Genomic DNA, 141,483 nt, shown 5'->3' with positions numbered 1-141,483 from the left:
CTTTTATCCTGTAAGGTTTCCTTTGATGTTAACAGGATATACATTTAATTGATTTCATCAAATTAATCCATACACGAAGTTTTACTGCATTATCACATAACACAAATAATCCATACACAAAGTTTTACTTCATTCACAAAACACAAGTAATTCATACACAAGTTTTAATGGACACCAGACATGTGGTCCATAAATCTGAATAAAATAAGTTTAACTACATTCAATAAAGTATTGGACACCAGACATGTGGTCCATACATCTGAATAAAATATTGCTTTAATCCAAAAAGTTGTCCACTATGATATTGCCCACTGCTACAAAAAGTGGTCCACTATTAAAACCAACCAAAACAGTTTGATTCCTCATTGTATTTCACGTGGGTTGAGCAGAGGTTGCAGTACTTGCTTGAGACCCTATCACTTGTGCAGCCATGCTTCTGGTTTGGGTTGTTGGTGGTCTTTCTCCCTGGTTCACGTTTGCAGCAACTCTCAGTCTGGATCTTCTTCTACTACTGCAGCTTTGGGTAGATGGTCCTGCAGCGCTGCTAGGTGCACTAACACTTGGAGTTCCTTGTGATTGTGCCTGTGAATTGGGTATGTTTTATAGCTCCAGATTTTGTTCGTTTGAATGAAAAAAAATTGATCAGAGGTCCAGTTTGTGTTCTTACCTTTCTGTGCCTGATTCCCCTTCTACAGCTCCTAATGTTGTGTCCCATCTGCTTACACTTGCTGCACTTCATGATAAGATTTTTCTTTGATAGCTTGGAATGACTGACATGTTCATCAACTTCCCTTCTTCTCAGTTTTTTGGGTCTCCCAGGTGGTGTTTTATAAACTGGTGGGAGTAGTTCAGGTTGAGTGCTTTTAGGCCACAATTGTTGTCCATTGATTGGGGTTATTTTTGGGCTATAGCATGCCTCATATGCAGCTTTTTTGTAATATGGATGCACATAAGCTTCAGGGTTTTCCACCTTATAATTAATTGCTGCTACAGCATGTCTACAAGGTATGCCTATCAAATCCCAAAAATAACACGTGCAAGTATGGTTACTCAGATCTACCACAAACTTCTCCATGGTGAACCCTTGTGTTACTTCAAACTTTGCACCCCCTGCCCACACTGGAAGCCAATTGCCACTTTTCTCCACTTCCCTATCAAGCCTTTTCTGTGGCTTAGGCATAACATTACCAGGATATGCATTTAATTTTTCTCTTAGTGTTGCAAATCTACTCATTGTGTATGACCTAATCCATTCCATCATACTAATAATTGGTTTATCCCTAGCTAATAAGATAGTACTATTGAATGACTCAGACAGGTTATTCATTAAAACATCACATCTAGGATATATGCTGAATGCATGCTTAGACCATGAGCTTCTAGGTATGCCAATTAACCAGTATTGAACTTGAAGTCCTTTGTCATATCTTCAGCCCTATATCTGGAAAATTTTGGCCCATCACGACGAACACCATCCTCACTATCAACATCTGAATCCAACTCATCAGTATCATATTCATCACTGATGTCATGTTGTCCAACTTCCTCATTAGTCACAAATGAACCAGGTCCCACATCTTTTTTACTCCTCACAGTGCTTGGATTTCGTTTCATTGCTCTCCACCTATCCAAAACAGGCCCAATTTTTCTGACCTCAGACTCAGTGTGCATCCCAAAACCATCATCATCATCTGCCACCCTTTCTTCTTCACTCTCATCTAGTTTATCTGCAGCAGAACCTTCATCCTTATCAGACACATCCTTAACTACCACATCCTCATCACCCCTCACTTGTGCTGCCTCAACCTCTTGTTCTGCCTCAACCCCTTGTTGTGCCTCAACCCTCTGTTCTGGCTCACCATCTTCTGCCTCAACCCCTTGTTCTACCTCAACCTCCTCTTGTTCTACATGAACCTCTTGATCACCCTCAACTCTTATGTCTGTCCCACCAACCGGACCACCATCAACTCCTATTTCTGTCTCACATCTTTGTGCCTCAACCCCTTCTTCTACCTGAACCTCTTGATCACCATGTACTCCTATGTCTGTCTCACCAACCGGACCACCATCAACTCCTATTTCTGTCTCACACCTCTGTGCCTCAACCCTAACTTCTTCCTGACCAACTTCTTCATCCATTCCAGGACCAGTAATAAAATGAACCACCTCAGGCTGACAAGGAATGTGCTGGACATATATATCTACTTCTTCATTCCTATCCTCCGCATACTTAGCCAACGCCAATGCCTCCTTATCGTCACTCAACAATCTTAGGTTGTTCAACAATGTTTCCTTCAAGCCCTTCCACCAAAGTCTAACATCTCCAGCGTATTTGAACTCCTTCACGATGCCTAATGCTTCAAAGAATGACCAGAAATCTGGATCGATACCCGATACCACATGGATTTCACCCCCCACATACTTCAATCCCCTATTCCGTTCAAACCTACCCATGTGATGGAACGCAACTGCGAACCCCATTTCTAGCCCTACATTTGAAATCGCATCACAAACCAACCCAATCCAACATTTAACCACATAAACGGTGAAGAGAAAAGTGAACATTAAACCAAAGAAATTCAAAATGCATAACGACTAACCTCACTTCTTCGTCCACCAAATGCGAGCAGTTACCACCACCTTCTTCGTCGTTCAAAGCTTGCTTCGTCGTGCCTAGGGACTGTCTTCTTCGTTGTGCCTAGGGTTCTTCCAAATCTCCTCAGTTGAGATTTTTTACAAATGAATACAGCTTAATCACTTTCTAACATAACCCCCATTCAACAGCTAAGTTGGTTTAGTGAAGTTAATGACATTTTAATGCTAACAAAAACCTCAGCTAAGTTCTTTTAATCACATTAATGACATGTGCCTTATTAATGAGTAACTAAAACGTGCAAAAAACTTCCTCTCAGCTGAAAACGGGATCCTTATGTGGCCATCCGTTAGACACGTGTGAATTAAAATTAACGGAGTTTAAAATTGGGGACCAATTTCATTAGATTTAAAACGTGGAGGACTGAATATGACAAAACGTTACGTGGGAGACTAAAACCAAAAATTACCTATACTTGAAGGACGAAAAATATAATTAACCCATTAATTAATAATGTATAATGGGTTACCTTTAATAGACAAATGGTATATAATAAACAAATATAAATATCAAAGTCTAAATATCCAAGGAAATAAACCATAAATAAAAAGTACAGGTTTAACTTAAGAGCATACAAGATATTCTATTTTTTTTATTTTGTGAACTATCGTCAACTCTCCAGTTTATTTGAATTCTTTTTAAATTTTAATTCTAATTTTTATTGAAATTTTCATTTAATTATTATATTTCTACTGTTTTAGTTTTATATTTCTTAAAGTCACAATTTAGTCCAATACATAATTTTGTATATATTTATTTGTATATTTCAGTTAGTTAAATCATTTTTTATAATATCTTAAATTAATATAGACTTTGTTAGGCTAGAGTTAAGTGATAAAAAATATAAACTTTTTAAAATATCAAAATTAAAACAGCCAACAAAAGAATCTAAATCACAGACAGAAAACTGAAAATTAAAATATTTATTTGAAAAAGAAAGAAACGTTTGCATTTGACACCTTACCCATTGAACAACGGCTAGTTCCCACATTATCATCATCATCATCATCAAGTGACCGTTCAGCTCACCACCCAAGATTCAAAATACATCATTGTTGTTTCTTCTGGTTTGCTTCTTCCACCATTTCTACAAGACACCATTTTCATTTTCATTCTTGTTCTTTGTATGAAAAAATGGGGTACTCAAATGCACCCGGGGCGTACTACTCCACTCTGCACGATTCAATCACCTCTCTATGCAAGACCATTCTTCCGTTGGGCCTCAAGAAACGGTGTTTGGTTTCCGCAGAACACAGACTGTGGAAACTTCAATCCGACAACCTCAAATGGCAGCAAGACTCTCTCCATCAGATTCTCAACTTGTTGGCGCTACACAGAGATGACATCCTCTCTGAAGATGAGGTGTCTGCTTTCAGGGTCCATTTGCTTGATACCCTTCTTGCTTCTCCCCCTCCTGAACAGGATCATGCCTCCATCATCAAAGACAAGCTTATGTTCTTACAGGTGAGTAGGACTAGTTTTCATCTAGGATGAATCTCACTTTTGCCAACATTCTTGTTCATTTGGCGATGACCCAATTTGAGATTATGGTGCCTAGAGTGATTTGTATGTTGATAATTTGAAGAACCCTATGATGTTTCTAAATAAATGCTTTTAACCACTTAAAAGTAACAATCTTTTCCTAGTAAATATCTTCTTCTTTTTTTTAACAAATCCTTTTCTCTGGTTATCTTTAACAGATGTCCTAGTACTTTATTCGGATTGATAGAATTAAAGTTCTAAATTGCAGTCTTTATGTTATCGAAAATTTTAGATAAAGGAGTTGATAGGGCATTGACCCCAGTTACGTTTATGTTTAGGGTTTTGTTGCATCTTATCTTTATGTTGCTGAAAAGTACAGAAATTGTTTCTCATTGGTCTCAAGTGTGGTAGTGATGATGTGGATAGACTCTGAAGCTATTGAATTGTGCCTGAGATCACAAATAAGATTTTGAATTCCAGTTATGCTTGCAATTTTGTACAGAATATTGATAAGAAGTTCTACTTTTGAGTTACTAAGTTTGAATGAAATGTAACATTGCTAAATTATTGGTTGGTGCCAGGAACTTCTTCATGCGAAATGCATTTCTGAAGGAGAATATCAATCTTCAAGAAGGCCTTTGCTTGTGAGATTGGCAGTTCAAGGAGGTGAGATTGCAGGACTGACAGACACCAAAGAAAATCCAGAGGAAGAATGGTCGGATATTGACTTGAAGGATGATCAGTCTTTGATGAACAAAGAGAAGTCAAGTTCCAAGAAGACATCAAATCAGACAAGGAAGCAGGTTATGAAAGGAGCAACATCGGTTTTAAGCTTTGGATCTCCTTTCAAAGCTGGGAAAAACTCTATGGAGAAGAGCATATTCAATTCACCTACTTTACACATGCACTCAGCACAATCAAAAGTCTCTTCTCCCTCTATCTTTACCCAAAGTGAATTGACGCATCCTAAGGAAAACAAACCCTTCAGGGATGGATCAGAGAAGATGAAGAGGAAGCCGTTTAGAGCTCTATTTCATAGGGATAAAAATAAGAAAGAGGGACATGGTAGTGGTGGAGATCATCATGGTCTTGAGACAGAGAAATCAGCAAAAAAACAATGGGGGTTTGATGGATTGAGGAAAGGCAAGAAAAGTGACACAGATGATGACACAGTTCCTTTGTCTCTAAATGAGAGGTCTGATAGTGAGGCCTACTCGCCTTCCTGTCAGCATTTTTCAAGAATTCATGGTGAGGTGTCTCTGATGAACAAGTTGCAGCCTCATCAATCACCATCTGCTTTTTCTGTGGATGATAAGGTTTGAGAATTGAAACACTTTCTTTTGTTTATCAAACTGCAAATCACATTTGCTTTTTGAAAGAAAGCAAAATTCCTACAGAGAATTCAACATTGAGCTAAATTTCTTTATGAATAAATAGGTATTGGGGGATAATGTAAAGAAGGAGCTGTCAAGAATTCCAACAGAAATGAGGAGCACAAACACAAATCTCAACTTCTCGTATGTCATTTCTCAATTATTTCATTTTCCTTCTTTGATATCCTTTCTGCATAATTATTAGTAACTATTTCTTAGAAATGCAATTGTTGATTTTTATTGTATAAAACAGAAGTGATCAGAAACAAGAAAATAAGTTAATTTTGGACAACAACAGACACAACAAATTCTAGCAAACTATTGGACCTAAAACGTGGTTGGATCAAACTATAGGAACCAGCTCTGTAGTTTAAACATACATTTTTTCATTATAACAGTAGAACTACTATTATCCACCCCCAAGGTTGAAAGTGTTGCTAACAAAGTTTCCTTTTTTTACTGCGTTGTAGACCAAGGTGTGACTGGCATAGTGAAGAAGAGGTGAAGAAACAATTGAAAAACAGTGTTGTTCAAATGGAAAATAGGCACAATGATGCAGAAGTGAAACATGAAAACTCGATGGGGTGGACAACATTTGAAGACGAGGAAAACCTTCACCCAAATCTTTTTGTTGACCATGATAAATCATTGCGAAGCCTTAGCAACAATCCATTTCTTCTTCATGGTTAGAGTAAGTGGATCATCTCTCCAGGACCAGAAAAAGTGGTTACTGTTTGAATTATTTGTATAATATCTGTGTTTATATTTATATCATGATGTGGTCTCTCCTAAACAATATTTACATTTTTACAGAGGAAAATATAAATTTACCCTCCTATATTAATAGAAAATCACTCAATTGATTCAAAATTCATGCTGGGAGACTCAAATCCAAATACTAAACAATTATGGAACTTTCTCTCAACAGAGTTTATTTTTGTTGTATAATAGAAGAAAAGTTGATAACCTTTACTGTGACTCTACAAAAGTCTTGTATGTGATTTTATTTCAATGTTTTGGAAATCATTGGTTCTGTTTTCTACTTTGAAAATCACATACAAAGTCTTCTATATGATTTATACTTCTGCTATTACTTTTCAATATTTAGTTCTTATTTCTTGTCTCATTCTTTCCAGTAATTGATTACAAGTTCTTGTTTAATTCATGTTTCACAATATACTATTAAGTCATTTACAACTTACCATTCAGCTTTACTTTTGTTATTTTTTTTCTTAAAATCCTTTTTTAAATTAATGAATCGCGTCCTTATCTTGTTTTTTCAAACTCCTCTCATTTTAATGAAATATGTAATTTTATGTTTCATGCATTTTAAAGATAGATAAATCATCATTAAAGTATTTTCGGAAAAATCAATTTTTTTTTTATTTTTAAAGTTTAGTTCAGCATATTTAAACTAAAAATTAAATTTGACTAATAGTTTAAATAGAAAAAAAAATCCATTAAATTTTATTTCTTTCCGAGTAAAGTTAATTTATTTCATTTATTAAAAATCATCAAAAAGAAATTATCATATCGAGTTGGATTCCTATTTTATTTATAGAGATTTTATAAGACACGTAAATAATAATAAAATAATATATTTTATTGTTTGATTTCTATATGATATCGTGTGTTCTCTTTATAGTTGTTAGAGTATATAACAACATAAATAATAATAAAATAATATATTTTATTGTTTAACATAGTTCCCACGGTTCAATAAGAAAGATTTTGATGTCTACAAATTGATAATAAAAGATATTCACGAAAAATGCCGTTTTGGGAACCCCTTATGACTATCATGTCAACCTACTTCAAATTCTCAAATGAGAAATAATCAAATAACTAAACTCAATCCATTAACTGCATCAATGACAATTATTTTAATTATTTTAAAACAAATGATTATAAGAAGATTTCACAAATTTTACAATTAAATTTAAAGAAAATTGTAAATTTTGAAAAAACTTTCTTCCACGTTATCCATAACTAGATAACTAGATAACAATAGAATAATAAAAAAAAAATGAAAGAAAGATTTAATATTATTATCCAAGGAACACGGCATAAAATCATCATTTTTCTTTATAAAATCAACTTAATAGTTAAATGGACATATAACAACTTCAAGAAAATTAAAGTTTTAGTTGGTATCCAACCAAATCAAGTTTTCCCAATCCACACATTTCATATCGAAAGAGTAAAATTTTTTTGCAACTTTTTTGAGAAAACATACAAGTATCATCCAAAATCTAATTAAGTACATCCTCATCCTCATTAACCATTAAAGAAGAAAAATCATATAAACGGATAACAAAAGAAGGAAAGTTAGTGAGTACCTATTATTCTTTATTATGCCAAATTAACAACAGAGTATAATCTTACTATGTCAAAATAAGGGATTTTAAGTCTAACTATAAGAAATATATGTTATTTAAATCATCATCAATTTGGCATGATATAAATGATGCATATGATATTGTTCTTGAAAATATTTTTTGGATACTAGATAAAGATTATTGTATTAATCTTTGAAATGATTGTTGATGTTCTGAAATGCATTGTCAACCCTAGAGTCATCTATAATTATCGTAAAGAACAAATTCACTTGAAGATTCATTATCCTAAAAAAAAGGTTAAATATTTTTTAGCTACTTGCAAGAGCTAAATTAGAATTTTTTGAATCTTATTTTAAACTTATATTTGAACACTTATAAGTGTTTTTATGATGTATTTTAGTAGTTTCTAACTCAAATTTAATTTTTAATACTTTATAACTATTTTATATTTTCTTAATTTTTAAGAAAAAAAATATTTGCTTAAAATTAAAACTAAGACATTTGTCTAAGCGAAACACATGTTAACTTAAACAAATATTAATTGTTCAAACAACTTAAATAAATGTTTCTCGCTCAATAAGCCGAAGTGAAGGATTCTCGCTTAAACGATACACACTTCAAATCATCATTCATTAAGATTGTATAAACTTTGTTATAACGTATTAATCAAATTCAAGTAATATATCAATTAATAACATGATTTTAATGTTGAATTTAATTATACAATGACATAAATAATTTTTGAATTTCAAACTTGAAAACTAATATGATAATTCAAAATGAGTAAATAAAAAGATTTATAGATAAATGTTTTCATAATCTATTACATTCGTTACATTTTCGTTAATATGACAAAACTTTCGATTATTAGAGTTGAATTTATGTCACCATAAAAAATAGTCTTCGTTATTCCTTACAAACTTTAAAACAATCTAGTGAATAATTATTATATTAGTACACATTAGAAAAGTAGATATTTCTTAATGATTCCCCTACATTATTACCTTAACAAATAATGTTATTAATAATTATTTATAATAATAAATAGTTTTTATGTTGAAGAATTTTCAACATAACTACTGTGTATTTTTATACAGTTATAGAAATAGAAATAATAAGAATAAGATATTTTGAGGTAGAAGATTCAACTTTCCGGGGGCATTTTGGAGAAGTTACGGTCTGATCCGGACACAACTATGGGGAACACGTATTTGACCTGCAATTCCTGGATTCAAAATCTTAGCAGTTTCTACCTTCTTGCATCGTTCTGCAACTCCAACAAGGTTAACACGTTCCCTAAATCTATTATCTTATGTCACTGCTTTTTAGCTGCACTTTTCACACCTTCCTTCCCTGTCATTTAGCCACTGCTAAAACTTGTACTAACACCATTAAGATTTCACGCCAACAACCGTGTCTTCGAAGCGGTTGATACAGGAAGCCTTTTTGATCCTTCGGTATTCAATTCCAGTCACCAATCTCCGATCCCTCTTTTGCATTATTCAGATCATAGATTCTAATATTGTATGCAGTTTTGAAGAAAGAGGAGAAATATTTGATCTTTTCGTATTTGTGCTACGTTAGATTATATTAGATTCATTGTGTAGAATAGAATCCTTATGAATTAGAATGCAATCCGAGAGTTTGAGCCAGACTCCAGCTATGACGCTCTTTCCTGGCCTGAAACCTCCTCACAAAACCCTACTATTCCACCAAATATGTGTTCTTGTTATCACATTTCTTGCATATGCTTCCTTCCATGCCTCTAGGAAGCCCCCCAGCATTGTCAAGAGTGTTCTGGGACCCTCAGTGCCATCGAATGCAACTCAAGTTTCCAACTTGAGCTCCTATGATACTGGGTGGCCCCCTTTCAATGGAACCGAAGGTACTCACAGACTGGGCGAGCTTGATCTCGCATTCCTTACTTCTTACTCCATTGGCATGTATTTCGCTGGTCACGTTGGGGATAGGATTGATTTGAGGTTGTTTCTTGTATTTGGGATGATGGGTAGTGGCTTTTTTACCATACTGTTTGGGTTAGGTTATTGGTTAGATGTTCATGTGTTGGGGTTTTTTGTTGGTGTTCAGATTGTTTGTGGAGTGTTTCAGTCAATTGGGTGGCCTTGTGTGGTTGCAGTTGTGGGGAATTGGCTAGGGGAATCGAAGAGGGGCTTGATAATGGGAGTATGGAATTCGCATACCTCGGTGGGGAATATCATTGGTTCAGTGGTGGCTTCAGGGGTTTTGGAGTTTGGCTGGGGTTGGTCCTTTGTGGTGCCTGGACTCCTTATAATTTTGGTGGGGATTTTGGTATTTTTGTTTCTTGTTGTGAACCCCGAGAGTATGGGATTTGTGCATCCTGGAATGGACATCGAAATGAGTGTTGACACCAAAAATGTAGAGAATCTGCAGAAAGGGGAATCAGAGGAAACTAAGCTTATCGAGTCTGATAATTCAGATTCTTCTTCTGCAATTGGGTTTTTGGAGGCATGGAAGTTACCAGGAGTGGCTCCGTTTGCTTTCTGTCTCTTTTTCTCCAAGCTAGTGGCTTATACCTTTCTGTATTGGCTGCCCTACTACATAAAGCACACTGGTAATTGTTATTTAATACAAAGCTATATGATAATAGATAGAAACTATTGGCTTTTATCTGGCATCAATACGTTACTCATATCCAAATATTTATTTCTAGTGTCTCCATCTTCCTTGGAAATTGTGTCCGGGTTTGCTACTAGGAAATTGGAGTGCTTGTTTGATATAACTGTTATGTGATGTGTCTTTAGGCAGTTATGAAGTTGCGTGACAGGTACTTGTAGGGTGTTTTATCCGCATGTTCGGTGCAATTTAAATCTAGAGAAATACTTATTTATTTTTCTAATCTCAGCAAGCTGACAAAATTAGGTGATTATTTCTCCTAAATAAATTGAACCAATCATATTTGTCATGGCAGTTTCTGTAGTTTGTAATTTTTGGCTTTTTGTGTATTTGAGAGAGAGAGAGAGAGAATTTTTGGGCTAAGGCTTGTGTATTATGTTTTTTGTTCTACAATTCTGGTTTAATCCAGTTTTTTGTGCAAACTAACGTCTCACATTGGCCACTATCTCTTTTCATGATCTTATTTGCAAGTTTGGTGTTCATTGCAGCTGTTGCCGGTGTGCATATCTCACACAAAACTGCTGGGTTGCTATCAACGATATTTGACATTGGGGGAGTCCTAGGAGGAATCACAGCTGGTTTCATTTCTGACTTGATTGAAGCACGGGCTATTACTTCAATTCTATTCCTGTTTCTATCAATTCCAGCACTTGCTTTGTATCGCATATTTGGGAGCCTCTCCATGTTGATGAACATCAGTTTAATGTTTCTTTCTGGGTTTTTGGTGAATGGTCCATATTCGCTCATCACAACTGCAGTGGCTGCTGATCTTGGTACGCAAAGCTCGAATGATCGGAATTCCCGAGCACTGGCTACTGTTACTGCAATTATAGATGGCACCGGTTCTGTTGGGGCTGCTCTTGGACCACTTTTGGCTGGATATATTTCGACCAGGGGATGGAACAGTGTCTTTTTTATGCTCATTCTGTCTATTTTCTTTGCTGGTTTATTCTTGATTCGTATTGCAAGAACTGAGATAAGTGAGAAGTTTTCAGGAAAGTGATTTTGAATATTTTTTAGAAATACCCACGTTTGATTACTTTAGTCAGGTCCATTTGATGGTACCTTTTACCACACAGGAATTAGCAATTGATTGAGAAACTGCTGAAAGGCTTCATTCAATGTTTGTATTATATATACTCATTCTTGATTCACTGATTGTAAAAAAATAGCAAATGTATAAGAATGTTTAAGGTGAAATAATTCAACTTTTCGATATTTTATTGTTCATGCAGTCTTTAGTCTTGATTTTTTGTGGATATTCCTGAATTTGGTTTTAAACATTCGAAGTTGGTGTCATGGATGACGGTACACGCTCTGTCTCTACATTATCTTCATCAGATGTTTGGAACTGGCTGATGTAACGATAGATGATTTTTAGTCTTCTTGTCCATTAAGTTGTTTCAGAATAGAGCACTTAAATAATGGTTTATCTGATTTAACTTTGAACCAGCAATTGCATATTGGTCTTTTACGCTCTGAAAGTCTTCCGATATATTGTTTGATAGGTTCTCTTAACATATATCAGTTACCACTGCCTTCTATCCCAGTAATAGTTGTTATTCTCATTCAACGTTTGATCAATAATCATAAGAGCAACAACATATGCAAAAGATTTAATGCAAATGCAGTATTTTCTTATCTTGTTATACTTACACCCGTGTGAAGGACGACTGAAATGAGAAGCTAGACCCTCGTAATAAGTTGTCAATTATTTACATTAAGTCGATGAAAAATAAAAGTAAAATGTTACATTATTTAATCATGTCGTCCCATATTACATTATTTTTCTCCTCCAAACACATTGGAAAAAAATAATTGTAATGATGTAAACTTATTCCATGCCTTGTTCTTTCTTCATCGGAGAGGGCAAGGACTAGGTCAATCTCGTGATAATTTTGTGTGGTGGATGAATATATCTGTACAGAGTGAGATCTCTAAAAAATCAGCTTAACTGTTTATTTGCATACAAAAATGCTTTATTCTTTTAGCAGGGATCGTAGATTCTGAAGTCCTTCTGCAGATATGCTTCTTCTTACTCGTGTTCTTTCCACAACCACAGGTGTTGGAGGATCTGAGTTGAAACATACCATCACAACTGTCAAGTTATCAGTTGATTCTCTCTTGATTGCTTCCTGCACTATTTCCTTGCAGCATAGTTTCTCATCATTGTGCTCTTGTAGCCTCCTCCTAGCAAAATCCACAGCATTTTGGCTACTAAAAACATCCCATATTCCGTCACTAGCAATTATCAAGAATTCATCTTCTTTGGTCAATGTCATCAATTTAAGTTCAGGTTCAGCACTCAATGGCCCTTCTCTTTCACTCGTTCCCTTCATTCCTTCCAGGTGCCAGTCTCCAATAGCGCGAGTTATACCTAACTGCCCATTCAGGTAACCATCGTCAATGAAGCCACCTAGAGACTCAACCCGTGTCCTTTCATTCACACAGTTTGGCCTATGATCTTTAGACATTTCTATGGCCCTTCCATGGCGGGACAAGACAGCTCGACAGTCTCCCACATTAGCCACAAGTAAAGACCTGCACAAATGAATGAAAATGGCTATTACATGAGCAACAAAGAAGGAGACAAAAAGAGGCACAGATAGATAGATCAAGTATAAATCATAAGAGATGATGTTGATATGAGGCATCTCCTTTGACCTGAATGTCAATGTGCCATTTTCAGAGCTAGTACACTTATTCTATGACAATGTCACTAGATTTGTGGGAAGGAAAATATATGCCATGGTTCTGAAGAACTAAACAACAGTGTAGACTAGTGCTTACCTTCCAAATATAATTGCAGTTAAAGCAGTTGTACCAGAAGAAAGGGAAGGTTCCTGAGAAGATGATTTTAGGAATGCAGTGTCAGTCTCCAAAAATGACCTTTTGACCACTTTCTCAAGCTCCAAAGGAAAGTTAACATCCTCAACAATAAATCTTGGCAGATTATCACGTACAAATTGTGCAGCACTCTTCCCTCCATGTCCATCAAATACCTGCACATTGGACCATTTTCCTTTCACATGTCAAACACTGAAAGATTGTATATCTTCCTTCACCAAATGACTATTTTCCCATGTCCTCTCAGATCACTTTCCCACATTTTGTTGTCAGATTTTGAAATGATTATGCAACTAAAACTGGGAAAGAGAGGGAAGGGAATGGTAATACAATACATAATATGTCAGATCAGATCTCAACATTAAATATTTTACATGAAGACTTTCTCAACACAGAATCTTGTGACTTACTGTAAGCATTATTCATTAAAAGATGCAAATTAAATGAAAGAAGAAAAAAAACCTAACAGCAGCATATAATATGTTTTGCTATTTGATCATCTATAAGAGATTTTCTTATTTTAATTTATTCATCAGTGGATGCAATGAACCACTCAAAACTTGCTTGCTAGCTAGCCTAGACAGTGTGATAGATCAAGAATGTTTAAATTATCCATGTAATATCAACAAAGGCAAAATAGTTGCTGAAGAATTGAAACATTAATTTGAAATTCGTGACAAGAAGCAATCAGCATAATGGTGTAAGTAGCTTACACCATAAAAGGAAACAGCTTCCCCAGAAGGTGCATTATAATTAAATTTCTTTGCCAAATCTCCAATGCATATGTGAGTGTCCTCCATGTAAGGGCGTTCTCCTATGTCAGACCACTCTCCAGACCGAAGAGCCGTAGCCAAATTCATCTGATTTTGTTTCTTGTCTGCAATCACCTGGTCCTCATAAATGCTTTCTAGCTACACGCACCACAGAAGAAAAAGGGAATCAAGATGATGGAAACAAAAACAGTGGATAAGTTAGGGAATTCAATCTGCTAAGTAAACTCAAGAACTCAATAAAAAAGCAAGAGAAACTCCTAATATATACACACAACACAACAAAACATTGAGCCCGAAACAGCTTTGTTTTTGGGCTTATTCCTGAAGTTATTTCAAGTCATCTCAAAAAAGTTATGCTCACGGAAAACACTGACAACTTCTGTGGACAACAATCAAGTGGAAAAGGAACACAACCATAAAAGAATGCAATTTAATAGCCAGCGATGCAAACTGATTCAGTCGGCAACACAATCAATTATTTAACAAATAAGCTACAGTGTATCCAAGCCCTTCAAAATCACGTGAGAGAGAAAAAAAATTCAAAATTTCACAACCCCGAGATTAGATCATTGCTCCAAGTCTCCATCAAAAGGGAAAAAATGGCTGTTGAGAAGAAAAAAAGAGAGCATACATTTACTGTGAAATTTTTGTGGGATCCAAACAAATATTACTTGATTAGACACACACCACGTATCATAGTCATTCTTCATTTGCTAGGAGATTCTCTTCCACCAAGAAAGCGCTAAAAACATATTGATGAAAGGCATGAGATACAAGCCAATGTCAAATTCAGAAAACCCATGTCTTCCAAAAAGGACAGTAAAAAAACAAAAGAACATTGGTGAAAGGAGATTAAAAACAACTTTCATGCCATGTAAAACGCAACTGAACTTGACTAAAAGAGTTATCTATCACAGATAAAGAAAAAGAAACAAAGGAGAAGATTGACATAGAAAAGCAATAATACTCACAGGAAAGGAAGTTTGGACAGTGGTATCTGTGGTGTCAGGAGTTGAAGTTCTGAAAAAAGATCCTTTTTTGTCCATGTGGGTGGCGAGCAAAAGGTGACAATGCAAAGGCCATGAATTTGTTGAGGCGTTATCCATATCTTTCTCTGCATCCTGCACACACATGGTGGCACCAGCAATGGTGAAGGAAGATTTTTTGAGGATATGTTGAAAGTGAAATGAGATTACAGAGAGAGTTGTTAGTTATTAGTTTGAGTATGAAGAAGAGAAAGAAGAAAGAGAAGGCTATGGTTATGGGTAAAGTCCAGAAATTTCTGTGAAAGCGTGGCTAAAAATGGAGTTACATGGTTGCTGCTTTTATTACGCATCTTCCTATCAAAATATTTCTCACATTGTTGGAATGGGAAATGTCCTTCTCTACGCCTACGTACTCAATGCCATCATCATTCCCTTCTCATACACCAAAATAAATAATATAATATACTTATTTTCCTGAAATTCATGAGAATAATAGTTTATATTAATCACACATCATCATAATAACTTATATCAGCAACACATTTTGTCTTGTCTTGTTATTGTTAATTTAATTAATTTATTTATTTTAAATAAAATAAGTTAATATAGTCACTTATATCAAATTAATTATAATTATGTTACAATAATTGTACTAATAATCATTCACATATTATTGATTGAAGTCGACTTTCTAACAAAAGATTGTAAGCAAATGTCAACGTGTCAATATATTGTATGTATAATTTTGATGGGAATTAAATTGAATATTTTTTAAAAATATTAAGAAAAGATTAGGAAAAATGAGTCATAACAGAAAATGATTAAGAAAAACATATTTAATTTTGAAGCAAAAAGTTCTTTTAGTATTTTTAATATAAAAATTAGAAAAAGAAAGGATATAACAATAAAGAAGTAACATGATTTGCCAAAAAAAAAAAAAGAACACATGGATCAAGTTTCTTTTCATTTTCTATATTATTTTCTTCACGTGAGGAAATAATGTTATTTAATCTTATTGATTATGGTAGCAGAACGAATTTAATTTTCAAATCTGAAATTTTCTTCAGTGGTTGAGACTTTTTTCGTGAAAGGTTTCGGTAGTAACTATTTTGGAATTCGTATATGATAACTTTTTTTTTTCAAAGATGAGGATTCATAATCCTTCTTTTAGTTTGAATAATATAACTTTTTTATATTTATTTGAATAATTTATTTTTACTTTTTATGATCAACCATTCTTTTCTTAAAACTGATTTTTTTTAAAAAAAATCCTTTTTATGTTCTATGATAATATGTGTTATCATATTATTTTTACTATACAGAAAAATTGTTTATAATTTTGTTTTCAAAATTTGTTGAGATACCATTAATAGAATTGACTAGTACATTCGAGATAGTTTTATTATTTAAAAAAAATGTATAATAGAGTAAGAAAACAAAATTATAAATGATATGGAATTCTATAATATGGTGACACCTATAACCTTTGATGTTCCAAATTGGGAGATTAATCCATTGACTTAATTGATAAGTAAATAAATGAATTTATTTTGAGTGGTGGTAGGTGTAAGGGGCACAGCAAAGAACTTCAATAATTCCAAGCATTCACACTTAGCTTTCACAATAATGAAAAACTAGAAATAATGTTCTATATTGAGACACGTTTTGTGTATTATTTTTGTGTACTAAAAACAACCACAAATTAGGTGGGTGAGGGAGAAACTATTATATTATAAACTTTATATCTGATGTTCAAACTCCTCATTGCCATTATCCACATCTCTGGTCGGTGATACAGGGCAATCTAAGAGTCATCACAATTTTTTTAACTTCCTTTGTATTCTTTATCTATTTGTAACAATTTTTATTTAAAATAATATGAATTTAAATTAGGTTTTCAAGTTTTTAAGTCATTATAGATATTTAGTTGACTGGAATACATACACGTTTTTTATTTTAAAAAGTATATATTATCATCTAGTTATAAATATATACGATCAAATTTTACTATGTAGACTAGTGTTGTAAAATGAAAGGTAAGTATGTTTTGGATTTTAACCACTCTTGATGAAAATTATTTGAATTAAAATTACTTTTACTTAAGACTATGTTATTTGGAATATAATAAATCTTCTTAAAATCAGGAGATCACAATTATTCCTAATTAAACAATTAATTATATTAAAAGTGATTTAAAATATTATTGGTTCTCTTTCTTAAAGAGAGGTAATGTCTTAAAATAAATACAAATGAAGTCAACTCTCCTAAATTAGCTAAATTAGCTAAGGAACATAAATAATGTTCTTTTTCACAACTAGGAAGAATAAGGATTATAAGGATTGCAAGAACTTTAAAACATTATCATTATTTTGTCAACTTTTCTTCTTTAAGAAATATTCAACAAATAAGAAGAAAGAAACATTATTGAGAATTATTTTCTAGTTATTGTGAATGTAGGTGAAGTTATTCTTTAAGTTATGTTTGTCTACAAAAAGAATTAGAGTTCCACTAAATTTTTTTCTTACAACTTTAATTGCATATAATATGTATAACATGACTTGTTAAGCTTATGTCAGATCACTTTTATCCAAATTGGAGTGAAAAACATGCCATACAAAGTTAATGGTATTTGCAAAGTTCACATACAATTTTTTTAGAATGGATTGTTGGTGTGGAAGGAGCTTTAACGCTTTCTTTTGTGAAATTTTAATGGACAAATCTTTCCAAGATCATAGTGTAAGAATGAATCAATAGAGCAAAATTTTACCATAATAAATCAAAAACATCTCATTTTAAATAATAAAACTTACTCATTTAAATCTGAGACAAAATCTTCAATTACAAGTTAATTTAAACTTAAAAAAAATAACAAATAATTATGAAAAGTTACACTGATAACTTAATTTCAAGTTTATATTATACAACAGATAAAAAATAATTATATATATATATATATATATATAGATATAGATATCTCCTCTATTTACCTCCTAATAAAGTAACCTAAGTTTCCTTTCTCCTCTCTCTAAAAAGATTGTATTGTACAACTTTCTGATGTTAAACAGTTGAGTTGAGACATTAAAATTTTTCTTAAAAGAATGTAACTGGCCTACAACATATTCCAATCAAATTAACCTAAACCAGATTGTGCAAATATTTAACATATCATTACCAGTTTGAGAGGCCAAAAATTAATCAAATATCATCAAAGATAATTATTTAAATTTAAATGTGATTTTCATTGACAAACGCACTTTTTACACATCCACACTAACGGATGTTAAATGTTGCGAAAATAAAGTTGAAAAATGTATTTTCAACACAAGGCCTAAAAGCTTCAGCATAATCACGATAGATGGAGTTACAACCCTGACCACGTTCTTCTAAGTCAACATACATTCGCTGAAGTGAAACGTATATTACTTTCATGTGATTAACACACATTTATTATGGCTTGTTTGGATTCTAAAGTAGAAAAATAAGTGAAGACAAGATGTGTAAACATAATCTGAGAAACAGAAACAATCGTAACTATTGTTTAAGAATCATAATGTGCATCAAAAACCTTAACATACAATCACTTAACTCAAGAAGCTTTGAAAAGATCACAAAATTTGACTCGATTTAACTCAACCTTGAAGAATTTGAACAGTATTTCTCCGCAAGGTGTTTCTACTACTTAATATAGACAAAATGGAAATCTCACATTCCAGTAAATGCCTTCTTTGCACCGCTAGAGGATCCAGCTGGAATTACTTTCAACACATTGAACCTCACTGTCTTTGATATTGGCCTACACATGGAAAAAATAAAAGCATTCAGGTGTGTAAATCTAGAAGACAACAATAAGTTCCCACATTCATAACCTAAAGAAAGGTTTTTCTTTCAAATATCTGACCTGCATTGGCCTATAATAACGTGATCTCCTTCTTTAACGCGGAAACAAGGAGATATATGTGCAGGAATATTTGAATGACGCTTTTCATATCTAAACATGCAGATAAACAGTTAGATATGTCTGTCCCAGTAAACAAATCAAATGAAAAAATTCCTCCGAAGGTATGAAGGGAGAATACCTCTGGTATTTCTTAATAAAATGAAGATAGTTCCTCCTAACAATGATGGTCCTTGTCATCTTAGCGCTGTGACATGTACCAGCTAAGATACGACCCCGGATGGAAACATTGCCCGTGAAAGGGCACTTCTTGTCAATGTAGGTCCCTGTAAGGAAAAAAAGGGACTTCATTTAAAAACAAAAGTCCCCAAACAGATACAAGGAGGAATAGCCTAATGTGGTAAAGAATTGAGCAATCAAACAATGAAACTTAAAATACACAAAAAAGAATCAATATCTTCTTGCTTGCTACAATTTGAGATCATAGATAAAAATACACAAAAAAATTGATTCATGTTTAAGATTTAGCTTTAAAGATTAAAGCCACTTTCCAACAATTCTTAAATGACATGACAACCTAGTATATAGCAACTGTATCTATCAGCATCTGATATACTGAAAATATAACTCATATTATAAATAAACCTTACAACTCGGTTATCTTATCTTTTGTTGTATCTCCAATGTAAGGTTAATAACAACCACTCTCGCACATAATTATTTTATGGTTGCTTACCTACCTTTTATCCTGAAACTGGAAAGGAAAGCTTGTAAAGCTTATAAAATAATATCTCCATCACAAGGGGATGATCCAAATTCATACTCCATTATCCTTTCATTTTCCACTCACACCACACTAGAAAAACTGATTCCTCGATAAAGTTCATAACTTGACCAATAAACCCAAAGATTCCAAGAAACATTCAAATTCCAATAGAAACAACATCCTGTGCACGTTCACAGATACCAATTTTAAATTCATATGTCACATCATCAATCACATTATTACATACTTAACAGCAGTCTCACCTCTCAGCAAACTTGTTTTGGCAACACAATGAAATAAATCATTATAAACTCCAATTGATCAAGAATGCACTGTTTCTCATGCAATCTAGGACACAATCTAGGACACCAACATAGATGCATTATCTCGAAATAATGAGAAAAGGAAATCAGAGTAACAGATATTACCCCTCATCGGTCATCGGAATGTGTCCGAGGTCTTTAAATCAGACTTTACCAGAATCCCACAATGTCAAATATTAATAGTTAGGTTTGTACATTATGTCATTCAACTATTTTCATGTCACAAAATAAAATCCTAGTCATTGCATCACTTCGAAAATCAGAGCAATAAAATGTGTGAAAGAAACTTGAGTGCCAAAACTATTAAAATGATGATACAAATGTTGACAAGCCATAACAAGAACATTAATCATATATTATATATATAAGAACAATGTACAAAGATTTCACAAACATAAAGTTAAACAGAACATACCTTCAATGGCATCTCTGGGAGTCTTGAATCCAAGTCCAATTGACTTCCAAAAACGATTCCCACCTTTCCCTGGCCTCTTTCCCTTCCCACCTTTCTTAGAGCTTCAAATTGGATCAACACAATAAACTAAATCAAATAAAAAAAATATAAAAAGATGCATTATTCTGTGAATGAGCGTACCATAGAAACACCTTCGGTTGCTTCAGAAAAGCCTTCTCTGTCTGCAAATAAAATTAAAAAAAGAAATATGATTAGTGAATTAACGCAATGCCACCATAGAGGCATTGTAATGAAGGAAAGTAAATAACCTGTTCAGCCATGACTAGGGCTCTGTTTCAAACTGCAGAAGCGTGCAGCCGCGGAGAATAAGAGCTTCAACACTGAAACCCTAATGAGGTGCACTGAAACTATTTTTATAACACCTCTTAATTGTTGATCTTTGTACGTCTGGACTTTGTTAGATGGGCTAGCCCAAAAATACTTTTGAGGTCCATCATAATCCTTTCGGTGTGTTTCTTTTTGCACCATATAAATAGTAAAATCATTATTTGTTTAAAGATTTTCCTAAATTGTGTAATTGAGAACCTAAAAAGGTATACCAACTTATTAAATTCAGAACAGAATTTAAAATTTATTTTTAATTTTGAATTTAACAATTTGAAAAGTTTTTTTTACTAAAATTCAAAGACATTTCTTTTACAGGTGTACAATACAACTTGAATAAGGTTGACGATGACATTAAGAGGGTTGGGTTGGGTTGGTCTTCAACATGTCTTATACTCTTTATTACAGTTCTGCAGGTTCGTAACGATAAGTGAAGATAACAAGGCACAAATTTGTCTTTTACATATTCCTCATGTAGGTGTAAGGGGAAACTAGGTAGGATAAGTACAAAGGAGAGTGCAAAATAAAATAGCCTCACTTATGTTTGACGTAAATATAAATTATTTAAATGATTATAAATATTTTTTACATAAAAATTAATTTATAAATGGATTATATAATTTAAAATTAATCAAGAAAAATGGACAATAAAGTTTTTATTCAATTTTGGTGATTTTTGTTTAATGACATTTATTTTATAATTTTTACATTTTTTTTTACCAAAACAACTTAGGGTCTGATTAATATTTTTTAACATTATCTTTATTATTATTATTATTATTTATAGTAAAATTAACAATTAATTTGTACATATGTATACAAGTGTGTTCAGTGGAATAAATTATTTTTAAAAAGTTATATAATTAATAAAAATACAAATATAATTTTTGTAGTAATTTATTACATTTTTTATTATTATTATTTTATTGTGGTGTTTTCCTAACTTTATATCAAATAAATTTATGTTTCAATATTTTATTGTAAAAATATTTAATCAAAATAAATTAAGTTTAAGAATTTTTTTTCCATAACATTATCTTTATCATTATTATTTATAATAAAACTAACAAATTACTATTTATAATAAAACTAACAAGTTATTATTTATAATAAAACTAACAAGAAACCGATCATACACACAGAGATGCCTTTGGTTGAAAGTCATCCAAGCATTTGCATATCTCATTATCTAATATAAAGAAAAATTTATGTTTTAATACTTTGGTGTAAAAATATTTAATTAATAAAACATGGGTCCGATAAGGTTTTTTTAATATTTATCTTTGTCATTATGATTTATCTGTATTTTTTAAATATGCATGATACTATATCAGTAGATGATGATAATGTAATATTTTTAAGTTAATATATAAAATAAAATTATATTTATTAAAAATAAAATGAAATGTATCAGAAAATGAGAGAATAACTGTTGATAAATAGAGAAAAAGAGAAAAAGCAAAAAAAGACGGTTTTTTAAAAAAATTTATAAAAATAACAGCCAATTTTCAAAAATTTAATAAATAATTATATTTTAAAGGGTAAAATTGGTATTTGAAAATGTAGACACGAAAGAGGGAATCTCTTTATATATTGTTATAGATAATAAAAACTAATAATCTTAGATACAATAAGTTAATTTGTTACAACAAGCTACATAATTAATAAAAGTTTAAATGTAATTTTATTATTATTATTTTGGTTTAATTACTTCATTAATCCTTTTTTTTGTCAATAGTGTCCAGTCGATTCTATATTTTTTTTTTCTAAATTTGGTCCTGACCTTTTTAATCTGATTCAATTTGATTCTAATTTTTGTAAAAGTAATTCAATTTGGTGTTTGCATTTAGTTTTTCATAAATAGTGTTAAAATTAGTGTTACATGTAGGGGTGAGCAAAATGTGAGAGACCGACCGAAATCGAAAAACCTGAAAAATAAAAATTGGACATGGGTCGGATTTTAATGAATACAAATTAAAATGGATAAAAAAAATGGGTTCAACGGGTATATATGGTCAGGTTCGGGTATAGATTTATTTTTTAAAAGATACCCGACCCGACTATTAAATATGTTATACTTCTATGTTAAAAGTAAAAAGCCCAATCCAATTCTACTACTGACTCATTTATTGCACTGTGTCTCATGTTACCACACACCATCCTCACTTTACTGCACACTATTGTTGCACCTTTGCTAAACCTTCATGCTACAACATACCACGACCCCTCCCCTTCTTCACTCATGGTTCCCATTTCATGTTCAAAAAAAGTAACTTTTTTATTCCCTATTTCACATAGTGAAGAAAGAACCCTTGTTTGTTTGCTTGGTTTGGTGGGTTTTTTGCTTTTGGCTTACTCTACAAAATTGCAATATTTGGAAAAGCTGAGGGTTTCAGGTTAGTAAATTATACATTACTTTCATTCATTTTCTCACTTTCATATCTTGCAATTCTATAATATTGTTAGTATCCACTCTGCAGTTCCTCAATTGTGTCCATCATTTCAGCTTTTTCACGGTATCAATCTCACTCATTTCTTCAACTATATTATTACTTCAATCTTAAAATTCTATTTTAAACAACTATATTATTACTTTAATCCTAAAATTCTATTTTAAAGCTAAAATCTTTTGTTAAATTATAAAAAATTATAGTTATCACCGTGAAGAGTTTAGATCATATTTAATAAAGTATAGCTTGAATGATAATATAATGTTAAAAGTTATTTATTTAAGAAAGTTTAAATCTCTATTTAATAAATTATAACTTGCATGATAATATCATTGTGAAAAGTATGCAGTTTTAAAAGAAAGTTTAGATATATTTAATAATAATATTTTTAGGAATTAATGTAATGTTATTATGTATTTTAAGAAGTTTTAATGTTATGCATTACTGTTTTTAAATGGTTTTTTCGTTTCCTTTACAATATCAAATATTTTCTTTATTATATTTCTTATGATTGATTGAATATAATTTTTTTTTCTGAATAAAAAGAGCATGTTACTTTTGTGGTGTTTTCTATTTTGCTAATTGATATGTGTCCCCTAAAATAAATTACACATATATGATTGGTAGTTATTGATTATGATTTTTTTCTTTATAGTTGTAATGGAGAGACATAGCCAAGAATTACCTCCAAGTTCACAACAATTTGACCCGCCAAACCCTATAATTGAACCTGTAGGAGCTGTAGGAGGGGAACAGGATGTTCCTCATTCCCAAAATACAAAAAAGAGAAAACCAAATGCTAGTGGTAAGAAAACAACCTCTGTTGTTTGGGATCACTTCACAAGATCTCTTAAATCCACATATTCAATTGCAACATGCAATCATTGTGGTAAGCAATTTAAATGTGATCCAAAGATACATTGAACATCTAACCTTCTTAATCACCTTAAAAGGTTGTGTCCTAAATATACATTTGTTGTCATTAATGACCCCAACCAAACAACTCTCACCTTTAAAAGTGGTGATAATAACAATCTCCTTGCAACACACCAAAAGTATAATGTTGAAGCTTGTCGAAAGGCAATTGCTATGTTTGCTATTGTGGATGAACAACCATTCAAGGTGGTAGAGGATGAGGGTTTTAAGATCTTGTGCAAACAATTACAACCTTTGTTGTCCCATCAAGATTCACCATAGCTAGAGATTGTTTTCAGTTATATATGGATGAAAAAGTTAGGTTAAAGGAGTTCTTTAAGTCAAATTGTGTTAGAGTAGCACTCACTACCGATTGTTGGACATCAATTCAGAACTTAGGCTACCTAACACTCACTGCACATTTCATACAATGATTGGAGGTATCAAAAAATGATAATCATTTTTTCAGCCATACCTAATCATAAAGGAGAAACCATTGGAAGCAAAGTTGAAGAAATTTTAAGGGAATGGGGAATTAGGAATGTGTCAACACTCAGTGTTGATAAGGCATCATCTAATGATGTGGCTGTTACATATTTAAAAAAAGGATGAAGAATATGGGTGGATTATAATGGATGTACAATTTTTCCATATGAGGTGTTGTGCTCATATATTAAACTTGGTTGTGAGTGATGACTTAAAAGAGTTGCACAATTCAATCACAAGTATTAGGAATGCTATAAGATTTGCAAGGTCTTCACCATAAAGATTGGCTAAGTTTAGAGAGTGCATAGAGTTTTCAAAAATTGAATGCAAAAAATTGTTGTGTCTTGATGTTCCCACAAGGTGGAATTCCACATATATGATGTTAGATACAACAATCGAATTTCAAGTTGCATTTGAAAAACTTGACAATGAAGACTCTAGCTATATGGATTTTTTTGGTGATGAAGGTCCCCCATCTCCCAGTGATTCGAAACATGCCCAAGATTTTGTGAAGTTTCTAAAAATTTTCTATGAAGCCACTAAATCTTTCTCAACATCATTGCATGTGAGTATACACGTTGCGTTTCACCATATGGCTACTATTCATTTTTCACTTGACAAGACAACTATGAATCTGAATAGTATAATAGCGACTTACTAGTTGTGACATGAGGTTGAAGTATCACAAATATTGGGATAATGTTGACAACATCAATCACTTGTTATATTTTGGTGTCATTTTTTATCCTCGATACAAGATTGAGTATGTCATTTGGAATTTTCAAGAAATGTACAAACATGATTCAAACAAAGTTGTTGAATTAACTAACTATGTAAAAGACAGTTTGAAGAAAATGTATGATTGGTACAAATTAATTCATGATAAACAACATAGACTTGAGCAACCACTTGAACATCAATCTGATGCATCAACCATTCCTGAAATTCCTATATATTTGGCAAGGGCTGATGCTTTTAAGAAGCATTTGAGAGAAAAGGACACCATAGATAGAAAGAATGAGTCAGAGAGATATTTAAATGAATCTGTTGTTGATGGTGATGACCAACTTGATATTTTGGTTTGGTGGAAAATAAACTCTTCACGGTTTCCCATTCTATCAAGAATGGTTAGAGATGTGTTGGCCACCCCTATTTCTACAGTTGCCTCTGAGAGTGCATTTAGTACTAGAGGTATGGTTTTGGATACTTTTAGAAGCTCTTTAAATCCACCAATGGCTGGGGTACTTATCTATGCTCAAAATTGGTTGAGGACCACTATAACTCAATTTGATGGTATCAATGTCAACGAAGAGTTTGAGCTTTCTGAGAGGGTTTTCACAGGTACAAGTTTCATTTATTTGTTCTCTAAACTTCCTTTGTAATTATGTTGTTGTGTATATTAATAATATTTTGTTTCAATTAATTTCTGAATTTAATGGTAACACAATGGAAGGAAGCGAAGTTGGTTCATCATCTCACAACAACCAATGTTATGACTCTTAACTGCTATAAGAAATAGCATTATCAGTGAAGAAAACTCTAAAGATGAGTTATTATATATGAAAGAGAAAGATTTAGTATGGTGACATGTTCTGATCATTTTCCTCTGCTTGTAGGAGTTATATTTTGTGGCTTGAAGAAGTTACTTTTTTTGGATTAAAATAGCATTAACAGTGAAGAAAACTCTAAAGGTGAGATATTATATACAAAAGAGAAAGATTTAGTTTGGTGACATGTTTTGATCATCTTCCTCTGTCTATAGGACCTAGAGCTACATCTTGTTTTGGCTTGAAGAAGTTACTTTTTCATGGATTAAAGACAAATTGCAAGGAAACCATACTCAAAAAATATGATAATTAGATGCTTTTTAGGTTTTGGAATTGGCAGCAAAACTCTAAATATTGATGAAGTGTGAGGCTGGAATGTGAAATATCTGGAGTCCCTGTCATAATTACAATCACTAAGGTATCATATTTTATCTTCTAATTAATAGTATAGTAATGGGTTTTTTTAATTTTGAGGCTGAAATGGTTGTATGATTTCTATTTGTAATTAATAGTAGTTATGGGGTTTTTGATTTTGTCATACATTTTGTAGTAATAATGATCTCTTCATACAATTTAATTAATTAGTTTTTGGAGAGGACCATAACTAACAACTAAATGTGTCTATCTTTAATTGAATGACTTATTATTCATATTTTTTTATGTTAATATTAGTCTTAGAAAAATTGAAATGATTTAGATAATGAAGGTCCATTGGCTTTTATAGAACAAGTCACAAAATATATTTCAATATTATTAGCTGTATGTGAATGTTTCTCTGTTATAATGTACCAAGTGGAAACCTATTATGTTCTAGGAAGAAAGTGCATTAAATTAAGCTATTAAGAATTGGTATTTAAGTTTGATGTTTGTATAGTATTAGTAAGTATATCACCCATCTGGAGTGCCTGTCATAATTAGAATCACTAAGGTAGTATGTTCTATCTTCTCTTATTGACTATGCATGTGGTAATTTCTTATCATTTATGTTTTCGAGATTGGGAGGCACTAGTGGCGGATCTTGACAAAAAATATTAGAGGGGCCAAAATAATATAATTTTGAGATCATTGAATTTGACCATTAGTATAATGCTTCAAAGAATGACTTCTCTACTAAACAATTTGATCATTAGTATAATGCTTCAAAATATGTGAAGAAGTAGAATCTATATTATTTTCATTAATAGTTTCTTTTTTATTACTTTTAAACGACGAATTTATTCTTTTATTCTTTATCAATATACTTCTTTTGTAAATAATATTAAAAATAATTTATCATAGTTTAATAAACAATTGAGACACGTAGTTATTAAAAGAAAAATATATTATAATTAAGTTACAATTAAAAATCGATTATGAAAAAACACGTGATACATTTTTTTTTCTATATTCATACAAAAGTGAACAAAAAGCTGATGAGATAAAAAATAATGTTTTCATTATCAAGTGAGACAAGAGACAAGGAAAGAAGAACATAAATGAGAAATGAAAGCAAAAAAAAGAGTTTGTGTCTAACTTTTTTTTTCAAGAAAAAAAAAAGAGAAAACATATGAGAGTGAGAGATGATTACAATTTGTGAAAAAATTAAAAACACAATAAGAATGAAAATAAAAATTATCTTAATAAATATTTGGTTTAATTACTCTTTTGATTCATGATTTTTGTTTAAAAATGTTAAGTTGGTCCTCCAGTTTTTTTTTTAGTCTCAATTTTGTCTTGATTTTTTAAAAAACTAACGCAATTTGGTCTTTTACGATTAATTTCTTTAAATCTCTTAAAACGGATTAATGATTCTTTCATTAAAATTGAAACTTTTAATATGGATGATTTGCTTTATGATGTAATTAATATAATTCTAGTGTCAATTTTTTGACAAAAACAAGAATCAAAAGAGAAATTAAACCTAAATATTTTTATTCTTTATTATCTATTAAAATTAAATGTTGTGCTTTATAAAATAAATAAAAAATACACAATTTAATTTTGATCAAATCTTAAAATATAATACTTACAATTAAAAGTTTTAATAAATTTCCAAAAAATTATATATATATATATATATATATATAATTAAAAAAAATTCAAAATTTAGGGGGGCCAGGGCCCCTCCCTGCCCCAAAATCATCCGCCACTGGGAGGCACTATCAGTGGTTACAAATATTAAAAGAGGAATCACAAATGAACTCTCTAGTTTCCATCTCAGTTAATAGGCAAGGGTATACTTACAAGCATGTATCTTCTTTCTTTTGTAATTGTAGATTCATTATTCCATCAATGGTTGATATACTTATAGAAACTATTAAATTTTATAAATTCAGTCAATATATTTATTTAAATTCAATATTTTTATTTATTTATTCAAATTAAAATTAAATCCGAACAACCCGACCGTATTTAACCGTAACCGATATATCCATATCCAAATAACTCGACAACTAAAATGGTCCGATTGGATTTTAAAATATTAAATTTGAGTTATGCTGGATTAAGCATATTGAACCCGAACCCGATCCAACCCGACCGTCGCTCACTCTATGTGTCAATATATGTTTTTTTTTAATAATTTTTTTCAATTTTTTGTTGACACCTATCACTTCACTGTTGTATCACATGGCACGTTCAGTGTGACGTGACAGTAACAATGTGATGTAATAGTGCCACATAGACACAATCTCAATTTGATCATTACATTTGTTTTTAATTTCAATTTAGTTATAATTTTTGTAAAAAAAAAAAAAAGCAGTATTGTCCTTCTTTAAATTGAAACTCAATTTATTTTTTTGTATAAATCTTATTAAAATTGATATTTGTATTAAATATTTTTAGAAATATTTTTAAACTAACTTTAAAATTTATACAAAATATTTAGGACATATGACATCTGGATGAATTAATATGGAGTTAATACTTGAATGTTAAGAAATTATACTATTAACTTACTAAAATTAATTTGTTTACATATTTTTTTATTGCATGATTTGTGTTCCATTCACATTAGATTTAATAATCACAATCAAACTCTAACTAACATGATTTCAAACATATATTTTGTAAAAATTTTAAAGCTAATTTAAAAATATTGAATAAAAATGTTTTCACTAAAAATATCAACATAAGATTTATACAACAAATAAATTGAGTATTTTAAATAGAAATAATATTGTTTCATTTTTAAAAAAATTAGTACTATTTGAAACTATAAAAACAAATATAAAAATCAAATTGAAGCTCAGTCCACGTGACACTATCACATCACATTGTTATTGTCACCTCACACTGATTGTGTCACATGATACAACATTGCAGCGATACATGTTAAAAAATAAAATTACCAAGAAATAAAGTAAAAATAAAAAATAATAACCACAAATACCAAATTAAACCACTTTTAAGAAAATCATGACCAAGTTGAATTAATTAAATATTTAAGATCAAATTGAGTAAAAGAAAAAAAAATGGAAAACTAACTTCAAACTTCTTGATAAAAATAAGAATCGATGGATTAATTAAAGCTGTAATTTTTGTTATTTATTATATTATTTTTTAGCATTAAAAAAATGAAATATTAGTTAAACTACCACTCGAAGTCAGATAATCTTGTACAAAAACAAATTCTTGTTCTACCAGTTTTTTTGATAATATTTAATAAAAACAACTAACAACTAAAATAGAATAAATGATTTTGAAAAGTTATATATTTAATCAACTGTTAAATATAATTTTTATTATAACTTAATGATTTCCAAAAGTTATATATATATTTAATCAAACAACTAAGATCGAATAAATGATTTCCAAAAGTTATATAATTAATCAAATTTTAAATCTAATTTTTATTATAACTTTTTCTAATTTTCTAATTTTATTATTATAATGTTTCTAACATAAATAAAATTTTGTTAACAAACTAAGAATGTTATTTCTTAAAAATTAAATTTTAGTGAACTACATTCAACATTTTTAGATAAAACACTTTCTGTTATCTAATTTTTAGATTCTATGACATCATATAATATCTTATCTAATATAAAATACTTTCCCTAATATTCTAAATTATTTGTTTAATTTATGGAGTATTATATATATATATATATATATATATATATATATATATATATATATATATATATATATATATATATTCCACAATTGAATTCTCTTTAAACTTTCAAAATAAAATGATGTTACAGTGACTAGTCATGGTAAAAGAGAAAGTATTTTGAACACAAAACTAAAATGCTCCAACTTAATCACAGAAGGTTAGTTACAACCTGTGACCCGTTCATCTAATTCTAAGTCAAATAACAACCGAGGCTTAATCTGAAAACATAAAAATAGTCATAGCTGCTATTTAATAACGTGTATAAAAACCCTTAACATACAACCACTCAAATCAAGAAGCCTTAAAGATAAAAAAAGACAACGATACTTTAACTTGCTTTTTTTATCCATTTTTAATCCACCACTTTAATCACTATTAGATCATTACATCACATCATTAAAAAGAAAAAAAAAAATATGATCTAATAATGATTGAAACAATAAATTACAAATAGATAAAAAAAAAAATGAATTAAAATATCATTTTCCATAAAAAAAATTGACCCTAAGGTAAAGCTATTCTGTTAACACAATTTAAATCTCAAATTCCAGTAAATGCCTTCTTTGCGCATCTAGAGGATGCAGTTGGAATAACTTTCAACACATTAAACCTCATTGTCTTTGATAGTGGCCTTCACATATGGCACAAATAATGCATTCAGGATATTCACTACAACAAAAAGTCTAAATAATGTCAAAAAATATCCACACAAACGGAGAAAAACCCATGCCAATTAGCTCATTTGCTCACTCGAATGGCTGAAAATACCTGCTTTCACTTGATTAATATTTTTAACCAATAGCAATATTTTGAATTGCAGAACCTGGCAATTGAAATACAAATACAAACTCAACTGCTAATATGTATACATCCGAATCTAATGACAATTACACTTCCAACTTTTGCAATTTAGTTCTAGATCCAAATAGAATTGTAATTAAAACCAATTACAGTATATACAACAAGTTACCATAGTAATCCAATTCCAATGTGCAATTTCAATTCCAATTTCACATATACATCAAACCTGGAATTATAATTTGATTCTAAATCCAAATCCAGATATTACATGAAATTAGAAACACAAATTTGTTCCATTTGAAAGATAGGTCCAGGTGAGTACAAAATCATAGCGGATGATGAGTTGAAGTACCTATGACAACAATGAAAATAATTAGAAAGGATAGAACGATACATTGTTACAAAATCTAGTTTTGAATTTGATCATAGATATGGTAACGTCTGAAAAGTAAATTATCTAATTATATTAATCAATTGGAGGAAATCAAAATGTAGATCAGAAATTGTTACCCAACCTCGTCAATATTTCTATCATATGTATGTTTATTCAAATATTTAGTACATGAAAAAATAATTAAAAAATAAATCTCTCTTACGGTGCAGATGAACTCAAGTGGTTGATCATCACGCCATAGTGAGTGTGAACCTAAGTTATACTTGTTGACATGTCTTCAACCCGTCGTTCCATCATCATCGCCATTTGTTGTTTAAGCAACTGCATAGTGTCCTCCAACTTTGCACACTTTTCCATTGCTTCACGAGCAGTTATGTTTGCTTGTGTGACTTGTCGACGAAGTTGTTCATTCTCAGCAGAATAGTCAATGTGATCGGTAGCAGAGAGGTCAATGTGATTGGTGGCAGCAGCTAACAAGGATGGCTGAGTGAGGGATGAGACTCCGTGACGAATGTTGGCAGCCAAATCTGCTGTACCATAAACTCTACCTTTACTCTTGCCTCCAGCAACATCCTTCCAACATTGAATCTTTATTACTGCACTTATTTGTTTGGGGTCGGATGTTGATCTTTCAAAACTTTCTGCTTGGATGACCCTCAACCGCTCATGGTAGGTTTCCTAAAGGAGTATTGGAAGTTGCAATTATTAAAAAATTTATGTTAAAGAAATAAGTAACAAAATTTAAAACAACTTACATAAGTCTCCCGGGCACGACCATCTACCCAACCCCCATTCTTCTTGGTGTGAGTAGCTAGAAATAATTCATCCGGCTCTACAGGTCGACCATATTTACGTTCCTGGAAGTTGTATAGTTAAAATAAACATATCTTGGATAAATGAATTTAATAACATCATTAATGAATAATACTTACTAGAGCCAATGCTATGTCCAAGTGTGATTTTCGACCCGTCGAGTGCAACGCTCCACCTCTAGCTGAAGACCGATTGATTTTGTTTCGGGATGATCTTTCTTTGAACTTCTCAGAATCCCAATAGTTCAAAAGTGCACTCCATGCTTGTTCTCCAATCCAGCTAGGTTTGTTCCCTCTCACCCTTGCTTTAGTCAACATATCAGAGAGGCGTTTTCTAACTTTTGACTCATAGACTTTTCTAATTTGCCACTCATCTTGAGGGGCCCAAGTCACTCTAGCCTATAAAAGTAAAGAACAAATTGAACTAATTTGATAGTATTGAAGAATGGTAAAATTGTTATTCATTGAAATTAGTAATTACAGTCACCTTAAATTTAGTCCACCATTTAAGTTGGGCGTCCTCAGGCATAGCCTCATAATGGTGGTAGGGACCTCCGAATTGTGACCTAATTGCATGACCAATGGCCTCAACTGCATAACGGTTAGGTGTCCAACTACAAAACATACAAACCATAATGTTAAGCATTAAATTTAGAGAGTGAAATAAAATATCAAAAACATAGTAAACTTACCCTTTACCCACGGGTCTTATGATAACCCTCCCACTAGCATCACGAGGCACCTCCTCAGGAAGGACATGGTGGTTTGAAGTAGCTGGGGTGTGCTGGACTACATCATCATGGGGGGGCTCGACTGGGAGAGCAAAGGAGGTTTGGCCTAAGGGAGTAGAGGGAACTTGGACTAAGGGATGAAAGGGGAAGTGGACTGTAGGAGAAAAGGATTGGACTATGGTACGACGAGTGTCGTGGACTTTCGGGGCAGAAGAGGGCAGTACTGGCGGTACTGTTTGGGGAAAATTGGGATGTAGTGGTGGATAAGTAGTGGGATGTAGTGGTGGATAAGTGGTGTGATGAAGTACTGACGTAGATGTATGATGAGGCAATGGCATAGAACGCAAAGACGATTGAAAAACATGTCTTTGATCAGTAGAGAAAGAGGGGGTAGATGAAGAGGGAGTGAGTTGTGAAGGGGTATTTGAAGAGGAAGTTGGTGGAGAAGGGGTGGATGAGGAGGGAGTGGACGGAGAGGGGGTGGACGAAGAGGGAATGGAGGAATGAGGAAGATGGGGTGGATGCTGGCCACTACTAGCAGTATGCCTGGATAACACATTACCATAAGAGATATTTCCAAGCTCTACTGCTAAATCACCATGCATAGATATGGGAACCCCACGCTTACGTTGATCACGTCGGACAAGTTTACCGTGTCTTCCTCTAGTCCTGACCATTTTTTCTGCCAAAAAAAAAAAAAACATTTGAGCCGTTCAATTTTGCATTAATTTTATGTTGGTTATGCCATAATATGCACAAAATAAAATACATTATTTGTTAGAGTTATCAAAGTCTCAATCATCATCGTCATCATATTCATTTTCTTCATTATCTTCGTTTGACTGATCCAAATTTTCATGGCACTCATCAAGCATTAGTTCAATAACATCATCATTAAGTAATTGAAGAACAGATGTGTCAGCCAAGCCTTGAACTTGTTCAATTCTTGTCAATGACAAGACACTATGCCTTTCATGAGTTTGTTATGTTAATTCATCTTGAATGTCGTCAACTTCAACATGACCTCAAGGTTTTGTTGTGACAGACAGCCACAAAAGTTCCTAAATATCTTCATATAATACATATCTTCATATAAGGATGCATGGATCATAAAGATATAATATGAATCAATGAACTCTCGTGCCAACATCTATTCTTGGATCAAACCATTCATAATTAAAAAAAAAAATCTTCATATCTTTACATGAAAGGGTTAAATATGTTTTTAGTCTCTGAATTTTGACCAAAAATTAGAATTCATCCCTGTCTGAAACTTCGATACATTTTAGTCCCTAAACTTTAAAAATGAATGAATATAGTCTTTTTAACAAAATTATGTTAACATTTTTTTAGGTTTAGAATGCATTTTTTCGTAGATATTGAACCGAGAATATGTCAAATAATATAAACAACTAGAATATTAACATGAAACGCATTCGATCCGTAAAAAAAATAACGAAATTGGGTTAAAAGGACTATATTTATTCATTTTTAAAGTTTAGGGACCAAAATGTATCGAAGTTTCGGATAGGGATGAATTCCAATTTTGAATCAAAGTGCAGGGACTAAAATCATACTTAACCCTTACATGAAACTTATAATCATTAACAAAATACATATTCCACGAGATTGCCTTTGGATTAGGTTTCCAAGCTAGCACCCTCATGTTTGAGTCTACTATTCTATTCCTTTCATCATCAACCTATGCATTAGTGATAAACATAAATAAGGTATACATCGTACAACTAGTAAGTAACTAGTGCACTTACATAGACCTTGAACCATTCTAGAAAATACTTATGTACAGTAGTGGAGACTTCTTCGTTAGAGTTAACTTGTAAGAACAATCTTCAAATAAAAACGTAATTGATCATAGTAGTTGATAATTATGAATACAAATTATGGTATATCTAACTTATTGAAGTATCCATTGGCCTCATTGCAACCGATACGCATATGAACAAGGACAAACAAAAATCCATCATCACTTAATCAATAATCTTTGCACGAACCACTAGGACATTCAGATTCGTTCAAAACTAACATGGAGTGGTCCCCTCATTTGAAATAGTTTGAGGATCATTTCTCAAACTTGTAGTTGACAACAAGTGTACAATTTTGAAAGAATGTGAACAAAAATACATTATCTCATGGTGTAAGTTGAAACATATTTTTATCTTTCTACCCTTGCCAAATTAGCCACTAATCGCTTTACATCTCCCTTCATATAAATGTTGGATTAAATTACTAAGTAAACCTAATTTTTAATATAAAAATTAACTCTAGTTTCCACTTTAGTGTCCCAATGATCGACGTTGGTAGCTTTATTTACTGTCATAATTTATTAAATCTCAGTGTCGACCTAGCTAACACTATTTTTTAACTTTTTAATGTAAAAATCAAGTGTGTCCAGTTTTGTGTCTTCAAAGTTGATCCTTTTAACTTATTTTTATATTTAAAATTTCATAATTTAGTATTGTGGCGCTAGTGTGGGTTAAACAGAATCTAACTCCTTTATTTTCTTTCCACCCCATTGTTTTACCGATGCTACTAGCACTGTTTTCATGCTCGACGCTTTTATATGGCAGCTAATTCCATACATTCTTGTAATGGTTAAATATAAATAAGTTCTTGCATTCATATCCCAAGAAAAGGTTTCTCTTACAAATACCTAACCCACATTGGCCTACAATAACATGATCTCCTTTAACATGAAAACAAGGAGATATATGTGCAGAAATATTTGAATGTCATTTTTCATATCTAAATAGAAGAAGCAAGTAAATAGTTAGTTAAGTTTGTCTGTCCAGTAAGAAAATACAATGAAAAGCTTCCTCTAAAGGTATGAAGAGAGAATACCTCTTGTATTTCTTAATAAAATGGAGATAGTTCCTCCTAACAACGATGGTTCTTGTCATCTTAGCACTGGGAGATGTCCCAACTAAGATAGGAACCAGATGGAAACATTGCCCGAGAAAGGGCACTTCATGTTAATATAGGACCCTGGAAACAAAAGTCACTAAACAAATGTCATTTATTGAAATTTTGACTCCAAAAACTCAAATTGCATCCCTTCCACACAAGCAATAGTTTATTTTGGAGGACCAACCTAAATGACCAGCATAATGGAAAGCCCAAATGGTTTTGATTTTACCTATAGATGTAACACATCCAAATGGACTTTTAATCAAAAATTACAAAAACATAACCCAACTTTTTCTGTCTAGAGACCACAAACACGTCGCGTAAATCAACAACATTGTCCAGTAGGAGTGGTTAATAATTAAGTTGTGCACGAATCAAATGAAATCAAATATGATACTAATATTGTACCAATGGTCAAATGTTGGAAAAAGAAAAAAAAAAAACTCAACTTCTACATCCAATAGTGCAACTGAACACAAGACATCATGAACTATTCATACAAAGAAAAGCTTTATGACCACTAATCCTAGAGGAATTCCTTTGTGACTTCAAAATCAGTCGGACTGTCACGACATTAGAAAATCTAAAATTTGATAATCATTTATTTGTTTGATTCCATTTTTATTAACATTTATCCAATTATTTATATTTTTTTTACATCTATTTATGTTAATTTTCAATTCCTATTTAAATAAATATTAAAATATTTTCATGTGCATTCTAACAACACTCCTACTTTACTTATTTCTAAATTTTACTACAATGCATTACTAGTGTGTGTATATATATACATATAACTATCTAGAAAGAAAATTTCTCTCTACATTTAATTAATTAAATACGAAAAAAATATTTATCAAAATATTTTATTTTATATAAGTTTCTTATTTAGAATTAGTTTCCAAAATTTAAATAACTTTCCCCTTTTAATAATTATGATAACAAGTAATTTTCAATTTTTTCCTTTTTTTTCAAAAGATATTGTAATTAAACCAATATAATTTTTTATTTATAAACATACACCTACTCATATTATGATTTTAAAAGATTAACATAATTACTTCTAAATATATTAAAATTAATAAAAAAATTCTTCAACTAATTATTTTTCTCATTTTCTACTCATGACTTATTTTTTAGAAAACTATTATTACTAAATAAAAATATATTTGTCAATTTTAATTTTACATCAATAAATCAAAATTAGAAAATATTATTTCCGTAATTTTTATCAAATAATGTTTTTTTTTTCTAATTTCTTCCTCTCCTGTTTTTTTTCTTTAAAAAAAGCAAAATATAGAAGGAAAAGTAATCTCAGTTATCGATTCTCCAAAAATTGAATTCCAGTTGGTTTTCCGGAGCAATTGGGACCAAATGAAGGTTAGAATTGGACTCTTCGGGAATCGAATTTTGACCAAAAAATGTGCTATTTTGGTAAATATTTGCTAGGGAAATAAATGGGCCCATTATGCTATTCCCGGGAAATTTCGTGAAAAATTCTCTATCCACAACTAAGATGCTGAAAATATAACTCATATCATGAATAAACCTTACAACCGAGTTCTCTAATCTTATCTTTTGTGGTATCTCCAATATAAGACTAATCAAAACAACTACGCCAAGGCATAATTTTGTACGGTTGCTCAATTTTTTATGGTTGCTCATGTTTTATCCTACAAGGAAAAGCTTGTAAAGCCTATAAAATAGCGTCTCCATCGCAAGGAGTATGATCAAAATTCATATTCCTTCGTCTACATTAATTTACTGGTCTCCAGTCTCCATCATAAGGAGTATGTTGAAACACCATCTACGGGTGGACTTCCTTTCATTTCTCACTAATACCTCACAAGAAGAACTCTTTCCCCAACATAATCCATAGCTAGACCTCTATTCCACCTCATTAAGTATCTGGTAAGAATACTAAAATTCCAACACGAACAACAACAACAACCTGTGTCGTTTGCACAGACCAATTTTAAGTCCTCATGACATTTCGTCAATCACATTATCATAGACTTAGCAACAATCTTCTCTCCGAAGCAAGCTTAATTCGGTAACTATGGAATAAATCATTAAACTCCAATTTACCAAGAGTCAAATACTAAGGAATATATCACCCCATCTCATACCGTAATCTAAGAATTAAGATTTGTACAAGTTTCATACCAAATTTAACCAAATGGACTGTTTCTCGTGCAACATAAAGCACCAAAATAAATGAATTATCTCGTACTAATAATGAAAGTGAAGCAGAGTAACACATATGACGCCTCATCGGTCATCCGGAAATGTCTGATATCTCTAGAATAGAATTTACCAGCAGCCCACATTCTAAAATTTTAGTATTTAGGGTTGATTTCAAAATTATTGAAATAATGATACAGATATTCATAAGCCATAACAAGAACACGAATCCTATAAGATCAAAGTACAAAAATCTTACTAACCTCAAGTTAAACTGAACATACCTTCAATGGCATCTTTGGGAGTCTTGAGTCCAAGCCCAATTGACTTCCGAAAACAATTCTCGGCTCTCCCTGACCTCTTTCCCTTCCCACCTTTCTTAGAGCTTCAAAATCGATTAACACAAACACCAACAAAATGAAAACATAAATAACCTAAATCAAATAAGAAAATAAAATGATATATTATTTTGTGAATCAGCACACCTTGGAAACACTTTCAGTTGCTTCAGAAAACCCTTCTCTGTCTGCAAAACCAAAATTAAAAAAAATATAAATATATATCAATACTAAATTAATGCAATCCCACAGAGTAACTAACCCGTTCAGCCATGGCTAGGACTCTGTTTCAATCGCGAAGTTTGCATCCACGGAGTAAGAGCTTCAACACAGAAACCCTAACAAGGTGCAGAGAAACAATTTTAATAACACCTTTTCTTTCTTCGTCTTTGTACCTGTGGACTTCGTTAGATGGGCTAGCCCAAAATCATTCCTTGGAGGCTTATGATCATCACCTAAGCCAGAAGTAAGAAGCACACAAATGAATTTATGATTGGATTTTTATAATAGAAAAGTTAGATATGGAAAATGGACAGTAAAATTCTTCTTTCATTTGGAGTGAGATTTTGTTTAATGGTATTTATTTTACAGTTTTAGCATTTTTTTATATCAAATTTAACATGTTTCATTACATAAACTTCTTTTTATGGACATTTTAAATAGGATTTTTGAAATTTGTGTTCTAATTTATCCTCGAGCCAACAAATTTTAAAAATAGATTTCACTTTAGGTTGACATATTTTGTTGTTGCATTGAAAGTGTTTCTCATTATGTGGGGAAGAGATTAGAAAGACGAAGAAACTCATATATTGACCCCCAAATTTCATTTTTCAAAATAATATTTGAATTGTGCATTAACTATATCATCCTTATTTAATCATCATAGTAAGTGATGACATTACTGTTACCATGGCACAGAACTGAGATTTTCATCCATAAAACTCCTTTAACACTTTAAAAATATAAGAACCTGGCTGATTATTTTAATGGTAAAAGAGTTTTTTTCTTTCTTTATTCCTTCTCTACTTTTCAAACAACACTATTTTTCGAAAATTAATGGTTGGTGCACTTTGTTAGAATTGTCCAAAGGATGCAGTCTTCAGCATCTTTTGTAATTACGCGCTTTAACTAAACGATAATATCACTGCATAAAAGATCAGGACATATTAGCAAATAACCAATTTATGAAAGTGTTAGTGCAATTTTGAAACATATTTTAATGCATTATTTTTGATTGAACCAATAAATTAACTTTGATTTGTGTTAGTGGGCCTTATCGGTGTTAAGTGTAAGTATTTTTAGTTAGGTCATGTAATTGGACCCACTTTAACAATATTTGTTTCAAAGTTTTAAGTGCTACCGAGATTGAAGTGGTTCAGAGGGTGAGTGTTAGTTGAGCCAATAGATGCAATTGTACTTGAACCGACAAAGTGATAACACATTTTATGTAAACTTGTAGCATAATTAATTGGATTATTTACTATTTTTTTTAGTGCATGCATGTTTATTTTAGTTCAATTTTGTAATAAGACTTAAAAGAATTAGTTAGAAATCATCTGAATTATATATAAGTTTAACTCCTCATTGTTTTCAAGTTTGTTCAAAACATTTCAAGTTGATCCTCACTTGAATTTTCATTTCAATTAAGTCCAATATTTTGAAAAATTAACTCAATTAGTACCTTATCAACGATGTTAAATATATATTATGTGTTGACATCTTCATTTTTTATTTATTAATTTTTAATTTTTTCAATTTTATTTTTGAAAAAGTTTTTGTTGTTAATGTGTCAAGTATGTGACATGTCACGCTGCACTTTAGTATCAAGTATCAACGGTATCACATGTCAACATTAGTGTCACTTGTAGGGATGTCAATGGGGCATGTAAGGTACGAGTAATAGTTTCATGTACCCTACTCGCTAGATAAATAGCTGCCCTATATCCGTACTCATATTCGTCGAGTATCCGTTATGTGGGTATCCATATCATTTTTTAATATCCACATATATCCACGGGTACCCGCGGGTATTTATAAAAAAAATAATTTAACAATATAATTTAATCATAAATTCAAATAAAATAAAATACATAACATTCATAAATTTCAAATAAAGTTCAAATAACTCATTTAAATAGTGTTGAATGACAGTTTATAAGGAAATGATTTTTTTAAAACTAATGATAAAAAAATAACTCATTCAAAATCAATATATTAATATTTTAATCATGTTTTTTTTAATTTAAATTATAATATAGCGGGTACGGGTATACACAGGTACTGATACTATGACATCTGTACTCGTCCCGTTAACATGCGGATATAAAAAAAATACTCGTACCTGTTATTCGCGAGTATCTATCTACAATATTCATTTCCTACCCATTACAAGTTTTATCTATGGATACTTTCGGATATGAATTTTTTTTACATTCCTAGTCACGTGTATCAAAATCAAATGTCATTGTCTTATATTCGATTCAATCCTTACATTTGTCTTTACCATTTACTTCAGTCCCAATTTTTTTAAAAATGGAACAATGTTATCTCTCTTCAAATTATGTTCAAATTTATTATTTATATAAATGTTATACTTATATTTATATTAAAATTGATTTTTTTATTAAATATTTTTTAAATTATTAAACCTTTCTCTAATGATATTATTTGATTCTATTTAAATAAATTGCTTTTATTTTTATAAAAATATATGGATTGATAATACAGTAGTTCTGGATACTTATTCTTTTCAACTTAAATTTATTTATCAAATATAATAATATGTATATGATAAATAACAGAGTATTGCCTGACTTTAATAAAATAAAATATAGAATAAATATTTGTCTGACTTTAAAAAATTTAAAATTAAAATGAAAATAATTTACAAAAACAATTTTTATTATATAATTAAAAAATAAAAGTAGACAATATAAATAAATAATATCTACAAATTGTATTTTAATATTATTATTATTATTATATCAATAAAGTAATTTAATATGTAACTACTTTAATTATTTTAATTTTGATACGTTAAAAAATCAATTTTAATAAAAATAAGACTATAATATTTGTGTAAATTATAAATTTAATTTCAATTTGGAGAGGGACAACATTGTTCTAGTTTTAAAAAAATTGGGATTGGATTGAATATGTAAGGCCTTGTTCTCTTATGCCTCTAACTTGTAGGGCTGCCCCAAATCTAATGGGCCTAAGAGCTGGCCCAAAAGATAAAACTGACCCTAGTCTGTCCTAATGCGTACATTTTCACTCTTTCAGAAACCAGTCGTCATCCCCCACGGCTCTCATAGGACGCTCTGCTAGGGTTCCTCCCCAAGCCATTCTTCGAGCTAACTCAAACCCAATTCTTACCCCACGTAAGTTATCTCTCAGCTCACACTTCTTCACCATGAGCATCTGTCAGTTTGTACAGTAGGGTTTCACCGTGAGCTCAGTTCCTAACTCTGCTCCACTGTCTTTTTCAGCTCGCAAGTTCCTCCTTTGAGTGGCCGTGCTCCGTTGGTTAGAGTCGAGGCACCTTCTAGCTACTTCTAGGTAAGGGAAGCTAGAACCCTCTGTTTGTTTGGTGCGAGTCTGCTATTTTATGTGGTTGGTGATTCTTTTGTGTTTGCTTGTTGATATGGATGTATGATACGGTGGGATTGTTGCTTGTAGTATGTCTTCGCATCTGATGCAGGTGAAAATAGTGGCGGGCACTGATAAACTCGCCCAAGCGAGCTGGTCTCGCCTAGGCGAGATTAACAGAGGCTGGCCTAAGCCCTTTTTTCCACGAATGGTCGCCCAGGCGACCCACTGTGATTCTGAGCGAGTGAGCATCTCGCCCAAGCGAGAGGGGTATCGCCTAAGCAAGATCCCGCGAGTGCTTCTGCTCCCTTCTCGAGCCCTCGCCTAGGCGAAAGGGGAGCTCGCCTGAGCGAGCACGTCTCGCCTGAGCGAAAACCCCTCAGCCTAAGCGAGGTGTTGAGCGAGACAACGCTTTGTTTGGATGTGTGTTTATTTTTGAATGATCTGTTTTGGTTGGGCATGAATGCTATGAGGAAGGACATGTATATAATGGAGTGCGATGTATGCGTAACATGATTCATGAGTTATAAATGATGGGTTTGGTATGCATATTGACATGTGAACTAAATGAGATTGGTGTTGTTAAAGTGGCATGATAATGAGATGAGTTGGACTTTATGTACATGAATGGATTATGATAAGTTGGAATGGGTTAGATCTGGAAATTGAAAGGTAACGACTTTGAAGGTTGATATAATGAGGGTATCTTTACATAGTGAATAGTATCTGATTGTATGATGGTATTTTGTCAGTGTCAGTGCATAATTCCTTGGGGTCTCTAGGTGAGACTTTCAGGGTTGCGCTTCAGTGGTCCGGACGTAATTTCATGGCCCCTGTTAGTGGGTGTCCATGGTAGTGCCCCATCTGTATAACTAGGTAAGGATTCAAGTTAAGGTTGCATCCTGACACTCTAAGGAGCCAATTAGTCTCACTTAGAGCGGACTGACTCATGTGGTGAGAATAGCAGGAGGCCTGAAATTCATTAAGGGTTAACCTTGTGGTGAGGGAAAATTGATCCATTGTAACACTTGTAACACATAGCTCGGGAGTGAGCAGCTCGGGGGTGAGCAAAGGTATCCACCACAAGTGCAAGCATCCGCTGAATCTGGCTAAGTTATACGTATCCAGATGAGTCGAGTCGAGTCGTAGTGTATTGAATGAAGAGTCATAACATGCTTGGTTGATATATGGATATGGGATGATGAAAATATATTGACTGCATGATGAATATGTTGTTGGCTCTAGCTTACCCGTTTTGTTGCATGGTTGTATTGTTTGTGGCTGTTCTTTCTTGCGATGATCGTCAATGTAATTGATGGGAGCAGATGGACGAGGTTCTCGTGGTCAACAAGGGAATGAAGATTCTGCTGCCTAGTCCGCGTGGATTGGACTATAGTTTCCTTTGGACTTTTCTTTAGGGCTATGGCCCCTATATTTCGATGTTCTTGGATTTGTAAACTTTTAGTCAAACCGTTATCCTGTTTTTGGTTGACATTGTGGTGTGCCTAGTTTTGTAGGGGTGGTGTTAAGAACCCCAGGACTGCGTTGCTGTACTATCTTATGCGTGGCGTTTTCTTTAATTGCTAATTTAAATTAAATGGGACGTTACAGAATATATATATGAAGTGGATTGAATACAAGACAATGACACAAGAGACTCACACATGACACTAATATTGACATGTGACACAGTTACACACCACGCCACACATTTGACACATGGACAACAAATTTAAAAATTGAAAAAAAAAATAATTATTTTAAAAAATAGAAGTGGAGATGTTAACACATATTTAACTTCGTTGACAAGACGCTAACAAAAATAACTTAATTGAATTAATTTTTAAAAAATGTGACTTGATTGAAACAAAAATTAAAGTGAGGATCGACCTAAAACTTTTCAATGAAACTTGTGATGAACGGAGTAATTAAACTTTGTATCTATTGTTTGGAACACTCCCATTCTTATATAAGACTTTAGTATTTTTTGGAACATAGTCATTCTTAACTAATGAGTTTTACAGAGAGAGGATGAACTAAAGGATGGGTTTTTGCTAATTAGACACATCTTATAAGGTTAAAACATTATTCTAGTTTTCTAGACGAACACAAACAATGTTTTTGAGGCAAAAGGCACACAAAAAAAAGCTTTGAATAACAAAATTAACCGTGTTTTGACCTTCTAATCACTCATTTTTGTTCTTTTAACTTGGAATACTACTTTGTATAAGGAGTTAAGAAAAAAGTCATTGTGTTTTGAAGCTTCACTTAAAGTCTTCGTCTTCAAGCTTTCATCTATCCACACAACAATAAAAAGATACATTAAATACGCATCATGTAATTTTAAATGGTATCTCTTCTTTAAGCAAGTAGTTAATATAACTTATTGTGAGAGGAACTTTTACCCAAACTAGAGTAAAACACATAATCATATATGATAGTTAGCATTTCCAAAGTAACATATGATGTGTTAAGAGATGTGTGTTGATGTAAAATTACTTTAGCGAATGGCTCAAGAATCTTTGATGTTGGCGAAAAGTTTTACGAGATCTTCTTAATAGATGTGAATATGAAAACATTTCCTACTACTAAAACAAGCTTACAAAGAATTTTGTGAAACGTTAACTTCACTATGCCGTATATCATTGGTTTTACTTATCCGATGGAGTAAAAGAACACAAAATGCGTTATTCATATTAGACTTGTTATTTAACACCTTAATTTTGGCTTATTGGTTAACAAAAGTAGTGTCTCAAATGATATAATGTAAGTGAAAAACTATCCTCTTACAAACAATAAATGTTCATGTCCACTAACTTTAGAAAGGATTAAATGGTTATCTTAATTATTCCTAATCTAAAGTATAACTTATTAAATAGGTGACTGCGCTTTAAAACAAAATACGATGCGCTGTTAAATTTATTGAGTCTTTAATGCAGTTGAGTTAATTTAAACAATATATAATTTAGTTACATGAAAAATGACTTTTGAATTGATGGCAGATAGTAATTAGTAGTGAATTGATGTTCCTGATATATGAGAGTTGGTTGATGGGTGTGAAAAAGTTGTAAATGTTATTAGCTTCTCCTTCTCAACCGCAACCTTGATAGCTCCAAAATGACATAACATGTGAAGGGTGGTGCAAGAATGAGCAATCATAAGTAGGTAAAATTGAAAAGGGTTACCTACAAATATAAGGATGGAATAAAACACTGTTTCACCACACACTGCAAATACGCTCCATTATTCTTTCCATATTCTACGTGCATGAGATGCAAAATGAGCTAAACCTTTTCTTTATTTCACTTTATTTCTTCCGAAATTCGAGTCAAGTTTGATTTTTTTTTTTTTTTTACATTCTATTTTAATCCATATTGAACTCAATCCAAACTTCCCAATTATTTCATCTTTTCAAAATTGTAATAATAAGTTTAGATTTATTTTCTCATGTATTCATACCTTACACAAAGAAAAAATAATATACACATAATTAATTAAAAAATCAATGATAATGTATATAATAAAGTTTTAAGTTTATGATTAATTTGAGAATTTTAATTTAGTTTTTATTAAATTTGTATAATCTATTAAACAATTTTATAAATTTCTATTGAGAATAATCCAAGTATAGATCAAAGTCTCGCATGGAGTAGAAATGACAAAATTAAACATCATATAAAAAGAAATACACTACAAGAAAACTATTAAATAATGACTAATTTTATAACGAAAAAATATGTTTAGAGACCAATTTAGTAACTAATTTCCTAATTAGAGACTAATTTAGAGATCAATTATTTTGGTAGCTAAAACCTTGGTTGTTAATGTTAGTAACCAATTTAGAGATAAATTCATAATAGAAACTATTTTAGTTAAAACTTTAAAGATTAATTATAATTTTTTGAAACTATTATTGTTACCAATAATATTTAGTTAATAAATTGGTATCTAAATTGGTTATTATAGTGACTAATTATTTTTTGTCACTAAATTTGATAATTAATCAAGAATTTTCTTGTAATAATACTTATAAAATCAATGTTTCGAGGTTTTTGGATTGAAAATACTCAAAAAAAAAAGAAACTCATCAATTGTTATAATTTAATTTTTTTATTAATTGGATGACAATTATCTTGCTCAGTTAACTTACTTGTTTATCGGCACATGTTATTTCGTCTAAGTTTATAGTTAAGACCGAACGTAAAGACTCATGGACATGATTTTTAGAGTTACTTAAAATTATAAAATTATATTTTGTAATTTTATAATAGTATGATTTTATAATGTTATAATTTTTGATCTTATAATTTATAATTTATAATTTATAATTTATGATTTTATAATTTTATAATTTAATAATCTTAAGTAACTTCGAAAATGATTTTCATAATTCTTTACATTAGTCCCAACAACAACAAATGCATTCTACATGAAGATAATGATTATTATGGTTCCTTGAAACAAAATAATATTTTGCGATATCTAAACAAATGATAAGATATATTTTTTAACTTTTTCATAAAACTCTTATTTCATGTTCATGTTGTATATTGTCGGCCTTTTATTAGCCCAAATTGAGACTCATAGTTAGTCAACTTTGAAACCCAAATTTATTTGTAAGTCTCCTAAAAAAAATATAAACAATTTGTACATCTATAGAAATCTATAGAAATATTTACAAAGCTAAGAATAAGAATAATAATAATAATATTCTACTCTTTAAAACAACTATAGTCTTTGATTATCTTAGCTATGAACCTAGTAATTAGAGGTCTAAAATGTTTTATTTCTATGGGTTCTCCATCACTTTCCAGAGGTTATCAACACATATTAAATGATATGTGTGTAAAATCACTAACCATAATATACATAATTAGCTATAATCGCAAATGTTTTTTTCAATTAAAACAAAAGTATAATTGGTAAACTTATGCATTCAAGTTGCGATATCGACTAAGCATTCATCCACAATTCATATATATAAACAAAATAAAGAGTGTAAATTAAATTTCTCAAATAAGGAACAACATGCTCCGTCGCTCATAAAATTATTGATTAGTATCAAAGGACTTAAAACACACAGAATAACAAAATTTACAAATCATTCTTACACCTAAAACACTGCAGCATTTTTCTTTGATCATCCCAAGAGTTAGTTGTGTATGGGAGGGTTCTTCTTAGCTGGAGAATAGTCCATGCCAGCAATCTCCACAAGCTCCATATACTTCTCATCAGAAACCTCTTCTTGCTTATTTACAAATATTTCCTTTCCTTCCCAATTCACTTTATAATTTCTACTCTTGTATGTTTCTGGGGCCTCAGTTTCATTCCCTTCATTCTTCACATTCTGTCCATGGAGTATTATATAAATCATAATCAGGAAAACATAAAATTCCAAGGTTTCTTCTGAGTTCACACTTTAACTACATATGTGTGTGTATGTATATATAAACCAACCTTTGAAATATCTTGGTTTGTGGAAATTGATGAAGTAACAAGTTTCCTACACTTTCTTTTTCCTGCAGCAACGTAAGAACAGCCAGGATCTTAATTATATGGTGGATGTTAGGACTAAATTTCCTTGCATGTTGCTTCATACAAAATACATTGTAAAGGTTTAGTTCAGAACAACAATATATAACGGGAATAATTCCTTTCATTTTTCTTTCTAAATTATAACAAGATTAGATAAGATTCGGAATCAGAAGCAAGAAATACAAGGTCTTGGTATAAGATTCGGAAAGAATGATTGTGTTGTAACAAAAATAACAGAAAAATGAATTTCTGGTGTAAAACATTAATGGTGTCTAGGTCTATGATGTCTTGGTCCACTATAATCTTCATGAATACGAGGTAAGTTGTTTGGTTTTCTGGATACTCTAGAGGCTCTCTTCCTTAGGGTACCTGCGGAATATTGTTCATCTTCGCAGAGAGTAGCTTCCTTCTTAGCAGCACTGTCAATTCTTTTCAACAAATTGTTTTCTTCATCCTGCAATCAGAAGATTCGTTTCTGCTGTTTATTAACATTGGAAAAATGTTTGTGGAAGTTATAACAGAAGGTTGAGATTCATAGAGAAAGAAATATCCAAGCAATGATAACACTAACGTGTTGTTTATGTTGCTGAGACCCTTTCTCCAAGCGAATCCCTGAACAACAAAAGCAAACATGAGAATTATCACACACAGAAGGTCTAAATGAAGTTCTTATGAAACCATAGTTCTCAAAATTACCTCGAGCCTGGATGAGAAAGAGAGACAAAAGCAGAAGGTAAATTACAAAAGAAGGCTTCATTTGAAGAAAATTGCAGGGTAGAACCAGTATAAGGTGGAAATTTGAGGTCTTTCTTCCTGTTGAAATTATGCAGGAGAATCAGTTGTTGAGATTGAAGAGCTGAAAATTAATCATGAATTGAAACATGTGACTTGTGAGTGATATATATTATGGCCTTTGGGATCTATGGATACTTATATTTATATATCTATGAATGAGTAGGGTGTAGCCTAGGGGTCCACACTTTACATTGAAGTTCATCAACTTAAACTGGGAGGGGTATTTTTCTAAATTTCCTTTTTTCTTTTCATTGTTGTCTTCTACCCTTGTCGGACGAAGTTATATATAAATAATTCGATATTCCCAATCATTTAAGTGCAGTCTAGGTGTTAACAATACTTTGAACGACAGAAAAAAATAATTAATATTAACAAATGAGGGCTAGTTTGGTCAATAAAATATACTCACAACGTTGAGTTAGTGTAGAACAGCAAAAAGGAAAGATGAAGTGTTAGGGTTCTAAATATAAAAAAAAAAAAAAACATTTAGTTTGGGAAGAGTTTTAAGAACACTATGTAATGTTATAGTTTCCATGTTTTACTATTGTTTTTCCTTGTTTTTTAAAAAATGTAGGCTTCGATGTGTGCAGCCCTCCCTGATACGAGCGTTGAGATTCACTTTTGAGGTAAGCAAGGTTTTTTTTTTTTTTCCTATGTTTACTTTCTTTGGTCCTTTTAGACAATATGTCGCCTCTACAAGACAATATTATTGATTTACTCAAGTCTAAACTCCTTGACAGCCTAACTTGTCGCACAACGTTTTTCACTTCTAACTAGCTAGGTATAATAGTGAGGAAAAGGGTAACACTGTTCAATTATTGACATAATTGGTATTAAGTACTTATATTATATATCATTGACTCTTTTACATTAAATAGCTATCAATTCCTTGCCATATACATATATTTTGCTAAAGGATAGCTACGTTTATGATTTACTCTAGATGAAACGGTGATTCACAAAGTAAAAGTTGACATTTACGTTGCACATTTACTTATTTGACATAAATGTCTAGTTTTTGTATTTAATCATCTTCTGAGCAATTTGAAATTGTTGTGAGAAACATGAGTGGATGTCTTAGATGCATGCTGCAAAACTAATTTAAGGTTGTGTGCAATCTTATTTTGCATAATAAATTATTTTCCATCATAACGTAAATTTAAAGGTTATACACTACAAGAAAAAGTCTCATTAACAACTAATTTTAGTGACAAAAATTAGTTATTATACTTACCACTTTGGGTACCAATTTATAAAATAAAATTATTGGTTACTAAAATAGTTACTATTATGAATAAAAGATTATAATTCGTCTCTAAATAATATTCTCTTTCAATCCCAACATCTCTAAATAGTTATAGGATGGGCTGACCCACTAACCCATTTACAAAATTAAATATTCTTCTCTTTCAATCCCAACATCATTTATCGCGTTGTTTATGTAAGTTCCTTTCATTATTATTGTTATCATTAATATTAATAATAATAATAATAATAATATTATTATTATTATTATTATTATTATTATTATGTATAACCATTGTATATAGGATAATGATTCTAGTCATCGAATATGAAATATTTTTTTATACATTTTTAGGTTAACAAATTTGTACATGTCTTGTAAGGTGAGATCTTGCTATTGCACTTTAGTTATAATCTTTGTTGCTATTGTTTCTTGTCTTTGATTAACAAGACTAATTGAAATTATTGATAGGAAATGAATATCAATTATTATGAAAAAAAAATTATTTTACTCATCACAAATACAGGCCAAAATTTCAGTTTGCAGGATGAACGGACCAAAAAGATAAATCAATTTTTGAACTGTGAGACAAATACTTTATCGACTAAAACACAGAACGAACCAAAACGAACAGAGTTAACTCGTTTTGTCATCCTTAATTTTTTTCTATTTTTTATATTTTGTTATTGTAATTTGAAATAAAGAATTATCTAGAAGTCTCTTAGTTTCCCCAAGTAAGGTTTAGAAATTCTAGAATGTCCTAATTAATGAAGGATGTAGAAAATTACATAGTGGAGCATTAATTAGAGAAGCTCCTAGAAATGAGTCTAGATCTCTCTATTAGCTCCTATAAATACCTCGTTGTACTTGGCATTTTCCATTAAGGAAATTTGAGTTCTCTATTCTAAATATCACCTCTTCCTCTAACAAAGTGGTATCAAGAGCTAGGTTTGATCTAAAGAGTTGAGAGAGGGAAAAAAAGAGTGTTGAGAGAAAAGAAAAAGAGAGAGAGAGTTGAGAGATGGCAAGCAAGGGGTATACTACCTTCCAATTTCCTCGTCTTACAAATGAGAATTATGAAAAATGGTGTCTTCGCATGAAAGTGTTATTAGGCTTTCAAGGTGCATGGGATATTGTACAAAAAGGCTATGAAGAGCCTCAAGATGAAGGAAGCTTATCTCAAGAAGAGATGGAGAATTTGTTGAAGACAAGGAAGAAGGATCAACAAGCCCTTACTCTCATCCATCAATGTTTGGATGACCACATATTCGAAAAAGTTGCCTATGCTACTACGTCGAAGGAAGCTTGGGAGATCTTGGAAAAATCTCTCCAAGGCGTCGACAAAGTGAAGAAGATAAGGCTTCAATCACTAAGGAGTGACTTTGAAGCTTTGAAGATGAAGGAATCTGAATCAATATCGGATTATTGCTCAAGAGTAAAGGCAATTGTCAATCAATTGAAGAGATATGGAGATAAAATAGAAGATGTTCGTGTGATGGAAAAGATCCTTCATTCCTTGACTCCAAAGTTCGACTATGTGGTATGTGTGATTGAGGAATCTAAAGATCTTGACTCCATGAGTCTTGAAGAGTTGGAAGGTTCTCTACAAGCTCATGAAGAAAGAATGAATAGGAGACAAGAAGAGCCATTGGAGCAAGCCCTTAAAGCTCAAGCTTCTTTGAAGAATAATGGAGGATTTAGGAGTCAACGAGGACGTGGACGAGGAAGAGGTCATGGTCGTGGAGAAAGAGAACATGTTCATGCATATGGAGGAAGAGGAAATGGTAACAATGCTTCAAACAATGAAGAAAGGAGTTTCTTATCATCAAGAGCCCGTGGAAGAGCAAGAGGAAGAGGCCGCGGCTATTCTCAAAACGAAAGAAGGTATGAAAAATCTAAAGTTGAATGTTACAATTGTCATAAGCTTGGTCATTTCTCTTGGGAATGTCGTCTTAATGAAATGGAGGAAAAAGCTAATCTTATTAATGAAGTAGAAGAGTCAACCTTGTTGCTAACCCTAAAAGGTGAAGATAAAGATATCAATTGTTCGTGGTACTTGGACAATGGTGCTAGCAACCACATGTGTGGCTACAAGGAGAAGTTTGTGGAGCTTAATGAGAATGTGAGTGGAAATGTGCCCTTTGGAGACTCGTCCAAAGTTTGAATTGAAGGAAAAGGTACAATCTTAATCTCTTCCAAAGATGGCAGTCATAAGATGATCAATGATGTTTATTATGTGCCTAAATTAAAAAGCAATATTTTGAGTTTAGGCCAACTTATTGAAAAAGGATATGAGATCCTTATGAAAGATAAATGTTTGTGGCTTAAAGATCAAAATGAAAATTTGATTGCTAAGGTGCTTATGTCAAGAAATAGAATGTTTATCTTGAATCTAAAAACCATTGAAGCAAAGTGTTTGAAGGTAAGCGTGCAAGATAAAGCATGGTGTTGGCACATGAGGTTTGGACACCTAAACTTTGTAGCTCTTAAAAGTTTGGGAGAAAAGGAGATGGTGAAAGGGATGCCTGCAATCAACAATCCTAACCAACTGTGTGAAGCGTGTCTTCTTGGAAAGCATGCGAGGAAAAGCTTTCTGAAAGTAGCTGCTTCAAGAGCAACCAAGCCTCTTCAACTTGTATATGCCGATGTGTGTGGTCCAATCGATCCACCATCATTCAGTAAGAATAAATATTTCTTACTCTTCATTGATGATTTCAGTAGAAAAACGTGGGTGTATTTTCTCAGACAAAAGTCAGAAGTATTTTCTTCTTTCAAGAATTTCAAAGCTCTTGTTGAAAAAGAAAGTGGCTTTGAAATCAAAGCTTTGAGATCTGATCATGGAGGAGAATTCATTTCAAGGGAGTTCAATGAATTTTGTGCAACTCATGGAATTCGTCGTCCATTGACTATTCCTAGATCGCCACAGCAAAATGGAGTAGTCGAGAGGAAGAACAGAACCATTCTCAACATTGCCAGAAGCATGCTGAAAGCTAGAAATATGCCCAAGGAGTTTTGGGCTGAAGCTGTTTCTTGTGCGGTCTATTTATCTAACCGCTCCCCAACGTCCAATCTAAAAGATCAAACACCTCAAAAAGCGTGGAGTGGAAGGAAGCCTAGTGTTAATCATTTGTGTGTCTTTGGGAGTATAACTTACACCCATGTACCAAAATAAGAAAGATCCAAGCTCGACGATCGAAGTGCCAAATATGTCTTTGTTGGCTATGATGCTCAATCTAAAGGCTACAAATTATACAATCCAAGCGATGGCAAAGTGGTAGTAAGTCATGACGTTGAATTTGATGAAAAAGTTGTGTGGAATTGGGAGGCTCAAGAAGATAAGACATACGATTTTCTTCCATATCTTGAAGAAGAGGAAGATCAAGAAACTGCAATTTAAGATGTCACTCCTCCTCATTCGCCCCCTCCATCTGTTACATCTCATGCAGAAGAAGAAAGTACAAGCGAAGGGCCAAGGAAGACAAGAGACATACGTGACATCTATGAGAGGTCTGATGAAGTCACGTGTAATCTTGAAGAATTATATTGCCTTCAAATAGATTGTGAGCCATTGAATTTTGAGGAAGCTGTGAAAGATAAAAGGTGGAGACATGCCATGGAAGAGGAGATCAAATCAATCGAGAAAAATGACACTTAGGAATTAACAACTATTCCCAAAGGTCATGAAGCAATTGGAGTGAAATGGGTGTACAAGACTAAGAAGAATGCTAGTGGAGAGGTGGAAAGATACAAAGCACGACTAGTTGTAAAAGGCTACAAGCAAAAGCATGGAGTAAACTATGATGAAGTTTATGCACCCGTCGCTCGCATGGATACGATCCGTTTGTTGATTTCTTTGGCGGCCCAAATGAAGTGGAAGTTTTATCAACTTGATGTGAAGTCTGCGTTCCTAATGGTTATCTAGAAGAAGAAGTCTATATTGAGCAACCTTCAGGCTTTGTGGTTGAAGGACATGAAGATAAGGTTCTAAAATTGAAGAGATCTTTGTATGGATTAAAGCAAGCACCAAGGGCATAGAACAGTCGCATTGACAAGTACTTCCAAGATAATGGCTTTGTTCGATGTCTTAACGAGTATGCTCTCTATATCAAAACTTTTGATAATGAAGATATTTTGATTGTTTGTCTCTATGTGGATGATCTCATATTCACTGGTAGCAATCCAAGCTTGTTTGAAGAATTCAAGAAGGAGATGTCATATGAGTTTGAGATGACAGACCTAGGGCTCATGTCATACTATTTGGGCCTAGAGGTTAAGCAATTGGAGGAAGGTATCTTCATTTCTCAAGAATGCTATGCAAAGGAGGTCTTGAAGAAATTTAAAATGTTTGATTGCAATCCAGTGAATACACCCATGGAAAGTGGGATGAAGCTATCCAAGTTTGAAGAGGGAGAAAAGGAGAATCCCACTCTATTCAAAAGCCTCGTGGGAAGTTTGAGATACTTAACATGTACAAGGCCCGATATGTTGTATGCGGTTGGAGTAGTGAGTCGATTCATGGAGACTCCCACTTCTACTCATATGAAAGTTGCTAAGAGGATACTCCGTTATCTAAAAGGTACTATTAACTATGGGTTATTTTATTCATTTTCTAATGATTTCAAACTCCATGGATTTTGTGATAGTGATTATGCCGGAGATATCGATGATAGAAAGAGCACTAGTGGCTTTATATTCTTCATGGGAGGATGTGCTTTCTCATGGAGTTCAAAGAAACAACCCATTGTCACACTTTCAACATGTGAGTCAGAATATGTGGCAGCAACTTCATGCACTTGTCATGCGATTTGGCTAAGGAGATTATTGAAAGAACTTCATTTACCACAAGTGGAAGCTACGGAGATATGCGTAGATAACAAGTCTGCATAAGCACTAGCAAAGAATCCGATGTTTCATGATCGAAGCAAGCATATAGACACAAGGTATCATTTCATAAGAGAATGTATTTCTAGAAAAGAGGTGGAGCTCAAGTATGTCAAGATTCAAGATCAAGTTGCAGATATCTTCACGAAGCCATTAAAGTTTGAAGATTTTCAAAGGCTAAGAGCAAAGATTGGTGTGCAAAAGAAGATTTCAAATTAAGGGGGAGAAATGTTATTGTAATTTGAAATAAAGAATTATCTAGAAGTCTCTTAGTTTCCCTAAGTAAGATCTAGAAATTCTAGAATATCCTAATTAATGAAGGATGTAGAAAATTCCACAGTGGAGCATTAATTAGAGAAACTCCTAGAAATGAGTCTAGATATCTCCATTAGCTCCTATAAATACATTGTTATACTTGGCATTTTCCATCATAGAAATTTGAGTTCTCTCTTCTAAATATCACCTCTTCCTCTAACATATTTGTCATCATGTCACCTACAGAATAGGAAAGAAGAACGACAATGGGTCTAGTCCAAAAGGGTTTTACTCGGTCAATTCAATTCACTACAAGAATTGCATCATATGTTTCATTTCACTCCAGAATTTTATTAGTTACGTGTTTACCTTCTCCTGTTCTCATTTTGTCAACAAAATAGAACTATTTTACTTGATAAATTAGTATACAGCACCACCTACACTTGAGAAATAGGATTTGGCTTTTGGCTAGAAGCAATAATCACTATGAATTCTCCAATAATCACTGTGAATTATTTTCTATTATTTTTATTGACCATTAGTGTATAACAAAATTGAAAATAAGAAGAGAAGTTCAACTAGTTTTAATCAAATAAATTAAATACTCTTCTCCAATAGATAAATGTTTGACTTTTTCAAAACCAAAGATATAATCAAAAGTAAAGGTAAATTCTCAAAACCTGTCAGAAAAAAACTCTGAAAACTTAGTTTCCTAAAACTTTATTTAATTTAAAGATAGTTAACAAAAAAATATATAAATATTTATACGGTTGGTCTCAATACGAAACCTGATCTAATATTTGATAAAATTGTCAAATTTTACTATATAAAATTGTCACATTGTTTAGTTCAGATTGTTATTTCTTAACCAGTCAAATGTATCGTCCATCCTCAAGATATGGATACTATAGAGACCAAATCTAAAAGTGATACTATCTCTCATTTTAATATTTAAACTAATACTTTTTATTAATCAAAATCATAAGAAAGTTCAATTAAGTACTTAATGTATAAAAGAATTACTGAATCAATTACTTATTTAAACATTTTATTTATATTATCACTTAACAAAAAAAAAAGTTATAATATAATGAAAATAAATAGAAACAATTGAAAAAAAAAACATTGAATAGGAAGTATACTTAAATAAAAGTACTAAATTACATATGAAAAAAACATTTAAATCTACACTACTCTTCTCCATCTCGCGAGTATATGGTTTTCCATTTTTTTTTATTTAAAAAGGTTTAATGATAAGGGTAAAATGTATTCTTAAGTCCGGAACTTATTATGTAAAATTAGAATTTTTCTTTTCAATCTTTGTTATGGTCTGATTCTCAATTTTAAAAATGAAAATGAAAAAAATATAATTCTCCTAAGTATGTTAAATTCTTTTTACATATTAAATGACATTTCAAGTTGTTGTTCGAATGGTTTATATTATTTGACATGTTTTGACTTAAACTTTAAAAATGAAAAGATATAATCATCTTAATATAATTGTGTTAATTTTTGACACTAATATTTTAAACTTATTTAAATTATTTATACCATTTAACACATTTCAACACAAATATTAATATACAATATTATCTAAGCTGTAAAAGAAAATGTTATTTGATTAAGAAAATTAATTAATTTATTTTTAAAATTTGAAAATCAAAATATTCTAAAATTTGACACAAAAGTAAATTTTAATTAAAAACATACATAATCCTAATTGTAATTATAGCTTTATCTATATATTACAAAAATGCATGATTATATTTTTTACAATTTTCATCCCTTCATTTTTAATTATTTCCAAGTTTCTTCTTGAATTTAGTTTTACATAATTTTCTCTTACCTTTTAATTATTTATATCTTTATTCAACATTTAAAAAGTATATGGAATCACGATGAGATACCTAGTTTTTGTGGTTTTTTTCTCAAACTGGTGCAATTTAATTATGTATTTTCCGAAATGGTGTAATTTTTTTTTAAATTACAGCGAAGGGTAAGTCGTGCCAAGGTGGTGCGATTTCAGTATGAAGAAGTCGTGCCAAAATGAGGCGATATTAATTAAAATGAGTTGAAGTTGTGCCAACATGGAGAGACTTCTATGTTATGAAGAAGTCGTGTCATATTCAGACTTAATTAACATTTTAAGCAAAGTCGTGCCAATATGGGAAGACTTCAATTGTTAATGAATAAGTCGTCCCGTATTGGAGAGACTTCAGTGTTGTATTGATAATGAAGAAGTCGTACCATATTGGAACGACTTTAGTTCGAATAAAAATTAAATATTTTTTAGTCATATTAATTAGTTAAATAATAATGCATATAAGTAATTAAAAATTTCATGATGTTTTGGTTTGTTATAATAGGGCATGAAAGTTATCTATGAGAGCCTGTGCCACAAGGAGGTCTTCTTCGGTGTCGTCTAGGTCTTAATTGAGGGCTCTGAATTGGATCGTCATCAACATTATCTTTGGTTGATATAACGAAATATAAACCAAAGACAACAACATGAAGTTTTTGTTGTTGTCTTTGGTTTATAATGCATATAAGTAATTAAAAATTTCATGATGTTTTGGTTTGTTATAATAGGGCATGAAAGTTATCTATGAGAGCCTGTGTCACAAGGAGGTCTAGGTCTTAATTGAGGGCTCTGAACTGGATCGTCATCATCATTATCTTTGGATGATATAACGAAATATAAACCAAAGACAACAACATCATCATTATCTTTAACTAATTAATATGACTACAAAATATTTAATTTTTATTCGAACTAAAGTCGTCCCAATATGGTACGACTTCTTCATTATCAATACAACACTGAAGTCTTTCCATATTGGCACGACTTTGCTTAAAATGTTAATTAAAGTCCTCTGAATATGGCACGACTTCTTCATAACATAGAAATCTCTCCATGTTGGCACGACTTCAATTCAATTTAATTAACATCACCTCATTTTGGCACGACTTCTTCATACTAAAGTCGCATCACCTTGACACGACTTATCCTTCACTGAAATTTAAAAAAAATTTACACCATTTCGAGAAATACATAATTAAATTGCACCAATTTGGAAAAAAAAAACCAGTTTTTGTAATATGCACGTTCTCTTCATCTCCCTATGTCATTGTAGATCAACCGTCAGAGCCATATGAAAAGAAGACAACAAACACGTGAACCATAATAGATTTGTACGAAGTTATAGATAAGAAAAATGATAAATTAATAGTTTTTTTTTAATAAATTTTGATAAATTACCAATTTGGATAAAAAATTATTATTTTAGTTAAAAAATAAAAAAATAATCTATTTTAATTCTATTAAGAGAAAATTTGTCAATTTTTTTTTCTTACAGATAATTCAAGTGTGAGGAACTAAAATTTCAGAAACAAACAAATATTTCAGATATCATCATTGCAAATTTTAGAAAAAGGAATCAAAGTTACTGTTATAGCAGTGAAGAAAAATAATACACAATTTTCCCTGCCTTACAAATATTTAGATAATAAACAAGTCAATACTACATAGAAAGAAGACCACACGTCTCTGCATAACATTCGTAAGATTTTACTATTAATATAGTTCCAAGCATTCGCTTCAAAACATTAAAGCCCTGAAATTGCTTCTTCCCAGTTGAAATGGAAAGAAGGGTTATAGTGATCGGTGCAGGAACCAGTGGCCTTGCTGCCTGCAAATACCTTCTAGAGTTTGGATTTCACCCAACTGTGTTTGAAGCTGATGATGGCGTTGGAGGGGTATGGAGGCATACTATGAACTCCACCAAGCTCCAAAACAATAAACAAATGTACCAGTTCATGGATTTTCCATGGCCTTCTTCAGTAAAAGAAGATAATCCAAATCACAACCAAGTGCTAGATTATCTTAACTCCTATGCTCAACATTTTTCCCTCATTCCTCACATCAGATTCAACTCCAAAGTCATTCATGTAGATTATGTTGGAGGAGAGTCTAGTGAAGAAATTAAGTCATGGGAACAGTGGGGTGGTAATGGCACACCCTTTGGCCACAAGGGAACTTGGCATGTCACTGTGCAAAATACTAAGACTTTATCTGCAGAGGTTTGTGTTTCTGGTTTGTTTAGTCTGAGGAAGTTTCACTTTCCTTTATTTATTCATTGTTCTGTCGAAAAATATCTCCTGGTTTCTTAGTATTCTGTTTTTGAATTACAAAAATTTAGTGACTGGCATCATTGTCTGCTTTTGCATAAAGTTGATTTTTTTAATCACGTGTGATTTTGTTTTTATAGTTTGTTAAATACTAAATTGAACATTTGTATGAACAGGTACACGAGGCTGAGTTTGTTGTTCTCTGCATTGGAAAATACAGTGGTCTTCCAAATATTCCAGAATTCCCACCGGGACAAGGACCTGAAGTTTTTAATGGCAAAGTATTGCACTCCATGGACTACTCCGATATGGACAATGACACTGCTGCTGAATTGATCAAAGGAAAAAGAGTCGCAATAATAGGCTCTCAAAAATCTGCTATGGATCTTGCAGCTGAATGTGCAAAAGTAAATGGTGAGAAATTGTTTTGGTTGCAAAGTTTTCTACTCAACCTGTAGTAGTATGATTTATTTGACTTTATCCTACATCACCAGCTAATACTTAGTTGAATTTCCTTCTGAAATTTTCCCTTCTGATATTTCTCTTCTCTAATAACTTTGATAGGAGTCAAATACCCCTGCACAATTATCCAGAGGAACGCGCACTGGTTTCTTCCAGATTTTAACATCTGGGGAGTTATTGCTGGATTCTTATTCTTAAATCGTTTTGCAGAGCTTTCAGTTCACAAGCCAGGAGAGCCATTTTTTCTTGGCCTTCTGGCCACTTTACTCTCACCATTGGTAACATTCAATGACATTCTCTTTATACAGTTCTTCACAATATCTCTACTGCAACAAAAAAAAAAAAATAGACGGTAGAAATTTCATAGATTAACAAGACCAAGCCTACAACTAATTAAGTTTCCCTAAGTTCCCATAGATCGAGTATAGATCTATCCGGTGATAACTTCAAAAATAACTCTTTATTGCTATAATATTAGATGCGGAACTTTTGTGAATACTCCGTTAAAACCATTTTCAACTTTGGTGAATACTCCATTGAAAATCATTTTCAATTTTTATAGCACAGTGTTTTGATACAAAGTTCCACTGTTAATTTTCAGAGATGGGGAATCTGTAAAGTTGTTGAAACTACTCTAAAATGGAAGTTGCCATTGAAGAAGTATGGGTTGATACCAAACCACAGCTTTTTTCAAGACCTCTCCACATGTCTGATTGCAGTGTTTCCTGATAACTTCTTTGACAGACTCAAAGAAGGATCCATCACCATAAAGAAATCACAAAGCTTTAGCTTCTGCAGTGAAGGTGTAATCATTGAAGGAGAAGCTAAGCCTCTAGAGACAGATATAGTCATTTTTGCCACCGGATACAAAGGTGACCAGAAAATAAGAAACATGTTCAAATCCACACTCTTCCAAAATCAGATAGCTCTGCCACCAACCTCCTCAACAGTTCCTCTCTACAGGTCAGTCTTTTCTTGATTTTCCCTATTTCTCTTCTGCATTCTGTCAGTCAATTTATAGGCAATGTTCTAAATTTATATTGTGTGGTGGTAGTATATGCTACATTTGGAGTAAAAAAGTATTATCTTCACCAAAATTTTAACCTTTACCTATGTTTGCCAATGAATTCAGACAAATAATCCACCCTCGGATTCCTCAGTTGGCAATAATAGGATATGCAGAGAGTCTGTCAAACATTTTTTCGTCAGAAATCAAAAGCTTGTGGGTGGCACATTTCTTGGATGGAAACATTGAACTTCCTAATATAAGAGAAATGGAGAAGGATGTGAAACTGTGGGAAGAAAACATGAAGCAATATGGAGGAACATATTTTTGGAAATCGTGCATTGCAACTTGTGGAATTTGGTATCACGATCAACTCTGCAAAGACATGAAGCAGAATCCCAGAAGGAAAAATGGTTTTTTTGCAGAATTGTTTGAACCTTATGGTCACGCTGACTATGTAGGTCTTACTCATAAATAGAACAATTTGAAGTTAAGATAATATGATTTATTAGGCAGAAGTTGATCTCTACACAACACAATCAACTTATGTATTTTAGTACGCATGATCCCTACGTTGTAGTAATGTTTATTCAATTTGTTTTGGCCTTCAACAAAGTTTCATACCAAAAACAATAAGAAATGTTGTCTTCTTATAAGTGGAAAGATTCGGTAGAGTAAAATGAATGATTTGATTGGATTTTAGAATAAAGTTTGTGTTATTGTTTTTAAGGGATTTGGAGATGATAATAAAGTGAATTTAAAAGTAAATTTTGTAAAAGTTTGTGTAAGATTTGAATGATATGATTAATAAAAAATAATATTTAATTTATGAAAAAGTTAGATTATTAAATTATTTTTGGTGTTAAATGTAATATAAAATGATAGTTAGATAAATTATAATTAATTTTAAATTTTGTTCTACGTAAATAAAAATATTAATGATATTTATTAATTGAAAAAATAATATTATAATATATTTGAAGTCAAAAATAAAATATTTAAATTTTGTTCATTAAAGTAAAATATAAATGAATAATCTGTAATCAACTTCCTGACACAAGCTAAGAAGAATAAAAAATGAAGAAACCACAGGAATCTGATACACCCAATATGGATCCAAATAAAAAATTCAAGCACATTAGAACCAGATATATCACAAATAGAACCGGATAGTGGAGAAAAAGGTAGAAGTTAGAATCGGATACAAGTATAATGTATCCGTTCCATTGCTTTTTCATAATCGAAGATTTCATGAGTGCAGTTTGAGCAACAGAGATCTTATATGTTCTAATATAATAAGGAGGGATAGAGTGATAGCATAACAAAGTTCTATCGTAAATCATTTCAAAACAGTAAAATTCAAAATGCAACATAATCTCACAAATCATTACTTTTATGCATTTGTTTTCATTGAAAAGGAATATCATTGTCTCTCTCAAATCATTGCTCCCCATTCATTAACTGTAATAATTTTGCCCATAAAAACATAAATACAGTAAAAATAGAATGAACTAATGTTTAAATATTTTCATATTTATTTTATCTTGATAACAATAAAAATAACATTGTACTTGTCAATAAGATCATACTACTGAATATAGTAAAGATAGAATGAAAGAATTTCTTTTGTATAATCCTTTCCTAATCTTTAATATATTATTAAATTGTACATTGCACGTATTTTTCAAATATTTATCTCATATGTTAATGAATTAAAATTCTGTTACATATATAATATTTTATTTAATTTAAATTACTTTTTAAAAAAGGTATTTTATTTGTTGTGTTATAGTGTATCATATTACTAAAATACTTTTAAACTCTTAAAAAAATATTAAAATGCTATTAATTATTTTAATGTATGCCTTAACGTGCGCAAGTCACGTACTAATAGATGGAGAAGACCATGAATGATGTAGTCTAAGAAAAATAAACCTGACATCCTAATAGATGGAGAAGAGAAATAACATATGATTGATCGAAAATTAAAGGACCAGTAAACAATAAAAATAAAAAAAAATTAATAACTAATTTTATGTATTTAAAAAATTAAAGAATTAAATTTGATCATTTTAAAAGACTAAAAAACTAAATTAAAAAATCAATAACTAACAATCTTTTAAAAAGATAAAATCAAATTAGAAATTAAGCTCTTTATAAACATAAACACCAAAAGCGTTAACCATAAATAAAACACTGAAAATCATTTATTAGTAGTTTAATGCTATCATGTAACTTTTTCCCAAAGCTCCAAAATTTAAGAGATAAAGTTATTTCTGTATAAGATAAAAAAAAAATGTGATATGATTGTCTTTATGAGACAAGACCTTGGCCTGCAACAGATAAGATGAGCGGTCATGTGTTGCACCACATTTATCCAATCTTTATTTTCTCAATTAATACTACGTAGAATTTTGTATCAATTATTAACTTTATTTTGATAATAAAATGATAACAATAGGAAAGATATTTTTGCAGAAGAATCTAGGGTCTCACCAAGAGCAATTCGCCCTGGACAGTAAGAAGGATTATCTAAATTTTAAAAAATATATAAAAATAATAGTTGGTTAATAATTAATGACAAAACTGAAAGTTATTTTTCCAAAAATGGTTTTTTGCTAGATTGGAGATTACCTCCACGTAGTCGTGTCTAAAATTTAACTTTTATTTTGTTTTGTTTTACTTAGAAAAAAAAGAGTTTTAAGTCAAGGTCAAAAGAGTGGGTAAAAGTTGCATTTGAAAGAGAAAAAAAAGAAAATTTATTAATATTTACCAAATCATCGTAGTAAAATTGTAATTTGTGTTTTGTTTGATTAGTCCAAATCAAATTTTGATAGTAAGTTTTGGACGCATGGTTTTACTTTTATAGTTAGGGTCATGCAAGAGATCTGCCGACTAAGAAATCGGTTTATATTGTTGCTCAACTTTTATTTATTTTATTTATTTTTTAAATTTGGGAACATTATTATTTTGAGATATAATTACTGATTTGGTATCCTAAATTTTTTGTTAAGTTTAATTTGATTCCATATATTTTAGTTTGTTCAATTTAATATCTCAATTTTTTTTAAAAATTCAATTTATTCATCTCGGTTAAGGAATTAACATCGTATGTGAAATTTTTTTTTTTTTTTTTGTAAAAATTTATAAACTGTCACATGTCAATTTATTGTTGTCACGTGGCAGCTTACAATCATGACACGTGATATTGGTAATAGTTGTTTTCAATTTAGTTCTCTATTTAAAATTTTGGTTCAGTTTAGTATCCAAATTCTTTAAAACGATCAAACTCTGTCCTTTCCAATTTAAGACCAAATTAGTAACTAAGTTTAATTATAATTTATATATACAAGTTAAAATAATTGTTTTGAATTTATACATCAAATCACTACACCTAAATATTGAAATTATTTTATTTTTTACAAGTGTAAAAAATTTCAGGTGTAAAAAATTACAAAGGTAAAAAATATAAAAAGTAAAATAATTTAAGTATTTAGGTGAAATGATTTGATGTATATATTGAAAAAAAGTTATTGTAACATGTATATATAAGTTGTAATTAAGCTTATGTACTAATCTGATATCAAATTGGAGATGATAAAATTGGATTGTTTTAAAGAATTGGAGTACTGAATTGAACAAAAAATTTAAATAAAGGACTAAATTAAAAATAACTATTACAACTGTCACATGTCGTGATTGTAAGCTGTCACGTGACAAAATGGTAAACTGACACGTAATAATTTATAATTTTTTACAAAAAAATTAAAAAAATAAAAAATTTTACAATTTGATACGTGTCATGTAGAGACATAGTGTTAACTCCAACTTAACATAAATAATCAAAAATATAGGGACCCAATTAAACTTAACCAAAAAATTGAGATACTAAATTGAACAAATAAAAAATATGATGACCCAATTAAACTTAACCAAAGAATTGAGGTACCAAATGAGTTTAGATGATTGTGCTTTTCATTTGATTTTTCTGTAACCATACTTGATTTTGTGGAAGTTTGATTGAACGATTTCTACTTGAGATTTTCTATTTTTATTAAGAGAATTTTCCAAATTAAAGTTATTGGTGTCCTCTTTTATTATGATTATTTTTATCATTTGTGAAAACTTCGAAAACGATATAAGTATCAGTAACGGACCTACGTATATACGAGGATGAATATGGATAAGTGCACACCTTCATAAATTTATGATCATGCATATAGAGAAAAAAAAAAAAAATACCAGAGAAAAGAGTTGCTTCACACTTCAAAGAAAAGAATTCGACAATATAAGACCTCGGAAGAAGGAAATCATCAAAACATGGGGAATGACAATCATCGAGAGAAGCATTAGTATTAAAATAAATTCTGAGTGTTTGCATTTAATATTAAACATAATGTTCATTAATTTTAATGGGTAGTTGATAGTAATATTTTACCAGCCAAAATCTAGTGCCACTATATATATATGTCCTAGAAAAGTTGTTGCTTTTTTGCATCGGCTTGAAGCATTATTTGTTTATATTACCTTAAACAATGTATACATCAAAACCTCGTGGAACCAAAGTGTAACCTACTCTTATTTAAAATACAACACACACGTAAGAAATAGTACTATGCTTTGGGCTTGAAGCATTATTTGTATTACATTATTGTGTTCGTTTGTCCGGTTGTACTTTTTTTACTAATAACACCAGAGACAAGATTTTTCATTTGATTTGCTAGATTTGCTACACGCAATAAAAAATAATTCAGCAATTGAATTAGCAGACAAAAAAAAATCAAAAAACTACATAGCCCTACATTTTCTAATAATATTCTACATTATTTATTTCTCTTCATATTAAAAACATAATCATATCTCTATCCTTTATAATTAATTCGCAATTTTAAGAAAATTAATTAGCTTTGTGGATGATGATAAATTTGTCCATAATTTTTATTACTATTCCAAATTATCTTTAATATATACATTTTTTTTAAAATTAATCCCCTCTTTCCATTTAATATATTTTTAAATTAATCTCTCGAGAGTAACGGTTACGTCAAGGAGACGAGTAAGACTTTATTATTTTTGTACTTTATTTCTAATTTATTATACTTATATTTTCAAATCATAGGGTGTAATATTTTTGAAAATAGTATACAGAAAAATTATTTGGTGGGCCCTAGTCACCATAACTTTTAAGGGACCAATCTGACTCATTTTTAAGTTTTGAAATTGAAGATAAGAAAACTATGGATATTTAATTAATATTGCGTAATGATTGGCGATAGAAATAGTTTTGTAAGAACACCTAATAATTTCTCGTGCATTATTTAGATAAACAAGTGTAAGAGCAAAATAACAAAAGCATCTCTGCAAAGAACATTATTACCAAGTATTTTTTATCTTTTTAAAACTATTTTAGTATGTTTAAGGCTGTAAAAAACAATTGAAGTGATCTAAATTTGTAATAAAATGAATCACTTAAGAATTTAAAGAAAAAGACCGAAATAAATTATTATTATTTTAAATAAATGATTTAAATATAATTTTGATTCTAATATAAATTTATTATTTTAAATTTTTTAATCAAATGTGAAATAATTTTTATGTATGAATTGACTCATATCATATTAATATTATATATATTTTTTACTATACATAAAGGGAATTCCCGTGTCCACATTTCATAATTTCAACTTTACCTTTTACAATTTAATTATTTATTAAATTTTAAAAAATTAACTGTTACTTTTACAAGTTTTTATAAAACTATTTACTTATCTCCTTCTTCTTTTTTCTCTTACTATTCATCGATAATTATTTTTTTCATATTTTCTCCATACATTTCACTTTAATTTTATAAATATACTTTTATTTTGTTCAGTAACTTAATAACATTACAATATCAATAACTATTAATATAATTCAAAAAATGCGTACACACAGGCGCGATAGCACATCTGTTTACGCTAATTAGAATTAATGATTATTATTGTGATCAACTTAGAAGAACTTTTTAAAATCATCACTAAATTCAACTACAATTCATGAAATTAAAAAATATGCTTAAAAACAATATGTAAATTCGTAAAATATCGATTAAATCAAAGTTATTTTCACTGAAATTATAATGCAATTTAATTTGTCTAAATAATTGTATAATTGAGTCAACGCTTGAGTTCATCTATATATTCACCCAGCAAGTGATTAATATAGTTGTAAAGCATTTCCCTGAATCTTTGAGCATTGCAAAAATGGAAAGAAGAGTTGCAATTATTGGGGCAGGAACCAGTGGCCTTGTGGCGTGCAAATACCTTCTAGAGTTTGGATTTCACCCAACTGTGTTCGAAGCTGACGATGGCGTCGGAGGGCTATGGAGGCACACTATGGACTCCACCAAGCTCCAGAGCAATAAGCAAGCATACCAGTTCATGGATTTTCCATGGCCTTCTTCGGTAAAAGAAGATAATCCAAATCACAACCAAATGGTAGATTATCTTAACTCCTATGCTCAACATTTTTCCCTCATTCCTCACATCAGATTCAACTCCAAAGTCATTCATATAGATTATGTTGGTGGAGAATCTGCTGAACAAATGAAGTCATGGGAACTGTGGGGTGGTAATGGCACACCCTTTGCCTCCAAGGGAACTTGGCATATTTCTGTGCAACATACCAAGAATTTATCCCTAGAGGTATCTCTCTATGTCTAACCAACTCTTACTTTCATTTCTCTATTTCTTCATCTCTCAATAAGTATCTCCTTCATATTCTGGTGTTCTCTTGCTACCTATGTATGCACAAACATCATTTTCTTGAATGATGAAAGAAGGAACATGTTTCTTTGATTTTTTTCGTTGAAAATGAGAAATTTGAACACCATATAAGAATGAAGATCCATAAACTCATCGTCTTTAAAGTTTTAGGTTAAAAATGATGTCAATTCCTTATATGTAAATTTGACTCATGTCTCATTGGTGTTATATCTCTTCGGTGATCATGTCTCTGACCCGATTCTATTTGTCATTTACAATGGTGTATTTTGTTTTATAGTAATGATGTACCAAATTGAACATTTGTATGAACAGGTACACAAGGCTGAGTTTGTTGTTCTTTGCATTGGAAAATACAGTGGTCTTCCAAACATTCCTGAATACCCACAGGGACAAGGACCAGAAGTTTTCAATGGCAAAGTTATGCACTCCATGGACTACTCCAATCTGGACAATGACACTGCTGCTGAATTGATCAAAGGAAAAAGAGTCACAATAATAGGCTCTCAAAAATCTGCTATGGATCTTGCAGCTGAATGTGCAAATGCAAATGGTGAGAACTTGTTTTGGTTACAAAATTTTCTCCCCAACCTGCACAAGAACTTATCTGAGTTCTGTCCTACAAAATCACTTTTGCAGGAGTCATGCATCCTTGCACAATTATCCAAAGAACTGCATACTGGTTTTTTCCAGATTTCAACAGTTGGGGACTCATTGTTGGATTCTTATTTTTCAACCGCTTTGCAGAGCTTCTTGTTCACAAGCCAGGAGAACCCTTCCTTCTTGGCCTTCTGGCCACTTTACTTTCACCATTGGTAACACTAACTGACATATTTCTGTGTCTACTTGAAAAATAAGAAAATTAAGTTTCAGACAAGTTATATTCCTGTTCTTAGTTTATGTTCCTACGAATCACATGTTCCATTATTATTAACTTTCAGAGATGGGGAATTGGTAAAGTATTAGAAAACATTCTTAAATGGAAGTTGCCATTGAAGAAGTATGGACTTGTACCTAGTCACAGCTTTCTTCATGACCTCTCCTCATGTCTGCTTGGAGTATTTCCTGATAATTTCTTTGACAAATTAAATGAAGGAAGCATTGTAATAAAGAATTCACAAAGCTTTAGCTTCTGCAGAGAAGGTTTAATGATTGCCGGAGAAGCCAAACCCTTAGAAACTGATATAGTCATTTTTGCCACTGGATTCAAAGGTGACGAGAAAATCAAAAACATATTCAAATCCCCAATTTTTCAAAATCACATCCTTGATCCAGCAACTTCCACAGTTCCTCTCTACAGGTCAGTCTAAAATCTGTCTGAAATATATAAATTTTTAATTTAGTTTAACATCGTTTAGAAATCAACATTCTAGATTTGGTTTTGACATGTTCGGTTGTTTTAGTAATATGAAAAAAATGTAACCGTGGGCTACGTTGTACTGTTTCAGACACATGATTCATCCTCGGATTCCTGAGTTGGCAATAATAGGATATGCAGATAGTGCATCTAATATTTTTGCGTCGGAAATGAAGAGTTTATGGGTGGCAAATTTCTTGGATGGAAACGTTGAAGTGCCAAGTATAAGAGAAATGGAGAAGGAGGTGAAACTGTGGGAAGATAACATGAAGCGATATGAAGGAACATATTTTTTGAAATCATGCTTTGCTCATTTTAGCATTTGGTATCACGATCAACTTTGCAAAGACATGAAGCATAATCCCAAAAGAAAGAATGGTTTTTTTGCAGAATTGTTTGAACCATATGGTCAAGCTGATTATGTTGGTCTTACTCGTAAGTAAGTGAGAATTTGAAAGGATTGTATGATTTCTTTTTTTGGATGTTGCATCTCTTCCATAATCACGATTTGTATGACCCTTTGATTCCTCAACTTGTACGTTAATTTCTTTAATTGAGTTTTATAATCCAAACATTTACTTTCAAATCCACCAAAGATTCAATTAATAATAAATAAATCCACCACCATGCAAACATTTTGTCTCTAAATCCCGAAAGTAATCAACTAAGAAAAAGTTCTACCTATCCAAATCTTACTTTTGTTTTTCAATCTTTACAAAAAAATAATATATTTTCTACCCTAATAATAACATTCATATAATATTTAGTTAAAGTGAAAGTGTCCGAGTTATTAGATTATTACTACATAAAATGTCAAGTGAAAATGTTTTCTAAATCTTCTAAAATAAGTTTTTCTATAAAGCTATAAATTTTAAAGGGTTTTTTAGGATTGTGAGAGAATTCAGGGTGTGTTCGAAAATCCTTTTGAAAAGTTAATCCTACTTTATTTAAAAAAATCGATTTTGATTGATGATGAAACTAAAAAAAATTAGTTTTTGTTTGATATGAATTTTACATCTTCAATTGATTTCTGAAGATTTCATTATGACGAGAAATTTAATTACTGAATTTTAAATTCTTTTTTATTAATGTTGCATTGAATTATTTTTCTTCACCTATATATTTACTTAATTTTTTTTATCATAACTATCTTTTGTTTATATATGTGTGACAATTTTTTATTTATGAATTTCGTGACATCCCATTTAAATAGAATAATTCTATTAAATAAAATATCACATAAGTATCATATAAATAGAAGCATGCGACAAAAGTTATTAGTATCAACCAATCGTCCATAATATAAGATAAGGCCTAAAACAAATGGCAATAACAGAACTTAAAAGTTATCAGTTTCCCAAAGAAACTCAATAAGGAGCCAACACCAACTCGTGACCATCTAAACCGCAACATTCCCATTATCCTGATAACCACTAGGGATTTTCACATATGCTCACACCAATAGTTTTAGTGATCATTGCAAAAAGGGACAGCCAAACAGAGAAATAGACACAAAAAAGAAAGGGTAAGTTAGAGTAAAACATTTTTAATCATGTCATAGTGCAATGAAGGTTAAATCAGATTATAGAGATACAAGGCAGTAGGCACCCAATTCATGTGAAAGCAAACAATTGCAAAACTCTCTGACTCGACTCAATATCCGAATTATACTCTTGATACAGGATTCTAAAGGAAGTATGCTCCTGTGTTGGTTTCTAAACTCTGCAGAGTCTAGACGTAAGGGGTTATCACCAAACCACACACAAGGTTAATCCTCTAATGTCTTAAGCCCAATACGTCCCAAAACTAGTACCTCCTGCCACTCTTACCACATAATTCATTCTACTCTATGTGAGTGTGAACGAATATTAGAGTTCAAGATACCTTCTTTTATCTAGACATCTTCTATATCAAGGTATACACTAACCACAACAACACCAAGAGTTTCCCATGAAACTCTTTTAACATCAACGATTCCACATGTCGTCTCAAGCATCCAATTCTCATGCCAATGTCCAAACTACCAACCAATTCGTATTGCATTTCATACTCAGCACGTCAATATCACACGAAGCATACATCATCACAATTTCATGCTTTTAAGAGTAATTAAATCAACCCACAAGCGAAAACAAAGAGTTCAAACCAATTTGCCTCATTCTTGCTCAAGCTAAGAGGTCTCGCCCAGGCGACAAGGTTCCCTCGCTTAAGCTAGACCCTCTTTTCTTGAGCGAAAACTTGAACAGAGGGTGCAATGCAACATTTCGAGTTCTCGCTTAAGCGAGACTGTTCTCGCTTAGACGACGTCTCGTGCAGAGGCAAAGGAGAGCTCTTTACTACTCTCGCTTAGGCTAGAGAACTCTCGCTTGGGCAAGAATAGCAGGTTCTCTCCTACTCCTCCTGCATGCTCAACAAAAACTGATCCAAAAACACAAACAATATACTTTCAGACCATCACAAACACGAAACCAAACTAAAACAAGCAGAATATTGTAAAAACATGCAAACCCTAGCTTCCATTACTTGGACAAAGGCTAACAACTAGAACAAACGCACGAGGAAGAGCACCACTGCATGTTTCGACTTACGGAGATGGACAACAGAACAAAACAACCAAAACAAAAAAGAAAGAAAAGGGCATGAATTTTTTAGTTCTACTTACGTGGAGTTAGAGTTTGATTGACTCAAGGGAAGAGTTGGTTGTACCCTAGCAGAGCTTTTGCCTTAGATATGTGAGGGAGGTGAGGAGCTGATTTCTGGAAACAGAAAATTACACTGAGGGTTAATGGCCGAAGGGGGTTTCTGGAAGTCCCTAATGAGTTGATTCTGGATCTCTTAGCAAGGTCAGGCCCAAGGTCCAAGCCCTTGTTAATAATAAAAAAAAGGGTCTTACAAATTTGTTGTAGTTCTCTATATTTTCTTAATTTTTAATAAAATTTTCATGATATAATAATAATATTTAACATAAACTTATTAAAAAATATTACATATTTATGTCACGTCTTACCTTAACATTAGTTATTTTAAGAACAAAATAAAATATTAGCCAAAAAATTTATATTGAAACAAAACAAAATTTAAAGATTACATTAAATAATTTCAAATAAAATTAAGACCAAAAAGACTATTAAATTATTTGTAAAATTACAACAAAATGATCATTTTCTATCAAAATACTAGTAAAATGATTCGTTAACAAATATTAACCATGTTAATTCATGTATAATTCAATCATGTTAATGTCATAATAACAATTTATAAAACTGATTACTAAGAAGACCTTGTTGTTGTATTTTTAAAAGTGGAATGAATTGACCTTTTATTAATAGAAAGATAAAATTAAGCAAAAATAAATAATTAAGTCTATTCTGTATTATTCATTCAAAGCTTAGAAAACTTAGTCTTAGTGAACAATCAATTGACCGATAATCATTTAAAACTTAAACTAGATCACAATGTTCACGTAAAAAATTGTGTTGAGAAAATGTAATTTTCTCCCAATTGTATTTATTTATTTATTTTTTTTCTGGTTTTGAATTTCAACATTTTTCTGGCTACCAAGTGAACAAGTTGCTAGAGGAAGCAGAAGGAAAAAAGAAGCAAAAGCTTGTGATTACCATCCACTTTCTTCATTCATTCTGCTGCAGTAGCCATGTCCGTTGCTACTTCTCCTCTTCTTCGTCCTCTGCATCAATTACAATTCCCCAAATGCCCTCGCCTTTCTTCCAAATCCCACTTTCGCCCTCGTCGCTTTCACTTCCTAACCAAGAGAACCATTTCTGCAATCTCCGCAGTTGCAGCGGAACCGGTATACTACTCGCTTTCCCTCTGCCTTTCAATCATGTTCATTTCACTAAGCTTATTGGTTGTGATTGATGTTTTTCTTAGGAACCAATTTAATAAATTTGTGGTATCATCATGGTTTGGCATTTCAATTTTTTTTTTTCTCTGAAATATTTGGAGTTATTTTGTTCTGCTGGAACCATTGTGTCACATGATTGTCTAATTCCCGTTGGAAGAATTGTAATTGATTTTTCCTTCAGGAGTTACGTACACAGCAGGATCAATCAGTTGAAACAGACGTGCTTGCTTGCCCAATATGTTATGAACCATTGATAAGAAAAGGCTCCCCCGGTCTGAATTTGTAAGTTGGTTTATGCACGACGGCATGTGTATTTGGTTCTATACTTGTCTAAGTAAATTCAAGTGTCGTAGTGATTAACATAATGGTTTTTGAGCTTCAGATCAGCAATATACAGATCTGGTTTCATGTGCAAGAGATGTAAGAAGTCATATTCTAGCAAAGACAGGTATCTGGATTTGACTGTAACTGCTGGATTGAAAGATTACACTGAAATCCAACCAGCTCGGACTGAGCTTTTCAGGTATGATTACACTGTAACAATTATTATCATATGTTACATTCCTGTTTATCAACAATATCTTGTTATGTGTCTAATTTTCCACGTATTTTTTCTAGAGGATACATTTTTTTTTTCTTTTTTTCATTTTTGTGAGTTATTTTATCATGTGGCATTAGTTTTAGTCTAATTCTGCATGCTACGATTGTGTGGGAGACTTCTTATGATTTCCTTTGCGTTTAAACTGTTGTTAGGAGTCCCCTTGTTTCCTTCTTATATGAAAGAGGTTGGCGTCAGAATTTCAGGCAAAGTGGCTTTCCTGGTCCTGATGAAGAGGTATGCATTCAATGCCTGTCCTGCAGTATAAATTTTTCAATGCTTAAACAATGAAATTCATCTTTCATGGTACTTGTTCAAAAAGAATTTTGGCAGACTAGTCAACTTTGTTTAAAAACACACACAGACACACATAGACACATGCACACACACACATGTATATATATATATATATATATATATATATATATATATATATATATCACAACAGGGTGGAAGCTGAGGTTCTTTATCATTTTGATCATTTGGCTTACCTCATAGTAATGCGATGCACATTAAGACTATTACATATTCATTATGATGCAGTTCAAAATGGCTCAGGAGTACTTCGAATCTGCTAAAGGTGGACTTCTTGTTGATGTTAGCTGTGGCAGTGGTTTATTTTCTAGGAAATTTGCAAAATCAGGAACCTATTCTGGAGTCGTTGCACTAGATTTCTCTGAAAATATGCTTCGCCAATGTTATGATTTCATTAAGAAAGATGACACACTTTCAACCACGTATTCTTTTTCTCTTCCTGTATTTTATTTTGAATTTAATGCAGCTAAAGAATAAAATGTTCATTGTTTTTCAATTTTAGACTCAGATGTACTCAATAGTGTTTCATTCGTTGTTTGCAGTAATATTGCTCTTGTAAGGGCAGATGTTTCTAGGCTTCCCTTCGCATCAGGTTCAGTTGATGCTGTTCATGCTGGTGCAGCTTTGCATTGCTGGCCATCTCCCTCCAATGCTGTAAGTGCTGTGTCTTTATGTGATGAACAGAAGAAAATTTGGGTTGGGATAACCTTTTCATCAGACAATATCACTCTGTGTGTGTGCGCATGTCAATTTAAAGCACGGACTAGTTTCTCTACATAAGAAGGCCGTGCCTTCCCTTCACTCTTAAAATGCATGTCTTCCCTGTGTGCCTAAGTTCCATGTATAGTTTATTTTGGTTATTGTAAGTACTTATTACTTCTTGCATTCTGTTTTGCTGCATTTCTACTTCATAACAGTTTAACCTTTTGCATAGTTACCATGTGACTTAAAACTGATAGATTTTGCTGGGATTCTTACAATACAAATAATTTTTTTAATTTGTTCTTCTGAGAAAAAGTTTGCTAAAAAGAATAGTTATTGCTTCAATGTCATAACATAACTAGAGTATTGCATCATAAAGCTGTACTTTTTCCTCCAGAGATATTCGAAGAGATTATAAAGAGGAACCTGACAGATATCAGAGAAAACTGACATTGATTTCCACTTTATAAAATTGTCCTGAATGAATGTTTGAATCTAATGTTTTGTATTGAGGCACAGATGGTTGTTATTCTCTCCCTGATTTTATTGGTCAACAACATATGTACCTGTAATGTGTATAAGATGTATAAATACATACATGATACGTGCAAAGATACATATTGTATTTTGAGAGTAGTGCAGTTTATTATAAAGAACACCTGAAGTTTAAGTGCACACTGGTTGAAAAGTATTTTGGAGAACAGTAGCTTATTTTTCTCAGGCTTTCTTAGCTAGCAAAAATAAATTACCATTTTCAAAATAAACTGAACCAAACAGACTGACAAATCTTCTATTACTTGTACACTATCTCTGGATGTTAATAGAAGAAACATGGAAAATTAGTTCCTGCAGCATCCTCAAAATGCTAATGCTGCAGTTGTCTGCACTACTTAAAATAACTTACACGTTCCATATCCTCATTTTGTTCACATTTACCCTATATTTTACGCTAAAAAATCATGAATAACTCATTTCTTTATTGGATTTCACATTTTTGTGTAGTGTTGACTTTTATCCTAACCATATATTTGCGTGTTCTTTCACATATTTGTTTAACACTACTTAAACTTTTTATGATGACACGCCCACTGTAAACTTTCAATAGGTTGCTGAAATCACCAGGATACTAAGAAGTGGTGGAGTTTTTGTTGGAAGCACTTTTCTACGTTACAGTTCTTCAACTCCCTGGTTTATACGCCCTTTCAGAGAGGTAAACTCAGGCGTGATTATCTTCAATTTTCTGTCATTATAATCTTAAGTGTCAATATTTTGCAAGCTGAATGTTCATTGTGCCTGTCTTTTAGTGTGGCGTGGAGTTCTTGATTATCTCTTAAATCCATGAATGAAATATCTGTTCCACAATTTAATGAGTTTACCTTGAATCCCAACCAAGTTGATTTAAAGGTCTTTTGGTTTGCAGAGGACTCCACAAGGCTATGGCTATTTAACAGAGGAAGAGATCAGAGACCTTTGCACCTCATGTGGTCTTACGAATTACTCAAGAAAGATTCAGCAGGCTTTTATTATGTTTACGGCTCAAAAGCCATAAAAATAAGTTTGAATGTTTTATAATAACATTTATTAACTCCTTCTGTATTAATTATATTATCTGTTTCATCTATAAAGAAAATTGTAAATAAAACAGAAATGAAAAGGTAAAAATCTGGGTCTGATGTAAAGGCTCAGGTTGTTAAATACGTCATGTATGGATCCCTTACTGTATAACTTTCAATTTTGACATCTTTTACAAAGAATTGAGTAAGCGCCAAAAGAGAAATTTGATTAGCACATATCATGTTATAGATTCCCTTTGATATACAGCTTTTAAATAACTTATATATTCCAGGTTTATTGTAAATTTAATCAACTTTTTTACCCGTATAAAATTAAGTAACTGTTTCTATAAGTTTTGAATTAATTATTTTATGTGATAATTTAAATAGTTTTCAAGGGTATGCAGGACAAAAACATTGTATTACTGTGAATTCAATGAATTAAAGAATCATAGAACAATGAATCAAAGAAAACGAAGAGACAAGAAGAACCGACCAAGACCTAATTGTCACCACTGCTGGAGTGAAAGATTACACCGAAATTCAACCAGCTTGGACTGAGCTCTTCAGGTATGATTGGTGATATGACTCCTTTATTGTCATTGACTACAACTGTTATCATATGTTGCAGATACCTACCTATTTATCAACAATATCTTGTTATGTGTCTAATTTTCCATATAATATTTTTAGAGGATACATGTTTTTTTTTTTTTTTCCCCTTTTTGTGAGTTATTTTTACATGTGGCGCTAGTGTTGCCTAATTCTGCATGCCACGATTGTTTGGGAAAGTTCTTATGATTTCATGCGTTTAAACTGATATTAGGAGTCCCCTTGTTTCCTTATTATATGAAAGAGATTGGCGTCAGAATTTCAGGTAAAGTGGCTTTCCTGATCCTGATCCTGATGAAGAGGTATGCATTCAATTCCTGTTCTGCAGTTAAAATGTTTCAATACTTGAAAAATGAAATTCATGTTTCATGGTAGTTCAGAAAGAATTTATATATATATATATATATATATATATATATATATATATATATATATATATATATATATATATATCGCAACAGGGTGGAAGCTGAGATTCTATATTGTTTTGTTCATCTGGATTACCTCATAGTAATGCAATGCGTATTAAGACTATTACATATTCTTTATGATGCAGTTCAAAATGGCTCAAGAGTACTTCGAATATTATTAAAATTACTGTTTGGAAAGTGAGGAATAATGTTATCTGAACAACCAATCAAGCAGTTCTGCTTTTTTTTTTTTTCTATTGCTTCAAGTAGTTCTGCTAAAACTTCAACCAATCTAAGTGGTTTTTTCGAAACAGAAAATTTTCCTGACAATTTGGTTCTTGAAGCGACTATAATCCAGTATTTGGTTCTTGAAAAAGTACCTGCACGTGATACGGCATTTAAAATAAGGGCAATAAGATAAAATAGTACAGTGGCCATATAATTAAAATAGCAGAAGAAGGTGAAGCTGATGTAGAATAGCACCGGCCACTGCAGAATGATCCCCTCGTGCGGCTCATATGGATCTTTTATAGGTAACAGTTATATCAATTACACACACTTCAGAATATGCACATGTTCACTTTCACTAATCAATCTACAGGTCCATTTACATTCAAATTCTAAAATTTTTTAATACTTGTGGAAAAAGATATTTTTTTCTGCATTAATAAACTAATTTAATTATAACGCAGTTATTATTTCAGTAACGACTTAATCCTCTACTTTCACCTTTTCGCGTGTTTTGCCTAGAGATGACAATGAGATGGGGATGGATTTCGGTTTTACTATCTCATATTCATTCCATAAAAAGAAACTCATTCTCGTATCTAAATCTAACGGTTATTAAACTTTTGTCTCATCCCCACCGGATAATGGGTATATCTTGTATCCATCTCCTTACTGTTTCAATATTAATTAATTAATTTTTGTAAAATAATAAAAAATTATTATAAAGAAAATATAATATTGTCAAATATTTAATATTAAGAGAAGAGTTGTTTATTTGATATCAAATATTCAGAAAGAAATTATAATTATATATATATATATATATATTTTAAATTAAAATACCAAATAAATTTCATGAAAACCCAAACATTTATAAAATTTGCAAACATTAATAAAACCTAACTGACAAAAATTTAAAAGTATTTAAAAATATATATATAAAAGGTAAACAAATATTCAAATTAAAATATATTTTGAATGTTTTTTTGCTTCAATTTTTTAAATTCTGATAAATATCTTTTTAATACATTAATAAAAGTTATAATACAACACTAAATCAAAATCAAACAAAGATTAAACTAATAATAATAAAATTTTAACATATATCTTGTATTTTTTGAACTTTATACATGTTGGATATGTTGGATATGCAAATGAATTTTATGATAAAAAAATAAAAGAAAGAATGTAGTAATATATATATATATATATATATATATATATATATAGTTACTTAATTGACTATGAATATTTTAATAAGTTAAACGGGATGTCTCAAATTCATACCCATTCAATGTCAGGATTCTCCATCAAAACGAGGACGAATTTGGATAATATCGATAAAGACAAATTTATTTGTTATCCTTATACTACTCCACCTTTTAATTTTAATTTTAATTTGAATAATTTTTTACTGTAAAAGAAAAAAGACATTATTCTTTTAATTATAAACATATAGCATGAAGAAAGTTTGGCCATTTTGATTCATTTTCTACATGTTTTTGAATACTTGAGGTGACATTTTTTTCTTATATTAAAATTATATAATTTTAAAATAATATAAATTTTTTATATTATTTTATATGATTTAAAAATATGTAATTAATTATTTAAAAAAATTATCTAATTATTTTGAAGTAGAAAAAATAATATTCATTTACCTATTTTATCAAATAAATGAATTATTTTTTATTGATTAAAAGGAAAATTTGTCTAATTAAAATATAACATTAAGAAAATCATTGAATGGACATTTCTTTTATATAATAATGTAGATTAATTGTTAAATTATTATGCGTTTATATAAGGTTCTACACATTTTAATAACTAATGTAACATTTGAATAATGATTTGAGATCAAGACTAGAAGGTGATATTTTTTAAAACATTTAAATCCACTTTCGGTTATAACAGAAAGGTTGTATTTCGATGTCGGTCTCCAGACGTTTTCTTTTACTTTCATCGTTCAAAACCTTTTAAAATTACTATTTTTCATCTTATTAAATAGATATCAATTTTTTTTTAATGAGAGATAATCTAAGTACTCCTAAAGATATATTAAACCGTCAAGTTTTAAGATGAAGTAATTTAAAAGTTTAAGATATCATAATTAATACGTGTATCTAATATACATGTTTTTTTTTATCTCAAATAATTCTGAATTAAAAATCTTAAGTGTCGCTTACCTTACAGTTTGACCGTCAAAGTTTTATCTTAAAAAATTATTCCATTAAAATTATGTATTTTAATTGTCTTTGATTCTAGTTGAAAATTTAAGTAGAAGTTTATATCATGGGTAAAAATGAGAAATTTAAGAATTTTATAGAGAGAAAAACTTATAATTTCATTGTTTTGAGTTAGAAAAAATATTATTTTTTTATAAAAGTTTGGTTCAAATTTCATTAATATTATATTATGTGTCTTTAATAAACTAATTGAAAGACCCATCAATTCTGATTTTTAAATGTGTGATTATTGAAGATACCCTATGAATCTAAAAGAAGATAAATCTAAGTTAATGGTCGTTCCGAGTTTCAAAAACAATTCATTAGCTAAGTTAATCGGTCAAATCCAGTTTCAAAAATTTCGTCGTATTCGTATATTGCTTATTAAAACGTAGATAAGAACCTACAAGTAGATAGATAGCTGAATTTGGCGAAGAAATTAAATGAGGCATAACATTTTGTAAAATTTTGTGGTCACGGGGAAGGGATTTTTCAAAAGCTATACCTAAGTAGTGTTGTGTTTAAAAGACCAAGAAAAGGTGTTGGTAAGAGAGAGTAGAGACAGAAAGAGTAATTAAGGTCCTCAAAATTTGCACTAAATTAGGCCCTTAAACAATGAATTTGGCATTATGTAGTGCTAAATGTGTTGTCTCTGTCTGTGAAGTGTTTGTTAGAAATCCACATAATGCATATATTAAAAAAGTACACACTGCTCAGTGATGATTACTGATTGATTCCCCCAAAACAGGGCATTTGGTCTTACGTAGGTGTCTTGTTTCAGATTTTTGCTGCTGAGTTTAGGTCATCTTGCACTTACTCTTCTGCCTCCACATGCACACCATACACCACCAAACACAGTTTTTGCACCATTATACTAATGTGGCCAAATAATTTGGTTTCGAACAGCTTGATGGGGTTCAGTGAGAGAGAATGGAAGATTGAAAAGCTTGGACAAATCTACCTTCATTTGCCTTTTTCTTTTGTCTTCTTTGTTACCCTAAAAACCTGCAAAATTTCAGACTTTTGAAATAATATCTATATATTTTCTAATAGTTCAAGTGTTACCCATAAAAAAAATGTTTTATTCCTTAATTTTTTCTAAAAAATAAATTTTAATTGACGTGAATAAATTAATTATGGTTGACAGAGACGGTAACGTCCCATTTAATTAAAAAGCGTAATTAAAAGAAACGTTACATAGGAATAATACAACAGCGTAGTCCTAAGGTTCTTAACACCACCCCTACAAAACTAGGCACACCACGATGCCAACGAAAAACAGGATAACAAGTTTACAAAATGTATATAAATCTGAGGACAAACAAGTACATGGCCCATAGCCCTAAAGAAAAGCCCACAAAGAAACTAAAGTCCAGTCCACGCAGACTATGCGGCGGAACCATCACCTTCCTATTGTTCACGGGTGTTCCTCGCATCTGCTCACACCAACAAGTTGATGATCATCGCAAAAGAGAGTACCACACAACAGAACACATAACAATAAAAGTAGGGTAAGCTAGAGCATAAAAGTTTTCATCCATACGATCAAATATATATTCACCATACCATATACACATATCAACCAAGCATGTTATGACTTCTCAGGCAATACACTAAGACACGACTCGACTCATACGGATACATATAACCTGGTCGGATTCAGCAGATGCTTGCACTTGTGGTGGATACCTCTGCTCACCCCCAAGCTATGTGTTACAAGTGTTACAATGAATCAATTTCCCTCACCACATGGTTAGCCCTTAATGAATTTCAGACCTCCTGCTACTCTCACCACAAGAGTCAGTCCGCTCTAGGTGAGACTAACTGATTCCTTAGAGTGTCAGGATGCAACCTTACTTTGAATCCTTACCTAGTTATACAGATGGGGCACCACCATGGACACCCACTAACAAGGGCCATGGAATTACGTCTCGACCACTGAAACGCGACCCTGAAAGTCTCACCTAGAGACTCAAAGGAATTACGCACTGACACAGACTAAACATGCTCAACCAATCCAGACAGATCCATCATACAAATTTATACATACATATCACATACTAGTTCCTCATAAACCATCTCTTTCATTTTTCCAGTGAATCCACACTAGCTCATCATTCTCATCCAACATAGTGGAATCTCATCTCATGCCAATGTCGTGTCAATTTAATACCAACCACCTCATTCATTTCACATGCGAAGGTTCACGCCCAAAGCCATCATTTACCATTCATGAATCACATCACTCATGCATATTCATTCGTCTCATGCATTTAACACAATAATCAACATACAAGCAAGCATAAACCATTTCAGGATTTCAGAAACAACCACACAATCACACTGCCTCGCCCAGCCCCTCGCTCAGGCTGAAGGGTCTCACTCAGGCGAGAGGCTCTGGCTCAGGCGAGCCCCCTTCGCTTGGGCGAGACGTTTGCTCACTCAAAAATTGAGCTGGTCGCCTGAGCGACCTCTCGCGTACAAAAGGTCTGGGCGAGTCCTTGTCCATCTCGCCTAGGCGAGACTGGCTCGCTTGGACGAGATTATCAGGTCTCGCCACTGTTTTCCTGCAACAGCCACCCACACCAGTCCAAAACAACACCCTCATATAACATATCATCACATCAACCACATAACTTCGAATATAACAGCCAAACAACATGGAAAAAAATGGAATATAGGAGTAAGTCATAGCTTCCCTACCTGAAAATGGGTTTGTATGGGACTTCGACGTTGAACCAAAGAGCACATCAGCTCTAGAACCAGACTCGCAAAGTGAGCAGAACCAAGGTCAAGCCAAACGTGAATCTGAGGGAACTTTGGAACCCTAGCAGAGAACGGCAGCAACAGCTCTGGGAGGTGTGGTTTCTGTTTTTATGAAAAGTGAGCATAGGTTAGGGTTTGGGGCGGATTAGGTCTGTTTTCCCTTTTGGACCAGCCCTAAGACCCAATAGTTAAGGACAACTCTAAAAAAAAGAGCCAGAATGAAAAGTGGGCCTTACAGAGACTTCTACTTGGACTTAAAATTTTTAACTAAAAATTGGTTTTGGAAAACGAATCAAACAATCTATCAATATGATTTTAGTGATTTCATATACACCAAAATCAATTATATCCATCCGACGTAAAATCAAACATACTATTAATTCCTAACTTTATAACTACATTTATTTAATCTTTTGAAGTTTATTAATTTGAAATACTTTTAATTTTTTTTTTAAATTTGAATTTCAATGTAATTATTTTATTTAAATTAATTATTTTAATGTAAAAAATTTTAATAAATGAATTATTCTTCTAAATTACTTCGTCTTAACACAAAATTAAATCTCATCTATTTTCCTATTTTGAATTTTCAAGCCGCTTCATTAATTTGTAGTAATCGGAAAGCACCCAAGATTTTACGGTGAAAAGTAAGACTGAAATAACATCTTGGTCCACAAAAGGGAATTTTCTTCCTTTATTACTGTTTACTCATTGACAAACTAATAAAATGGAAAGTTGAAATTTATTTTTTCCCGAAAGAAAACTTGCAATAAATGAGGTGAATTTTACCAAGAAAAGTGTCAAAAGGAAACAATAAAATCAAACTTTTAATTGGATATGTGAAACTTAAAATAAATTTAAAACTATATCGCTTTTTGTATATTCGTATGTATAAGAGTAGGAGTATGTCAGTGATTCTTTATAAATATATATATATATATATATATATATATATATATATATATATATACCTTTTTCGGTAAAAACAAAAAAGTAAACACTAGAGTTTTGTTACCTATAATTCCAACAATAGAGAGATTAGTATATTCTCACGAGAAATATAAAATCCAAAATTAAATGAACAAGGATAACATAAGTACAAGCTGAGAGAGTTCTAAACAATGAATTAGTGTATTGTGACATCTCAATTTTTTTCCGAAGTAGAAAAAAAATGCCATACCAAAATAAATTTGTTTCAAGCAAACGGTGAGTTTTAGAAGAAATTTTCTAGGGAAAATGTATCTCCCCTTAATCAAACACTAAAGAACGAAAGAAAATGATTAAATACAGCTGTAAAGAAATAGACTTGCAATAATCATTAATCTCTTTGACCTATCTATATTTACTAGTTACACCTCCTAAAAGAAATAATATGCATGTTATTAAAAAGCAAATAACTTCAGGGATCATAGTCTTATAGTAAAATTTATAATAGAGACAAAATTTCTAATTAAATACAGAATGAACTATTATACCTTATTTATAAATTTATTTATTTATTTATTTTTAAATTTATATCCTAAACAAAATTTCAGGTTTTAAGAACAACTTTTGTTGATCATGATTTTGCTTAGTAAAAGCGCTTGAATAAGTAATATTTGAAAAGTTGGCTATCTAGGTCAAATTTGTTCAAGACAGAAAGGTTTGTTCAGTGATCTTGAAAAATTATCTCAACCTTTTTCTAGTTCTTTTGTATGGATTGAAGTCTTCATGTTTTTCTACTTTCTTTCAAAAAAAAAATAGTAAATTTTGTATAAAATTTAAATAAGAGATTCGAAAGAATTACGTCTGTAAAATCATATATATATATCATCAAATCCTTGATTAAACATTATAGTCATCGAGGATAGTTACCAACTTTGGTTTTTTTTTTTTCACCGATAAATATTAATTGTTAGTCGAGGGAGTTGAACTCACAACTTTGTTGCTCTTTCTACTAAATTAATATTTTCTCTATATTGTTAGCCCTATCAAATCCATGAACTTTATTTCTTTTCATTCAATTCGATCACTAAATCATCTTATTATTCTGGTTACCGACTTTAGTTGATCCTTGGTCGTGAATTATTGAGAAGCTTAGTTGGGAAATGACCATTTCTGGTGTTAATATTTGGGCTCCACTGCTAAAAAGAATTGGTAATGAATCACGTGACATTCTAATTTGTTTAAGTATGTATATGAATTAAAGAAGACACGCACCATCCTAAGACCATTTCATGAAGTTAGAATATTTATCTGACTTATGACAGTCGATTCTTCAATTTTATGTCTTTTTATTCCAAATCAGTGGCTATAAAGGTGCATGAACGCTCATTGCGGAATCATAACAATAGGAGTCTTAGTTCACTAATTGAGGTTCGGTAACATAATCCATTAACACAAATATTTCGAAAATTGGTAAATGATGACAAAATGTACCTTATTTTCATATCAAAATTAGTGTATTATTTTCAATGATCATTTCAATTCATCGTACAAGAAAATGTATCTTAATTACTCAAGGTGGTTTAAGAAATAGAGAACTCCCAAGATTTTTATGCTTTCTCAGCATCTCTTAAAATGTTTCTTCTGCAAACACCTAAATAATTATACAATTATTTATTATGGATCGGTTAACGAATTAATAGTTTTTTTTAAGGAAAAAAAAATGTTGTTAAGCACACATTTTTTGGTAAGAAAACTTGCACAATCATTTGTTGTTAACGGGAGATGTAACACTATGGGTGCAAAAACTAGTTAGTTTTTGTACATGGACAGTGACAATTAACATTCCTTAATAAAAGAAAATAAAACAAAACAAAACCCTAATAGCAAGGACTCACTAATTGAGGTCTTAAGTTATATATTTGATTGTCGTATATATCTAACCCTTTTCACAATTTCAAAAGAATTATAGCTATTGAATCTTGGTCGAAAAATAACAAGGAATCAAGAGGTTAAAAATTTAAATAAATACATAAATTGGGAAATGATTATTTTAAGAGCTTAATGGCGACTTTAATATTGAGCAAATATTGAACAGCCTCCCTCCTTTCACAAGTTTGTGGCAGCGCAGGAATGTTTGACAAAGATTTAAAGTAGCACCGATTTCACATTTTCATAGTATCTAACATGGCAGGATCTCATAATAATTAATAAGAGATTGTATTTAACTTTAATAAGTAAAACCTACTTTAAATGTGTAACACAATGTAATTCATGTGATATTTTGACTTTAAATTATGATTAACTTATGAAGAGCATTGAAAGTACTCTTAAAGTACTCTTTAATATAATTGAGTTTTTAACAGTTATTTTTATTTTATATAAGGAGTGTCATCTTAACCTTCTTATAAAATAATAAACTTGACACCTTTTTTTAAGATTCATCGGTTATTTAAGAAAAAAAAATCCTTTTTAAGTGTTAGTCAAATATTAAACGTAAAATAGGACTCAAAAAGTTATACAATTTTTAACAAATGATAAAAAATACAGTAAAAAGGGGTTACCAACTTTTTTAATTTGCTATCGTTTTACTATTGCTTTTTTTTTTTTCAAACAAAAAATGTCTCTCCTTTTTCTTTAGAACACCAATTTGATCCATTAAAAATGTTGCAAGTGCAGCTGCTTGAAACATTGTTTAACAAAAGAGCTCATAAGCCAAGGATAAATGGGAGACACGGAAACACCGCGCACGTTCCTCTCTCATATTTTCCCTTCTTTCTTTATCATTTTGCCTTTTTCAATGTGTGGTATAATAATTTTAGACGATGATATTTTGAAGATTAAAATTTTATAATTTTTTCTTATGACGACGTGATATTGTTTAAGTGATTTTGAAATATAAAAATAAAAAAATAAAAAATACGATTTTAAATTGAAAGAGAAAATTGTCATAGTCTAATTATTAAAAAATCATTTTTCTAATAACTTTCCCTATGGACAAAATGGTGTCTACCTATTCAAAGAAGAATAAATATATGTCCTTTTCTTATCTTGTGATTCTCCATAAATACTCTCATTCCCATCCTCTTCTCTCTCTCTCTCTCTCTCACTCTCACAGCACAAGCAGAACATTGAAAGAGGCTTGTTTTTCCACATATGATCATGGTTTGAATTCCCCTGTTTTCTCCTATGTCTATGCAAATTCAAATTACTTACAAGGTTTGTCTTGATGCAGGGAAACCTTAAACCTGCATGGTTGGAAGCTCTGTATGCACAAAAGTTCTTTGTGGGGTGCTCTTATCATGAGAATGCCAAAAAGAATGAGAAGAACATATGCTGCTTAGATTGTTGCACCAGTATTTGTCCCCACTGCTTACCCTCCCATCGCTTCCATAGCCTTCTGCAGGTTCGCCGTTATGTATATCATGATGTTGTCAGATTGGAAGATCTTCACAAACTCATAGATTGCTCCAACGTCCAGGTACATCTATACGCAGTAGCAGACCTACGTGTACACGAGAGTCGTAATTATACTCCTGATTTTCTTAAAATTATTACTAAGTATATGAAAAATATTTATTTTTCTCCTTAATCTTATATATTTAAACTCAGTTTTTACCCTTTCACATTCAATCGAGACACATTGTTGGCTCTCATCTGTTTTCCTTCTGACAATTTCAAACATTTTTTGATTCTCCTTTTAAAGTCTCTTTCATTTCTGACTCGTGGTACTTGTTCACTATCGGTCTCTTCCCAAACAACTCGACTCGCTAAGAGCGCCTCACTGAGTGCGGTTTAATAATAGACTTGTATATAATTGAGAGTGTATAAATACACCACTTTATTTTACTTACCACACACTGATTTAGTATTTTAGATCCGTCGCTGTCGTATGTTAATTAAGTGGTATTAGATGAGTTTTGATTAATTAGTTCTTCCTATAATTTTGTAAAACTTTACGAACTGTGTAACTCAGCAATGATATATACTTTGATAATTCAAAAACTCTTAATTTTTATAGGCTTATACCATAAATAGTGCTAAGGTGGTGTTCATCAAGAAGAGACCACAAAACCGGCAATTCAAGGGTTCAGGAAACTACTGCACTTCCTGTGATAGAAGTCTCCAAGAACCTTTTATCCATTGCTCTCTGGGATGCAAGGTACATACACATACATGCATGTTCCACCCTTTATGCTTCACTGAACAACAATTTCTGCAAAATTCAACTAAGTTAGAGAGTAATGTTTATTCTTTTGACATTTCATTTACACACACAACTAATTTTCTTTATATATGTCTTTTCACATCATATCATCTATCATCTATTACATTACACTGTTATGTTTTCCATTTTCTCTCTCTCTTTGTGCATCTAATAACATAAGGTGAATTCATGCCTAATTTTCAATTTTCACTTTATATTTAGATTGATATATGTATTTATATGTATAGGTGGATTTTGTGCTGAAACACTACAAGGACCTCTCTTCCTATTTGAGGACATGCAAATCATTGCAATTAAGCTCTGATTTTCTGATCCCACAAGAGATGATGGGTGATGATGAAATGACTCGTTCAACCATTGTTGATTGTGAGGACCCAATGAGTTCATCTTCAGGCTCAGAAAACATGAGCATGGCTTGCACAGAGATCGTAAGGAAGAAGCGTAGTGGGTGGAATGTGTGTGCAAGATCAATGACCAACAAGGTTTCCCATGAAGACATGGCCACTAGCATCAGTAGAAGAAAAGGCATTCCTCATAGATCTCCTTTGTGTTAGCATCATCAATACACATAAACCCTAACTAGGGTAACACAAGAAAGAACAAAAAAAACATATTTCTAAAATTTTTAATTATTAATAATAGGATATTTTGACTGAAGTGGGATATTCAAAATCCTCTCTTTCACTCTCGAAATTGAAGTCTTTAGTTTTAATTAATTATTACTTGGTCGGAGCATTGTTCGGTGGTATCACGTGGATGCCCATTCCAACCAAGGTATCTCTACATTGATTCATTTTAATACTCTGCATTATTATTGTTTTTTAAATATTTTTCGTTCCAAGTTTTGTGTACCCATTAGTATATATACTCAATATCTTTAATTCATTTTAAAAAGATGAAAAAAATAAATAAAATAAATGTTTCTCCTATAGCTAGGGTTTAAGCCTATTACGAAGTGTGGCATTAAGTGATAAGCGTTTAAAATTGTATACCATGCGTGCTACTTATTTAATAATTAATAGCTTAGCATTAATTATCACATGATAAATTAATAATCTGTCATGACATGAGTGATTTGTGTTTGGGATATTAATTAAATTACGCTACTTTACCTGAATTGAGTTTACCAAAGTAAAAGTAATTATAGGAAAGTTAGCATCGTTAATTGCATGTTAGGTTTTTTACGAGAAAAAAATGGCTTTCTTACTTAAGATGCTAACAAATACTTTTAAGAATAAAAGATAATATGCTTTTTTTGGCGAAGTGTTATCCAAGATACAAACAACTTTAATCATAGAAGTGTTTCTTTTGAGAAGTGTCATCATAAGGTCGCTTCCTAATTTCATTATTTTGTTTAAAGAAACCTTTTTTATTGCTACTGATTCACAATGACGGTGCAGAATCATACTTTTCACTAATTATTGTAATTTGTAACTAGTCATTATGCCGAGCATGGATAATTGTTACAACCGGTGTTTAAGTCCAATTCAATCCCACAAAATCAATTTGTAGGTGTATAGTCCATTATTGGCTGGTATTAGGCAAAATAGAATGTTCAAGAAAATTTGTTATAATAAGTTTTAACATGACTCTGATACCATGTTAGAAGTGAACTTTAACCCCAACTCAACCCCACATAAAGTAAGGATTGCACCCACTTATATATTATGAATCGGCCTTATTTCTAGTCGATATGGAACTTCTAACAATAATAAAACTGTTTTAATTTTGTTATAACTTTGAGTCTTATTACTTAAAAAAACATATATTTTTTTACTAATCTTTTTTTAAAATAATTCTTACAAATTTTGCTATGAATAATGATTTCAAAAATTTGTTATCAATTATTTTACAAAATATTTTACACACAAAAAAATTATAGGAAATGCATGTAAATTGTATTTTTTTGTAGAAAATAATTATTAAAAAATCATTACCCCTCAATTAAAATTCTCAGGATAAAATAACGAAAAAAAAAATCACTTCTTTTTGCAAACTTTATAACAAATTTGTCAGAAAATTGTAATGAAATAAGAAAAATTCTAGAAATGTCTATTGAATATTAGCCTAATTATATTTAACGCTTGGTCTGTTTTAATTTTGAATGGATGTTTTTATAAATGATATTTCAATTAATCGAAAGAGAGGAATATTATTGATAAACTATTATTGATTTAATTATTGATCAATGTGCGACTGTTTTTTTACTCGAACAATCTCAAAACCAAGTAGTAAGTCCCAGGATTAGCAGTACAAGAATACCGCGTGATTAGTTGTCATTAGACTAAAGAAAACCCTAAACATTATTAGTGTTAACTTAATCAACTTTACGGGCACACAAAATTTTTAATAATTTTTAAATAAGTAAAAAATCTATGTCAAGTTAATTTTCGTTAAGCATTTTTAACTTTTACTTCTTTTTTATTAATTGAAAAAAAAAAGACATCACATCGGTTAAACTGAAGTTCAGTTTTTAATTTTTTTTAAGATAAAAAGTTGTTGAAGAAGGAGAAGAAAAGCTTAAAGGAATACAAACAATAAATATGACATGACAAAGAAAAACAGAAAAAGATAAAATAGAAGGAAGATTGCAAGAGAGACGAACTACGGAAAGAATCAAAATTTTAGAAGATGAAATCAAAGGATTTGTATGTGAATAGCTTCTTAAGAATTAGAAAAACTTGAAAGAAGTTAAAACTCAATGAATAACACTTTGGTGTGTTCGCTTGATCTGATTTCCTATTTAAAAAGAAAGAAGATGATGAATTATCAAGTTAAAAGCATGTTCGTTTTAAAGGAAATAAGAACGAGTGGTACCAACGATTTGTAGGATGAATAAATTTTTTTATCTCATGTGTTTAGGGGAGATTTGAAGGAGTGTTGCAGCAAAAGACGCTTCTAACGCATTTATATGTGTGTGTGGTGCATGTGATGAATAACCAATGTGTTCATGGTAATAGCCACTGTTCATGAATAGCCACTGTGTTTAAGATCGATCCATAAGTATTTGGATTCGATCCCATGATGTGTAGAACGAATATGAGATATTTGAGTGCATTGGATCGATTCACGTAAGCTTGGTACCGATCCCAAATTTTTTTATTTGAAATAAAATGTCATCCACAAATGCTTCATAAAATTTATTTTAATACTATGAAAAAAATTAATTTATTTTATTAATTTTTTAAAATTATTTATTTAAAGTATAGCATTAAATAAAAAATTTAAAAATTGATTAAAACTCATACAAATACAAATTTATACAAGTTATTACATAAGGACAAAATAGTAATCTCTCTTTTAAATATATTAAAACATTTTTTATCTATCATATCAATCAAATCACTCATTAACTCTCATAAACTTTACTTCTAAATTCACTCATAATCACCTCTAAATCCCTTAAAAAAAACAACAACACACCTTTCACTCTCAAATTCACTCAAACTCATCATCTCCCTCTCCCTCAAACCCATCTATCAAAGTGAACAAAGCCTTAAGGAAAAAATTTTATTTAAAAAAAATATGACTAATATCAGAAACTAATTTAATATTTAATCCATAAATCAATTCTATTTTTTTTATCAATAATAAAGACTATTTTAAATACTAATAATTAGTTTATAAATTAGTATATAAATTAATTAATATAGTGAATAATTATTTTTAATTTTTAAAATTGATTGTTGTTTAAAGATTTTTTATATTGCTAATTGATTTGATCTAGATTTTTTTATTTTATATATACATTGAACTTGTTTATAGAATTGTAATATTATTAAGAATTTGGCTAGAGAATCACAGAGTCTTAAACATATATAATATATTTAATTGTTTTTAATGTTGTAACTGGGTCAGTAATTAGGTAAGTTTTTCTACAACATTGAACAAAATAAGTAATTAAGTTAAGCCAACTAAAAAAGATAAATTATGAAATAATATTGGTAATAAATTGATATTTAGTTACGCTGAGAAAATATAATGTTATTATGAAAAATAGGGTGATACTGAGCTTAAAACATCTACATTGATTGGACTGATATTTGGTGGGCCAAACTTTGTTTGGAGTTTTAACATGAGACAAGCAAGTTAGTAATTCAGGGGATGCAGAAAGCAATAGTTAGCAAGTTGTCCATTATGTGAGATCTCATTCATTACTTGAAAAAAAAAATCTCTTTTCGTGGTCTTTCCCTTTCAAAACAACCATCATGAAACATTTTGACCAAACTTAACACCAAAAAGAAAAGTTACCAATAACAAATATCCTCATCGTTATTTTGTTCTCATTTTGTTTATGTAGCCATAGACATATTTTAATTTTCTGTTTTTTAATTATTTTTAAGTTAACTGTAAAAATAAATAACTTATCGTGAGTTGGGTTTGTGTTGATTCTTTATTTAGAACGTGGGAAAAGTAACAAACGAGAAAGGACGAGAGAAAATATTTTTATGAAAAAAAATAAATCTCTTATGTCGTACATAAGAAAACAAGATAGAAATAAAAAAAAAATGTATACTTAGTAGTCTTCATCAGTTTTAATGAATAATATTTTATTTAAAATATAAACAAATAAAAATCCATTTAATTAAATTTTCATGATTTTTTATATTATATAAAATTGCATATATGTGTTCCTCTCGAAAATATTGAGAAATTTTAACTATTACATTAAGAAAATATACTTATAGAAAAAGATGCCATGTTCCTCAATTTCATACCCAATATCATTTTAATTTGTTTCATTGGTTAATATTAATATTTCTAATTTATAATTGATTCTATGTTTAAACGTATATTAGCAAGATTAATTGTTAAAATGAAAATATTGCTAAAATCAACACCATCTAAAACAAAAGAAGAAACAATGAACCGGGAAAGGATTTTTTTTTTTTATCAACAAAAGAATATATTAATTATAGAGTATTTAGAATGGAAAACGATTTTAACGATGGTTAAATAAAATTTTTAAAAATGATTTTTTATTTGTCATTATGTTATATTACAAGTTGTTATAGAGTTGGGGAATTTACGACGGTTATGAACCATTGTTAAAATTTTTGTAAATAACCATGATTTTATATTCTAACCGTCTTTAAATATTTAGGATTTGTTTGTTGGGGTTGGGTCAGTTTTTCATGAATTGTTAGTAAAGAATACATCAGATTTTATGTGGGTCGTTCGCAGAGGTTTGATGCTATAAAAGGCCATCAATGGAGGGATAATATCTCGGTGTAGTGAGGAGGAGCTTTAAGGAGTGCGTGACATTGTGCGGAGGAGCTTCACGAGATGTAGAGGTTGCATGATAGGGTGTGGCAGAGCATCGTGAGTTACAAGTGCGCAGCGCAGTGTGACAAAGCTTAGCAGGATGTAAAGATTCGCGTTCATAAGGTGCTAGACGCAAACTAACAATGGTGGTAGTAGAGTGCACGAACAAACGACGATAATATTGGATCGACAATGACAATGTGGACGCTAATTAAGGAGGGTGGATAATGCTGTAAATGAGAGAGAAGGTGAAATTGAGAGTGTAAAATAACGCTCATATGTGTGGAAAGAGAAAAAGAAATATGAAAAGTTGTCACAGACTTTTTAACGACAATTGAAGTAGGGAGTCGTTATTGTTTCTCCATTGTGTCACTTTAACGACAGTTGCATAAAATAATTGTTATTATCTCTCTACTATGTCACTTTTAACTATGGTTGTCTAGGAACCGTTGTTAAAAACATTGTCAAAATTACAAAAGTGTCATCACATTTTATTTTATGATGTTTATTATTTAGTCATAATTAATTTGATGCCATGAAAACCTTTTTTACACTAGTGACAACTCTTATATGCACCTAGGCTATAAAAACTAAGGATACAAAAATAAAATAAAATCTATGTAGTCTCGATAACACAGAAAGAAGAAGCTTAGATAAATCAAACTTAAAAGACATACACATATTCAATATTAAAAAAAAAAAAAACATTGTGCATGAATTCTTTTTTACCCTCCATATTGCTGAATAAAGTACTTTTATTCAAAAGAGAGTTAATTGATGTAATGGTTCTAGTGTTCCCCACTAAACATGAGAACTTATTCATGTAATTTGTAAATGGCACTCCACTTCATCAATTTTGTAGAAACTAATGTGAGCCTCTTTGTACAAAGTAATAGCAATTTGTGATTCTTAATCAAAATAGCATAGAAATCAGTTCCTATTAATATTATTTTAAGTATAGAGCTCAAATCTTTATTTTTTTTCCAACTAGGATTAATGTAAAAAAAAAAAAAAGACACCCAACATTTTCATCCTTTTTACAAAGGGATATAAAGAGCCCCACAAATTCAATAAAAAAATGAAAAATTGTAAAAGAACTTGAGTTTCAGAGAAGTTTTGCCCTCTATTTTGCAATGATACGAATACCCTTTGGCCACAAGTTAAGGGCATCCACACAAAAAGAACTTTGCAACACAATGACGAATATACATGCTAATGAAACTTCCATTCTAGTCTCGAATATGCTCAAGATTTCAGATTTGCAAATCTGAATTTGTCTCTTTCAAGTCATAATCACCCATTAATACTCTCAACAACACTCTTTCATTATTACTGTAAAACATGATTAACCCACTTCAATTATTTCCCACTAACTCCATTTTGTTATTATTACCTTATCAACACACCTTCCATAAATATTCACAGAAGAAAAAATATACCCAATAAACACATAACATACTTTTATGACTCTTTTACAAAATTGTTACCATTTTTGTATAAAAAAAATTCTGAACTCTGGAACAACATATGAAAAATTAAAGCTTTTGTTCATCAAAGCATATGCATGGTGAGTGTAGGAAAACCCTAAAAGCATCATGCCCTTGGAAAAGTTCACCTCTATTCGCCATTGGTAGAGTCACGTCATGCACATAATGCTCCAATTTTGATGACTATTTCAACTTTTTTTTTTCCCACAAAAGTTGCTTCACCTTCTATCCTTCTCATTGGTTGAATTAGGGTTTATTTTTTTGTTTATTTTACTCTTCTCTAGTTTCATTTCATTTTATTGTGTTTTATTCCTATTGGAGGAATGGCATTGCATGTTTATGTTCCTTTCCATCCTCATATCATTATTATATATATAATGGTTTATCCAACCTAACATAATCTTGTGTGCTTTTGGACCCCTAAGACTGTGTTCTTAAAGGGATACCCACTAATGAACACTTTTTAAGTACGACGAAACTAGTTAATATAGTAAAGTACTATAATAAAACAAATGTCGTTGTCTTTATTATGCACCTTTCAGCCATTGCCCAGCACCCAGGAAGTTTTCCGAAGCTGAAACCGCCTAGGAAGTAGGCTATAATGTCCCACTTTCACAATAATATAATTTTAAATATCATTGCATGCAACACAAACATTTATACTAAATAGTCACAGAAATTACTTTACATATATAATCTACTTTATTAGTACATGTTCTTATTAGGTTGCATTCCAGATTATGTTATGAGTTCAATAACAATCTTTGATTAGTGTTTAATGGTTGAGTTCTTGGTTGATGAATAACAATCTTTCATTTTTTTTCCTTGTGTGTGTATATGGAGGTGTTAGTACTATATTACGAGATAGACATAACCCTGAAGAAAAATTTGTTTAAAATTCAAGTATGAATCTAAATTTCATAGAGTAAAAATGAGAAAGTTGTGCAAATGAAATTCATAAACTCCTTGTCTTAAAGATTTTGAGTTGAAAGTGATGTCAATTCTTTATGTGTGAGTTTGACTTGTATCTCTCTAGGGATCTTCTCTTTAAAGATTCAACCATGGTATCAGAACTGAAGACTTGATAATAAGGTTGGTTTTGCGTTGAGAGTAATATAAATCCCTTATGTGTGAGTTGGGCTCATATCTCAATAGTATTGTATCATTCCAATAATCATTTTTGAAAAGACCCAACAAAATTTACCAATAAAAAGGACTCTAGACAAACTTTGAGCATTATAGAAGTAAATAAAAGAATATAAATTCAAGTGAACTTTGTTCTCAATATATTATTACATAGATTACTGCTGTAGTCTTGTTTTTTTCTCGGTTATTGCTTTTCTTTCGTTATATAATGTGTATTAAATTTATTGGTAAGTTATAAATGTCCATTGAAAAAGTAATAGTATGCTAAGTTTGTTAGATTTTGAAAGAGCTTTTTTGTGTTTAGTTTTTAAAAATAAGCAGATTTTAACTTTTGCCTATGTGTTTGTCTAATCTGCCTATTTGAAAAATAAACACTTTTTTGTTTTTTTAATATATTAATTTATTTACTTCTTAAAATAGTTTATCTTAGATATACTTATTTTAAATTTAACCAGATTAAATAGTATATAGTTTATCAATTATTGATTTTTTTTTGTGGTGAAAATATCTGTATAGAACTTCAAAGTTTAAACTATCGTAAATTAGGTCGTGTTTGTATCATAGGATGGTATGGTAATTAATGTTGTTGTTTGAGGATGAATGAGCGGATTTGTTGGACGTTTGTTTATACGGATGTGTGACAATTTGGAGGAGGGATTTGTTGGAGGAAGTTTTATCCATCCAGACATGAATGAAGAGATATGAGACAATGTATTGTACATAATTTGTGAGAGACAAAAATAACCTTGTGGCCAACTTCTTGAGGAGTTCAGCTAGAAGCTTGTTCAAGTGAGAAATGTTGCATTTTGTTCATTCATTGGATGCAATTCTTAGTGAATTTTAGAGGGATTTCGTGCGTGTTTGATTCCGTGTCAAATTGATGTAGAATTGATTTTCTAACGCAAAATCAGTACGTATTTGATTTCCAAAATCAATTAAAGAATAAAAAAATCATGTTGAATAAGAAACAATTAATTCTTGCTTCTGCATTGGAGAATTGATTCAGCTGGAATCAATTCTTCGACGCTGAACCAAACACACCCTTCATGTGTGGGAAGGGATAATATCCATTATGGGAGAAAGTGAAATTGATTCTTCTCTGTATTATAGGGAGAAGATCTCATTCTAGTGTATTTAAAACGTTCATGGAATTGATTATGAGATGTTTGAGACGGAGATGTGATCAATTTCACACGTCTTAAAAAAGTTTGAAATTAATATTCAAATATGCTAAAATCGATTATTGTGTTGATAAAATCAATTATGAGCTTATTGTTTGGAAGTGGTAATTGATTTTGATTCTTTTATTAATAATATATATATATATATATATATATATAAAAATTATTTTCTTTTTTATATTTATATATGAATAATTATTTTTGTTTTTATTATACATATTATTAATAGTAATAATAAAATATTTTTTATATTTATAAAAATATTTTCTTTACTTATATATATATATATATATATATAATTATAAAAATAATATTTTTGCAATCTATAAAAATTATTATTTTTATTTGTATACATATAAATAATTAATTTTTATTTTTTATTATATCTTAATAACAATAATAATAATAACTAACATTATTATAATATTTTTTTGTAATTTATAAAAATGATTATCTTTTCTTATATATATAAATAATTATTTTTTATTTTTGTACTAGATATATTAATAATAATAATAATAATTGTGTAATTTTAAATAACTTTAATTTTATTTTAACATAATTTGTACTATTTATATTTAGTTTTATATCATATTTATCTTTAAATATAAAATAGTTATTATCTAATTTTATCTATTAAAATATTTTTTTCCAATTTATCTTAATGATCACATCACAAAAAATATTTCATAAATTTTATCACATCATAAAAAAATTTCATAAATTTTTTCTTCAAATTTCTTTATCTATTCTTTGGGATTCATTAATCTAAATAACAACATAATCTCCTTTTTATCCGCTCAAATTTATTTACTCACCAAATTTAATCCAATTACCGTGAGTTGTTTGATGTGTTTTGTTTAGGTACTTATTTGATTTGATGTCATATATTGTTTTTATATTTAAATTTGAGAAAACCGTTATAAACTCCATAACTTCTTCCACCAATCTTTTTGAATTATAAATAGTATGACAAACTACATCCTATACGTTTTTAAAAATAATTTTCTATTTATTAAAAATAAAATGAAATAAATAGAAAAAAGTAAAAAGAAATTATTATTAATGAATGAAAGAAAAAAAATAATTATTAAAATAATTTAATAAAAAATATATAAAAATAATCATTAATCATTAAAAGATAAATAAATAATTATATTATAAAGAGTAAATTAAAAATAAATAAATATAGATTAACAACAAAATTTATATATAATTATATAATTACTTATTTTACCACATTAGTTTTAGGTGCCGCTGTGTTTCAAACTTCTTCTTAATATATATTTATGACGACCATGACAAAAGAATTGAGATTTTTTTATTATTATTTAAAAAATTAAATTACATCAATTTACAATTTTTTTCATTAACATATAGATATTAGGTTACTCCTTTGGTATTTATATTTATTAACTAATGTCAAATTAGTCCTCCAGTTTTTTTTTTGTCTCAATTTGGTTCTTATTTTTTAAAATAATGATTTAATTTGGTTATTGGTGGTGTCAATTTTGACCAAAAGTTGTTAGAGTCAACATCACCTACTAATTTCTAATTTTTTTTTAATTTTTTTATTTTTTACACGTGTTATCTTATCGTTTTGCCATGTTTCAACATAAATTTGGTCTCTATATTTGTTTTTTGTTTTAATTTAGTTCCATTTTTTGTAAAAATGAAGCAATATTGTATTTCCTTGAATTGAGACTCAATTTACTTTTTGTATAAATCTTATGATGATATTTTTCCACATTTTTATTAAATATTTTTTGAAAAATTTTTAAACAAACTTTTTGTTTTTAGTTTTATTATAAAAAAAAAGTTAAACCCCAAACCTAATTTCATTAATTAACCATTTTGTCATTATGTATAAAAGCATTGAGTGTACTATATTATACAAATTTAGTGAAGATTAAAAATTTAATAACTTGTCATACATAAGTTTAGGAACTAAATTTCAAGTTGAAAACAAAACCAAAGTTTAAAGTTAACTTAAAAATATTTCTAGAAATACTTAATAAAAACATTTTAGTAGGAATATCACTGTAAGATTTATACAAAAAGTAAATTGAGTCTCAACTTAAGGAGAGACAATAGTGTTTCCTTTTTACAAGAATTAGGACTAAATTGAAAATAAAAACAAATATAGGGAACAAATTGAATTATTTTGACACATGGTACAACTGTAAGGTGACATGTGTAAAAAGTAAAAATTAAAATTAAAAAAAAAACAAAAATTGACATGGCGTTGACTTTAATACTGTTTGGTCAAACTAACAGTAAATACCAAATTGAATTATCAAAAAAATAAAACTAACTTGAAACAGAAAAAACTGAGTCTGGTTTCTCTGCTGAGTTTTTTCTTGTTGTCCTCTATTGAGCATCAAACACACACTCTTTTGATACTTTAAAGATAATTTTAATATATTTAAAATTTTAAAATTAATGGTCAACCGTATATTTTGAAGGTACATCAAGAGAAACCAGTAAAAAATCCAAACTAAAAAACTGGAGGACCAAATTAATACCACATGAATATGGATGTAAAAAAAATATGTACTCACGAGTATCTGTGGATAAAACTCGCACCAGGTAGGAAATGAATATTGTAAATGGATACACATGGGTAACGGGTAAGGATATTTTTAATACATGCATGTTAAGGGGGCAAGTACGAGTATTATAGTATTCGTTCCTGTGGATACCCATACCAGCTATACTCTAATTTAAATTAAAAAAAATAAAAAAACATGATTATAATATTAACATATTGATTTTGAATGAGTTATTTTTGTATCAAATAGTTTTAAAAAACATTCATTCATTTGTAAATTGTCATTCAATACTATTTAAATGAGTTATTTAGACTTTGTTTAAAATTTATGAATGTTATGTATTGTATTTTATTTGAATTTACGATTAAAATATGTTGTTAAATATTTATTTTTATTTTTCTGTAAATACCCGTGGGTACCCATGGATATTAAAAAATTATGCGGGTACTCATATAACGGATACAAATATGAATACGGGTATAAGACAAATATTTATCCAACAAATAAAGTATAATACAATTATTAATTGTATTGTACCCGTTCCATTGACATCCCTACATGTATCACACACAGAGATAAAAAAAAAAAGAAAGTAATTTAACCTAAATGTTATGAGGAGAATAATGTTGTAAACACGGTATTGTTACAGGTGCCTTTAAAAATACCGTATCTAGTGATATCGTCATTAACATTTTGTATATGAATAAATTAAAAGGAAATAAGAGAAAGCAGGAAAGTTTAGAGTAGAAAGCTCGATGGGTGTAGCCACATCAGAAAAGTTTCATGACTCACTAATAAAATGCTTTTTATTTATTTATTCTCATACTGGATTTTATTCCAGGTTCATGCATGAAAATAAAATATTAATAAAAATACATTGCCGAAAATAGTCAGTGCGTAGTGTCCATTTTTTTTCCACTTCTTTTTTATAATTAGTTTTCCATTTGTTCAACAACTTTATATGAAACAATAATTGAACCACAAGACACCTCTACGAAGTTTACATATTCATCGTGTAACAGGTTGTCATAGCAGGTTAAAAGTTCTTTCGTGTTTTAAGAAAATTTATTTATTTTTAATGTGGATATCAGAGATCTCATATCATATAAGATAGATTTATAATATAGAAATAAGTTTAAATATGATTTTGTAGAACGTTAAAGTAAATTTAAAGTTCACTCTTAATACGATACAAAAGTAATTCAAAATATTTTTAATAAGATTTGATTTTTGTTGAATCTATCATATCTACTTTAATTAAATTATCATTAATTTTTAATCTCACATAAACTTAAAATTTATTTAAAGTAAAACATATTACAAGTTAACCATATTACAAATTAATGAATTCAAGCCAAATCAGAAGTAGATTAACTAGTAAATTTGGCATATTTTTTTCATAATAATTAGTTATTATAATTTAATTGTTTAATTTTAGTTTTCTTTAGACAGACAAGTTAACAATTTAATTTTAACTTACTATTTTTGTAATCAATTCTTATTTATAATTAATAAAATAAGAAAATCCTTTAATTATAATGCAATAAATATGTGAATCGACTCGATTCACGTTAATTGTATTATCGCTAGTTAGGTCTATATTTAATTGTAAAGCATAGTTAATTACTTTGTAATTCTCTCCATTGCTTTCATTAACCAAAAAGAGAAGTGAAGATGTAGTTGTTAGTTTAATCCTGCAAATCCAAAATTTAGAAGAAGCTATCTCTCTCACTCATTGCCTTGAGGGGTTAATTTTGTTGGATTACATGAGATCCAATTAATTTATAGACTAACGCATTATGTGGGTGTTTGTCTTATCACCAATCTATAAAAAATCTTCGTTTTTTCAAAGTGGGGATCAATGTGAATCTATTCCATTATTTCACAAATAAGTACCTTGTTCGTTAATTTACTTAAATGATACAATAATAAATAACAAAATTTGCTAAAAGAAAACAAATAACAAAAAAAGTGAACAAAATAAAAAAAGATGTTTGTGGAGAATAAGAATTAACATATTCTGAGAATAATTTTGTTTGGAGTCTTAGAAAAAAATTAATTAATGCTGCAAAAAAAAATATTCAAAAGATAAAAATACTCAAAAAGTTAACCTGTCCCTCAACTTAGCTCTAGGGTTAAATGAATTAGAAGAAGCAGACAGGATTTGATAAAATTAGTTCATAAACAAGGTAGTACCAGATAGGTGTGACTTGCTAGTTTATAACTTAGTTTCTATCTAACTAACTTGTAAGTTTCAAATTATTAGACTTTTTATATAATTTACTAATAAGATACTTTATAAGAAAATGTCTTATTAATAACTAATTTTAGTGATCAAAAGTTGACAGTTATTATAGTCACAAATTTAAATACCAACCAACAAAATAAAAAATTATTGGTTATTAAAATATTCACTATTATGAATAAAAAATTATAATTGGTGGTTAAATTATTCACTAATTAATTAGAGGCTAATTTAAAAATTAATTTTTTTTGTCGCAAAAACCTTGGTAGCTAATGTTTAGTGATCAATTTCCTTTGACATCTTTTCTTGGCCAGCTGCTCCGGCGGAACTGACCTACTTTGACATCTTTAACTAAAACCTTGATAATAAAATATTACTTTCATAGTACAAATAAATTTTTATCTCATTATCCTATTGCATAATAATTTTTTTATGAACATAAGAAGAAAAAATAACTATTATGTGTTTTCTTATAACACGTTTTCAATTTTGATAGTTTATTTGTTAAATCTTGACTTTTTAAAAAAAAACGTATATTGATGAAAAGTAAATTCATTTTTTTTTTAAAATTGATAAACAGAAAGTTACATGTGAAGATGAAAACAATACAAATCTAACTTATTCACCTATTATGAAGCTATGAAGCATGATATCAATTATCAGATAAGTCCTTTTTTAAGATTTAACGAATAACATGTAAGGAGTTTCATATTAATTATTTATAACGTAATCCAAAAATACGTCATGAAATATGAGAATATCTAGCGGCTTAAACCAAGACTCCACAACTTATAAGTCTCCATGTTGAATAGTCTATTCTCCTCGGTCGAAATAGGTGAGTCAATTCCTTTTCTTAAAACTATACTTTAGAATTTCCTGACTCATGACTCAATAGTCAATTCTTTTTTTATATTCTATTATCTTGAAGTTAACTAAAAAAGAAGAAATTATTAATGTGAGTTTCAAATTTCATCTTTGCTAATAAATAAAGAATTTTAAATAATTTAATCTTTTTATAACTCTTTTTTAGTTTTGATAGTTTATTTGTTAAATCTCAACTTCTTATTCTTTTTTAAATAGGTATATTGATGAAAAATAAAAAAATAATTTTTTCTTTTTAATTTGATAAAAAGAAAGTTACATGCGAAGACGAAAATAATACAAATCTAACTTATTCACATATTATGAAACATGATATCAATGATGAAACAAGCCTTTTTCTAAGATTCAAAGAATAACATGTAAGTAGTTTCATATTAATTATTTGCAGCGTGATCCAAAAAACGTCCTCAAATATAATAATATCCAATGAGTCAAAGACACTACAAAAAGAATATTATCGATAAAAGTGTCGTAAGTAATCTTTACCTTGTACTTCGATAATTACCGAAAGATTAGATACATCCTTTGATAATTACCGACAGATTCATCATTAAGTAATTGTCGACGAATATTATTTTGACTCTGAAAAATTGTTGGTCAATATCCAACACCCTATAAGTTATTATAAAAGAAAAAAAAATAGACATAATTTAATAACATAAATATATTTTTATTTGTCATAAAAAGGGAGATTTATAGTCTGGTTATATAAATGTTTCTCTATTTCTCATTTCTACAAAAATTTGAAATTAGTATTTATAAGAGTGTGAATTTTAATTTTACTACCTGTAAATTATTTTTATTTGATTTTTATCCTCCAGAATTTAAAATCATCATTTTTAATTCATAATATTCATTTTAAAATAAATATAATTGTGTTACACATCATTAAAAGCTGTTTTTAGCTAGCATTGTATCATAATATCAGTTTCTTCACTCTTCAACACAAACAACAACTGTCCTATAATAACAGGATCAAGCATACACTGCCAAAAGGAGGCTTAGAAAAGAAATTTCAGAAATCACACGTAACATTGATGATAGTTTCAAAGAATTCAACAAAGAAAAAAAAATTGACAATCGTAAGTAAAGTTTAAACAATATAAGGCTTCATAAATGAATGAAAGCAAGGTGGAAGCATCTTTCTAAGAAGCATTCAATATATTGTTTTTCTTTTCTTTATTTTGACTTTTGTGCCGAATATAGCTTATAAGAATATGGTCCCAAAATAACGTGGAAGAATGTGTGTCACTATCTAATAAGCAACAGCTAGCATATCATGTTACTATCGTATAAAGTATTCATAAAGATAATGAAGTAAAGTTGAAAATACCAAAATGAAAGAATCACAAATTCAAATATGTGATTAAGAAGGCACCAATAGGATAATGAAGTTTGATTATCTTAAACTTGTTTTCATGGCAAAAAAACTAAGAAGATGATGACATAATCAAACACGTAGCACCATATATATTCAACACTTCTGAAGTAGGATTTGGGGTGTTGTAATTGTGAATAGTTTAACACTGTGGAATATGAAGCATCTAAAATTGAAAATGGTGATGGGTTAGGACATGCTAGGTCACCACGTTTTTGTAAACAATTTTATATTTGGATTTCATTACACCAAATCACGTTGCGACTAGTGAAAGTTAGGGTTTTGTTCTTTTTTCTATTTGTGTACGAAAATGCCCTTCTTTTACGAGTTATTAAAACTTAACTAGTTATTATTTGATATCTTTTTTAAGAACTTTCATTTTGTTAAAGTAGTATCTTGTCCAATAAAAAAATATTTTAAAGAATAAAATGCTAGAAAAATAATTTATTTTGCAACATTTATTTTAGTGACAATATAAGTACATAAAATATTCAAATCACATTTTACAAATTTTATTTTAAAAATGTCAAAATATCTAAATAAGAAATTGTTTTGTATAATTTTCAAATAATGTATAATATTGACAAAAAAGTTACATATCGATTAGAAATGACAAAATATTTAACTCGTGTAATATATGTAACACCTTAATAATTACATTATCAATTACTCTATAAATTCATCAAAGGATTATATAAAGCTTATATCAATAAAAAATACAATATAGACTTACATAAGATATAAGATATGCATAAATATTTTTTTTATAAAAGATAAGTCAAATTAGATTTTTTATTATCATCTAGAGGTTATTTTTACATATGCACTTATATGCAGTGTACATAATACGGTCATCGCAATTTACATCAAAACAACATATGCAATTAGAGTCGTCAAAACAGACTACCCAGACCTGGCTCGACTACCACGGGTTAGTCAGCCAACCTGACTCACTTATTAATGAGCCTAACATATTCGAACTCGATCTGATTCACCATAGGTTGGTGGATTAAATGGGATTGACTCAATTAAAAAAATTAAATTTTTTTTCTTTAATCCTAAAAAAAACTAAATTATAATTTTGATTAAAATATAAATAAAATTAAGTCATATTATAGGCTCATAGGTTCACATAAGCTACCTTCAACCGGAAGAAAAATGTACTAAAATCAAAGAAAAGTGGCATTAAATTAATTAATGTGACTTTAATGTGTCATTTTACTTTTTAAATTTTTATTTTAAACATTTTTACATAGTTGTATTTCTTCTAAATATCTATATAAAGTTGTATCATTCATTTTATGCCATGGTAAGCTATTTAAAAGAAATATCTTAAGAAAATATATATAAAATCATAAAAAAAATACAAGAAAAAAATATAATCTATCTAGTAAATAAAAACTTATTTTATTTAAAAATCGAATTGGATAAAATTGTTTCCCTGACTCTCAGCTACTAGAAGTGGGGTCAGATTTATAAAAAAAAAAAAGATTAAAATTTAAATTTTACATAAAGGAGAGAAAATTTAAGAGAACAAAGAGCAACGTTTCATTCATAAAGGAGAAGGAATGGGAAAGTAAGATACGGGTTTTACAATGTAATTGTTTAACAATATTCTTATATTGTTTATATAAAAAACATCTTTTGATTACTTATTTAATAAAAGTGAGGTAGTTTTATTTTTTTAGAAAATAAAATTATAGTGAGGTACTTTTAGAAAATAAGAGTGGATAATTATTTTTTAGCTCCTTATTTTTTTAAATTGATTTTTTTCCTTTTGATATTGGTTGTTTTAAGCCAATTTGATTCCTTTTAATACATTCTTATACTTGGATGTTTATTTATATTTGTTATTATATTTTTGGGAGGTATTTTTATTGTATGATTTTTTAAATCATGAACAAGTTCTTCAAATTTATTCATTTATTAGTCAACTTGCTTTTAATACTTATTTGAAATAAAATATGTATATCTTTAAATAAATATAAAGTTTTAGTAGCTACGAGATTGAATTTCATCTCATCTACTACTTTTTAACTTTCGTCTTCTTAATTATTTCAAAGTTTATCATTTAAAACATGTTTTCCAGTCCATTAAATCTATCATCTCCAAACCCATGCGATTGGAATTATGTTTTATAGGATGAAAGTTTAATTTGGTCCTCTGATTTTTTATATCCGTTCATTTTGGGTCATTTGAATTATGGAGGTAACAGAAAAATATAAATACTACAAGAATCTAATGTGGACATTAAATATACATATATGCATCTGAGTTCTATTATCACCACGTTTGTTAATATTGTTTTTATTTAAATGGTATCATTGTAGTGGGTTCAAGGGAGACTAAACACAAATTAAAAAAATTAAGTTAGATATTTGACTTTATTTATTTTTCAATGACACGAAAATGATATGTGTATTGAATACTATATATATTTGATAGATAGATATATTTATTTTAAAAATAATTTTTAAAAACATAATAAATATAATTGCTATTATATGAATTTAAATTAAAATCATACATATAAAAACTATTAATACAAAAGATATAAATTACTGTTATCATAAAAATATTATTATTTTATAAATTATATATTTTATTAATAAATATTGTTAAAATATATTTTAAAATATCAGAAGCAGGTAGTATGACCAGAAGTATTAATATATACATTGTAGATGATCACACTCACACGTATGACTATGTTTCTTTATCGAATAAATAAATTTCCCTTTAATATATTTTTCCTTCGTTCTGTGTAACACAAACAAATAACAAAACACAGACATTTTACCCGAACTAAATTGTTTTTTACATATGGTAGAAATTAAAATGTTCTATTCAAACTAAAATTCAAATTGAAAACATCCAAACTAATTTATGTAAATTAAAATATAAAAAAATAATTATCTAAAATTTTGAAATGGAACTATTTAAAACAATTTGTCGTTTCTCTCTTAATACAGAAACTTGCCAACAATCGGTACCTGAAAAGATCCTATTCCAAACGTGGCTATCAACTGTACCACAAATTTTAGAAAGAGCCTTTTTCATATTCATTTCCTTAATAAATTGTTTGAAAGTTGTTTGTATCGGTTCTTTTTATAAAATATTGGCATAAACACACGCGTGATGTGATGTCTACTATTTCTTAAATAATTATAACATTTAAATTTTAAAAATGATAATTAAAAATAAAATTATATATAAATATATATGTATATATATTGTTTATAAATATATAATCATAAATAAAATATATTTTAATTATTAAAATAAAAGATATTGTAAATAATATTATGAATAATTATTTGAATTTGAAAAAATAATGATTAAAATGATAAAAGTGTAAATAATTATTTTATAAGTAATTAATTAGTTATTAAAAAAACTAAAAAACAATTTTTTTTATAAATAACTATTTAAATTTAAAAAATATTAATTAAAAAGATAAAATTGAAAAAATAAAAATTACCCTCTTTATATATATATATATATATATATATATTTATAAATTTTAAAAAAATATAAAAAACTATTGAAATTAAATTCATATTAAAATTAATTTAGGTAAAATATAATTCATAAAAAATTTATATACACTTTTTAAATTTTTTTATTTATATATAATTTAACTTTAATTTATAAAATATTATATATATATATATATATATATATATATATATATATATATATATATATGTGGCTTAAATGTTTCTCATTGTCAGAAATAAAATTTTGTTGTTCTTAAGGGAAAAAATCTATTTACAAATGACTATTGGATGTGTGTAAATAAATAATATGACAGTTTTAGGATATATGAGTACAGTAAAAGAGATGTATTTTTTTATGAAATAGAATATGTATTTATAAGGGTTCTGAGTCCTAAGAAATTTTATTGTAATATTGGTAATATTAAAAAATATCAAATAATATCAGCAAATATAATATCATATGTTAAAATGCAAAAATAATAACAATTATTCAATATTTAACTTTATTAGTCATACATTTTGTTAATGTTTTAGTACACTTAACAAGGCTCATATTATTTATGGGTGGAGGTCAAATGTAATTTAAATACTCCTACTTCCTACCTTTTTATACCTTTCCAAATACCTTTTGAAAACAAAACCGTGATAAATTTCCATTTTCAAAACAGATTGTTTCAAACAAGGTCTGCCAAACGAACTCAGATCAAATCAGAATAATTGGTATATAATATTAATAAATATTATAATGTAATTGTTATGAATTAATGATTGTCCATTGATTTGATACAATTACTCATATGATTCATTACTCTTTATGGTAAATATTTGTATTAACTAAGTTGATTTGTTTCTTTTATGGATCACATATTGTATCTATAAATAGGACTCTTCCTATCAATAATAATACACACAAATGAGTTGCTCCCTATTTTCTATTCTCTATTGTTTCTTCTCTTCTCTATTATCTATTATTCTCTCTGTTATTCACTTTATTTCATAACACGTTATCAGCGCACGATGCTCCAATTGAGGACTAGTGGAAGTTTTTTCTCTCCAAGGACAGTGCTCTACGTGTCTCAATCCAGTCTCTTTCTAATCCTTTCTCAATTTATAATTTTACCTTATATTTTTCCTCTTGTGATAAGAATTATTTGACCTTATCAATTTTCATCTCTGTCTTATTATTTATTTTTATTATGACGATGATTATTATTAATATTATTATTTTGATGATGATTATTATTATTAATATTATTATTTTATGTGTTAGTTCTAAACACGCGAAACGTTGCAAAATTTGGATTTGTGACCCTTGATATTGCAAGGAAGAATTCCTTATATTGGATTTTAAATTTTGAAATATATTTAGATGCAATGGATAATTGGATACCATTAAATCAAGAAATAAAGCATCTAAGCAACTAATTTGCTCATGCGATAAAAGTATCGTGAAAAAGGATTCACAAATATTATGAATTTATTTCATGCCTATATATGGCTGGCTGGACAAAGCAATAAAGCTTTTGATGAAAAATCATGAGATCCGCCTAATCTGCTCCATTCCCAGAAGTGAATGCAGCAATCAATATTATGAATTTATTTCATTCCTTTGTATGGCTGAAAAAAGCAATGAGCTTTTGATAGAAAATCATGAAAGTTGTCCAAATTGGTTCTGCTCCATTCCCAGAAGTGAATGCAGCAACATTTTATTTATATTTTCATGATCGTGATCGTGATCTTGATTATGGACATGGTTATAAAGAAAATTTCAAAGACACATTTTGTCACCAGAAGTGGCACAATAATGTGGAAAAAAAAAGGAAAAGGAAAATGTGAAAATATTGACAAAAAGATGAAAGTATTTATTATCATTACGATGGTAAAGGCCATTTGAGTTGTACTTATTGTACACCAAAGCATCTTACAAATAATGAGAAGAACATAGAAACACACTTTGCTTATGAAGATGGTGATTCTGATTATGGCCATATGGATGCTACTCATCTTGATATTGTTATTTTCTTTGCTAAAGCAAATGGAAGCATTGATCACCTCATTGATTATGAGAGTGTTAAAAAAATATCTCATATTGATATTTACGTTTATATGAAAAACGAATGTTTGCACTAGTACCAAAAGATATGCGTCTTATTGATAGTGCAACAACTTATACAATTCTCAAGAGTAATAAATTTTTCTCTTGTTTGATAATGTGAGACATCGATGTTAGTATTATTTATAGTACTACAAATATATTTGAAGACTCTAGAAGAGCTATTATACTTCTACTAAGAAGTTGAATAAAAACTTATTAAGTTTCAATGATATTTGTCTAAATGGATATTAAATTGAGACAAACAATGAAAAAGATATGAAATATCTTTATATCTCTATGATTGAGTTGAAAAAGAAAGTGTATTGGAGAAATTATCAACATTTTCTTATAGTTTGTACTACAAGTTTATTAGTACAATTGAAATGCATGTCATGGTAAACCAGAAGTTTACAAATCAAAATGATTGCCTTGTTTGACATGATCAGTTATTATGATGCGAGAAAGGAAAATGGTTGAAAAACTCATGTGGACACGTTTGAAGTGTGGTAAACCTATTGGTTCTAAAGATAAAAACTCTTGAATGAGAAAGGGAGCTAATATGCAAAATGACCTAATCGAAAAGGTTGAAATCCCAAAAAGATTCATTTGATATAATTAACGGTTCGATTCCAGAAGAACCTCAGGTACCTGAAATGGTTGAAAATGATGAGATCTCAATAAATTATGTCATGAATCATATAATATGGAACCAAAATGAAGTTAACATTGATAAAACTTTTACTTATAACATAGCGAAGAATGTTATGAATGACAATGAGGATCAATAAGCAATGATCATTGAAGATTGTCGGCAAAGAAAAGATTGGCCAAAATGAAAATATGCAAAGAAGCATAATTATATTTGTTTGCTAAACGAAAGGTTCTTGGACATATAGTTTGCACACCTGAAATTATGAAACCCGTTTGGTACATATGGATTTTTGCGCAAAAATCAAATTAAAAATGATAAAATTGTTAGATACAAAGCATAATTGGTTGCTCAAGGTTATTCACAAAACCTTGTATTGATTAGTGAAAAAACATGTTCACTAGTATTGGATGCAACAACATTGCAATATTCGATTATCCTAGTTGCACAACAAGGTTTGCATTTGCATCTAATGGATGATGTTACAACCTATTCGTACGGTTCTTTTGAGAATCATATTTATATGAAAATCCCTGAAGAATTTTATTTGCCCAACAAGACAAATTCTAAAGAGGGTTATTCAATAAAATTGAACATGCTCTTTTATTGACTAAAGCAAGGATGTGTGTGGTATAACCATCTTATTGAGTTCTTATTAAAATAAGGATATGGAAATGATCCTTTTTGTCCTTGTATTTATATGAAAATATTAGAAAATTAATTTTTCATAATTATTGTTTATGTAGATGACATAAACATCGTTGAAACTACTAATGAGCTCACAAGGCAATTGAAAGAATTTGAGATGAATGATCTTTGAAGGGCAAAGTCTTGTTTGAAATTAGAAATTGAGTATTTAAATAAAAGTATTTTTATACATCAAGAGACTTATATGATTAAGGTGCTTAAAATGTTCTAAATGGACAAGTCATGTCCATTATGCACTCCAATAGTTGTGAGGTTGTTAGATGTTGATAAAGATTCTTCTTAGACCTCAAGAAAATGATGAAGATTTTCTTGGTCTAGAAGCACCATATCTTAGTGTCATAGAAACACTAATGTATCTTGCGAATTATACTCGATCTAATATTGCATTTGCTATAAATTTGTTAAGCAAGATATAGTTCTTCAAGTACAAGAAGAAAATGGTTTGGAGTAAAACATATACTTCGTTACTTTAAGGGTACTACGAATATGAGCTTATTCCATCCAAATGATCCAGATTCAGACCAATGGGTTATGGATATGCATGTTATTTTACATATTCTTACAATGTCACAATGGTTGATCACAAACAAGATGTTTGTTCACATGTGGTAGTACAATGGTTTCATGAAGGTATATAAAACAAACCATAGTAGCAACATTGTCTAATCATACAAAATTACGAGGAAAGTTGTGAATATGTTTGGTTAAGGTTTATAATTCAACATGTGCAAGAAACTTGTGACTATCCCCGAGAAAGATGGAATCAACAACCATATATGAAGACTATAGTGTATTGTTCAATTGAAAAGATGATATAGATATCCAAAAATTCGTTCATCTGAAAATATGACAAGTCTATTTGTAAAGTTTTTGTCACGAAAAACTTTTGAGCAAATGACTCACAAATTCGGACTCTGTCACCTTAATGATGTAAGTTTACATGAGGGGGAGAAATAGAATATGTGATGAACAATATTGTATTAAAGAATACAAAATGATGTACTCATTTTCCTTCACTAGATTTTTTTTATCCCAAAGGGTTTTTCCTAGTAAAGTTTTAACGAGACACATTCTTTATCAATGGACACTCAAGGGGGAGTGTGATGAATTAATGATTGTCCATTAATTTGATACATTTACTCATATGATTCATTACTCTTTATAGTAAATATTTGTATTAACTAAGTTGATTTGTTTCCTTTATGGATCACATATTGTATCTATAAATAGGACTCTTCCTATCAATAATAATATACACAAATGAATTATTCCCTATTTTCTATTCTCTATTGTTTCTTCTCTTCTCTATTATCTATTATTCACTTTATTTCATAATAGTAATCAAATTATTGAGATTTAATCATATATTATGTTAACACACTACAACAAATATCTCTTAAAATATTATTTAACCACTTTAAATCAATAATCTAAAAAAGTTTTGTGGGACCATATTACTTGGTATATTTGATGGGCTGGGTACCTACACTTACAATGATTATTAAGTTTTCATTCTAGAACTAATTCTGTTAAAGTTATTTCTTGAATCAATTTTAGTATTAGTAGAATATTTTGTTACATATATTGGTGAATATATATATATATATATATATATATATATATATATATATATATATATATATTAAAGGAATAAGTATTTTTTCTTAAACTATTTTTAAAATTAATTTTATTTCTAAATTAAATATGCATGCTTATTTCTTTCTTTCCTTGTATAAAAATAATGTAAAAGTTTTTTTCTAACATTAAATATTTACAATATAGTAAGAAAAATTTGTCTAACATAAAATATTTACAAAATATAATATAACTTACATGTATTATTTATCAAAAATGATATTTTATAAAATTTATATACAAATTATGTATACATTTAATTTATAAGTTAAATATAATTCCTAAAAATAATTTGAGTAAAAAAACATCTTTAATCTTATCTAAAATAACATATTTGAGTACTTTATTAATAGTCATTTTTCTTATTAATATAAGACTATTAACCAAATAAAAATTAATCTTATGTTACTCTCTTTGGCCAGATTAATATGAAAGTGATTCCACCTTTTCTCACTTCCAATGTGTAGTTTTAGAAGAAGGTACAATTTATGGATTTTAAAATTTGAAATGAAAGCACGAGGAAACAGTATGGCCCATTCATCCTCTATGTTAAGCTGAGAAACCATGCGCACCAAGCTTTCTGCACTGTTTATGATAACTTCACTTTAAATGTTGATCACAAGTTCATGTGTGAATTAATCTGACATCAACTAATTCGATTAACGTTTTACCTTTTCACTTGGATAAAATTTTGATAATAGAAAGCTAAATATTCAAACAAAGAAGAAATAAATTTGTTATGAGTTTTTGTTTTGTTTAAATGTAGGAATTGATTTTCAATTGAAATACATTAAGCTAATATTGAACATTAAAATAATCAAATTTATTACATAAATTAATTTTTTTTATCATTATTTTCTATAAAACAGGTTTTATCTTTAAAATACAGAAAAATATGAACTTTGTATATTGTATTAACATAATAAGAATTGAACATAAACACGTAAGCACTTTAATTTTTTTTTTTTTTTTATGAAAAATAGACTCTAATTTTGCTTCAAAAATATTTAATAAAAGAAGATTCAATTATAAAGTAGTAGTGATAAAATTTTGTTATTCTTATTTTTCAAAGAGAATTTATGCTGTTTTTTATGATGTTCATAGGAGATGATAGTTTAGAATAGTTCGAATCCAAAAAGACATAAATGTTTGTATGAACTTGATGTGTGTCAAGCTAAATTTGTTAATTCATTCACACTTAATTGATTAGAATGTTAATATAATCTATTAGGTCATGTTTGATGTGTGTGATGGTTAAATATGTTGCTTATTCTCGTGCTAGTTGATTAGAATATTAATATAGTAAATTAGATTAATTCTGAAACATGAACTTGAACACTGTCATAACCTAATTGATTAACTAGATAACCTAATTAATTAGATAAACCAAAAAATAACTCTGCTTTTAAAGAAATATAACTGTACTAGTTTGAAGTTCACCAAAGAGAAGAAAGATTGTTGGAGAGTTTTTGTAGGAAATCTAGATTGGTTCCTCATTGTTTCTAGAGTTGTTCATCAATAATTCAAGAAGGTTATGTGATTGTGATATAAACCTTTACATATAATCAAGTGTATTCTTTCTATCATTAGTCTTCAATTGAAACACTGATTTTTGGTTACTAAATTTCTAGTTTCTTGTTATTGAAACTTTGTTGTTCTATCACTATGACAGTGATAGGTGTTGGTAACTGCGTGTAGCGTTACTGGTTACATTTCTTAAAGGGTTTTTCAAGAGTGTGTATATAGAGGGTGTATGAAGTACATAAGTGAATCTTGTATTGTCCTAACTCTTAATGTTATAGTGAAATTTCTAGTGTGGATAGCTAGAGACGAGATGTGGATTCAATTCAATCGAACCAGTATAAATCTTGGTGTCTCTTATATTATCTTTTCTTTATCTTTTGCATTTTGTTAAGTATAAAAGTTAACTAATTTTGTCAAATAATTAAAGGTTTCTTTACTAATTATGAATTAGGAATTTTTATAAGAAACCTATATAATTAGTGATTAGGAGCATAAATATTACTATTATTTTTTTCATTCTCATTTTAGGCGTTTATAGATATTTATACAATTAAAACTCTATATAAAAATTAGATTCAAACAATTATTTTATTATTTTTAACTACTAAACAATATCATTTATGAAAGATTCATTTGATTTACTTGCAGAAAATCATTTTCATTAATCAGTTTTAACTTTCCATGTTTTACTTATTAAAAGGAAGAAATCACATCTTTCTCCATTTATTTGTCAAATAACTTTCTTTTCGATGAATGGCTTCTATCTTGGTCAAAAAAAGTTTTTTCGACCCTCTTATAAATATACCAGAAATCACTTAATCTTATCTTTTTATATATCTTTAAATAGGTTTCAATTTGATTTATTATTAAGAAATCGACCAAAATTATCAATCCGTATTTAACAATAAACTTTTGATTTTCTTTAACCATATTATTTCGATAGAAATTCACTTAACGAAACGTTTCCATTATTTAATTTCATGACTAATGAAAAAAAATCAATTTAAATTTTTTCAAATATAATAATGTAGCCCTTTTTCATCTGTTAATACAATTATTAACCATTAATTTATAAAATAGTATTTATATTTACAACCAAATTGACTAACGGATAAATTTCAACAGAAGACACGATCAAAATTTAAAAAAGGAAGAGACTTATATCGGCACTGAAATAGATAGTCACAACAACACAAGGGTGTGATCTTAAAATTAAAGAATTTAATTGAGCATTTCATAAATGAATAAACCATATTAAAAAAAAGGAATTAATTGTTTTGAAAGTAGAGGAGGACAAAAACGTCATTGGAGGAATGAGAAGGAAAAAAGAAACAAAAGGCGAGGGTATTTTGGTCAGGCGATTTTGAAGTAAACACAATTTCACACAGGTGCAAACAAAGGCTACACAAAAAAGAGAAGAAAGGGCCTACAAGTACAAATATGAAGTGTCTGTTTCCGAAGACGCGAAATGCCGAAGATCTCACCTCAAAATAAACTATCATCAAAACACTTCTTCACATCTCACACACCAACAACGCTGTCTCTCTCTCTTCTTCTTCTTCTCCCTCCCACACTCTTTCTCTGTGTCTCTCTCCAGAACCAGAAGAAGAAGCTCTGGGGAAACCGCAAGAAGAAAAAGAAAAAAAAAGAAAACCACTAATCTAACCAAAACCCACTAAACCATTATGCCATGCTTCACACCACACCCTTCACTTCTCCTCCTTCTCACCCTTCTCCTACCTTTATCATTCTTCTCTCTCTCCGCCGCCGTTAAAACCTCTGATTTCCATTCCCTGCGTTATCCAGGTTTTTTTCTTTTTCTTTTTTTATTTTCCCGTGTCCGTTTCGAAGTTTTGATTTTTCTGAAATGGGTGTGCTTTGTTCGTGTTTTTGTTTTCTGGGTGTTTTTCAGATGGAGTTGAGGTCGGTGGTGGCGGGGGAGAGTTCCGGAAGGTGCTACCGTGGAAACCGAGGAGATCGATGGCTGAAGATGCTCCGAGCAACACGTCTCTGATATTGGCTCAGAGAAGAACTACGAGGAAGGACCCTTTGGACAACCTTAACCGTTACACCGGTGGTTGGAATATCAGCAATCGCCACTACATTGCTGTCAGTTCCTACCTAACCTTTCAATAACCACTACCCATGACTTTTTTTCTTTGTCTTCTAAAAATCATGCTTTTTATCGGTGTCTTTTATTTGCTAGTTCGGTTTGAATATTTGGGTAAATTTAGCTTGAAAATAAGAAGATAAAACAATTTATTTCGTATAAGCTAAACTCAATTTATGCATTTCAGTTTTTTGAGAAGTGGGATGAGAGAACTTTTATAAAAAAATCAGTGTTTATGTTGAGAGTGACTCATTTTCAGTTCCCACCTAACCTTCTATGATCACGCATGACCATTCTTTTTCGTAATTTTAAATTGTGCTTCTAACTTGGTGCTTGCCATTTGTTTCCAATTTTTATTAGTTTTTTTGGTTCCAAGTTCTGGGTAAATTTCCCAGCTAGAAGAAAAGAGAAGACAATTGAGTTTCTCTTTTAAGCTATTAAAATCAATTTATGTATTTCAGTTTTTTGAGGAACCAGACAACAGAACTTGTATAAAATTTAATTAAATTCAAGTTAGGAGCGACTCAAATTATTGTACTTCTATCGTTTCTTACATATGGTAGCCCAAGATTTCGATGCTGTAATGTTTTGTCTGCTTTTAAACCAGTAATAATGTTTGGCTGACTCTCTGGCTTTTGGTGCAGTCAGTTGTTTTCACTGCGGCTCCCTTCTTTGTTGTTGCTGCGGTCTGGTTTGTGATTTTTGGGCTCAGTTTATCCATAATCTGTTTGTGTTACTGCTGTTGTCCAAGAGAGCCTTATGGTTATTCACGTTTGGCCTATGCTTTATCCTTGATCTTGCTCATCCTCTTCACCGTTGCAGCAATGTATCTCTCTTTCCCACATAGTATGCTATCTTTGATTCATATGACTTTTAAGGTTCTCTAAATGTGTGTGCTTGGTTGTGTTAGAGTTGGATGTGTCCTTCTGTACACTGCTCAGGGGAAGTTTCACGGGAGCACCATAAACACTCTGGAATATGTGGTGAGTCAGGCAGACTTCACCGCAGAAAACCTCAGGAACGTGTCAGATTATCTTGATGCAGCTAAGAAGATTGGAGTTGATGCCGTTTTTTTGCCTGCTGATGTTCAGAAGGAGATTGACGATATTAAGACTAAGATTAATTCTTCTGCTGTACAACTTTCCAGCAAGACTAAAGATAATTCAGAGACAATTAGAGATGTCATAGATGCAATGTTAGTTAGTACACTTGGAAATCTTGATTTCAGGCTTAAAAATGTCCTTTTTTTTCTAACAATTATATATTATGTGCTGTAGGAGACTGGCTCTGGTTATTCTTGCTGCTGTTATGCTCTTTATTGCATTTGTTGGATTCTGTACGTTTCTCTTATCCTGTTTTAATACCTGTTTCTGTTTTTACTGTCTGTCTCTATGTATATTTTTTTGTCGTCTCATGTGATTGTTTTTGCGGTCACAACTTTCTGCAGTATTATCAATATTTGGGCTGCAAGGTCTTGTGTACTTGTAAGTTAAACTACTTGAGCATTTTTCTACATCTTTTTTTCACTTCTGGACATTTTAATTCTTAATGGTTTGTCCCATCAAATCACCACATGTTCTTGTAATGACTGCAGCTTGATCCTCATTGGTTGGATTCTTGTTGCTGGCACATTTATACTTTGTGGTATATTTCTCTTTCTTCACAAGTAAGTCTCTTCTATTTTCTAGAATTTTATATTGAAATTTTTAGTTTTCTTCTGTTAATCAACTCATTTGAAGAAATCCATTTTCTGCTACAATCACTTCACTTGTGTTGCACATACATAACAAAAGGCTATTTTATTGCATATTTGCACCAGTGCGGTTGCAGATACATGTGTTGCCATGGATGAGTGGGTGCAGAACCCCACTGCACAGACAGCCCTGGATGAAATTCTTCCATGCGTAGATAATGCGACTGCCCAGGAAACCTTGACACGGACCAGGGAAGTGACTCATCAGCTTGTTAAATTAGTTGACAACGTTGTTTCCAATGTCACAAACAGGAATTTCCCACCTGCTGCTGCACCCTTGTACTACAACCAATCAGGCCCCTTGATGCCTCCTCTTTGTAATCCTTTTAATGCTGACCTCACTAATCGCTCGTGTGCACCCGGTGAGGTTCCGTTGGACAATGCCGCAGAGGTAATGATTCTACTACACATGCATTTATAAGATGATGTTTTTCAGAACATTCCTGATAGAAAATTGGTAATGATGAAATGTTGTCTGAAACAGGTGTGGAAGAACTACACATGTGAGGTATCTTCGTCAGGCATTTGCGAGACGCCTGGTCGGATGACGCCGACGATTTACGGGCAAATGGAAGCTGCAGTGAACATAAGCTACGGTTTGTATCACTATGCTCCATTTTTGGTGGATCTGCAAGACTGCACTTTCGTGCGGAAAACATTCACAGACATCAGCAACGATCACTGTCCTGGCCTGCAGACAAACAGTGAATTGATTTATATTGGATTGGTTTTGGTATCTGCCGCTGTGATGCTGTCTTTGATCTTCTGGGTCATCTATGCCAGGGAGCGGCGGCACCGTGTTTATACAAAACAGTTCATTGACGGCTAAATGTGTTGGACTTCACCATTAGGAACATCATCGTTCTTGTGTACATTTGAGTTATAGATCATTGCATTTGCAGTTGAGTCTGTTCTTTCATGTGATGAATGTAGAGTTATTGAATTCAACTCACAATTTACCTATACTTCAGTGGTAGAGATGTGTGAAACTACTTTATATGGATCATAAAGTAACAGTGTGTTTTGCTATCAATTTTTTTATTTCTAAATAAACGATGCCAATATTATTTTTTTTTTCAGTGTAATAATGATAATAGTGATAATATCTTAATCATGAAGAAAATTATTAAATATGAATAAGGTTGTCAATGGGTCATCTCTTGTGATGTAACATTAAGAAATGGGTTATGTTAACTAATTTTTCATTAATTCTGACTTTCGTTTTCTAGTCTTTCTATTTTTTTTTTAACTAAACAATCTTGATATTTACTCTATTTCTCATATTCTTTTCCACTAATGAACATCAAGGAAATTTCAAGAGCTTATATATAAGTTGTAAGAATAAATTATAAAACAAATTTTAGAATAGAAATAGAGTAAGATAAAATAAATATGTAAAGGGTTGTATGATGTTACAAGTATACACTTATTTTTGTCGGCGGGTTTGGACATGATTAGACAGCTGACGTGATTCCATACACACCGTGTCTTCTTCCTTGTTTCAGAATAATTAAATATTGATTCTTAACACCTCATTTCTTCTTACTTTTGTTTTGTTAAAATAATGTTACATAATAGCTTCCTTAAGTATTCAGTGTTGAAATAATACATATTCTCTTTTTTCAATATCAAATATAAACTTCAAAATAAGGATTTAAATAAGTACAATCATACTTTAACTTAATTTTAACCCATCATTTTAATAGATCATCACATCACTAAAAAAATAAAAAAAATTATTTAATAATAATTAAAATAATAGATTAAAACTGAATAAAAAATGAATTAAAATATCATTTTCTTTAAAATAAACTACTTCTTTGCTAAGGAAGTATCTATACACAAACAGGAATGTTTCAAAATTTCACGTATCAATTTATTTATAATTCTTCATTAGATAACAGGAATATTCAAGATTTAACTTCCTAACTCCTAAATAGGATATAGATATGCGTGTTTTGGGCTCCTTGAGGAAGCCAATAAAAAACTACTTTTTTTTTTAATTGCTACGTTCCCTTACAAATATCGACAAAAGTTCATTATGAATACTCAAACTAATTAAACACCACCGACTCGACTTTTTCAAATCCAATTCCATTCATCAAACTCCATTGAGATCTCCATCATGAAATATTAGTGTTAAGTGTTTATATATATAAATATTACACACTTTTTACCTTTTATTTCTTCTAATCGATTGTCATAAAATTTATTAGAACTTTTATTTAATTATGTAATTTAATTAATATTTTGTATGTTTCATATTTGAATATTTTTACTATTTTTTAGTATTTTTATTTATTGTGTATTTTATTTTTACATGAGAATATTTAACACTTTTCAATTTAAGTGTTCAATAGTATAAACTTTCCATTTTGTAGGTAATATAAAAAACTTTTCTTCTTTATTCTATTACTATTAATTTTGTTTCATTTGAAAAACTGTTTTTATTTCGCTAAAACAATTTTTATTATTTGTCAAAAATCAATTAGGTTGATATTTGAAAATTTTTCTTAGATCTCTAAAGATATTTTTCATCTTATCATACCCTTAACTAAACATTTATTTTTCTTTGTACAATTTCATCTCTCACTTTTTTTCTTCTAAAACACACATTTGATCATTTTTTTAATATTTTTATTTGTCGTTTATTTTTATCATGTAAATTACTATTTTAATATTTTCATATATTTTTTTTTTATTTTTTAACTTATTATTATACATGTAATTTTATCACTATTTGTATAAATAAATTTTATTTACTATATTATAACAATTTAATGTAACTATCATGAATATTTTTTATCACCATCCAACATATATTGAAGTTCAAAAAATGATATATTTTTGTTAAAATTTTATTATTATTAGTTTAATCTTTGTTCTTTGTGTGATTTTGATAAAGTGATGTATTATAACTTTTATTAGTGTATAAAAAAAGAGATTTCATTAGAATTTAAAAAATTGAAATAAAAAAATATTTAAAATATTTTTTAATTTGAGTATTTATTTTTCTTTTATATTTTTTTAAACATTTTAAATTTTACCAATTAGGTTTCATTAATGTTTCCATGTTTAATAAATGTTTTGATTCTCATGAAATTTTATTTGATATTCTAATTTGAAAGGTATATAGTTATAATTTCTTTCTAAATATTTGATACTAAAGAAACAACTCCCCGTTTCAAATTGAATATTTGATAATATTATTTTTTTACCTTAATTTTTTATTATTTTATAAAACTTAATTAATTGAGATTGAAATAGTAAGAAAGAGGGTATGAATATGAGTATGAGTATATACTCGTTACTCGTGGATAAAAATGAGAATGAAACAAAAATTTGATATCTATTAAGTTTGAAAAAGTGAATAAAGATGAATTTTTATTCTAAAAATAAATATAAAATAATAAAACTCATCTCATCTCATTACCATACCTAATCTTTACTTAAGACTTTGACATCATCATCTTCAACAACTCCCTCAAAACGTCATCTTTAATGTGATTACAATGATCAACCACTTAGACTTATAAAAACTATTTTAATATAATAAATTTAATAGTAAATTAGGTACTTTTATATTATTAATGACAGTAATATCAAGAATCAACCTAAGTTTTACATGATTAAAAACTAAATACAATTTTCCTTCTATAAATAATTAATTTGAGAACTAAATTAGTCATTTATGTTTTTTATTTCAACATCGATTATAATAAAAAATAAGCATTGTATTTTAATAAGTTTTAACTCAATTTTTTAAAATTTTCTTTTTCATTTGAATTTAATTTTTTTAAAAGATTTACTACCAAAATTGTGTTTGAATCTTATCATATTTCAATTACTTTTATTTTTTATTTTTATTTATCTTTACATCTTAATATATAATGCAACATGTAGGAACGTAGGTTGTCATTTTTATTATTTGTATTATTATTATTTATATCTTTTATTTATATTATTATTATTGTTATTTATCTTATGTATAGTATTTTATTTTATTTTTCTTTTACAATTTCAATTACATATAATTTTTTTGTACGGTTTTGTTCAAAGAATATATTACACTTCCTGATATTTATGATGATTAAATTATTTTTTACTCAAATGTTTTAACTTATTTTATACTTTTTATTTGTATGGTTTTGTTTGACATTTGTCATTTATGAAACATTCAATGTTTTACTTTTTTTCATTTAAAATTTTAATTACATTTTTTTTTTCAAAATATATATTACATTTAACGAATCGTACAATATTTCACTTTTTTATTTTTACAATTTTAATTACATATTTTTTTCTTTGTGTGATTTTGTTCAATGATATGATACATACACATACACTTCACGAGACATAATAAAAGTAACTATTCAATATTTATTATTGTATCACAATTTCATCACAAAGGTCTTAAAAACATAATCTCTAACAACGGATAATTAGGTCAAGGTTCAACAATAGTTAAAATATAGTTAAATTTTGTTGATACTATCATTGATATTTGATATTCAGCATCCTATTAGAAGTAGGATACAATGTTTGAGGCATGACGGTTATCTAACCTTTGCTTATATACTTCCAGGTATCAACAATGCTAAAGTTGTGGTAATTACAACAGTAATTGTTATTTTAGGTTTAAGATCATATAAGAAAGTGGTTGATGTAAATGTTATTATAAAAAAAAAATCCTACAGTTGATAATATAGTTATTATTAATAAGTTATATATATATATATATATATATATATATATATATATATATATATATATATATGATTTTATTGTAGTTAAGTGATTTCTTTATTATCTTCTAACAACGAATAATTAGGTCAAGGTTTAACAAGAATTAACATCCAGTTAAATATTGCTGATACTATTATTGATATCTAACATCCTATTAAAAGTATGATACAATCACTAGTGCAGAATTGCATTTTTACCTCGCCTTATAGGCCTCGGTTGGCAAGGAACCGAAGCCTATAATGGCGCGGTGGCAATTTTGCAATTACAGGCAACTTTTATGCCTCGGTTCACCTAAAACCTGAAGCCAAAAACAGTTATAGGCCTCGGTTACAAAAAACCCGGTGCCAAAAGGGTGGTTAGGCCTCGGTTAAGAAGGCCCGAAGCCAAAAAGGTTGCCAAAAATTTCAAAAATGCCATTCTCGTTTTGACTTATAGGCTTCGGTTGGGAAAAAGCCGGTGCCAAAAGGGATGTTAGGCCTCGTGTGTTAAGGAACCGGGGCCAAAAGGGGTTATATGCCTCGGTTCTAAATTGAACCGAGGCCATATAATTTAATTAGGGCTCAAAACTGAACCCCATTTCTTCCTCGCGCGCGCTGTTATCCTCCATTTCTCTCTGCAAATATTCACTTTTTCTCCACAACGCAAACCCAATCCACTTCACTTTCCACTCCGCATTTTCACAAACACAAAGCAGGCACGTTGCTTCCAACAAGTTCTCGTCTCAGCGTTACAAGAAGCCCCCACGCGGGCCTCCATACGACGCCGCCGTTTCGCTAAAAACCCTCGCCTTCCGCCAACGCCAACCGCCACACCTTCGTCCACCTCCCCCAGGAACCTCGACATCCTCAAACAGAAGGGTGTGGTCACACCCTCAGAGCCCTAGACGTGCGGGGTGTGTGGGCGCAAGTGCAAGACCCACATGGACCTGAAGAAGCACTTCAAGCAGCTGCACCAGCGCGAGCGGGAGAAGAAGCTGAACCGCTTGAAGTCGCTGAAGGTGTTTGTGGCTGTTTTTGGCATCCTTCACCGGATTGACGTCGGAATCGTCATCGATTTGGAGCCCGCGCGCACGGAGGACCCAGCGCTTTCTATCGCCGGTGCCGTTCAGTCGCAGAAGCTCGCCGTGCGCGCACGGAGGACCCAGCGCTTTCTATCGCCGGTGCCGTTCAGTCGCAGAAGCTCGCCGTGCGCGCAATTTCGCAGTTGCAGTCTCTCCCCGGCGGTGATGTTAAGCTTCTGTGTGACACTGTCTTTTGTGGCTGTTTTTGGTTTCAGATGATTCAGATTTTTCGGAGATGTTGAGGAGGGCGAGGGAAGCGCATTTGGGAACCGTGGTGGTGGGGGATTGGGATAGGGCTTTGGGGAGGCATGCAGATTTGCGGGTGTTGAGAATGGTGACATATGGCCTCGGGTACTACGCAAACTGAAGCCAAAAAGGACATATGGCCTCGGGTCATACTAAAACCGAGGCCAAAACGTGAGTGATTTTTTTTAAAATGTATAAATGTGAGCACATATGGCTTCGGTTAGACCTAATAACCGAGGCAGAAGAGGGACTCTATGGCTTCGGTTTACAACCGAGGCCAAAGACTATCCTCTTTTGGCCTCGCCCCAATATGCCTCGGTTCGGGAACCGGTGCAGAATATGAAAAATAACCGCTGCCAAAAGGCCTTCCTGTACTGGTGAATGTTTGATGCATAACAATACAATCATCTAACATATGCTTCTATAGTTTGAAGTATCAACAACACTAAAGTGGTAATTAGAACAATAACTTTTGTTCTATGTTTGAAATCATATAAGAAAGTGGTTGGTACAAATGGTATTAAATCACCCAAAAGATATATCACATCTTACGAAATGTACAATAATTTTTTTCATTTACAATTTTAATTACATATTTTTTCTTTGTGAGACTTTGTTCAGATGAAACATTACACTGCATAAGACATATAATGTTACATTTTTTTTACTCAAACGCATTAACTTATCGAATATCTTTTGTTTGTGCGGTTTTATTTGAAAGATATTTCGCCTTTGATGAAATATTCAATGTTTTACTTTTTTCATTTAAAATTTTAATTACATATTTTTTGTTTGTGCAATTTTGTTCAAAAGATATATAGATTAACAAAGAGTACAATATTTTACTTTTTTTTTCTTTACAATTTTAATTATATGTTTTTTCTTTGTACGATTTTATTCAAATGATATATTACACTTCATGAGACATGATAAAAATAACTATTTAATATTTGTTATTGTATCATAGTTTCATCTTAAAGTTTTTACAAATGTAAGATCAAACAACAAATAATTAGGCAAAAGTTTAACAATAGTTAAAATTCACTATTCAGTTAGATGTTGTTGATACTATCATTGATCTAACAACCTATTAGAAGTATGATACAATGCTTGATGCATAACAATTTTCTAACCTTTGCTTTTATTCTTCAATATATCAGTAGTGCTAATGTGGTAATTTAAACAATAACTGTTGATCTAGGTTTAAAATTGTATAAGAAAGTGGTTGGCATAAATGGTATTATACCACGCAAAAAAAATCCTACAGTAGATAATATAATTATTATTAATAATTTGTATTTATGATTTTGTTGTGACTGGGTGAATTTTTTATTATCTCCTTGTTTCTTACCTACATACTTAGTCGTTAGAGTCACGAAAGTTGTGATTACTAAAGTGGTAAAACTTGTTCTCATCACGTCACTTATGCATCTACTAATAATCTGACTGGTTATTAGTGTACCAATCTGACTAATTCCTTCTACAATTTTGCTCACAAACACTTCTTTCAAATCATTATTTTTGTCGTTAATATGTAGTAACTATAAATAAGAAAATTAGTTTTATTCAAAAGATATGTCGTATCTTACGAAACCTATAATGTTTTTTTTTCTTTACAATTTTAATTACATATTTTTTCTGTGTTGTTTTATTCAAAGTATATAGTCACTTCATGATTCATATAACATTTAACTTTTTTTCTTATTCAAATGTTTTAGCTTCTTAAATATCTTTTGTTTGTGTGATTTGATTTGAAAGATATATCTATTTCACGAAACATTCAATGTTTTACTTTTCTCATTTATAATTTTAATTACATATTTTTTCTTTCTACGATTTTGTTCAAAAGATTTATCACATTTAACGAAACGTACAATACTTTATCCTTTTTCCTTTCAATTTTTATTACATACTTATTTTGGTGCGATTTTTTTCAAATGATATATTAGACTTCGTGAGACATAATGAAAATAATGATAGAAATAATATATGCATAAGATACAATAATACAATATATTCAAGTATGAGTTAAAATTGTGTACCTGGAACTAATGAAGGATCCATGGAAGCACGTAGTATGAGATGTTACTGTTCTCTTTCTGATGGATATTTTCTAAACGTAAGAGTATTTTACGTTGTTACATAAAAACTGACTAATGGGTATCAGTTTTATATCCCGTCAGCAGAGACCAGGGACCTCTCAAAATGTATCTGATTATTCAAGCCCATCACAGACCGTTTATTAAACAATCCAACCCCATCACAGATCGTTTATCAGAATACCCAAAATTATATATATATATTACCCATATAATAATTAATATTAACGAATAACTTAATTTATTATTAATGCTAATCCATAATAATAATAATTATATAGAGAATAATAATTTTATATAATTTTGTTATATAAAATATAACATTCTCCCACTTGGATAACATTAATAAATAAATTAATTATATCAATTGCAACATAAGTACAAATACCAATTAAGAAATATAAACATAAATCACAAAGATAATATCCGATAGGGATACTTACCATATGCTTAGATTTCTTAAATAATGGATAATATATAGAATAAAAACAAACATAATAAATATGTGATCCCAAAATGGTTCATAAATTCTCTATGTAGAAAGAGAAAAGATGTAACGAAACTGACGTCATTGACAAACTTACATCTCATGAAAACCATAATAATATAGAGTGTAAATCTCAGACTCCCACTAACCCAATACATCAAAAGACTTAACCACACCCATATGAGTTACATGATTTTGAAAAACTCCAACAGATAAGCCTTTAGTTAGTGGGTCTGCTAACATATTTTCTGTAGCAATATGCTCAATCCGAGTTTGATAATCCAAAACTTTCTCTCTAACAAACAGAAATTTTATATCAAAATGCTTTGAGCGAGTAGAACTTCTATTGTTTTGAGATAAATGGACGGCAGCAGTGTTGTCACAATATATCACAAGTGGCCTAGAAATACTTTCAACAATTTGAAAGCCAGAAATCAAATTTTTAAGCCACACAGCTTGACAAGTAGCTTCATAACAAGCAACATACTCTGCCTCCATAGTGGAAGTAGCTGTAAGAGTTTGTTTAACACTCTTCCAAGAAATGGCACCTCCTGCCATCATAAAAATAAAGCCAGAAGTAGACTTTCGGTCGTCAGGGCAACCAGCAAAATCAGAATCAGAATAACCAATGACCTGAAGTTGATCAGACTTCTTAAAGGTCAACATATGATCCTTAGTTCCCTGCAAATATCTAAAGACCTTTTTAACAGCTTTCCAATGATCCAAACCTGGATCACTCAAGTATCTCCCTAAAGCATTAACAGCAAAAGCAATATCGGGACGAGTACAAACTTGAGCATACATTAAACTACCAACAGCGGAAGCATATGGGATTTTTTTCATTTCAACTTTGTCATTATCATTTTGAGGACACTGAGATTTGGAGAGTTTGTCACCCTTTTGAACAGGTGCTGCACATGAGGAGCAAGAATGCATGTTAAACCTCTTGAGAACTTTATCTATGTATCCTCTTTGAGACAAACCAAGAATGCCACGTGACCTGTCACGAGAGATCTGAATGCCCAGAACAACAGAAGCATCACCAAGGTCCTTCATATCAAAGTGGCTATTTAGAATCAATTTTGTCTCAATCAAAAGTTCAACACTACTACTAGCAAGAAGAATATCATCAACATATAAAACAAGAATGATGAAATGGCTCCCATTTTTCTTCAAGTAAATGCATTGATCTGAGGCATTTTCCTTGAAGCCAAAAGAAGTGACCACCTGATCAAATTTCAAATACCATTGCCTAGAAGCTTGTCTTAGTCCATAAATAGACTTCTTCAACCTGCAAACCAAATGCTCCTTACCTTTTTTAGCAAAACCATCAGGTTGAACCATATACACTTCTTCAAATAAATCTCCATTCAAAAAAGCTGTTTTTACATCCATTTGATGAAGCTCCAAATCAAAATGAGCTACTAAAGCCATAACAACACGAAAAGCATCCTTAGTAGAGACTGGTGAGAAAGTCTCCTTATAATCAATGCCATCCCTCTGACTATAGCCTTTTGCTACAAGTCTGGCTTTATACCTTTCAACTTTTCCATCTGGACTACGCTTAGTCTTGAAGACCCATTTACACCCAACTGGTTTACAACCCAGTGGCAAATCCACAAGATCCCAAACATCATTATGGGCCATAGAAGCTAACTCATCATGCATAGCATTTAACCAATCATCACCATGAGAACTAGAGATAGCCTCTTCAAAAGTAGTAGGATCATCAACATTATTTAGATCATATTCATGCTCTTGAAGATACACTAGATAATCATCAGATATAGAAGACTTGCGTACTCTTTGAGATCTCCTCAAAGAAATTTCTTCAACAACATCATCATGAACTTGTTCATCTACTACAGGTGTTGTGGCATCCACAAGATCTGGAACAAATTCATTTTCATCACGGACAACTGGAATGACATTATCTGCAGGAAGATAAATGGATGGCACGGGAATAACAACACGGTCTTCTCTAAAAGTGACTGGTCGTGGTGTATTGCTCCCACTGTCCAAGTTATCCTCAAAGAATACCGCACGGTCAGACTCAATAACCCGCATAGAGTGAGAAGGACAATAAAACCTGCTACCACGAGAACCCACACAATAACCAATAAAGAATCCACTGACAGTCTTGAGATCAAGTTTTTTAACTGAGGATTATAAGGCCTCACCTCCGCCTTACAGCCCCACACATGGAAATGTCTCAAACTTGGCTTCTTCCCAGACATGAGTTCATAAGGAGTCTTTGAAACAGACTTGCTAGGTACTTGATTAAGAATATACACAGCAGTCCTTAAAGCATCTCCCCAAAGGAAATCCGGTAAGGAGGAATGACTCAACATACATCTCACCATCTCTAAAAGAGTGCGATTCCTCCTTTCTGCAACTCCATTTTGCTGAGGAGTACCAGGCATAGTATACTGAGCTTCAATACCACATTCATCAAGAAATCTAGCGAAAGGTCCAGGATTTCTTCCAGTCTCATCATATCTGCCATAATACTCTCCACCTCTGTCAGACCTTACACATTTTATCTTCTTTCCTGTTTTCAACTCAATAGCAGCTTTAAAAGACTTAAAAGCATCCAAGGAACTTGATTTTTCCTGTAGGAGATCTATCCAGCCAAAACGGGAATAATCGTCTATAAACGTAATAAAATACCTATATCCGCCCATGGAAGTGGGTGTGATAGATCCACATATATCAGTATGAATAAGCTCCAACACATTATCACTTTTGTTTGCTCCTGTATTTCTTACTTTTGCGGTAAACTTGCCCTTAACACAATCAACACAAGTATCAAAATCAGAAAAATCCAAATCATGCAAAATACCCTCTTTAATCAACCTCTCAATCCGAGGTCTAGAAATATGTCCCAGACGTCTATGCCACAACATAGAGGAATTTTCATCAACTCTACTACGCTTATGTCCAATAACAGAATTAACAGACATATCATTCAGATTCAGCATGTAAAGTCCATCATATAAAACTCCTGAGCCAACAATAATTGAATTGAAATAAACAACAAGTTTACCATTGCCAAATTCAAAAGTGTAGCCACATTTGTCCAAAATTGAAACTGAAATCAAATTTCTTCTCATAGAAGGTACATAAACAACGTCCTTTAATAACAAAACATGTCCAGAAGGTAAATTTAAAGAAACCACTCCTATGTCTTCAACTAGTGCTCTAGCTCCATCTCCCATGAAAATCTTGGACTCGACATCACTTGGTTTTCTCAGACTTGTGAACCCCTGTAAATAATTCACAACATGAATAGTAGCACCCGAGTCTAACCACCAAGAATTGGGAGGAACATCAATAACATTAGATTCAAAACAAGCTAGAGCATATAGGAGTATACCTTCCTTATCAGCATTCTTCTTCTTAAGAATATAACAATCAGCTATCTTGTGTCCAAATTTCTTACAATAGGCACAATTCCCCTTGAAGTACTTCTTCTTAGGCTCCAAAACCGCTGGTGCTTTCCCTGTGTTCCCTTTTTCAGGACGAGATTTACCTTTGAAGCCCTTTTTCACAGGTTTAGTGCTTGAATTAGTAGCTGTAAACTGCACACTATGAGACTTGGTCTTTTTAATCGATGCTTCCTCTTGAGAAATAATAGCTATCATTTCATCAATTGTCCATTCCTCCTTTTGAGTGTTGTAAGAAGTTTTCAACACATCAAACTGAGAAGGAAGAGATTCCATAACCTGCCAAACCAAGTAACTATCACCAAGATCTACCTTTAAAGATTTGAGTTTGTTATAATAGTGCACAAGCTTCATCATATGCTCACGAACACCACTGACACCATCATATTTGGTCTTCTCAAGAAGTGACAGATATTGACCCTTTTGAGCTTTATCAAAAGTCTTAAACTTCTCACCAACTGATCTCATAAAATCCTTAGCATTGTCATTATCCGGAATGCTCTGTCGAATAGACTTCTCCATGGTATATCTCATCACCATTAGGCACACCCTGTTCGAGTGTTCCCATTTTTCACGAGAAGCTCTCTGGACAATAGTGGACTCAGGCGTAAGAGCTGAAGGTTCTGCTTCTCTCAAGGAAAAATCCATGTTGGTAATTGCTAGATACAAATCCAAAGATTCTTTCCAGTCCTCAAAATTTGTCCCATTTAAAGTTTTGACCGAAGTCAATGGCATAGGCAAAGAAGCTGGTATCAAAATAACAAAGAAACATTTAATACACACTTATTGTGTAAATAAACAAAATAAATGTTTCTGAATACACAGCAAAATATGCCTATGATATCAAATTATTTCTCATTCACTATGATCCCGCCTAAGGGTCCCGAATCATAATAAATAAGAAATAAAACAAAATATAAAATATAATAAAATACAATGAACATTTCATGCCAAAAGAAATCTAATACCGATAGGGTACAAGACAAATAATTCACATAAAATACATTAATAATAAATTGTATCAAGAAAAATAAAATACATTAATAATAAAATATCGATAGGATATAATTAATATTAATGTAATATCAAATTAATTTAAAAAATATTTAAATTATATCATTTCCATAAAATTTCATACAAGTGTACCCACGATAGGTGAGTTAACAATTATATAAAATTATATCATGCTTAACAAAAATATAATAAATTATATAATGCATGAAATAATAATAATAATAATAATAATAATAATAATCGTTATTATTATTAATTTAATTTTTATTTATTTATTTATTTTATTATTATTAATTTAATTTTATTATTATTAATTTAATTTTATTATTATTTATTTAATTTAATTTTTTTTAAGGTGTCCTGTTGTTAGCCACAGTGTGCACGTGGCCATTATGCTTTGAAAAGTTAAAAAAAAAAAAAAACCGACGCACAGTGGCCCCGAAAAAGTGCCATCAAAACTGCATTTGTTTAGCAGTTATGCATTTGTTTGACCTATTTGGGTGCACGGGTTCAACTTCGGTTAGATAGAAAAAAGTGCCATCAAAACTGCCTATGCAGTGAACAGAAGATGACCACCGCGCACAAACAAAACCGACCTCCGATGCTGCATCGTGATCCTTACAGACATGGCTACCAATTAGGATTTTCAAGAACAATTAAGTTTGCACTGTGCAAACATAAAACCCATAAAATTGGGTTTACCGAGAGAGAAGCTTATCAATATTGGGGTTTCCTTAATTAGGATTTTGAACATAATTAGGGTTTTAAACAGTAACTAATCCCCTCTATTAAATTTCCAATATCATGATACACTTTCCAAAAGAATAATGAATAATTATATTTTGTATCTTAATAGGCTCTGATACCAATTGATAGAAATAATATATGCATAAGATACAATAATACAATATATTCAAGTATGAGTTAAAATTGTGTACCTGGAACTAATGAAGGATCCATGGAAGCACGTAGTATGAGATGTTACTGTTCTCTTTCTGATGGATATTTTCTAAACGTAAGAGTATTTTACATTGTTACATAAAAACTGACTAATGGGTATCAGTTTTATATCCCGTCAGCAGAGACCAGGGACCTCTCAAAATGTATCTGATTATTCAAGCCCATCACAGACCGTTTATTAAACAATCCAACCCCATCACAGATCGTTTATCAGAATACCCAAAATTATATATATATATATATTACCCATATAATAATTAATATTAACGAATAACTTAATTTATTATTAATGCTAATCCATAATAATAATAATTATATAGAGAATAATAATTTTATATAATTTTGTTATATAAAATATAACAAATAACTATTTAATATTTGTCATATCATATCATAATTTCATTACAAAGGTCTTACAAACAAGATTTAATAATGGATAATTAGATCAAGGTTTAACAATAGTTAAATGTTGATGATACAATCATTAATATCCAACATTCTATTATAGGTATGATACAATGCTTGATGCATGAAAGTTCTCTAACATTTGCATTTATACTTCCAAGTATCAGTAGTGCTAAAATAGTAATTAAAATGATAATTTTTGTTCACGTTTTAAAATCATATCAAAAAGTTGTTGGCGCAAATGATATTATACCACAAAAAAAAAATCCTAATGTTGGTAATATCACTACAAGAAAATGCTTTATTAGTAACCAAAGTTTAGTGACTAAGAGTTGTTAATCAGTGACCAATATAGTTACCAATTTACAAAATAAAATATTATTGGTTAATAAAATAGTCATTATTATGAATGAAAAATTATAATTGGTCTCTAAATTGATTATTATTTGTAGTTGGTCACTATTATGTGTACGTACGTATTAATGAGTAGAATGTGAGGCATAGTTTTTTAAGTGAAATTACCTTAAGTTAAGAACTATTTTAATTTAAATTACATAAAAAAAGTTATAAATTAACAGTAAGAGTTATGTGATTATTGAAAACCAAATAAGTGCATATCCAAATTATATTTTTTTCACATCTGAAAGTTTTATTAAGAAAACAATGTCATAGATCATATTAATCTGCTCACATAAAGAGTAAAATGTGAGACTTACTTTGTCAACTTTTTAAAGTGAAATTACAAGTTATGAACTGGTTTAATTCAAATTACAGGAAAAAAAAATTATAAATCAAACGGTCAGAGTTATGTGATTACTGAAAGCCAAATGAGTGCATACCTAGATTATATGTTTTTCATATCTGGAAGCTATGTTAAGAAAACAATGTCATGGATCATATTAATTTGTTTACATAATAAGTAAGATGTGAGACTTACTTTGTCTTTAAGTGAAATTATGTTAAGTTATGAATTGTTTTAATTCAAATTACATAAAAAAAAAGAGATTATAAATCAACTGTCAGAGTTATGTGATTGTCATAATGATGTGATTACTGACAATCAAATAAGTGTGTACCCAAGTTATATGTTTTGTGTTCACAATTAATTAAAGATTTTAGGCAAAACAGAAAAGAGATATGTACACTCAAATAAATAAATGTTATCTAAAGTACTAATTGCATACCCATGTTGAAGTTTGTTCACAATAGTAAGGCTTAATATGATGAATTAGGCAAAAAAAAAAATGAACAAAAAACATTCTAAAACATTATTGAGGTTAAATATAGTGTCAATCAACCCATTGAATAAGGCAAACAAGACCTTTGAATGTTCAAAAATTTAATAAATGCAAAGTTTATAACTTTCCTATGTAATAACAACATCGCAAACACAAGTCACCTAAAATAAAAACCACATAATATTGCTTCATGATTTAAGAAAATGAGATTGAACAAGGCAAGCAAAATTAAATATGCAAAGTTGCAAGGAGAAATGAGACAATAAATGGATGTAAAACTAACTCGGTCACTCATGGTTGAGTTTCAACTAAATGCAATGTACTTTATAAAGGAAAAGTTGGCATGTGGTGTAAAGAATAAAGAACGTTAGCATTTCTCACTCACTCACTCCCTTTCCGTTGCAGCGTGTCAGTCTCACGTGTTGCATGCAACTTCACTTTAGCACGCTTCGTCGGCACATACTTCTTTCAAAACGACTATTTTATTTTATTTTTCTTAAGTCGATCATTCCATTTATTTTAATAAAATTATTCAATTAGGAAATGCTAAAGCAATACGCTTTTTCGAAAGCTGAAATGATACATTAAAAAGTATCAAATGTAATTTCAAACTTAAAGTTTGTCACTCTACTTCGTATAGATATAAATAAAATCTCAGTTTCGTTACTTCCATTTAATTTTAACAAAAAAAGTTATAAAAGGTAGATGATAACTTAGCCTCTCTCTTTAAAAATATATAACATTATATAAAGAAGAAAAGATAAAAATGTGAGTAAAATAAATGATAATGTGATCACAAGAAATAAATAATCAAGTATATATTTCTAGAATTAAAAAGTTAAATAGTGGTTTGATATAAAAGTATTTATATTTTTTTTAATATGATAACAAATTTAAAATCATAATTTAGCTTTATTAATTAAAATAATTAAATACATGTATGATGTTCAGTAATTATTATGTGTAATTTTGAATTTAATAAACACGTGATAATTGTTAAATTAAATAAAAAACATAACAATTACTCTATACGTTGGGATTTTAATCTAGTCAAAGCCGAGTCCAAATTCAGTTTCTTCAATTCATGTTGAAAAATATTTCAACTAAGACAACAATTTTATATTTTTTAATATAATTTCAATAATTGGTAATATATATTATTCGGAAGTTACGGGTATATTTACTACTACTAAATAAACAATAATAATTTGATGATGTTTTAAGAATTTATTGTGGAATTCAGGGGAGTTAACAAAGTGTTTTAATAGAAAATACCCTCAAATAATAAATGCATGTGCAATTTCGGTACCTTTTTATATTATTATTTTTCTTAATAGGTTTGCATCCAGATGTAACCTATTTCTGATTCCTGTACCGTGTTTTTTTTTTTCTGGTATATTTATTGCATCATATGTTCTATATCCTTTTGTTTGTTGATAAAAAACTTACTTTAATATTATAGTAGTATATTTATTAATTTCAATGTATTATTAGTTTAATGTATCATTAATATTTTTTAGTGATATTAATTTTATTATTACTTATACATATAATTAGCACGTATTAATGTAAAAGAACTATAATAGAATGCATGATAAATTATGTGAGATATGTGACAATTTTATGCATAAATTATAATTAATTATGTAGTCATTGTTTTATCATTGTATCACAACCATGTTGATAATAAATTATACATGTATTCAATTGCAGATCTTGCCATCTTGAACATAAGTGTTGGTTGAGCTAAAATAATCTATTCACAATTTATATGTATTTCAAAGAGTTAATATGAAATGTCTCATCTATGTAATTCTTTGAATTTTAAGAAATTATTTTAATTCAACCATTAGATCCTTAATATTATATTTTGATTGGATCCTTTTATCATTTTTTTTTAAAATAATCTATTCTTTTATTTTTCATCAATATATTTATTTAAAAATTTTAAAAAATAAAAAATAATTTATCAAAATTTAAAAATTGAGAGACATAGTTATTAAAAGAAAAATCTATGAAAATCAAGTCACACTTAAAAATAGTTATAAGACGTAGTTATTAAAAGAAAAATCTATGAGAATCAAGTTACACTTAAAAAATAGTTATAAGAAAACACAGTACATAGATATGATAAATAATCTCTGCTCGAATCGGTCTCCCTTTGGACGGAGAAACCTCGCATTGACGAGTGTGGATATGCGTATGAGAAATACTCAACTTTTTCAATTAAAGATGAGGATGTACATATGAGAAACTCAAAAAATAACGATAGAACATAAAAATATCTTAATAATTATTTTTTTTATTGTATTTAATTTTATGTTTTCTATAAAAGAAATAAAAATCTATCTAATTTAATTTTTATAAATATAATATATACTAATTTAAAAAAAAATGGGCGGGACCGACCCATGACAGACTTATAAGAATCAATTATGCATGTATATACATACACTTCAGTTTTATCACTCAGGCACATAAACATAAACACACCAGTCTTACTTTTTTAAAATAGGTTAAAGTACCTTTTTGGTCCTATTTTTTCAAATAAGTCTTAATTTTGGTTTTGTGTTCAAATAGGTCTTAATTTTCGTTAATTTTGTTCAATTGGGTCTTTTTTTGTTAACACCGTTTAAATCGATAACGACCATGAACAATGACTGCCACGTGTCACTTAGTGATTTTTTTGAATTCTTTTATTTGTTTTTAATTTGTTTTTAAATTTTTTTCAAATGTACACATGCCACTTCGTGGTTTTTAGAATTTTTTTTTGAATTTTTTTTAAATTTTTATAAATGTCCACGTGTCAACCCAATAGTGTGCCACGTGTCAAAGTCAATGTTCTATATTCAATTTGGTCCTAATATTTGTTATTTTTGTTCAATTAGGTTCCATTTTTTGTTAACATTAACCAATTTGGTCCCTATCCAAATTAAAACCAAATTTAATTTTTATATTAAAATTCACATTTTTTATTAAATATTTTTATATAATATATTAAAATTCATATCATTATAACTTTGATATAAAAATTAAATTTGGTCACATCTTTGATAGGGACAAAATTGGTTAATTTTAAACAAAAATTGGGACTAAATTAAACAAAAATAACAAATATAGGGACCAAATTGAACATAGACTATTGACTTTGACACATTGCACACTACTGGGTTAATACGTGGACATTTAAAAAAAATTTTAAAAATTCAAAAAAAATGAAAAAAAAACTCAAAAAAACCATGAAGTGACACGTGGCACGCTACTGGGTTGACACGTGTACATTTGAAAAAAATTAAAAAATTTTAAAAAAATTCAAAAAATTCAAAAAAATTCAAAAAAACCACGAAGGGACACGTGGCAGTCATTGTTCATGACCGTTAGTGATTTAAACGGTGTTAGCAAAAAATGACTCAATTGAACAAAATTGACGAAAATTGGAACCTATTTGAACACAAAATCAAAATTAGGACTTATTTAAAAAAACTTGACGAAAATTGAGACAAAAAAAGTTTTTTAACCTTTAAAATAAAAACAAATAAAATTGAAATACAAAAGTATGATAATCATGTAGAATAAATTCCCTCTTTTCTTTCTTTTATCTTCTTTATAATCAAACAATCATTTAAACTTTCCATTCTCTTTTTTTACTGTATCTTACTTCAAATAAACGACTTCACTTTCCATGTATTTTTCACTTTTTATTTTTCACACTATTTCGGTATGAGCTAGTGATTATCTACAACTCTAAGATAGCTTGTCTTGCATCACTCCTTTCTCTTGTCCATTCGGTCTTCAAGGTCTCCCATTCATCCAAAATCGCTTGGATTGTATCTGTAGAAGGTACTCCGATGCTAAAGTCAGTAGATGATTGATCTGAAGGGTATTAAGTGTTGTAATGCATGTGTATGTCCAACCATAGACCTTTGTTTATAATAGTTGTTATGAACTTTTACTTTTTTGCTAGCCTAATCATGGTCCAATCATACCTTAATCAACAATAGTTGGTTGATTCGTGGTTATCATTGGCTAAGTGTTGATTCGTTATTATCTTTATAGTGAAATATTAGTTTAATAGTTAGTATTTTTTTTATCTCATGAGTTTTTTTGTATATTTTTTGATAAATATAAAAAGAAAAATTATGTAATATATATATATATATATATATATATATATATTTTTTTTTTCATTACCATTTTTTAGTTGTGATTTAATTATCATAAATTTTTATTTTAGTAATTTTGTCTCTTAATTTTCGATTAGATTTTGATAAATACTTTTTAGTCTTAAATTCTTTTTTTAATAGGTATATGATGAAAAATAAAATAATAAATTCATTTTTTTAAAAAATATAAAAAGAGAATATAATCGATGAAGGTGAAAACAAAACATATTTACTTCTTCATATATTTTTAAATGTAATACTAAAGATCCAATTGTTGAATTAGATGAACTCTTTCATATCAATTCTTTGAAATTTATGGTGAAAAAACATTCTTAAATATGATAATATCCTATAGCATTTTCCTTCTTTACTACAATATAGATTACTCATCATATTATTACTTAGTCATTGATAATATTTATAAAATCCACCCATTTAAGAAATTTCCATTAAAAAATTGCACCAAATTGAAAAGTTTTTCTATATAAACACTCTAGATTCATCCCATGCATGCAAGGCCCTTCTTCTTTTATCTCTTAAACCAAATTAAGAAAGCCTCAGGAATGGAACCTCAACTCCTCTTTGTCTCTTTCTTCCTTTCAGCACCTCTACTTTACTTCTTACTCGCTCTTTATTTCAACCACCACAACCACCACCATCTCCCTCCCTCTCCACGGCGGCGCCTCCCAATAATAGGGCACATGCACCTCTTGGGTCCCCTCCTCCACCAATCCCTCCACACCCTCGCCCTCCAACACGGACCCTTCTTCTCTCTTCACTTCGCTTCCCTTCCCTGCATCGTCGCTTCTTCTCCCGACTTCGCCAAACTCTTCCTCCACACCTACCAACACGCATTCATCAACCGCATGGAAACCATCGCCGTCAAACGCCTCACCTACGATTCCTCTCTGGCTTTCGCGCGCTACGGTGAGTACTGGAGGTTCATCAGGAAGCTCAGCATGAACGAGCTTCTGGGCGCACGCAACATCAAAAACTTCCGCCACCTGCGTCAGCAAGAGACACGTGGCTTTCTGAGGGTTCTGGCTCTGAATGCCAAGGCTGGCGAAGCCGTTAATGTGACGGAGGAGTTGCTTAGGTTGACGAATAACGTTATTTCGAGGATGATGTTGGGGGAAGCAGAGGAGGCACGTGATGTGGTGCGTGGAGTGACAAAGATCTTCGGGGAGTTTAATGTTTCGGATTTCGTTTGGTTGTTGGGGAAATTGGACCTTCAGGGTTTTGGGAAGAGGATAGAGGATTTGTTTGGAAAGTTGGATGCGATGGTGGAAAGGATTATTTGCAAACGAGAGGAAATGAGAAGAAGAAAAAGGGTTGAAAATGGAGATTGTGATGTGAGGGACTTTCTTGATGTTTTGCTTGATTGTGTTGAAGATGAAAACTGCCAAGTCAAAATTAACAGGGTTCACGTTAAAGCCATCATTGTGGTAAACCTTGCTTTCATTACCCTAATTTTTTAGTTTTTTACGATCCTCACTTACACGTTTTTTTTTTTTTTTAACGAAACAATTGTTGATTTGAAGTCGACAGAAACCAAAGGTCGACATTGACCAATCAAAGTACAATACTTTTTTATAAACTATGAAATAAATTTTCCCATTTTTGCCGATATCGTCTTCCCATTGTGACAAAATGTCATTTTTATAGTCTGTTATGTAACTTATAGTATAATTTAACAATGTGAAATCTATTTTACAATAGTAGTAATGAATAGAGATCAAACTTTAAATACATTCTTACAATCTTAATTTTGTTTTCAATAGCATCACTTATTTTATTTGACATATCTCTCTCACATATTATCAATTGTTGTAAAAAAAGAAATTACCTAGGAGAGAGAAACAGTATAGTTTCTCACTTATTTTATGTTTGGTAGGATTTTCTGACAGCAGGGACCGAAACCACAGCCATTTCAACAGAATGGGCATTGGTGGAGCTGATGAAGAACCCATCGCTGGTAGAAGAAGCTCGAAAAGAGATCGAGAATGTGGTGGGAAAAAACAAAGTTGTTGAAGAATGTGATTGTCGAAATCTACCTTACCTCCAAGCCATTGTTAAGGAAACATTTCGTCTGCACCCACCGGTGCCTATGATTAACAGAATATGTGTTGCAGAGTGTAAGATTGAGAATTACGTGATCCCAAAGAACACACTACTGTTTGTGAATGTTTGGTCCATGGGAAGGGACCCAAAGCATTGGGAGAAGCCATTAGAGTTTCGTCCCGAACGGTTCTTGAAGGTGGGTGAAGGAGGATATTCCAATGGGGTGATGGATGTAACGGGTCAAAGTTTTGAACTTCTTCCTTTCGGTTGTGGCAGAAGAATGTGTCCTGGGGTGTCTTTAGTCATGCAAGAGGTTCCAGCATTGCTTGGAGCTATCATTCAGAGCTTTGATTTTGAGGTTATGGATTCCAAAGGTCAGGTTTTGAAGGGTGATGATAGAGTGATTGATATGAATGAAAGGCCAGGATTAACGGCTCCAAGGGCTCAGGACTTGGTTTGTGTTCCACTTCAAATATCCAATATACATCGAACCGCTTAAAGATTTAATGTTCAATAAATAATCTAGACTCGTGACGTAGTCTTCTTTACCATGTGTTTGTTGTTTTACTCTTATGAATGAACTTTGAATATTTTTTTTTTATTATGGATTTAAGTATATATACACGACTTTAAATTCATTCAACACAAATTTTAAGGTGAAGTATGAGGTCCTTTACATACTATAAAACCTTTATTTTTAATTAGTCTCACATATTTTAAAGATATATATATATATATATATATATATATATATATATATATATATATATTATTTTGGCAATTAATAAAATTTTAACATATTTTACCATTCAATATTTCTCTTTCTTGTATAAAAGTTAATTTTTTTAATGATTAAAATATTTTAAAAATGGGATGTCAAGTATGGTAAGTGATGTAAAAAAACAAAACATTTTTCATATTACAATTTGATTTTTATCGCCGGTTAATTTGAGATTTTAACATTTTTATAAAAATAAACTGAATATCTCGCATGTAAATTTAAATATTTGTAGATAGTTTACGAGCGAACAATTACTAATGACACAATAAATTTAATATCTGTGAGTAATTTAATAACTAACTGATAATATAATATATCTCAACAAATATATTAAAATGTAACTCAATTTCATAAAATTAACTAATAAAATGATTACATATTATAATATAACTTTTTACTTTCAGTTATAAAAAGATTGTAACATGACTAACTGTAACATGATTAAATTGTAAACATTATGAAATCTCCAAGATAATTAAAAAACGACAAAGAAAGAGAATATTTATCGCGTCCGCCTAAGGGTGGTACCTTTAATTAAAAATGCAAAGTTGATGTGATTTTTAAAATATTAATTTTCCGCAAAAATAATAAGACAAAAATGCTAAAAGAAACAAAATATTTTTTTTTATTTTTTGGGCCCGACAATGATTGACTTTGGTCCTACGTATTCTCATTCAAAATCAGAAATCAGGGTTACGTAGTTTTTAAAAGATATTTGAAAAACAATTGAGAAAATGATTTGATTTTTTTGGAGGTGAACTGACAAGGACTGACCTTGCTCCTACGTATCTCACAGTGGACAATAAGGATCACGTAGTTCTTAAAGAAAATATTTGTTGGAAAATGTTGATATTTGTATTTTTAAAATTTTTGTATTTTTTTTATGTTTTTGAGATTATTTGAAAAAACATGTGTCATACAATGCGAGTGATCGGACAGACACTAAAATATAAAGAAAACTATTTTTGGTATTTTGAAAATGAATGTCACACGGTGCGGGCGACGGGACAGACACAATAAAACAAAAGAGAACATTTTTCATTTTTAGATTTTCCTATTTTTTCTCTTTTTTTAATAATTTAAAACATTATTTTTTCCTCTCTTTTTTTTAGAGAAAAGAAAATAATAATAATAATAATAATAATATATAAATAACAAAAAACTCATTCCGAGATATTATTAGTAGTTAATGAATTGAAAGGTGTGACTTTTAAAAAATTTCTTCTTGTGATAAACCTACGGACGTCTCTTCCAATTCAAGAATTCATGAATGGATAAGTAAACCACCTACAGGATTTTGTTTTCTTGCGGGATGCTTTATTAATTTTTAAATCAAATTAGTCCAATTGGTATAATGTAATTTTTTATATATAGAAATTTAGAGTGATATTTTTTTATAGGTAAAAAAATATTACAATATTTTAGTCTTAATTGCAACTTCACTCTATTGCACAATACTTTAATACTGATGTATTATCCAATATCGATAACATTTAAACATATAACTAGATAATAATTTTATTTAATTCATAAATAATCTATTTATGTTATTATGATATAATTAAAGGATTATTTTATTTTTTAAAGTATTATTTCCCTTCTCTGTATTCTTAACCTATATCCCAGCTGCTAATAAACATAGTTTGTGGTTAAAATC

The 141,483-nt window shown here is 30.3% G+C and overlaps 12 protein-coding genes across 16 annotated transcripts; 8 read left to right on the top strand and 4 right to left on the bottom strand.

The window, feature by feature from the left end:
• The first annotated feature begins 3,641 nt into the window (after window positions 1–3,641).
• On the top strand, window positions 3,642–6,443 carry LOC114162649. The gene is made up of 4 exons (XM_028046606.1): window positions 3,642–4,117; window positions 4,717–5,451; window positions 5,573–5,652; window positions 5,979–6,443. Exons 1-4 carry the CDS (start codon window positions 3,788–3,790, stop codon window positions 6,196–6,198), a joined length of 1,365 nt encoding a protein of 454 aa, XP_027902407.1. The 5' UTR covers window positions 3,642–3,787; the 3' UTR covers window positions 6,199–6,443.
• Window positions 6,444–9,004: 2,561 nt separating this feature from the next.
• LOC114163479 (putative glycerol-3-phosphate transporter 5) lies at window positions 9,005–11,730 on the top strand. The gene is made up of 2 exons (XM_028047788.1): window positions 9,005–10,440; window positions 10,991–11,730. Exons 1-2 carry the CDS (start codon window positions 9,477–9,479, stop codon window positions 11,503–11,505), a joined length of 1,479 nt encoding a protein of 492 aa, XP_027903589.1. The 5' UTR covers window positions 9,005–9,476; the 3' UTR covers window positions 11,506–11,730.
• A 387-nt stretch (window positions 11,731–12,117) lies between these two features.
• On the bottom strand, window positions 12,118–15,459 carry LOC114196021 (probable protein phosphatase 2C 27). The gene is given in 5 exon segments (XM_028086509.1): window positions 12,118–13,043; window positions 13,293–13,504; window positions 14,063–14,260; window positions 15,094–15,159; window positions 15,161–15,459. Coding segments are annotated over 5 exon segments (1,083 nt in total). The 5' UTR covers window positions 15,206–15,459; the 3' UTR covers window positions 12,118–12,481.
• A 3,145-nt stretch (window positions 15,460–18,604) lies between these two features.
• LOC114162172 (40S ribosomal protein S11-like) lies at window positions 18,605–20,930 on the bottom strand. The gene is made up of 6 exons (XM_028045967.1): window positions 20,816–20,930; window positions 20,688–20,728; window positions 20,508–20,608; window positions 19,185–19,329; window positions 19,007–19,096; window positions 18,605–18,901 (listed from the first exon to the last, which is right to left on the bottom strand). The coding sequence occupies exons 1-6, from the start codon at window positions 20,825–20,827 to the stop codon at window positions 18,811–18,813; spliced, it is 480 nt and encodes a 159-aa protein (XP_027901768.1). The 5' UTR covers window positions 20,828–20,930; the 3' UTR covers window positions 18,605–18,810.
• Window positions 20,931–31,301: 10,371 nt separating this feature from the next.
• LOC114164025 lies at window positions 31,302–39,134 on the bottom strand. Of its 4 annotated transcripts, none has more exons than XM_028048483.1 (9): window positions 38,836–39,134; window positions 38,721–38,761; window positions 38,520–38,620; window positions 33,088–33,808; window positions 32,883–33,009; window positions 32,516–32,794; window positions 32,339–32,440; window positions 31,786–32,261; window positions 31,302–31,541 (listed from the first exon to the last, which is right to left on the bottom strand). In XM_028048483.1, exons 1-8 carry the CDS (start codon window positions 38,845–38,847, stop codon window positions 31,836–31,838), a joined length of 1,809 nt encoding a protein of 602 aa, XP_027904284.1. In that variant the 5' UTR covers window positions 38,848–39,134; the 3' UTR covers window positions 31,302–31,541; window positions 31,786–31,835. The 4 variants fall into 4 exon arrangements, with proteins under 4 accessions (XP_027904284.1, XP_027904285.1, XP_027904286.1 ...); XM_028048484.1 differs by lacking the exon at window positions 38,836–39,134 and adding an exon at window positions 35,986–36,129; XM_028048485.1 differs by lacking the exons at window positions 38,721–38,761; window positions 38,836–39,134 and adding an exon at window positions 35,986–36,145.
• Window positions 39,135–47,169: 8,035 nt separating this feature from the next.
• LOC114164789 lies at window positions 47,170–48,585 on the bottom strand. Its single transcript, XM_028049552.1, has 5 exons — window positions 48,393–48,585; window positions 48,268–48,308; window positions 48,066–48,150; window positions 47,619–47,680; window positions 47,170–47,508 (listed from the first exon to the last, which is right to left on the bottom strand). Exons 1-5 carry the CDS (start codon window positions 48,451–48,453, stop codon window positions 47,314–47,316), a joined length of 444 nt encoding a protein of 147 aa, XP_027905353.1. The 5' UTR covers window positions 48,454–48,585; the 3' UTR covers window positions 47,170–47,313.
• Window positions 48,586–58,418: 9,833 nt separating this feature from the next.
• Window positions 58,419–61,198, top strand: LOC114162497 (probable flavin-containing monooxygenase 1). Its single transcript, XM_028046411.1, has 5 exons — window positions 58,419–58,953; window positions 59,178–59,415; window positions 59,566–59,741; window positions 60,065–60,426; window positions 60,596–61,198. The coding sequence occupies exons 1-5, from the start codon at window positions 58,513–58,515 to the stop codon at window positions 60,945–60,947; spliced, it is 1,569 nt and encodes a 522-aa protein (XP_027902212.1). The 5' UTR covers window positions 58,419–58,512; the 3' UTR covers window positions 60,948–61,198.
• A 5,470-nt stretch (window positions 61,199–66,668) lies between these two features.
• Window positions 66,669–69,140, top strand: LOC114196201 (probable flavin-containing monooxygenase 1). 2 transcript variants are annotated; one of them, XM_028086767.1, is made up of 6 exons: window positions 66,689–66,945; window positions 67,025–67,152; window positions 67,546–67,783; window positions 67,870–68,045; window positions 68,172–68,530; window positions 68,679–69,140. In XM_028086767.1, the coding sequence occupies exons 2-6, from the start codon at window positions 67,054–67,056 to the stop codon at window positions 69,028–69,030; spliced, it is 1,224 nt and encodes a 407-aa protein (XP_027942568.1). In that variant the 5' UTR covers window positions 66,689–66,945; window positions 67,025–67,053; the 3' UTR covers window positions 69,031–69,140. The 2 variants fall into 2 exon arrangements, with proteins under 2 accessions (XP_027942567.1, XP_027942568.1); XM_028086766.1 differs by having other exon boundaries at window positions 66,669–67,152.
• Window positions 69,141–72,117: 2,977 nt separating this feature from the next.
• LOC114162331 (uncharacterized methyltransferase At2g41040, chloroplastic) lies at window positions 72,118–75,815 on the top strand. The gene is made up of 8 exons (XM_028046184.1): window positions 72,118–72,395; window positions 72,631–72,731; window positions 72,832–72,972; window positions 73,203–73,284; window positions 73,591–73,784; window positions 73,905–74,016; window positions 75,170–75,274; window positions 75,485–75,815. Exons 1-8 carry the CDS (start codon window positions 72,240–72,242, stop codon window positions 75,611–75,613), a joined length of 1,020 nt encoding a protein of 339 aa, XP_027901985.1. The 5' UTR covers window positions 72,118–72,239; the 3' UTR covers window positions 75,614–75,815.
• Window positions 75,816–85,852: 10,037 nt separating this feature from the next.
• LOC114164281 lies at window positions 85,853–87,939 on the top strand. Its single transcript, XM_028048887.1, has 4 exons — window positions 85,853–85,947; window positions 86,018–86,263; window positions 86,804–86,944; window positions 87,238–87,939. The coding sequence occupies exons 1-4, from the start codon at window positions 85,939–85,941 to the stop codon at window positions 87,562–87,564; spliced, it is 723 nt and encodes a 240-aa protein (XP_027904688.1). The 5' UTR covers window positions 85,853–85,938; the 3' UTR covers window positions 87,565–87,939.
• Window positions 87,940–114,702: 26,763 nt separating this feature from the next.
• LOC114163882 lies at window positions 114,703–118,192 on the top strand. The gene is made up of 9 exons (XM_028048255.1): window positions 114,703–115,063; window positions 115,170–115,366; window positions 116,012–116,193; window positions 116,278–116,562; window positions 116,645–116,703; window positions 116,815–116,851; window positions 116,962–117,033; window positions 117,187–117,511; window positions 117,605–118,192. Exons 1-9 carry the CDS (start codon window positions 114,943–114,945, stop codon window positions 117,947–117,949), a joined length of 1,623 nt encoding a protein of 540 aa, XP_027904056.1. The 5' UTR covers window positions 114,703–114,942; the 3' UTR covers window positions 117,950–118,192.
• Window positions 118,193–137,547: 19,355 nt separating this feature from the next.
• Window positions 137,548–139,544, top strand: LOC114162812 (licodione synthase-like). The gene is made up of 2 exons (XM_028046790.1): window positions 137,548–138,429; window positions 138,879–139,544. Exons 1-2 carry the CDS (start codon window positions 137,548–137,550, stop codon window positions 139,542–139,544), a joined length of 1,548 nt encoding a protein of 515 aa, XP_027902591.1.
• The last annotated feature ends 1,939 nt before the right edge of the window (window positions 139,545–141,483 follow it).

The sequence above is a fragment of the Vigna unguiculata genome, chromosome 9 (genome assembly GCF_004118075.2).
Source record: "Vigna unguiculata cultivar IT97K-499-35 chromosome 9, ASM411807v1, whole genome shotgun sequence".
Lineage (NCBI taxonomy): Eukaryota > Viridiplantae > Streptophyta > Magnoliopsida > Fabales > Fabaceae > Vigna > Vigna unguiculata.
The sequence above is the reverse complement of the archived record's forward strand: the minus strand, read 5'-3'. Positions and strand labels throughout refer to the sequence as shown.

What these genes read in the sequence shown, in the direction of transcription:
- LOC114164789 (XM_028049552.1), bottom strand. Translation starts at nt 48,453, where the DNA reads ATGAAGCCTTCTTTTGTAATTTACCTTCTGCTTTTGTCTCTCTTTCTC. An exon ending in CTTTCTCATCCAGGCTCGAG is followed by an intron (nt 48,309 to 48,392) that starts GTAATTTTGAGA and finishes TTTGTTGTTCAG; the next exon opens with GGATTCGCTTGGAGAAAGGG. An exon ending in AGATGAACAATATTCCGCAG is followed by an intron (nt 47,681 to 48,065) that starts GTACCCTAAGGA and finishes ACGTTGCTGCAG; the next exon opens with GAAAAAGAAAGTGTAGGAAA.
- LOC114162331 (XM_028046184.1), top strand. Translation starts at nt 72,240, where the DNA reads ATGTCCGTTGCTACTTCTCCTCTTCTTCGTCCTCTGCATCAATTACAA. An exon ending in GCTCGGACTGAGCTTTTCAG is followed by an intron (nt 72,973 to 73,202) that starts GTATGATTACAC and finishes AACTGTTGTTAG; the next exon opens with GAGTCCCCTTGTTTCCTTCT. An exon ending in GATGACACACTTTCAACCAC is followed by an intron (nt 73,785 to 73,904) that starts GTATTCTTTTTC and finishes CGTTGTTTGCAG; the next exon opens with TAATATTGCTCTTGTAAGGG.
- LOC114164025 (XM_028048483.1), bottom strand. An exon ending in TGGACATAGCATTGGCTCTA is followed by an intron (nt 32,441 to 32,515) that starts GTAAGTATTATT and finishes TACAACTTCCAG; the next exon opens with GAACGTAAATATGGTCGACC. An exon ending in GTCGTGCCCGGGAGACTTAT is followed by an intron (nt 32,262 to 32,338) that starts GTAAGTTGTTTT and finishes ATACTCCTTTAG; the next exon opens with GAAACCTACCATGAGCGGTT.
- LOC114162172 (XM_028045967.1), bottom strand. An exon ending in CAACCGAAGGTGTTTCTATG is followed by an intron (nt 20,609 to 20,687) that starts GTACGCTCATTC and finishes TCCAATTTGAAG; the next exon opens with CTCTAAGAAAGGTGGGAAGG. An exon ending in GTTATTATAGGCCAATGCAG is followed by an intron (nt 18,902 to 19,006) that starts GTCAGATATTTG and finishes TTCCATGTGTAG; the next exon opens with GCCAATATCAAAGACAGTGA.
- LOC114162812 (XM_028046790.1), top strand. Translation starts at nt 137,548, where the DNA reads ATGGAACCTCAACTCCTCTTTGTCTCTTTCTTCCTTTCAGCACCTCTA. An exon ending in ACGTTAAAGCCATCATTGTG is followed by an intron (nt 138,430 to 138,878) that starts GTAAACCTTGCT and finishes TATGTTTGGTAG; the next exon opens with GATTTTCTGACAGCAGGGAC.
- LOC114164281 (XM_028048887.1), top strand. An exon ending in TAGATTGCTCCAACGTCCAG is followed by an intron (nt 86,264 to 86,803) that starts GTACATCTATAC and finishes TAATTTTTATAG; the next exon opens with GCTTATACCATAAATAGTGC. An exon ending in ATTGCTCTCTGGGATGCAAG is followed by an intron (nt 86,945 to 87,237) that starts GTACATACACAT and finishes TTATATGTATAG; the next exon opens with GTGGATTTTGTGCTGAAACA.
- LOC114163479 (XM_028047788.1), top strand. Translation starts at nt 9,477, where the DNA reads ATGCAATCCGAGAGTTTGAGCCAGACTCCAGCTATGACGCTCTTTCCT. An exon ending in CTACTACATAAAGCACACTG is followed by an intron (nt 10,441 to 10,990) that starts GTAATTGTTATT and finishes TGTTCATTGCAG; the next exon opens with CTGTTGCCGGTGTGCATATC.
- LOC114162649 (XM_028046606.1), top strand. Translation starts at nt 3,788, where the DNA reads ATGGGGTACTCAAATGCACCCGGGGCGTACTACTCCACTCTGCACGAT. An exon ending in ACAAGCTTATGTTCTTACAG is followed by an intron (nt 4,118 to 4,716) that starts GTGAGTAGGACT and finishes GGTTGGTGCCAG; the next exon opens with GAACTTCTTCATGCGAAATG. An exon ending in AACACAAATCTCAACTTCTC is followed by an intron (nt 5,653 to 5,978) that starts GTATGTCATTTC and finishes ACTGCGTTGTAG; the next exon opens with ACCAAGGTGTGACTGGCATA.
- LOC114162497 (XM_028046411.1), top strand. Translation starts at nt 58,513, where the DNA reads ATGGAAAGAAGGGTTATAGTGATCGGTGCAGGAACCAGTGGCCTTGCT. An exon ending in TGAATGTGCAAAAGTAAATG is followed by an intron (nt 59,416 to 59,565) that starts GTGAGAAATTGT and finishes TAACTTTGATAG; the next exon opens with GAGTCAAATACCCCTGCACA. An exon ending in TCAACAGTTCCTCTCTACAG is followed by an intron (nt 60,427 to 60,595) that starts GTCAGTCTTTTC and finishes CAATGAATTCAG; the next exon opens with ACAAATAATCCACCCTCGGA.
- LOC114196201 (XM_028086766.1), top strand. Translation starts at nt 66,712, where the DNA reads ATGGAAAGAAGAGTTGCAATTATTGGGGCAGGAACCAGTGGCCTTGTG. An exon ending in TGAATGTGCAAATGCAAATG is followed by an intron (nt 67,784 to 67,869) that starts GTGAGAACTTGT and finishes TCACTTTTGCAG; the next exon opens with GAGTCATGCATCCTTGCACA. An exon ending in CCACTTTACTTTCACCATTG is followed by an intron (nt 68,046 to 68,171) that starts GTAACACTAACT and finishes ATTAACTTTCAG; the next exon opens with AGATGGGGAATTGGTAAAGT.
- LOC114163882 (XM_028048255.1), top strand. Translation starts at nt 114,943, where the DNA reads ATGCCATGCTTCACACCACACCCTTCACTTCTCCTCCTTCTCACCCTT. An exon ending in GCAATCGCCACTACATTGCT is followed by an intron (nt 115,367 to 116,011) that starts GTCAGTTCCTAC and finishes CTTTTGGTGCAG; the next exon opens with TCAGTTGTTTTCACTGCGGC. An exon ending in CGTTGGACAATGCCGCAGAG is followed by an intron (nt 117,512 to 117,604) that starts GTAATGATTCTA and finishes TGTCTGAAACAG; the next exon opens with GTGTGGAAGAACTACACATG.